The sequence below is a fragment of the Urocitellus parryii genome, chromosome 2 (genome assembly GCF_045843805.1).
Source record: "Urocitellus parryii isolate mUroPar1 chromosome 2, mUroPar1.hap1, whole genome shotgun sequence".
In the NCBI taxonomy this organism is placed as follows: domain Eukaryota; kingdom Metazoa; phylum Chordata; class Mammalia; order Rodentia; family Sciuridae; genus Urocitellus; species Urocitellus parryii.
In genome coordinates, this window is record NC_135532.1 from 105,066,385 (window position 1) to 105,210,563 (window position 144,179).

General features: G+C 43.5%; 3 protein-coding genes across 4 annotated transcripts; all 3 read left to right on the forward strand.

Annotated features, from left to right (window-relative positions):
* Positions 1–8,251: 8,251 nt before the first annotated feature.
* On the forward strand, positions 8,252–57,769 carry LOC144253393 (uncharacterized). Its single transcript, XM_077795498.1, has 10 exons — positions 8,252–8,431; positions 10,093–10,245; positions 19,134–19,282; positions 21,594–21,734; positions 22,570–22,715; positions 29,747–29,842; positions 35,184–35,313; positions 42,233–42,339; positions 44,459–44,599; positions 57,591–57,769. Exons 1-10 carry the CDS (start codon positions 8,252–8,254, stop codon positions 57,767–57,769), a joined length of 1,422 nt encoding a protein of 473 aa, XP_077651624.1.
* On the forward strand, positions 57,770–65,075 carry Rnf7 (ring finger protein 7). Of its 2 annotated transcripts, none has more exons than XM_026385009.2 (3): positions 57,770–58,046; positions 62,291–62,338; positions 64,152–65,075. In XM_026385009.2, the coding sequence occupies exons 1-3, from the start codon at positions 57,792–57,794 to the stop codon at positions 64,206–64,208; spliced, it is 360 nt and encodes a 119-aa protein (XP_026240794.1). In that variant the 5' UTR covers positions 57,770–57,791; the 3' UTR covers positions 64,209–65,075. The 2 variants fall into 2 exon arrangements, with proteins under 2 accessions (XP_026240794.1, XP_026240793.1); XM_026385008.2 differs by having other exon boundaries at positions 57,774–58,053.
* Positions 65,076–88,097: 23,022 nt separating this feature from the next.
* Positions 88,098–122,788, forward strand: Grk7 (G protein-coupled receptor kinase 7). The gene is made up of 4 exons (XM_026384993.2): positions 88,098–88,694; positions 90,292–90,729; positions 114,719–114,993; positions 122,452–122,788. The coding sequence occupies exons 1-4, from the start codon at positions 88,098–88,100 to the stop codon at positions 122,786–122,788; spliced, it is 1,647 nt and encodes a 548-aa protein (XP_026240778.1).
* Positions 122,789–144,179: the final 21,391 nt, after the last annotated feature.

Sequence of the window (144,179 nt, forward strand, 5' to 3'; positions counted from 1 at the left end):
TGCCCTCTCTAAAGAATGTATATAAACTCTGCTCAAGTTGTTCTCAGGGCTCTTTGTTCTTTGCTCCTCTGAAGTGAGCTCAGAGCCCCAGCATGCTGGACCCCCAATAAACCCTTTGCTGTTGCATGAGACAGTCTCTTGGTGGTCTTTTCCTCCGACGTTCGCCCGACCTTTTCAAAGTCCTTTTTCTTCACACGCGCGCCCCCCGTGTCTTGAGGGCCTCCTTGAGGCCTGACAAAAACAAATCATGTGACGAAACTGCTTGTCCCATGGTGGGTCACTCACCATGCATTGTCCTCACTCTCCTCCTGGATCTGTCTCTCTCGGTCGTGTCTGCCGAGGCGATCTCGAGCTCCGCTTGGCCAAGTCTTCCCGGAGGACGGCATTCCTTCTTAGTCAAAGGCTCGAGCCCCACATTGGGCGCCAAATGTCCCGACTGGCAGGACACATCAACGTGGGCATTGAACCTAGACGGGGAGGAATGAAGGGACAAGAGACACAATAGGTGAAAGCAAGACAGGAATTCTGATCAAGCTGCAAACTTTTATTGTTCACACAGGGGTATTTATATGCTGGGGATGGGGAAGCTCTCTAATCAGCAATTGCTGGATGTGGGTGGTAAAACTGCCAGCTGAAGGATGTCTGATGATCCTGATAACCACAGGATGGTCCAGGGAGATAGGTAGCTGCAGGATGCCTCCCAGGCAGGATGTCTCCCAGGGGGCTGTCAGGCTAATCTTTGAAGGAGAATTTCCTTCTAGTCCCTGACACTTATGCATGCCAGGCAAGTGTCCTACCACTGAGCTGAATCCTCCCGCCCTGCATTTTAATTTTTGCTGTTATGCTGAAAACAAAATAATTAAGTTTCTTTTTTTCCCCCCCAAGCCACCCCACCAGTGTGACTACACACTCTGAAAACTGAATCTCTCAAATGAGATTGTGGTGTTGGGGCTGGAGATGTGGCTCAGCGGTAGCGCGCTCGCCTGGCATGCGTGCGGCCCGGGTTCGATCCTCAGCACCACATACTGACAAAGATGTTGTGTCCGCCGAGAACTAAAAAATAAATAAATATTTAAAAAAAAAAAAAAAAAAAGAGAGATTGTGGTGTAAACACAAAATGGTCCAGCAATCATGACCAGGGCAGATTCATTCATTCCCAAGGTAGCCCAGCTGGTCAGCCTGCTGGACAAGTCTTCACACACCATTCCTACACAGCAAATATAGTGAGCTTGGGAAGGTATTTGCAAAGCCCAAGAAAAATGTTGCAGTTATCCTGAGTAAACATGAGCATAGCTTTGAGGGAAGCATAAATTTTGAGATCTAAGTTTTAGATACTTTACATCTAACTACGTTACCATTACCACCCCCCCCAAAAAAAATAAAGTGGTAATTTTACAATCCCATCAAACCTCTAGCCAACCCTATTAATTAATAAAAGGACTAATTGGAGGGCTGGGGCTGTAGCTTAGTGGTAAAGCACTTGCCTCTCACTTGTGAGGCACTGGGTTCCATCCTCAGCACCACATTAAAAATAAATAAATAAAGATATTGTGTTCATTTACAACTAAAAGAATATTTTTTTTAAAAAAAGAACTAATTGGAAATCAAGCTTTCCTCTCCATCTTCTCTTGTTTTTTTTTTTTTTTTTTTTTTGATAGAAAACTAAAATACTGGAGAATGGGGGTACATTTCTAGAATTTAAGTGACATGAGAATGGGACTAGCCAGTATGGTTGGCATCCTTTACCATCCATTTATCCATGTATGACGGAATTGCAGTAACTTCAGGACATCCTGCCTGAGCCAAAGACCTGCCATGAGAATCCTTTCATTTTAAAAACTGCTATCCATTATTTTCAGGAAATTGTATTACTATTATCCAAATTCTTCAATAATTGCTTTTCTTTAATCAGTCGTTTTCTTATATCCTACGTTTGGTTGAAGAGTTTTGGTGTTTTAATTATGTTATGACTGTTGACCCAGTAAAACAGGCAAAGTCCATGGAAACTTAAACTGATGTTGTTTTAACTTTTAGCTGTTTTGATCTTTCAGCAGGAATCAGTCAGGCAAAGAATCTCAAGAAGTGTCAATGGATCCCTCAGAAGTTACAACTGAAGGCTGGTGGTGTGGCTCAGTGGTAGAGCCCATGCACAAAGCCCTGGGTTCCATCTTGGGCATCATGAACCAAAAGGGACAACAGGGATAAGACTGTCAGGTATCTCTGTGAATCCTGGTCCTCAGAGAATGGGGATGTGATGGTGCATTCACTGTTCTTACTAAGGGGCCCAAGTTTTGGAGGGCTTTCTATTGCTTCTGCTTCTATTGTTAATGGTTTTATAAAGTCCAAGGAAGGAGTAGGAACTGAGAATGTGAGTTTGGAGTCAGATGGATCTGGGAGAAAGCCAGGGTCTCCTCCTTTTACTTTTAGTAGTTCTTTCATCCAAATAAATGTACCATAATTTCTTAGTTTCCATCCTTTTAATTTATGAATAACACTACATCAAATGCCTTTGTATGAAAATCATGGTTCCCTGTGGCAGACGCTGTTGGCTGTTTACCCAAAAGCCTCTTCGTGTGAATAATTCCCAGCGCTGTTCAGGCAGCCAGGGGCCTGAGGAGCCCGGTGGGCCTGAGCCATCATGGCAGCCTGTCAATCATACCCTCTGTCAATGATGTGTCTAGGGGTGTACATGGGTCCCCATTTATATTCTTTTGGGGATGTGGTCTTGCGGTGTTGCCCTGGATGGTCTTGAACTTTGTGAGATCCAATGATCCTCCCGCCTCAGCCTTCCAAGTAGCCTGGGTTACAGGTGGGCACCATCATGTGTCCCCAGGTTAAACAATGAAATGAGAAGGAAGTGCTCTGAGGGCTTCTGGAGGGCACAATGGGACAAGGAAGTTCCAGGTCCTTCACTGTACAGATTCTAAACAAATTTCTGTGATTCTTCACTACCAGATTCCTTAGTTGGCAATAAATGTCTGAGTACTGAAATCAGGTGAGTTTTCTGTCACTTGCAGATGAAACCATTTTAACTCCTACACTTTAAATTATTTCCAGAGCAGGACCCCTCTGTGGAATTTCTAGATATGGATTATTGATGTTTACAGATCACTCTCACTCTGGAAGAGCTTTGATTGGGACTCCCATCAGCCCACCCGAAACCACCTTCTCACCACAGCCTCCTCATTGAGTCCCCGAGTATTATCATTCTTTACTGCTAATTTGGTAGGCAGATTTTTACTACCTCAAAATCCACGGTTGTTCCTCTCCATTTGGTGAAGTGGTGTGTGACAGGACTTGGCCTTGGGGTGTCCTCCCAGGGAGGAGAGTGTGGTCAGGAGCAGGTGGAGGTGGCATCTTATAAGGGCCATCAGGGGAATCACATGGGAGGGATCAAGTACTCATGCATGTGAGGCCAGAAATTTGAGGGTGAAAAGCTAGCCTGAGCCTGCAGGGGTGACCAGAGATCACAGACCACAGCCAGCCCCAGGGGGAAACAGCATTCTGAAGCACCTGTCAAAACACTGAGTCTCCCCAGTCACACTGTGCCTCTCTTGAGGGTGCTTCCACCCAGAGATGAGCTTAAAGACATGATTTGTTAAGACCCCTAACCCAGAAAAAGATAAGGCCAAAATGACCTAACATCTGCTAAACTGTTTTTTCAAATTTTCAATAGAGACAAAGTTAGACATGAGGATGAAGTCTTCTCCTATTGAAACTCAATAAATAAAATAAAATAAATTTTTTTGTATCAGGATTCATTCATTCAGAAAAACTGACAGGGTGGAATGTGATGGACATCACTATCCAAAGTACATGTATGAGGACACGAATTGGGTGTCAACATACTTTATATACACAGATATGAAAAATTGTGGTATATATGTGTAACAAGAATTGTAATGCAAAAAACAAAATACATGTATAAAGACATGATTTGGTGTGAACATACTTTGTATTATATACAAAGATATGAAAAATTGTGTTTTATATGTGTAATAAGAATTGTAATGCACTCTGCTGTCATGTATTTAAAAAAATAAAGTCCATTAAAAAAAAAAACAGAAAAAAAGAAATACTGACAGAAAAACACTCCAGGTATTTCAAACAGATGGGATTTCATTTAGGGAATTTTTACAAACATGTCAGGAAGTCTGAAAGAGCAAAAGAAAAAAAAGGGGTGGGGGTGGGGTGCTGGAGAAATCAGAAGAAATGAATTGATGTGAATGAAATAATTTGAATTTGAGTATTTTCATTGACTTGAGTTAATCTGAATAAGCCCCCTACTCTGTCTTCTTGGACTGTGGCCTTCCTGACCGTTCCTCTCTGCTCCCCAAGCGCCTTCTCTGGGAGTGGGTGTCAGAGGGAAATGTGGAAAGGTGCATGCTAACCTTTCCCTGGACCTTCCTCAGAGCCCTTCCCGGCTCTAACTTAGGAAGGCTGAGCTAGCAAGGTATAAATATGGACACTTGAAAAGAGCTACCCTTGCCCTGGACCTTCCTCATCTCTTCACTTTACTGTGTGCCCCAAATTCCCCCAAGTAGAGCCATTAGGGTTTCAAACACACTTAGAAAGCTAATGCCAGCTCTGCAGGAAAGAGGGGACCGCTGTCCATTTGGAGCTTCCTGACGTTTAATCCAATGTTCCATTCCGGTTAGATAATACATGCCAAGGACAAGGTCCTAAGTCCCAAAATCGTGTCACTGGACTAAAATCAAAGTGTGGGTAGGCTGCGCTCCTTTATGAAGGACCAGGGACAAAGGATTTCCACACTTTTCTCCAGCTCTGGAGATTGCTCACATTCCAGGCTTGGGCCCCCTTTCTCCATCTTTAAAACCACCACAGCAGGTGAGCCCCGCTCTGCATTTCTCTGGCTTTTCTTCTCAAGTCTTAGCATCACTCAGATCTCCCCTGAGCGCAGCCTGGAAGGTTCTGGTCCTGGTCATGAGATTAAACTGGGCCCCACCTCAAGGTCTGGACCTTTCATCATCTGCAAGTCAGTCTGTCACCCAGATTCAGGAGGAGGACCTCAACAGGAGGGGTTACTCTGCCTACTGCTTTCTCCCAATTCTTATCACCCCAAAGTCACTGCCCACGACAAGATTTCCTAAAATCCTTCTTCCAAAAGCTTCAGCTGTTTTGCATCTTTCTCTTAATGTCTCTGAAAAAACATTCCGGGTCCCAACCTCGAGCCTCTTCCTCCTGGGAAAGGGAGAGAAACAACCCGCCACCAAGTCAAACCCGTCTGGAGGGCAGGTCCGGGCCAGGCGGGGACCAGAATGTGGCCCTCCCGCTGACCTCTGTGGGCGGAGGCGGGGAGATCCGCACTGTGTTCCTCCAGGGGCTCCGAGGTGGCCCCCTGCGGCGGGGACCCGCTGAGGCGTCCATCCTTGGAGGTCTCCCTACAACCATCAGGGACACCGTACTCCTTCTCAGCTTTTGTCCCCTGCGAGGCCGTCCCTCGCAGCTCTGTGACAAGCTTGTCCTGCAGCGGGGCCACCAGGATTTCCCGGTGTCGGTGCCAGGTGTCCCCGTCGTCGGCTTCCTCTGCCACCCCAGCCCCGCTCCCCACGTGGGGTTCCTCAGCTGTCCTGCACCCCGCCCTCGCAGTAACCTGTGCCCGCTGTGACCGCCCCCTCTGCGTCTCCATGGCGCTGGGCGACGCTAGGAGCCGCCAAGCCAGGGCCGGGGAGTGCAGGCCCGCCGAGGTCGCCCTGGCCCCGCAACCGTGTGGCCCGGGTTAAATGCTCGCGACAGGGCTGCCACAGGGCTGGGACCTGGTGTGTTCCGAGGTTGTGCACCCGGCACCGCCTCATCTCCCCGGGGGCCACCGCTTCTCCCTGTAGGAACGTCCCAGGCCTGGACCGTGCACAGCCCCAGGGCGCTTTGTGGGCTCCAGGTGGGTAGCTTGGGTTTTCTCGGAAACGCATTTAAATTGCTGTGTGCCTCGGAGAGGACCATAAAGCGGCCACTCCTGTCCTCCTCCTTGCTCCCTGGGACTCCGAGGTGGAGTCAGCAACTGTCCAAGCTGGGTGAGCAGGGGACTCAGAGCTGGGACTGTCCCGCATCCCTGGAGACAGAGGGCAGCACTCCTAACCCCCCTCATCCCCTCAGCTTCCCGCCTCCACTGTCCCATTTCCAGGCCCCTGGGGGTGGGGGAGAGTCACCTTTAGATAACTAAAGCCCAGCACAGGGGAGGTACACACATTTGGACCTTCAGTAACTATTCTCTAAGGAACCAACCTATCCATGGTGGCTTTGAAGCGCCCAAGTCTTTGTTAACCTGGCCCACATTTACTGTATATAGAAATGACATAAAGAAATTCTTGTGACAAAACATTATGCTGTCTTAACAGAGCATTTACAGAATCTATGTGTGTAGTTTATAAGAGAAAGTTGGTGACATTTTGATGTTGGTCTGTAAAAATATTGTAATTTTTCCCTTATGTATGTGTCTCTGTATTTTGCTGGGTTCGTTCTTTCTTTCCAGAATGCTTTTCACTCATGATGGAATCATTTGTTATGCAGCAATAAGATACTAATACCAATGAGGTCTAATTTGAAATTGTGAACTAATCCAGCTAATAGCTCACACAGCACCTACAGATGTTGGCTGGATTTCTCCTGAAAATTTAAAATATCCCATAGTGCCCTTAAGTGTAATGCAGTGCCTCTAAGCACCTCAACATACAGTTTGGGAATTGTGGTTCTAAAGCACAAAGCAAAAAGGATTGATTCCTCAAGAAGATTTGTCAATTCTAAATTTATAGGTACCTAATAACATAGCCTTAAAATATATAAAACAAAATTGGCAGAAGTAGAAAAATTTATATTCATATCCCTCTCTCATTAACTGATAGAATGAATACTCGTATAAAATTAATCCCAGCAGCTCGGCAGGCGGAGGCAGGAGGATCTCGAGTTCAAAGCCAGCCTCAGCAAAAGCAAGGCATCAACTCAGTGAGACCCTGTCACTAATTAAAATACAAGATAGGGCTGGGGGTGTGGCTTAGTGGTCAGTACTCCTGAGTTCAATACCCCCCCACTATCTCCCTCCCCCAAAATAAAGACAAATGTAGTGGGAAACCATTAGAGAGATTTGATTTATATTTCAAAAACATTATTCTGGCCCCGGGTAGAGAACATTATTCAGACCCACTGCAGGCAAGAGAACTGTTGCAGTTGCACAGTAGAAAAGTGATTGTGAGATCGCAGAGCCAGGTTCCTTTTGACATTTACTTTGGTCAATAACCCCATTTATTTCCAGTTTCTTTAGCTCCACCAGATCTGGACTCAAGAGCCCTTTCGATGTAAGACAACTTTGGACAATCTCTATCTAGAAACCTTTTTAAAGGGGAAAACTACAATAATTTCTGAAAACCTTTGTCCATGTGAATGCAGATCAAAGGCCTCACTGTTACCTTTAGCTATCATATGTAGGGACCTTTCAGAGCTGGCTGATTTAAGAAACAAAATCAGTATTAATTGGTGGTTTTGTATGACTAACAGAATAACAATAACATCAACAATGTAGTTTATTGGGGTCTTTCCAGTGTGTGCCAAGCATTGTATAAAGTGCTTTATAAATTTACTTAATCTATACAACAACCATATTTCATTTGACAGTTGACTTCATAACTCACCTAAAGCCAGTGAGTCTAGTGGTAGAGACAACACTAGACTACTTGCCTACAAAGTCCACATTCTTAAGCACTTTGATATTTATAATGCCTGGCAAGACTCGTGCCATTTTGAAATCAGTGTGTCCCTGGTAATACCTGGTACCCAGCGTTAGTGTTAATTGCTTTCCCTTCTATCTGAGTCCATGGGTGCTGCCCCCATTTTAATGAATCCTAAAGAAAGAACACGGATCCATAAACATGGAAATTGGAAATTGAACAGTTCCTTTCTACGCTCTCTATCTTGACTCCCCAGCCCCATTTAAGATAAGCAAAACATTCAAATAAGATTTTCACAGAAGAGTGTGCAGCAATATTTGTCCTCATTTAGAGGGAGGAGGTGAGGCCGGGGATGTGGTTCAGTGGTAGAGGCTTGCTTGTGTGAGGTGTGAAGTTCAATCTCTAGCTGCAAAAATAAAAAAAAAATAAAAAAAAAAAAGAAGGAAGGAAGGAAGGTTGGTTGCTCCTAGAGGGAGAGGCAAGTTCTGTACCTTGAAAAAGACACCTGTATGTTGGGTTTCAGGACAAGTGACTGTTTTCAGAATCCAAGTGGAATCTCACACTACAAAACAATGCCAAGAGCCAAGGAAGGGAAACGCAAAACCAAAGAGGCTTCCCTTCCCATTGTCCCGATTCTTCAAAAGTTCCTGAAAACCTATGAGAAGCACTGCTCCAAGTCTCAGACGTCTGTGTGCCCAGCCATCAGAAGGGACCTGAACAGCAGCATTGACAGTGAACAGAGCCTCAGGAAGGTGAGCAGGGGCCGTCTGTCTTTAGTCTTCTCTAAAACAGACTGACTGGGGGTCACGCCTCCAGGAACAAGGGTCCTCAGTCACCCCCTCTGCCTTCCTGACCCAATGAAGTTCAAAGCCTCGATCATGGCCAGGGATGCCATGATCAGCCTAGCTCCTCTCCTACCTTTCACTCCTGCGGCAGCACCTGTCCCCAGCGGGCCTGCCTTTTCTCACCCCGCTTCTCACCTGGAGTGACCACCCGGCTCCTCTCCCCACTCCACATCTGGAAGGTCCCTCATCATCGCAGCACCTCCCCTCCCAGCACACCAGCCTTGTGTCCTGGCCCTCCAAGTGAACGTCTCCCCGCCCCGCCGTGGCCAACCCTGTAGCCCTGTCTTCAAGCCAGACTCCCGCTCGACCACCTCCCTTGTGAGGCCCATCTCACATGCAGTGAGGAATTCAGCTCCCAGAGCTCTGCTTTTCCGGAGGGGGGGGGGAGTTCTGATGTCATCTCTTTTCTGAGATTAAATATAGGGCTTGAATGTGAGGGGGACAGGAGAGACGAGGTCACCACCAAAATAAAACAAGTACCTCATGGGAAAGGGTCAGGTGATAGACCAGATGGGGCGCCTCGTGCCCCAAAGACAGCCTCACCACTCCTCCATCACCAGCCCAGAGCGGTGGTCCAAGTTCTGATAATCAGAGATGGCAGATTTCCTAGAATGTGGAGTGCCAAACAAGACACCAGGTCAAGCAAGATTATTAGAGATGGGAGCTTTGAAATAGAAGATCATTATTCTAAGGCTACTTGGGGCTGAATCCATCCCCATCATGTTCTCCCTAAATGTGTTTTGGGGCAGGGAGATGATTCCACTGCACCTCACAACAGAAGAACCCATGTTCCTCTCTAACCTTCCCTCTTCACCCCCAGGCTGCTGCCCTTGTCCGTCTTCTTCCCCCCCTCCCCTCCCACCCCATCTGCCCTCCACATCTTACACACACAAACATCTTCCTGTTCATCCTGATGGAAAATCTTCCCAAGGCTATTCTTTTTGTGGTAAACTAATTACTGATCAATATTTTCTAGTGTAGTTCTTGCACTTGGCCTCTACTACTTAATGATAAGGAGTAATCATAAATCTTGCTCAAATGATTCCTCTCAGCAATGATTTCCATTTGTTTTTATTGCAATCACCAGCAGAAATGCAGTTAGCATCCCAAACCCAGTAAATAAGCACCAGAGAGCATCAGTACAACCATAAGGGCTGTTGTCGCTGTTGACTTGGATGAGCTGCCTAGGGAGGGCCTCCATTATAATTCTGAATAGCATTAAAATAAAAGTCTCATGAGACAATCATTATTTTTGCTCCATAAGATGTACTCAGATAATTTCCAGTTTTTTTCTATTTTATTAAAGAGGAGAAAAGAAAAAGTTGGTTGAATCCCACTAAATTGATTTTCTGACCCAATAGCAGGGAAAAAAAAAAAAAAAGTCTCTTCCCTAAAGTCCACTGAGCTTTGCACGAGGCAGGAACTTTGTCAATTGGTGCTGGAGAATTGCCAATGTGCACCTGGCCCATAGTTAATAATACTCTAAAAGCTATTCCGACGTTGTTTAATGACAATATTCCTTTTCCACACACACTGATGCCCACCTGTAGCTTTTTCTTATGCTCCAGTTTACACTTGTGAGACCTGACAACTCTCCTCCAAGCATCCTACCAGTGTCCTTGGAACCTTTGCTCCTGACCATTCGAGATGAGCGCTACATGCTGGGGAAAGAGATCTGCATCTGGGGCCTTCAGCTGAGCAACCCCGAGATCGCCAGGCTTGTGAGTCATCGTTTTAAAAATGTTTCTTCAGGGGGCTGGGTATATAGCTCAGTTGGTAGAGCACTTGCCTCACATGCTATAAGGTCCTGGGTTCAATCCTCAGCACCACACACACACACACAAAAAAAAAGTTCCTTCAGGGCTGGGGCTGGGGCTCAGTGGCAGAGTTTACCTTGCATGTGTGAGGTACCGAGTTCGATCCTCAGCACCACATAAAGATAAGTAAACAAAATAAAGATATTGTATAACTAAAATAATATTTGAAAAAAAGACTTTGGATCTGTTCTAGGCTTACCTTTAAAAAAAATGTTCCTTCAAACTTTAAAATTGTATATAAGGGTTTAACATCATATATTCCAGCCCTAGTTTATTTGGCTATTGATAGACTTGATGAAAGGTTTTCTTTTTTTTTCTTTTTTTATCACTACATTTTTAATAAAACATTTCAAATATATAAAAATGGAGAGAATAATAGAACTGACATCTGTAGACTTACCTCTCACACATAATCTACTTTCTTTTGGGGGGGGGTACTGGTAATTGAACCTGGAGGCATTTACCACTGAACCAATCCTTAAACTTTGTTCTTTCATTTTTTATTAATTATTTTTTATTTTTTTTAATTTTTTTTAAAGAGAGAGGAGAGAGAGAGAGAGAGAGAGAGAGAGAGAGAGAGAGAGAGAGAGAGAATTTTTAATATTTATTTTTTTAGTTCTCGGCGGACACAACATCTTTGTTGGTATGTGGTGCTGAGGATCGAACCCGGGCCGCACGCTTGCCAGGCGAGCGCGCTACTGCTTGGGCCACATCCCCAGCCCCTATTTTTTATTTTTGATATAGGATCTCACTACCTTGCTTAAGGCCTTGCTAAATTGCTAAGGCGGGTCTTGAACTTGCAATCCTCCTGCCTCTGTCTCCCAAGTTGCTGGGATTACAGGTGTGAGCCACCACATCCGACATAATACACTTTTTTAAAGGGATAAAATTGTAGATATTTACCAATATAATAGTTTTAGCTTTATTTCACTTCTTTTCCCTACCTACTTCCCAGAGGTACCACCAGCCTAAGTTGATGTGTACTGACCCTTTGCATATTTAATGCTTTTATTATTTATGTTCCTATGAGCTTAATTGTATAAATGGAATTGTACGATGTATGATATTGTGACTTACCTTTCTCATTCATATTATATTGTCAAGATTTCTCCACACTCATTACTTTCGAGTGCTGTCATATCCTATATCACATATACAATTACAGATTAACTGTTTTTTAAAACTGAACTTCCATTATTGCTGAAGAGAAGGACTTCACTTCTGGAACAGGCAAATAATTCAGACCAATTCTTTCGCTGACAACAGCAACATAAGCTAAAATGTGGAAAACACATACACACACACACACACACACACACACACACACACACACTACCAATGACCTAATGGAAGGTGGAGACCCAGGGAAGAGAACATTACGAGGACAATTATCCCTGGAGCTGTCTGGTTTAAAAGAAGGCAGTGGAGAAACAGAGAAGCTGAACAGTGCTTTTGACAATCTTGCCAACGCTAGGGAACACTGGCTTTCTGAGGAGACCCTGGTGGACCTTCTCTTGCTCTGGGCTGAGACTGAAAAGGGCTGCAGCCTAGAAACACAACTGAACCACACACAGAGAGGTCCTCAGGGACCACAGATTATTTTCTGATCATCTCAAGTTTTAATGTTAAGTTGAGGGATCCTAGATTGATGGTGCCCCATGGATCAGGAGCAAATGAAAATATTCCTTGGAAGACAATTACAACATCATATGCCTCCAATTATATCTATAAACAATTTTGTAAAGAATAAAATCCAGTATGTAAAAAAAAAAAAAAGATTCACAAGCTGTAGAAACAATGACTCTGTAAACAGCTAAACAACCCACAAGGACTCAAATATTTGGATTATCAGACATGTACTTTTAAAAATCTATGTAAACACAGCTGGGCACGGTGGCGCACACCTTTAATCCCAGCAGCTCAGGAGGCTGAGATAGGAGGATCTTGAGTTCAAAGGCAGCCTCAGCAAAAGCAAGGCGCTAAGCAACTCAGTGAGACCCTGTCTGTAAATAAAATACAAAATAGGGCTGGGGATGTGGCTCAGGGACCAGGAGTTCCCGAGTTCAATCCCTGGAACACTCTCCCCTTCCCACCAAAAAAAAAAAAAAAAAAAAAAAAAGATCTATGTTTACAGTGTTCAAAGAAATATGAGACCAAACAAACAAACAAACAAAAAACCCAAGATTTTGCAAAAATTAGGGGAAAAAAAGAACTAAATGGACATTCTATATAGTAATGGAAATTAAAACTTCAATAAATGGGTTTAACAGCATTTTTAACAAATTTAGAGTGATAATTAGTAAAAATGATGTGGCCAGAAGAAAATATGTGTAGTAAAGCATGAAATAACAGAAGACAGTCAGAAGAAAAGAGACCTAGTAGGTAAGTGAGATGATCAACATGTGTGTCACTGGAGTTCCAATAGGAGAAGAGAATAGAGTGGGATAAAAGCAATATTTGAAACGATAATAGCTAAGAACTTTCTCACACTGGTGAAAGACATTACCTCATATTCAAGCAGAGCTATGAATCCCAAACAAGTTAAATACAAAGAGAACTTAAAAACACCATATTGAAAGTACTGAAGAAGAGAAAATCTTACAATTGATCAATGGAAAACACACTGGAACAGTACCTGATTTTATCTTGCTCAACTTACAATTTTTTGACTTTATGGTGTGCCGATGTCTTGGGGGGCACCAGAATCAGGAGGCACCACAGCTTTGTAGGTTCAATCAGCAATTCTTTATTCCCGATCTCACACCAGCCTCCACACACGTTCAGGGGCAATTCCAATATGTCCGATCCCAAATCCTACTCCACGAGGCTTTTTCCAAATCCCATTTTAATCTCACGAGAACTCAACAAGCCACAGGAACACCCTAATCCCAGCAGCAATAATCTTCAACCTCAACTTCCCTAAAACCCATATTCTTAAACCGGGAAACGCCTTAAACCCAAGGACCGGGATACTTCCTCAAACCTGCAGGATACTTCCTCAAACCTGGATCCACCCTCGATCACCTTGAGCAGGGTCATCTTACTAAAGCACACAAGCAAGGTCGCAGCAAATTTCCAAGGCAAGTCCATTTAACATGGGGTACACTGGCAAGGATTACGATGCGTCATACCTACTTGGTAATGGCCCTCAGCAATGGTGGAAAGTCATTCCGCACTTTATTATAAAATGAGCTTTGGTTGGATGATCTTGCTCCACTGTAGGCTAACATAAGTGTTCTGGGCATGTTTAGGGTGGGTCAGGCTAAACTCTGAAGTTCGGTACCTTGGGTATATTAAGTGCATCTACACTTAGCATTGTAAGTTGAGATGCATTTTATATATCCAGGACATAACCCCATCATAAGTCAAGGAGCACCTGAACCTTTAAAGGAGCACTAATAAAACTGACACCTGTCAAGTCCGTTATATGCATGTATAGAAACGGTACCCATTGATTTTTTTTAAAATTAATGTTGAGTTAATTATAAATAATACAAAATTGACATCTGACTTCAACAGAAACCAAGGAAGCCACTCACCAGTAGAAAATCTGAGAATTTTACACCCCAAAAAGTATTCAAAAATGAAAGTGAAAAAAAAAAGGAACTTACCAGACGCACAGAGACTGGGAGAATTTGTCACCAGCCTATCTTCCCATAGGGAAATTCAAAAAACATATCTTCCAGACAGAAGCAAATGATCCCTGATGGAAGGTTGGCAACTCAGCAAGAATCAAAGAGCCATAAAAAAATGATTTCCTTCTAGAACTTGAAAAGGTGATCATAAATTTTATAGAGAGATGTAAATAGCCAAGCATAAGCAAGACAATCTTGACAGGAAAATCACAGCAGGAGAATTTGCTCTGACAGACATCAAGGCTTATTATAAAGCTACATAAATTAAGACAGTATAATATTGCTGCAAGGGTAGATAAGTAAACCAATATAGAAGAAACAGACCACACCTATTTGGACATTTGATTCTTGACAAAGATTACCATACAGAGTAGTAGGGAAAAGATGGTCTTTTCAACCAAGGATGCTGAGACAATTGGGTATTATTATGGGGCTAAAGAAACTTGATCCCTTCTTCACATCATCCCCCAAATCATTCTGGGTAGATTATAGACCAAAAGGCAAAACAATAAAGTTTCTAGATGATATACATCAATAGGACATTGCAGTGCAGAAAATCTTTTAAACAGAACACAAAAAGAGCCATAAAAGAAAAGATTGATAACATGTACTCCATTAGAAATAACAGCTTCTATCCAACAAGAATCACCAGCAAGAGTGAAAAGGTGGGCCATGGTGCTGGCAAAGATTTTTGCTATCTATATAACCAAAAAAGATTCATTATGCAAGATACCTAAGTAACTCCCACACATTGTTTAGTAAAAGTCAAACAAACCAATAGAAATGTGATCAGGAAACTTGAATAAGAACTTCACCAAAGTTATCAAAGAGCCAATAAATATATGAAGAGGTGCTCAACTTCATTAGGATTAAGGAGAATGCAAATTAAAAATATGAAGAGATATCTTTATGCAGCCACAGGAGTAGTGAAAATAAGTGTTTGTTAACAAGTGTCAGAGAGGATGTGGAGCAACTGAAATTTTTATACCCTGTGGTAGGAGCTTAAGTTGGTGCAAATCATTTTGGAAAACTGTTACAGTATCTACTGATTCCAAAGCAATTCTATTATGTAAGTACATATTCACCATAAATATATATACACAGGTACTAGGAGACATATAGGAAAATATTCATGTCTATCAATTGTAGAATGGACAAATTATGTTATATTCATATGGTAGAACACCATAGAGCAATGAATTGAATGAAGTACAACTATGAAAAATAAAACATGACAGGGCTGGGGATGTGGCTCAGGCAGTAGCGCGCTCGCCTGGCATGCATGCAGCCCGGGTTCGATCCTCAGCGCCACATGCGAACAAAGATGTTGTGTCCGCCGAAAACTAAAAAATAAATATTAAAAATTCTCTCTCTCTCTCTCTCTCTCTCTCTCTCTCTCTCTCTCTCTCTCTCCCTCACTCTCTTTAAAAAAAATAAAAAATAAAAATAAATAAATAAAACATGACAACTCTCACACATATAATGTAAAAATGGAGAGAGTCACAAATATATATTTGAGTATATATTGCTTTCTTGCATCTATATAAAAAGTTCAAAAAACATACCTAAATCTATGTTGTTTGTTTACAGAACTGTGACCAAGGACAGCTTAACAGAGAGCACTAGTGGGCCATTTTTTCTAATTGGTTTTTTTTTTTTTTTTTTTTAGTTGTTGATGGACTTTATTGTCTTTATTTTTATTGGTGCTGAGGATCAAACCCAGTGTCTCACGCATGCTAGGCGAGCATGCTACCACTGAGCCACAAGTCCTGCCCCTAACTGGTGGTTCTTTAAAAGTGTCTTTTATTATCATATGATCCAGCAATTACACTTATGAGTACATATCCAAAAAATTGAAAGCAGAGCTAGTCTTGAAGAGATATTTGAACACCCATATTCATGGCAGCATTATTTTGCAACAGCCAAAGGTAGAAGCAACCCAAGTACCCTTGACAGGTGAATAAATAATCAAAATATACAATGGACTGTTATGCAGACTTAAAGAGGAAGGAACTGATTCTTGAAGAGATTCTTCAAAGAAGCTATAGGGTCATTACACATGAAAGGATGTTCAACATCACTAATCACTAAGGAACACAAGTAAAAACTATAATGTCATACCACCTCACACCAATTAGGAAGACTACTATTAAGAAGCAGAAAACTGTAAGTGTTGGCAAGGATGTGGAAAAATTGGAAGCCTCACTGCAGCATGAAATAAGCTTTGAGGACATTATGTTAAGTGATATGAGCCAGTCACAAAAGGACAAGTGCTGTATGATTCCACTTATATAAGGCACCTAGGGAAGTCAAATTCATAGACAGAATAAAGAACAAGGGCAGGGAATGGGTGGAGAGGGGACGGGAAAGTCTTGCTTAACTGTTACAGAGTTTCAGTTTTGCAAGATGAAAGGAGTTCTGGAGAGGGACTGTGGTGATGGTTGCACAATAATGAGAATACACCTGAGACCCCTGAACTCTCTTCTCTAAAATGATCATAATGTCAAGTGTTATTTGTGTGTGTTTATTTTGTCATGGTTAAAAATAATGAATTTTAGGGCTGGGGATGTGGCTCAAGTGGTAGCGCACTCGCCTGGCATGCGTGCGGCCTGGGTTCGATCCTCAGCACCACATACCAACAAAGATGTTGTGTCTGCCAATAACTAAGAAATAAATATTAAAAATTCTCTCTCTCTCTCTCAAAATATTTAAAAAAAGAATTTAGGAAGTTTGAGGAGAGAAAATTATAAAAAAAATAAAATAAAATAAAAATAATGAATTTTTGGGGCTGGGGATGTGGCTCAAGCGGTAGCGCACCATGCCTGGCATGCGTGCAGCCCGGGTTCGATCCTCAGCACCACATACCAACAAAGATGTTGTGTCCGCCGAGAACTAAAAAATAAATATTAAAAATTCTCTCTCTCTCTCTCCTCTCTCACTCTCTCTTTAAAAAAAAAATAATAATGAATTTTAAAAGATATCTTAAATATGTAACCAGCGCCAGGCACAGTGGCACACGCTGTAATCCCAGTGGCTTGGCAGACTAAAACAGGAGGATTGAGAGTTCAAAGCCAGCCTCAGTAACATCAAGGGGTTAAGCAACTCAGTGAAACCCTGTCTCTAAATAAAATACAAAATAGGGCTGAGGATGTGGCTCAGTGGTTGAGTGCCCCTGACTTCAATCCCCAGTATCAAAAAAAAAAAAAAAAAAAGAAGAAGAAGAAGCTTTTATTCAAAGAGTCAGTCAGGGTAGCCAGTCCACTGAAGCCAGAACTAGAGACTGTGCTCATGCGTGTGTGATGTGATCTTTCACAGATCCTTCCAATGTGGCCCTCTTGCGCATCTGGAGGTTGCTAAGGGATCTGTGCTGGAGACAAACAATGCTGGTGCCCAGGGTGTGACACCACTAATCTCTGGTAGGGAGTGGTGGGACCTGGTCAAGAGCCTGTTTAGCATGGACAGTGACGTGACATGCCACATGGTCTCCTCTGTCAAACACAGCTGGAGAAACCCAATCCAGCACTCAAACTGGCATCTCTCATTACAGAGGCCTCAGGTACCTGCCCTGCTGTTAAGGTTACAAGTGCCTTTTTATTCCCAGCCAAAGTATAATTTGGAATCCTATATACAACCAACATGTCATTACCTCGAAGAACCCTAAATCTTCCAAATCCCACCAAGGCCTCTTCTAGGCTTAAATTCTGAGCCAAAGGTGGTGCTTCTAATCGCTGAAAAGTGACTTTGTGACATTCTCATAATTTATAGTTTTATGTAGCCTCTCCTTTCAGTTACGTAGGGATTTAACTGTCAGTTATATCCTCGGTTACTGATAGAAATGACCTTGCTATAGACACTGGGGCATGTAGGGTGGGAGTGGCAGTCCAAGTGCTCATGTGCTGTCCCCAGTCCGGGTTTTTCAGTAGTAAAAACATCCAGAGGCTGAATTCGCACAGTCCAGTTCTGAGTGGACCTCCAGACCCTGAGAATACCATGACTATGAATGACAAATAACTTATTATAAAGTTTTTGTTGAATTATCAGAGCAGCATATCTGTGTCTCTCTACCTAAAAGCAAACAACCATAGGAAGATACATTTGCTGATTAGAAAGTCAACATCTTAGTCTGCTGGGGTTGTCATAATGAAGTATTATAGGCTGGGTGGCTTAAGCCACAGAAAGTCGTATCTCACACTTCTGGAGGTGGGAGCCTGAGACAGAGGCATCGGTAGGGTTGATTTCCTGAGGCCAACAAGAACCCAACAAGAACAACTTAAAGGAGAAAAAGTTTATTTTGGATCCCAGTTTATTTTGGATTACATGGATCACATGGTCAGCCCACTCCATAGCTCTGGGCCCAAGGTGAGACAGAACATCATGGCGGAAGGGTGTGTTGAAGGAAGGTTGCTCAGGACAGAGCAGCCAGGCAAAGCTTGCAGTCAGCTCTCTTCCTCCTAAGTCTTCTCATGGTCTTCACTCTGGACATTTGTGTCCAAATTTCCTCCTTTTATAAGGACACCAGTCATATTGGGCTACAGCTTATCCCATGATCTCATTTTAACTCAATTACCTCTTTACATACTCCATCTCCAAATGCAGTCATGTTCTGAGGTACTGGGGGCACATAATTCAGCCCCTAATAACATCAAAAATCAAATCCTGAAATACATCTCGCCTCATCATAAAGCTTAGAGTTTCTCATATAATTCTTCAATGAATCTTTATTTTCAAGGAAAACCATTTGATCTTTCATGCCCTCTTTTCCTTGGTTGATTAAAGATTATCTTCAAGGCAACAATCTTGAATCTTCAAGGCAACAATCTTGAAGAAATGGGTGCAATTGATGTGAGCAGCATATGAAAGCACGGAGCGCACCTGTCATGGTTAAGTAAGCGTGTTTTATTTTTATTTTATTTTAGAGAGAGTGGGAGAGAGAGAGAGAGAGGAGAGAGAGAGAGAGAGAGAGAGAGAGAGAGAGAGAGAGAGAGAGAGAGAGAGAATTTTTTAATATTTATTTTTTAGTTCTCGGCGGACACAACATCTTTGTCTGTATGTGGTGCTGAGGATCGAACCCGGGCCGCACGCATGCCAGGCGAGCGCGCTACCGCTTGAGCCACATCCCCAGCCCCAGTAAGCCTGTTTTAAATCTTGCCTTCTCAGGCGTGGTTTCTGGAACTGAAGGGACGCGCCACCTGTCCATTTACCACCTTGGAAATTGTTGATTGCAAGATGGATCTCTGGTCTCTAGGGCGGCTGGGGAGGGCTCTGCAATTGAGCTGTTTGCATTCCCTTGTCCTCGATTATTGCAGGTAAGGCTGGAATGTGGAGTTCCTCAGGTAGCAGGGGAGGCAGCAGCCAGGGGTGGCCACATCCTCAGCAAGGCATGGCTGAAAAAGGACCCTCCAAAACCTCCTGAGAGTTGATGTGCCTGAGTATGTCAGGGTTCTCAAAAGAGTCTCTTCCACTCATTTGCTCTTTGAACAAATATCTGTCAAAGGCCAATTTATAGAAGACACTGTGCCCACTGCTGGGACAATACATATGTATATGAGGCAATGTTGCTGTCCAAGTGAGTCTTCGGTACAGTGGAAAAAGACATGCTCTTGACTCTGCTAATGCACCATGGAAAGTCATGTTTGGATACATGTTTTGTGGTACTTCAGATGAAGTGATGGGGTTAGTGGTCACCAGGAGAGGAGCAGGGGAGAAAGGAGGTGCTAGGGAGGAGCAGAGCACGTCCTTCATAGAGCTGGGGTGCCAACAGGGAGGGTCTGGGGGTGAGAATAATAATAATAATAATAATAATAATAATAATGCCAGCAGATGGTTATTGAGTGCTTACTGTGTGCCAAGCATCTTCAGGGATTAGCTCATTTATTCTCCCAATGACCTATGGGATTTCCAGCCCTAGACTAGAGATGAGGAAAGACTTGTTCAAGGTCATCCACAGGTTAGGAATGGAGCCTTGATGTGAATCCAAATTGCCTGACCTCAACAGAAATTGCAGGTTAGCAGCTTCTGGGTGAAGAATTGTCCTTCGCGAGCTGTGAGTGCCCACCTCTGATCCATGACACTGGATTTCCCGGGCTCCATTATTTATCATCCACAATTTCAGACTGTTTATATGGAAACTTTCTGATTCTGTTGAGATGATTTCCACTTTAAAAGTTTCGGAGTCTGTGACTCTTCCCATGTAGCCAGATGGGGTCTTGTACCCAAAAGACCAGTGGGCCATGAGGTGAGAGGAATGATTCCTGCCTGAGAAATGATGTCACAGAGACACAAAGTCCCTTAAAGAGAGAGGGTCCTGTCAGGACCGTGGTGATACTGAACAAGTCCATCAACAAAAACTAGGCAGAATGGGCTGGGGTTGTGGCTCAGTGGTAGAGCACTTGCCTAGCATGTGTGAGGCACTGGTTTAGATCCTCATACAAAAATAATAAATAAATTAAATAAAGGTATTGTGCCCATCTACAACTAAACAAATAAAAATAAATTAAAAATTTAAAAACTAGGCAGAAGGACTCCCAGCCCAGGGTAGCAGAAAGCCCAGGATCCTCAATACACCCTGCGGCAAATGCAGGATCGGCTTGGGTGTCTCTCTGATTTCTCACACTCTACTGGAAAGAATCAACCCCACTGCTAAGAGACCCTGCTAAGCCCCAGGTCCTGGGAGGGACCCTATGCGGTGGAAAGAGAGGAGAAAGAAGAAATTCCCATCTTCAGGAATCAGCTTGCCTTAACTGTCCGTTAACATAATTGCTGATGCCAAAGCATAGAAATCTAGAGTTATCAGGGTTGGGTAGATGGAAAGCGCCACCTGAGACCTCAACAGAAATTGCAGGTTAGCAGCTTCTGGGTGAAGAATTTTCCCTTGCAAGCTGTGAGTACACCAGGCAAGATGCCCTTCATTTACCTGCATGACTGCACCCCCATCCCAGCTGGGATACTGGCATATCAGAGGCCCTCCATAATTACTTGTTAATTAGTTAATACATTTAAAAAGTCATTTCTGATAATATTACCCACCTCATTCTAAAGTTCAAGCCTTGACATTGCCAAATCCTTGATGATGTCACTTTACCTCATTGAACCTCAGTTTCCTGACCCATTCATGGTACCAATCCCTATCCAAGCAGGGTGTGGAAGATGCTTGCGATTTCACTCTGCAAACTAAAGACTGTGTGGTCCAAGGTGATAGAGCACAGAGCCCTGATCGGAGAATGAGAAGTTGAACTTTCCTGAACCTGCTCAGGACATACCTTATAAGGCCCCTCCTTATAGGGTCTTGGTGCTGCTAGGGTCTTCTCAGCCTCCTCCCATCCATGTCTAGAGTGCCAACCTCAAGGCTCAGAGCTTGTTCTCCCTCTGTTTGCTGGAATGGGCACTTCAAACCATCCTCTGCTCCCTTTGCCCAAGAGTCAGCCTTCTGGTCCCCTTTGGTCTACACCTGGGCTGACCTCCCCCCACACACACACACTGCCAGCCCTGGCTCTGGAAACCCCAAGCCAGGGCTCAGAAGAAATGCCCCTCCCTGCCCTGGGGAAGGCTTTATGATTAGTAATGCAGCCAGCTACAGAGGTTTAAAAATTGCTAACTTGTTCCTGTCATTTCCTGTAGATTTGGAAATGAAGAAATTGAGAGTATTTTCTCAGGCCTGGAGAAGCATCAAAGGCTTCGCAGCCTCAGTCTGCGTTACTGTGGGCTGGAGCCCCCGAGTGGGCAGCGGCTGGGCTCCCTCCTCAGCCAGAGTGCCATATGGTGAGACGCGGTCCCTCCTCCCCCCGCTCGTCTTGGCAACGTTTTCTCTTCAGTCACACAACCCATCGTGACAGTTATTTTGATTGTTTTTTCCTAATATAAGAGAAAGATCCATTAGCTAAGTCTGGGGATCAAAGGTGTCAGGCTGAATGCTATTGGCCAGCTGACACAGTCACTAGGTCTATTTATGACATGGCCTATTTTTTTGTTTACTATGATCTATTGATTGATTATTTTATGGCTAGGCATATACTTTACCAGCTGAAGATCCTTTTCTATATTTTATTGGTGCATTAAAATGATACATAATATATAGTATATAATAAATAGATAATAAACAAATACATGCATGCAATATAACAATGTAACTTGGTCAATATCGCTCCCCAGTATCTTTTCTTTCCCTCCCTTCCTCCATCCTTCTAATCCCCTTCCTCTACTTTTTTGGTCTCTCTTTGATTTTCATGAGATCCCCTCACCACTTTTTTTTTCCTTTTCCCTTTCTAGCTTCCACATAGGAGAGAAAACACATCACCCTTGACCTTCTGAATTTGGCTTATTTTGCATGACATAATGATCTCAAGTTCCATCCATTTTCCTGCAAATGATATAATTTCATTATTCTTTATGGCTGACTAAAACTCCATTGTATACATACACCACACTTTCTTTATCCATTAAACTATTGAGAGATACCTAGGCAGGTTCCATCATTTGGCTATTTGGGGTCACACTGCTATGAACATGAGTATGCAGGTATCAGAGAAGACCTTAAGCCCTGATTTGAGGAAGTGGAACTAACTCTGGTGAACAATTATTTCGCTCTCTTCTCCAGTGAACTGCACCTTGACGGTAACTACTTGCAATGTTCCGGAGCCCTGGCTCTCCTCAGACCCATGGCGGAGTATGCAGAGATGCAGGGGAGAGACCAGCCAGCCATGGCCTTACCAGACTCTGGAAATCCCCCTCAGCTGCTCCAGAGTAAGCACTGGGAAACTTGGCCCTATGTTCCTTTGGGGGCCACCTGGAAGGAGGAAACTGCTTTGTGATTAAAAGTGACCTTCTTATTGGTCAATGGAGATTCTTCTTTAGATGTACAGGAGGCAGAATAATGGCCCCCACAAATGTCTTTGTCCTAATCTTCAGAACCTGTAAATGTTACCTCTTATGGTAAAAGAGGCTCTACAGATGTGATTAAGTTCTGGATTTTGAGTTGTGGAGATTAGCCTCAACACATGGGTGGGGACAGTGTAATCCCCAGGATCTTTATAAAAGGCAGCAGGAGGGTCAGAGTCAGAGAAGCTGTGACAACAGAAGCAAAGTTTGCAGTGAGGTCAGCAGCAAGGGAATGTGGGGGTGTCCAGAAGCTTGGCGAGACAAGGAAACTAATTTTCCACAGGGTCTCCAAAGGAATATAGCTCTGCTGACACTCACCATTTTTGACCTATAAGATCTATTTCAGCTTCTGACCTCCAGAATATAAGATTAACTAAACTGGTATTATTTTAAACCACTTAATTTATTTTCACTTGTTACAGCAGCAACAGGAAACTAATACAGTATGTTTATCAGATTCTCCGGGTTAAAAGTGAAAGCAACACAACAGGATTAAAGAGCAATATGGGTTTATTGACTCACAAACTGGGATGTCCATGGGCGCAGCTCCCTTCAGAGATGGCTGAAGGAGTGGAGGAGCTCAAACCATGTCATCAGGAGCCCTCAAGTTTGTTACCCCTGACTCTGGTTTCCCTTGGAGGGTTGGCCTCCTCTCCCAGGCTTTCTCCAAGCAGAAAGGACAGTTTATATACCTGCCAGAAGCCCCAGGGTTACATCATTGTGATTTGTAATCAAGCAGAAGGCACAAGCCTCTTGCTTCCAATAAGAAGGGAATTAGGTCACATACTTACCTGCTGGGTCAATCTCTGTGTAGGGGTAGTGAGCTATTGGCCAGAACTGATGAATCACACACTCAAACACTCATCACATGCAGAGGACAGAGATCTGTGCCCAGCGGCCCTGCCAGCATCTCATAAAGAGGGAGTAACCATCCTGAGGCATAGGGGAAGACAGATGCTGGACAGACAGGAACAATAGCTGTCTATTTCCCTCTAAATCGCTTCTCATCTGTTTTAATAGATTCTAAGGATGCATATTCATGACACATTTTAAAGCTGACGACTTTTTAATAACTGGTCACAGCAAACTGTAGCAAATGGTTAAGAGCACAGACAGAGGCCTGGGTTCAAATCTCTTTGTGTCTTTGAGCGTGTCTTCCAGAATCAATCTAACTTCAGCCATTTCAGCTGCAAAATGAACACAATGATAATTAGCCCATAATGGTCCGTGAGAATTATGTGATTTAATGAGCGTACTTACTTAGTACGATGCCTTGCTCAGAGTAAGTCCTTGAGAGACATTAATTTTCATCATCACCATAGCAACAACAACCCCTTCCCAGGAAAGCAGAATCTTCAATAATATTGGTAAATACGATTGCTCTATTTGCTGGGGGAAAAAAATGAAGATAAAGAGCTTGATGTAAAGGCCACTTCGTGGACGTGAAAACAAATAACTTGTAACAAATTCATATACGTAATGGTTGTTGCCTGTTTCGGGACCTTCATCAGAATTATATAGGTCATCTGTTGAATTTGATAATCCAGCTAGCCCTATAACTATGCAAAAGGAAACTGGAAAAGAATGTTTAATATCAAATATACTTTCCCTGTGCTATTTTTTTAAGCCATGATCCTACGTATGAAGTCCTGCATGATAGCTTTGGAATCTAAATAACAAGTGGATCTGTTATTGTTGTTTGTTTGTTTGTTTTTTAAGAGTTGGAAATGTAAAAGTGGTGTCTCAAGGGCTTAGCATGTGGCAGGTGAGGACAGGTGTGGGAATCATGAGAGGTAACTTGTTACAGCAGCAACAGGAAACTAATACAATATGTTAATCAGATTCTTCAGGTTCAAAGTGAAGAAACATGAAGATCCCCCTTTCCAGTTGTCCCAAGTGCTTTCTGCTAAAAGGGACAGTGACACTTAATATGGAGAGTTCTGGATTTGTTTTCCCAGGGTTGGAGTTGAGGGCAGAGAGTGTCTGTCCTGTCATTCCCCACAGGTGCCCCGGGTGGGTGGGAACTGCGCTGGGGCTGGGCCCTGCCATCATGGGTCAAAGGACAGAAGCTCTTATAAGTTTTCACTTAGGGTCTCAGAAATACCGACAACACCCACCACAAATTCAGGTACATTTCTAGGTTCTTCTCTTTTCCTAAGGCTGTGACACTAAAATCCACTGGAACCTTCATTTACTTATTTTTTTCATTTTTTAAAATTTCAATTCGTTATATATGACAGCAGAATGCATTACGATTCATGTTACACATATAGGGCACAGTTTTTCATATCTTTGGTGGTACCCGGGAACCTTCATTTTTATCCCATTTCAGCTGGTACATTTCACTATACTGAGTTCCCCTGGATAATTGTATTCATGTTCTCAGGCTGCCATAACAAAATGCTGCCGGCTGGGGGGCTTACACAACCAAAATTTTATTTTCTCACAGTTCTGGAGGCTGAAAGTCCAAGATTAAGGTGCCAGCCAATTCTGTTCCCACTGAGGGTTCTTTTCATGGCATGCAAAGGGCCACCTTCTCACTGTCTCCTCACGTGACCTTCCTCGGGACATCAGGTGGAGAGAGGGAATGAGCTCTCTGGCCTCTCTTCTTACAAGGACACTGAATCTATCAGATCAGGGCCTCGCTTTCCTGACCCTATTTAACCTGAATTCCTTCCTTAGATTCCCCGTCTCCAAATATAGCCAGATTAGGGGTCAGGGCTTCAACATATGAATTGGGGCAGACAACAACATTCAGTCTATAACAGTAACGTGCACACCAGCACAGAGGGAAAGAACCTGTGTTTCAGAGCTGGGATCATAGACCTCAGCTCAAGCAAAATTATTTTTCCCATCCTGATTTAATATGCCAGCAGGATTAGCCTTAAATAATAGAATAAGAGGCAAGTGAGGCAAGAAAGTTCAATGACCATGTGTCACCAGCAGCCCCTGCCCCATCTCATTTTCTTTTTCCATTTTAACTACAATATACTTTATAAATCCTGATGTCTTATATTACCTCGATCTGTCAAAGGGAAAGCAATTGCACAGATTGTTCTCCAACAATCCAGGGTCATCTCCAACCTCCCCCACTAACCAGGATCCTGATTTTGCCTTAGTGAGGAGGTCAGTGGAGGTGCTGGCCCTCACCTGGCCATGGGTAAGTATGGAATCCACCTGGACTTTGCCACCCTAAAATAGGATTCTTGAGCAGAAGAACCTGGTGTCTCACCCCAACTACCTGTCATTTCATGATCCTGCCAGATCCTTGTTGCTGTCCTGGCCCCTGTCCTTAGATAGCCTTGCTCTTGGAACACAGTACATGAAAAGTTTCCCAGGATATGTTGGAAAGGGTGTGAGTGGTTGCTTGTTTGTTTGTTTAATAATTATAGCCTAGAAATTTAATTTTCATTTTATTATTATTATTTGTTGGGTACTGGGGACTGAACCCAGGGGAACTCTACCCCTGAGCTGTATCCTCAGCCCTTTTTATTTTAGATTTCAAGACAGGGTCTCACTAAGTTGTTGAGGCTGGTCTTGAACTTGTGATCCTCCTGCCTCAGCATCCTAAGTTGCTGGAATTATATGCCTGTACCACCATGCCCAGCTAGATTTTTTTTTTTTTTTTAAGAAATGCCCAGGTCTCAACTTCCGTGAGAATCATGTACCTGTTGTTAAAATATCCCTGGTCATAAGCATCTCATTCTCCCACTTTGCAAAAGAAAGGAAAACCTCTCTTCCGATCAGTATCTTAGTAGAATGTTTTGCTCTGTAATACAAAAGCAAAGAGATAATTCAAAATATTATGCAAATATTACAGAAGTTACTGACTCCAATAACTCAGGGACAACCTGTTTTTACACATCAAGTGGTTTCCAACTTTTGCTTTTAATGAAGGAGGACCTAGTCTAGTTATCAGCTGACATGTTATTTAAAAAATCATTTTTTTTTTTTTTTGCAGGACCCAGTGGCACATGCCAGTAATCCCAGTGGTTTGGGAGGCTGAGGCAGGAGGATCTAGAATTCAAAGCCAGACTCAGCAATTTAGCAAGGCTCTGAGCAACTCAGTGAGACCCCGTCCCTAAATAAAATACAAAAAGGTCTAAGATGTGGCTCAGTAGTTAAGGACCCCTGGGTTCAATCCCTGGTACAAAAAAATCATTTTTGTATATGATAGATTACTAGGCAATTTTTAGTATATAATTCAAGTATTCAAAGAATTGGATAAAACTGGTAAGGTAAAACTTTTTCTAGAATTACACAGATGAAAAACAACTTATTATAAGTATACCCCATACAATGTTTGGGATATACATGCCCTAAAATAATTATTCTTTATTCATCTGACAGTTAAAGTTTCCAGGTGTCCTGCAATGGAATGAGAGTATGGGGACAGATGGGGGGTGTTTGGGGCAAGGGAGGCTAAGCCTGGCAACCCTACTCCATTCTCATCTTGTGCAAATAAGGCTTGTTAGCATGTAAAACTCTAGCAACAACCACAGAAAACAACAGAACAATACTGAACTCTGTATCACTCTAGAATATTCTCCAATGGATATGTGAATTAATACAAAAAAAACATTAATTGTCTCACTGAGAGATGCAGTCGATAAAATTTTTATTTCTGTACTTATTAAGGCTTATCAAAATGTGTAAAATACACCTGCTGTATTATATGTGTAGTTCTAAAAGTTGATTAATAACTGCAGAAGAAATTTTTAATGCTTTACATCATATTTATTGCTTTATAGACATATGAGGATATTACCCCAAGAAATTTTTAAAATTTGGGGCTGGGGATGTGGCTCAAGCGGTAGCGCGCTCGCCTGGCATGCGTGCAGCCTGGGGTTCGATTCTCAGTACCACATACCAACAAAGATGTTGTGTCCGCCAATAACTAAAAAATAAATATTAAAATTCTCTCTCTCTCTTTCTCTCTCTCCCTCTCTCACACTCTCCTTAAAAAAAAGAAATTTTTAAAATTTAAATATTTAGACACATAGCATTTTTATTACAGAGGAATTTTACACGATGACCTGCAAATGACTTTCAAATACCAATTAAGCAGAATGAAAATAAAAATAACAGCACAAGAAAAAAAGGGAATAATATAAAACTTTCAACAACTGAAGAAGAGTTTGCTTGGGATTCATGTTGTTTCTGATGTTTTACTGAATTATAGTTGGTGTCAAATTGCTTGGAGTTGAGATTCCATAATGATACAACAGATTTTATTTTTAAAATGTCAACATTTGCCATAAGCTAAAAAATTTTTGAAATTTTAAAACGTATGAAAAATTTAAATATCAACCTAAAATTGTACAAGGTATTCCTTGAGGATGTTATGAGAGAACTTTTTTTTTTTCTGTGCTGAGAATGGAACCCAGCTCCTCATGCAGACTACACAAGGGCCTTACCACTGAACTGCACCCCCAGCCCAGCAAAAATGTATTGAGATCACTGCTTAGTAAGACCCAAATGTTTGGTTCTCTCCTCTCTGTATGAGCTACTCCCAGGCCTCCCAGAAACTTCTTTCTGCTAGAGTCAGGCACTATGACTTTCTAATGCCAACAACCAAGGGGGCCCAAATAGCTCACAAATAGCTAATGACAAATTTGTTTTCTTGGTTACTTGTTACAACATAGGAATGCAATCTTAATAATGATGTACCTTCCTCTGCTCATTGTTTGTTCTGACATCCATCAGATATTCCCCCATGTGCTTAGGTTATGATGGTGCACAAAACAAAGATCTCTCCCCTGGAGGAGGGGGCTGGAACGCAGCATGCATGGGTGTGTGCATGTGTGCGGAGGGTGGTCAGGCAATTTTCAAAAGGTGCAATAAATATACATATGCTACAGTTTGGAGGAAGGTGATAATTTATATGAAAAAAGAAAAAGAGCAAGGTGTGGGAGTCTGGGAGTCTGGGGAAGGAAGACAGATGGCCTGTGATTTTTAAGTAGACAGTTGAGTGCGGCCACCTTGAAGAGGTAGCATCTGGGAACAGGCACAGCAGTGATGAAGGAGCCCCACAGAAGGGTGCAGATGAGCAGGCCAGGCCCGGGGAACAGCCTGGACCAAGGTCTAAGACCTTTGCATGTAAGAGCAGAGGGTGCTAATATATTTTTCAGGGACCAGTGAGGAAAGGACCCAGTAGCTGGAAAGGAGCTGAGGAGGGGAGGCTGCGGGGTCAGGAGCAGGGGACAGGAGACCTGCTGGGGGCTGTGGTCCTACAGGCAAGAGAGGCATCTACACAAGTGAGTCTGGGGTTGGTGGGAAGGGATCAGATTCTGCATTGTATGGTGGGGTGCAAGAGAAAGGCAAAAAAGAGTCCAAACTGAATCCAGAGAAATAATATTTTAATACATTTTGGTGGGGCCGGGGGTACCAGGAATTAAACCCAGGGGCACTCGACCACTGAGCCACAGCCCTAGCCCTGTTTTGTATTTTATTTAGAGACAGTGTTCACTGAGTTGCTTAGGGCCTTGCTTTTGCTGAGGCTGGCTTTGAACTCGCGATCCTCCTGCTTCAGCCTCTGAAGCTGCTGGGATTACAGGCGTGTGCCACCACACCCGGCAATACTTTTTTTTTAAAACAACAACAACAACAAAATGTTCCTCCCTGCTGTGTTCCTATTGAGGGAGCTGTGGAATGTAAGGGAGATTAACTGGAGGCCTGGTGGGCTAGTTCTTGGGCCTGACTTGGTTGCCTGTTCACCTCAAGGCTTCAGGGAGGGGAATGAAAAGTGACAGGATGGACAGGGTCTTGGCAGCAGGTCGGCTGATGCCTGTGAGAAACACCTCCCTCCAAAGAGCACATAAAATGAAGTATCTAGCGCATCATTCAAATTGCAACAGGCTACATTTTTTTAAAAATCTTTTTTGTTTTCCAACCAGCTGGCCAGGGAGCAAGATCAACTTTGAGCCAAACTGCAAAATCGTCTGAAGCCATCGCAGTGAAAACCACTTCAGAGAAGAAAAAGAGAAGAAGAGGTATTTGTGTTATTGCTGTTTGGACAATTCCTTCCCATCCCTTCTGCTTATAACTCACTTCCCCTCTCCTGGGCTGTGTGTTCCCAATACCACCCCAAAACAGAGAGAAAAACCCAAGTGGAGAAAAGACTCAATGTCTTGTGACCCCATATAAACCAAACAGGAAGGGCTTCACCTTGTCCACCCGAGGAGTTAATCTTTGGCACATTGAATGTTCCGAAAAAAGAATTATGGGGCCTAGGCTGGTTTGGGAACAGCTTTGTGAGATCAGCCAGCAGGACCTCATAAATCTAGCTTGGAGCCTTCTCCAACTATAATTTTACTTAGAACCAGAAACTGAGTGGTTTTGAAGGAATTTTAAGAAGTCACCGACTTCATAGGGACCAGGGTCCTATTCCTGACATCCACACCAGCGCCTGGCTCTCAGCAATGTGAGGGCATTGCGCTCCCCAGTTTCCAGTGTTGTGTTAACAGAGAGAAATTCCAAAGAGCCAGCACAAGACAATCCTGGGTGTGTCACCTACAGTAGTCTTTGGGAAACTCCGCCCAGAGGCCAGCTTGAATCTGTGTTGTTCTGTTTTAGACCACTTCATGAGTTTTTGGTACCATTTGTTTGCAGGGAAGTGTGACTGGTTTGGGCCACTGAGCTGTATCCCTAGCCTTCTTTATTTTAATTTTTTAAATTTTGAGACAAAGTCTCAAAATAAATTGTCCAGGCTGACCTCAAACTTGCAATCCTCCTATCTGAGCTTCCCAAGCAGCTGGAACTTTAGGAGTCCAAAACAGGCCCAGCTCTCTTCTTTGATCGTAATCTGTTCTGTGTGGGCTTTATTTTTTTTTTTTAATCCTGTTCTTGTATTATTAGTCTTGCATCTTCTCTGTGAAATATCGCCAAATTCAAAAATTATAAATTCTTATAAGTTGTAAAGTGAAAGAATGTATCAGACCCTCTCTCTGTCATCTGATGTAAATATAGTCTTTCCACAGGGTAGAGCTAGTAGAGTTTGGAAATTCACAGGAGAGTCTACTCCAGGGATGGAGCTGGGAAGACTTTGGAAACATGCTGGCCTGGTATGAAATCAAGAAAGGATTTCGTTGAGGAAGGACTTGAGCAAGCCATGAGGCCCAAGTTCAGCTAAAACAAGAGGCTGTGAGGTTTGGGCCTCACAAGGAGGAAGGGTCACACTAAGGAGGACCCTGCAAGGAATCCTTTGCCTGAACCCAAGAGAAACAACTTGGATATGTATTTATTTTACATTTCCAGAGTTCACCGAGGAAATTGAAAAACATCTTCCCACATTGGGCCGTTGCTTGTAGAGTCATAGGGTGTTTGTTTGAGGGGAGAGTTTGGCCTTTGGTAGAACAGTCCTACTTGTTTCAAAATGAAGGGTCAGATGGAGCTGATTTACATCCTCCTCCTGGGTGAGGAGGCCAGATGGTTTCCATTTGGCCCTAATTGAAAACAGCCACACTATTTTCCTGCACATCTCTTTTTGGACAGGAGGCTTTTGGCCTTCTGCTTGGAAAGTTGTCCCCATCGAACCAGAGGAGTCCAAACCCCATTCAGAAGCTTGACCCCCCCGCCCCCATTCCTTCCCTCACTTGGAGTCATAAGAACCTCGACAGTGATGATTACAAAAACTGACAACTTGATGTTGGGCAGCCATTTACAAGTTGATAGAAGAAGCCCAATATTCCATTTCTATGCTTGCAAACTTGAGGCATATTCATCCCAGTCCAGTCCTGTCCTTCAACACCAGTGACCAGGAAGACTCATAGACCTAACCAGCGGCTCTGGCCATAGTCACTCCTCATCTCCAAACCCTATAAAAAAGCAAAAGAAAAAATTAGAATTATTAGATTAGTGCTTTTCTCAACTTGAACGCCTCCACAGGCACCTGGAGGACTTGCCAAAACACAGATTGCTAATAAATTTTTTTAAATAATAAAACTAAAATAAAAAAAAGGCAAGCACAGATTGTTAGGGACACCACCCCCTCAAGGTTCTGGACCTGGAGACTCTGTATTTCTATGAGGCTGATGCTACTGGTCCAGGGACCACATTTTGGGAACCATTGCTTTTGGACTTAAAAAAAAAATTAGATTGCATGCTCTTGATTTATTTTGCTCATTGAAGAAAATTAGAGAACAGAGTGAGACTCCTGGCAGCCTCTTTTCTGCTCTGGAGCCATGGAATCAGCAGGCCCGTGCCCATTTCTGTTCTGGTGTCTCTGCCTTGTCAGTTAGGCCCTCCTTGGATCCCGTGGCTGTCTGCACCATGGGGATTCAGGAGCTGGGAACTCTGGGTCTGAAGGCTGGTCAACCCTCAAATGGGAGAGGTCCACCTTGGCCTACGCCCCACAGACCTGTGAGGTCCATGCAGAGCTAGAAGATGGCCAAAGGCTGGAAGTCCCTGAAATGTGGACAGGAATGGCCATCTGTGGATGACATGGTTCCCTGATCCCCATTCAGGCAGTCCTCAAAGTTCCTGAAAGACCTGATAAGGACCAAGGGGTACCTTGTCACCTGGATGTGTTTGTCTTCTAGCCAAAGCCCCACACGTAGTCTCCAGGAGAATTTAGGATGAAACAAACCAATAAGTGACTTAGACATGTACAGGGGTCAAAATTCAACCATAACATGATCTTTCCATGAGCTTGAGATTGATCAGAACTTCACTACGGTACCATGCTGCCCAAGCACCAAACCCACCTGCCCAGGTGAGACACTGTTACTTATATCATAGTCTCAGTCCACAGAAATATCAGTGGCATTATGGAACAGAAGGATCAAATTCTAAAGTCAAGACGTAATCTTCAAAACAGCGTTATTAGTTCCAAAACAGGAAGGTACCACTTATAATCCTGAAATTATTTTATTGGAGATTTTATCCTGGGGTGACAGCTAAACAATAAAAACCTGTACAGATGAGTTCTAAGATCCAAGGTGTGAATCATCCCATGCTAATTGCACCTTGATTTCTGAAGCCCTGTAATCAAGCGAATGAAGTTTATGTTCTGGTTTGTAAAACTGGGAATTATACAGGAAATTACACGTGTTCTTTGTCAATGGAAAGAAGTTATTTTTAACAATTTTTTTTTTAATTTCACCACAAAGAGAAAGTCCTGTCAGGGCCTAGCACCCACAGGGTGGTGAATAGTATTGAGCAGACCGATCTGATGCCATCAGAATGTGTAATGCTCACCTGATCTGGTGGCTCCAGAATAGATCAGAGGGTGAAGGAGATGAGGGAGTCTCCCTGGAGAAATGCTGGTTCCATGAGAACTTGCACTTGGCCTTTGGGTACTGGCCCACCTCAGCTCTCCAGGAAGGAAGGAGAAGTTTACCAGCTGGCAGGAGAGGGTGTTCTAAGCAGAAAAGCCACATGAGGAAAGGCTCAGAGAATGGAGGTGTCTGGAGGGTGGGACATCCTGTAGTCACTGCAAGAGGTCATGAGGAGTAGCTGGAGCTGTGGTACCTTTGACTTCCCCATGGGGAAGCAATCCACACCTGCCCTATCACAGGCCCAGAAGCTCACCTCCTCTCCAAGGGTGCACATTTGTGCCATGCTGGCTGCAAGGGGTACAGCCCTGGCTGAGAACGTTTCTCTCCTTGCAAAGTTCAGCTGTGTAAGAACTTAGCTTCTAGACTTCAGCCTGGGCCCACCGGCTCACCTTGCACCCATCCTGCCTTCTGGCAGGCTGGGAGGGGGTGAGAAGAAATGAGGGCCACGTGTGGTCGGTGTTCACGTCGTTAATCATTCCGAGCAGCAGACCGAACTTTTCAAAGGCATTTATATTTGTGAAAAGATTTTAAAAATAGAAAAAAATCATAATCCATTTGTGTTCACAAAGTGGAATCGAAGCATGATTAATAACATTGTACTTGAAAAAACAATGAACATAAAACTTTCCACAATACAACTGCACTCTACGCTCCATTTGTTATTCATTCATTCACTCCACAAACATTTATTAAGTGTCTACCGTGTGCCAGACATTGTCCCTGTGTGTCAGCACTGCTCCATTATTCATGAAAGCTGTCTTTTGTTATCGTCTCCATGCCCTGGATATAAGGACAAATAAGATTTAGACAAGTTAGGCTTATCCCCAATAAAACTAAAGGACAGGCCAGCTGTCATCTCTCCAAGTGTGTCCTGAAGGGAAATAAATCCATTTTATTCAATGATCCAACACATTAGAGCCATATCCCAAGAAACCAATCAACCCCCCCCCCCCTTTTTTTAAAGCCTATTTTCTACTTTTTGTTTTTTCTGAGCTGGCACACTAGGGTGACCTATGTCCAAATTCACCATCTTTCCCTAAAATGTCGGTTTTTGTCCAGGGATTGAAGACTTAACACTTGATCACCATGACTCTCCACATATGCTGGCTAACCTTCACCTGACACCAGCTCCGTGAGGGCTAAAGGGCTGGCATATTGTCCCTTTGGTTTCCTGTTGGGTCCCCAACACCTAGAGGACAGCTTGGCCCATAATAGGAAATCAACAATATTTGTCGACTGCCAAATGCATCCCAGTCAATAGAGACCTGATAACCTGGGGGGAAGCTCTAGGCGAACATGTGGGCAAATCAGTGTGCACACAAAGGATCCTTTAAGATCCCTTAGTTGCCTGTACAGCATGATATTTAGATGTATTCTAAGTCCCACGCTGTTTCTTCCCTGGTTTTGGACCAGATTCCTTGCTCCTGAGTTGAGTCCCGGATGAAGTAGTTAGCTTGTGTCTAGGGGGTGCATATAACTGTAAATACCTGGGGGCCCCCAAAAAGCTGTCTGGCTTTGGGATTGGTGGTTCAGATTTCCCATCTCACTTACTAAGTGGACAAGCTGGTAGTATGCTCACTGCTATTTCTCCTTCTTCATCAATGTTTTTTTCTTTACTAAATTCCTAACCTTGAACTGGTGTGAATTACATGTGTGCACCATGCCACCCCACAGCACCCACAGCACCTACAGTGAGCCTTTTAAAAGCCATGGAGAATGAAGGTGAGCCAGCCCAGGACTCCCTTTTTAAGGCCTCCCACATCCCCACAATCAGCAGACAACTCCTCTTCTATCAAGATTCTGCCAGGGACTTCAGTTTTTCTCTCTAGATTAATACAGAGCAATCTGCGGCTTCCCAGGTTAAAGGATAAGAGAGACATGGAGTATGAAACAAGGACTTTAAAAACTACATATGTAGTACTTCCTTGCTATATTGCAAAATGAATCCACTCACACAAGTCCAGCGAGTACAGATTTTTTTAAAAAATAATCAATTTAGCTGATGATAAATGGGAACTATTGTCTAAAATAACAAATCACTCTGATTTTCTTGTAGGATTCAGGAAAAAAGTGAAAGGTTTGACGGAAGCTGGTCCTTGGCTAGTGAAGTTGTACTTGGCAGATAATGGCATAGACGGAAAAGGAGGAGGAGCGGACTTGTTGGAATTCACCCGAACTTTAACATGGTGAGAAGCAAATAGAGGTCTGATTTGTCCACTTTCCAGAACTAAGTGTTTGTAAGTCATGGGGATGATGATTTAGTTATCTTATTATTTATTTATTTTGGTACTGGAGATTGAACTCAGGGGCACTTAACCACTGAACCACATCCCCAGCCCCTTTTGTATTTTATTCAGAAATGGGGCCTCATTGAGTAGCTTAAGGCCTCGATAAGTTGCTTATGGCCTTCAACTCACAAAACTCCTGCCTCAGCCTCCCAAGCTTGTGCCACTGTGCCCAGTAGGAATGATGATTTAAATGCAGATTTTTTTTTTTTTTTTTTTTTTTTTTTAGCAGTTTCTTGTAAGGTCGTTCACCTCCAAGAGCACTGTGACCTGAAAGGAAGCACAGCCTATTTGGAAGTATACACTCCTTTGTGTTGTCCCATCCTCCTCGGTCCCAAAGACATAGCTATTCTTGAGAGTTTCTGGAAAACAGAGTATTTCCTTGCCATATTTGTCTTGACAAATCTTAGGCCTCTCCCTGCCCAGCTGCACAGAATCCACATCCTCCGTGGGCCAAGGCACTGTTCAGAGGTACCATAAATTTAGGAAAACTTGCTGGGTGGAGAGGGCTCTGGAGTACACACCCCCAGCAGGAGGTCCTTCTGGCACCTGAGGCATGAACAAGGTCTGAAGCTGGAGGGCTGGTGGATGGCAGGTTATAAGTTTAGAAGAAAAAGATTCCTTCTCTAATATACTTACCTCCTTATTCAAAGGAAGAAGGGGAAGATGTTTTAATTGGAGAGCTTTGCTGCACTTTCTATAATAATTATATTAATGAATTTCCTTTTATTAGCCTTTTAGTATAGTATTGAATTTAATATATTGCTGATGCATTATTCTTTTTATGTATTGCTAAAATTTTGTTAAGGTTTTTTTGCAACTATGTTCCCAGGTATACTAACCTTGTACTTTCCTTGTAACATCTTTGTCTGTCTGGGATCTAGATAGTCCTGGAGGCACAGAGTGAGTTAGGAAATGTCCCCTCCTCTCCTGTCTTATGAAATACTGTTTGTAGTAGTGATTGGCAGTATTTCATCCTTAAGTATTTTTTAGGTTGTTCAGTGAAGACACTGGACCTGGAGCTTTCTTTATGAGACATTTTGAACTACAAATTCATCTTTCAAGTAGTGATAGGGCTATATTGGTTTTGCTTGTTTTTTTCCTGTATAAATCTCTGATAATTGGTGCCTTTCAAGAAATTTGTTCATTTCATTCAAACAAAAACTTTTTTTCATGACCCTTCCTTATGAGCCTTTTAATGTCTGTTGGATCTATAGTGATGCTTCCTCTTTTGTTGACATTGATAATTTGTTTTTACTTTTTTTCTGATCATTTTGGTTAGAAATTTATAATTTTATTAATCTTCTCAAAAAAAAATCTTTGGTTTTCTCTACTGTTGCTCTATTTCCAATTTCATTTATTTCTTCTCCTTATTATCTCCTTTCTTCTCCTGACTGTGGGTTTCATGTTCTTCTCTTTCTAGATTATTAAGGTAAAAGCTTAAGTCTTTATTTTAAGCCTTTTTATTTTTTTAATATAAATAATTGTCTTAGCACTAAACACCTCTTTCATTGTGCCCTGCCAATTTTGATACATTGTATTTTCATACAGCATGGGATGCATTAGATTGACAGCCTTGGTCAAGTCTTCCATGCCTTTACTAACTTTGTAGTTACTTGCTCTAAAAATTATTAAGAGAAGGGAATCTGTGATTATATCTCATTGAAGTTTAATCAGTTTTTGTTTTGTGTATTTTTAAGCTCTATTATAGTTACATGTCAGAGTCCATCTCCAACAGGGGGTCTCAGGAGACGAACTGATCGTGAGGAGTCAGCGAAAGGGGGTGGAGAAACAACACAGACACAAAAGTGAAGGTGCTGAATCCCAATCTTTACTTGTGAAGTTGATCATATATACTTTTCATTTTGGCAGGCTCACAGTACTTTGTGGTTACAAAACAGGAATCATTATTCAAAGAAACAAAATATTATGTAGCTGCAATTAGATAAGAAGAATGTATCTTGGCTTATGCATAAGCAAGCATTTTTACTTTCAGTTCACGTTTTGCTTTGAGCTGTTTCTGCTTAGTTAGTTTTTAATAATAGTTAGAAATGTCCCAGATTATTGGCCTATACCTTGACTATTCTTTCTTAACTTACTGACTAGAACCAGCACCGCGGTTATGGCAAGTGGTTAACTTGAAAAGAGAGGCTACTAATTTTAATCAAGAGTAAGAGCACAAACCATTGTGTACAGGAACAAGAACAAGCACTAATCTGTCTTCTTCTCTAGATTTTAATTTAATTTCTCAAAAACTTCCTTGACTGTTTTTCCTACAGGGAGTTTTTCATTAAACATTAACAATTTACCTTCCACAGCTGAATCGTTGCATTTATAGCAAACAGATTTATTCTTTAGAAGTAGTTGCATTAATTGGGAAAGTCATGTTTTTTCCTTCATATTTAATGGTCATATGAGAAGTCGAAACTATACTTATTAAGAGAATACAAAAACAAACCAGCCCATTCCCAGAGACATACTGCACTCCTCCAGAGGATGGACGCCTTGTGCCATCCACCTCAGTAGGGCCTTGCCATAGCCTGAGTCAGGGGAGGGGTGCAGCAGTTACATAAACTTTTAAGATTGTTAGTATCTTGATGAATTTACCCTCATTATCATTATGAAAGATCTTTGGTTGTTGTTGTTGTTTTGTACTGGGGATTGAACCCAAGGGCACTTAACCACTGAGCCACATCCCCATCCCTTTTTAGTTTTTGAGACAGGGCATCACTAAGTTGCTTAGGGCCTCCAACTTGTGATTCTCCTACCTCAGCCTCCCAATCTGCTGGGGTTACAGGCGTGCACCCCCACACTTGGCCCACATTCATTTTTTTCCGGTCTTTTGTCCCTTTGCCTTCCACCAATGGTTTCCATTGCATGTCTTGTGTTCATAATCCATCCTCCTGCAAGTCTAACATGCCCTCAGTGCCCTCCAGTGTGTTTTTTTAAATAACTTTATTACAACTATGGTTTATTTTTATTTATCTTATTTTATGTGCTGCTGAGGTTTGAACCCAGGGCCTTATACATGCTAGGCCAGTGCTCTACCACTGAGCCACAGCCCAGCCCCAATCCAATGTGACTTCATCATCTTCATCCCTGTCAGTTCCACTTCATCATCTTCATCCCTGTCAGTTCCACTGATCGATCCACTTCTACCTGCAACCTGTTCATGCTCTTCTCTGCCTTCTTGAGTGTCTAGAGTACACTGATAATGAACGTGTTGATGTCTTGGATATTATCACCCATGTCATTCTGGGTATCTTGTTTTTTGTTTTTTTTTTTTTTTTTTTTTAAGAGAGAGAGAGAGAGAGAGAGAGAGAGAGGAGAATTTCAAAATTTATTTTTCAATTTTCGGCAGACACAACATCTTTGTTGGTATGTGGTGCTAAGGATCGAACCTGGGCCGCACGCATGCCAGGAGAGCGCGCTACCGCTTGAGCCACATCCCCAGTCCCTGGGTATCTTGTTTTATCTTTTTAGTTGTAGATGAACACAATACTTTTATTTATTTATTTTTATGTGATGTTGAGGGTCAAATCCAGTGCCTCACACCTGCTAAGCAAACACTCCACCACTGAGCCTCAACCCCAGCCCCTCATGTGTCTGTATTATGTTGTTTTTAAGTCCTTTAGGTATAGACCGAGGAGAGGGATAGCTGGGTCAAATGGTGGTTCCATTCCCAGTTTTCCAGGGAATCTCCAAACTGCTTTCCATATTGGCTGCACCAATTTGCAGTCCCACCAGCAGTGTATGAGTGTGCCTTTTCCCCCACATCCTCGCCAACACTTATTGTTTGTGTTCTTAATAGAGATGATGAACATTTTTTTCATTTACTTGTTGATTGATTGTATATCATCTTCTGAGCAGTGTTTGTTCATTTCCTTGGCCCATTTATTGATTGGGTTATTTGTTTTTTTTTTGTGTTAAGTTTTTTGAGTGCTTTATATATCCTAGAGATTAGTGCTCTATTTGATGAGCCTGTGGTAAAAATGTCCTCCCATTCTGTAGGCTCTCTCTTCACCTCACTGATTGTTTCTTTTACCAAGAAGAAGCTTTTCAGTTTGAATCCATCCAATTTATGATTCTTGATTTTATTTTTGCTCTATAGGAGTCTTGTTAAGAAAGTCGGGGCCTAATCCAACATGATGAAAATCTGCACCTACGTTTTAAAATATTTTGTTTTTTAGTTGTCAATGGGTCTTTATTTATTTATATGCAGTGCTGAGAATCAAACCCTGTGCCTCACACATGCCAGGCAAGTGCTCTACCAGTGAGCCATGACCTCAGCCCCTGGGCCTACTTTTTCCTCTATTAGAAGAAGGGTCTCTGGTCTAATTCCTAGGTCCTTGATCCACTTTGAGTTGAGTTTTATGCATGGTGAGAGACAGGGGCTTAATTTCATTTTGCTGCATATGGATTTCCAGTTCTCCCAGAACCATTTGTTGAAGAGGCGTTTATTTTCCATGATGTTAAAACTCACTTGATTTTGAAAGCTGCCTTTATTTTGAAACCCTGGCCTTTCTAATTTTATGCAAAAGTACATGTTTATTTATCGTGTGGCTAGATGAGTGTTGTTATTTATTTACCAGGCCTTTTTCAATCCTTCCAACTTTTTTTTTTTACATTCTGCTGATGTATAAAATATAAATGACTGGGAAGTCCTGCACAATATCACACCTTGTCTTTTGAACAAATAAATGAATGAAGGATTTAAGGCGAGTAAAATTCTTACCTTACCAACTTACCTAAGAGATGCAGAGCCCATGGAAACTAGAGAGATTAAACTGGGAGGAATTGTGCTCAGGATGTTGCCAGTCTCTAATTAGATCAGTACTTTGGGGGTGGGGCAGGGGGAATGGAGGGGACTTAAAAAAGAAAGTCCAGCCAGGCAGCTGGGAGGCTGAGGTGGGAGGATCGCAAGTTCCAAGTCAGCCTCAGCAACTTATCCAACTTATTGAGGCCCTAAGCAATTCAATGAGATCCTATCTCTGAATAAAATGTAAAAATGGGCTGTGAGTGTGGCTCAGTGGTTAGGCGCCCCAGGGTTCAATATCCCTGGTACCACAAAAAAAAAGAAAAGTCTGTGCTACAGAATAACTGAGTTATTGAGTGAGTTTCTTTGAGTTTCTTCCATGCTGTGACAACATCATTGTTGAAGTAGCACCCTCTTTCTCCACAGAAAAGTCTTAACTGTGGGGCTGGGGATGTGGCTCAAGCGGTAAGGTGCTCACCTGGCATGCACGAGGCGCTGGGTTCGATCCTTAGCACCACATAAAAATAAAATAAAGATGTTGTGTCTTAAGAACTATGTAATGTTTTGAACGACCAACAATAAAAAAAAAGAAAAAATAAAAAAGAATAACTGAAAAAAATAATAAAAATAAAAAAATAAATTGTACCTCATCTTCTGAAAATTTTGAGTGACTTGGAAAGTTGACACTTAAAGAGTGAATAAATGTGATTTTTTAAGATAAAAAAAATATATAACATCTTTGGGAAACATCAAACCTATATGATTAATCTCCCTTGAAATCTATGCCATGGCAGTATTTAATGAACAGTTTGGTAAGCATTGCTTTATAAAAAAAAATTATTTACACCAAACTAAAGTCATCTCTATTTATGTAATAGTTGCTTAAAAACTCAGAATTATTACTGTTTTATAATTTAGATCATTTTTATTTTCATTATTTTGTCAGTGTCATTATTTAATAAGCAGTCTTAAGACAGGAAGAGTAAACAAGATATATATATATATACAGATGTATGTGTGTGTGTATACACACACACATTTTAAAAATAAGTTTATTTAGATGTTATTTCTAGTTAAGTCTCTGTATGCCTTCCCAAATATCTAGTCTTATTTAATGTGTTATAAAATATGTGTATTGTTTTCCAAAAAGTTCTGGTAAATCTAAGTCTGAAATATATTTCTGGATGCCTTTTTAAAAATTTTTATTTTCCGAATTTAAAGTAAATATTTTAAACTGATGCATAAAAGCATAAAAATTGTATATATTTGGGGTACCATGTGATTTTTCTTTATATTTCATGCATTTCTAATAAAATAATGATGAATATCAAAAAATTTGATTACACAACAATCATATATTAAAAAGTTGAAGCACCCACCCCCCCAAAAAAAAGATGTTGTGTCCACCAAAAACTAAAAAAATAAATATATATATAAAAGGTCTTAACTGGGCTTCTCCGGAAATCTTCACCATGGCTGATTTTAGGGCTGTCAGCAAGAGTCTCTGCAAAAGAGTTCAATGTAGATTAACTTCCTATTTTCATGTCGCCCTGTTTTATTTGGCCACTGGCCAAGAAGATACCAGCATTCCAGGTGCTGGACACCCCCTTACTAGTTTTTCACAAACGTATCCAGTATAGTACTTTGTAGAAATGTACAAACAAGGCCTCTGGCCTTGGACTGGGCTTCACAGAGATGTCTACATTTTTAAGATAAGTTACAAATGGGCTCCATGGTAACAGCTGGCAGGGGGAGGAAAGAAAGGGGAGAAGAAGCTCTCCCCTTCTCAGGTGTTGTCCTTGAAGGGTTAACTTGCCCAGAACAGTGAAAGAAAAAGCTTCTTTAGGGGAACTTCTGCAGACTGTGAACTTCTGAGCCCCTCCCCTTACATGCTGGGTATAAAACTCTGAAACTCCCTGAACTCAGGGTTCAGGGGATTGATTGATTACAGCAAAGGCTGTACCCTCTGAACGTGGCTGCAGCCAAATAAAACTGTTTCCTGCTGTCTTCGGTGCCTTGCCTCATCTGTCCCTACAACAGGGTTTTGTAATTTTCTCTGGACAGCCTGATCAAGTACTCTACCCACTTGAGGGAAATTGACCTTGGAAACAATGACTTGGGAGAAACAGCTGCTGGTGACATCCTTGGAGCACTGAGAGCCAGGAAGAAAGGTAGAGTGTTTTCAATTTGTGTCTCCCCCACCTGCCAATCAGCTCATTCCTAAATTCTGTAGTGTTCACAATTTGCTCCACATTTTTTTCCCCCATTTAAATAACAAGAACTATGCGATGACTAGGAGTAGTGTCACAGGCTGGCCACTGCTGTGTCAATGTGCCCAGTGGTTTGCACAGAGTTAAGAACTTTTATGATGTCATATGTAGTCTTCCATCTAAGTAATGACACCCCCTCCTACCCCCAAGACACAGGGTCTTGGCTATGTTGCCCAGACTGGCCTTGAACTCCTGGACTCAAGCCATCCTCCTACCTTATTGGCCCAAGTAGCTGGGACTAGAGGTCTGGCTAGTAATAAATATTTTTAAAGTGAACTTTTCTCCACTGGTTTTCCTTCCGTTTGCTGTCATCCTTGCTTATTCTCCAGGAACTCTTTTCTGGTTCTCTATTCTCCTCCCAGCCCAGATTGCAATGATTTCTCCAAATAGCAACTGGAAAACTCAAGTAGTAATCCTCAAGGGGTTACCGTGTGTTTCTGTGTCATCTGTCCCAAAGAATGGTTCATTGTGATTGGCCTGAGGCAGCATTAAGAGGATGTCATGATCATTCAGCCTTTGAAAATGAGAGAATCACATGTGGCAGACATTGGTCATTTTGGCCACCCTTGGCCACCCCTGCCCGTCCTTCATGATCAGGCACCACCAGAGTTAACAATGGCTACTTTTCCTGCTGAAGGAGAGGGGGAGGAGAAACACCCTTTTAAATGCAGCACCACAAACAACACCATAAACAGATTTGAAAACGAAATTCAATACTGAGAAAAGTTGGGGGAACTCTTAGAGGTGCACTCCACAGCAAGTCAAGAGGCATGAAGCTGCACACACATCTGGTCTTTGCTATTTCTTCCACAGAATGGCCTTAGAGCCTGGCATGGTTGTAGACTGCATTTTTCTTTCAATGCTGGTAGTGGTTAGAGAGAAGAATTATAATTGCTTGCTGTATTTCAACTTTCTAAACTAGAACTCTGGCCTTTTAAAAAAAAATTTAGTTGTAGATGAACACAATACCTTTATTTTATGTATTTATTTTTATGTGGTGCTGAGGATGGAACCAGTGCCTCACTGGCAAGTGCTCTACCACTGAGCCACAACCCCAGCCCAACTCTGGTCTTTCTAAACCGCCAATCAAATGATGCCAGGATTTTTCAATGATCCTTTTCTTTGGAGGAACAGAACTACTTCTCCCTGCTCCATTAGAGTTGAATTCCAATTCCACAGAATTGTGCTGTTAAATTTAATTCAAATTTGACTTTAATTTTAAACGCGATAAACAGGAGGCAGGTTAATGATTTCCTTTTGCTTTTCCTGGCCCCAGGAAAAGCTTTCATTACCCACTGCAGCAGAAGGCATTAAGAGACTGCAGACAATCTTCCCACTATTAGTGAGTGCTAATGATGGATAGTCTCAGATGACTTGATAGAAAACGATTCTCATCCAGTATGTATTTGCAACTGGCAAACATTGTGCTTTTTCTGTAAATGATTTAATTTGCATAAATGAAAGGATAATTATGAAATGCCACCTGAAAATACACTCATTTAGAAAACATTAAAAGGTAGTGGATAGTTCAAGAAATTGGGTTTTTCCAAATTTAGTAGTGTATGTCAAGAGTAATTTTAATGCATTTATTTATCTCTTGAGCTAAAATAATTATGGGATGTTTCTGACTGGGTGTTTCAGATCGTTAGTTTGAACTGCATGAAAGACTCCCCAAATGGGGACAACTGGTTGGATTCCTTAGGAAAAGTCTTTTACCATTTAGCCCTAATCACATCATTTTAAATGTTAAAAGGCAATTAGTAATATCACTGATTGTAGAACTAACGTTCTTTTACTGATTGTACCTGTGTTCTTATCATTTGCAAGTTAACCAGCTAATTTCTAATTTTACCTGTTTCACAAAATCCACATTAAGAGCCTGGGGTCACTTATTGGCCTACCAGGGAACTACCTTCAATGACGGATCATGCACAATAGGCTCAGAAGCCTAAGACCCAGCCCATCCAATGGGGCTGTGAGATGGCCTACTCCTTTGTGATTATGTTCTTCTTCCCCTCAGGTAAACTACCAGTCTTAAAAATTACAGTCACTCCCCAGATTTCTTCAGACACCTTCAGATCTATTTGGAAAAATAGCAAGAAGTCTAGTAAGGCCCCAAGAAAGAAGAAAAAGAAAGGTTCGTTCTTAAATATCCGTGTTGGTGAGTAGTGTCCACCAGGGGGCGCTGGATGCAGCCTCCGCGCACCGCTGGGGTAGATGGCGCGGTCAGATGCAGATTTCGCGCTGAATAAGGAGAATTTATGTTTTAGATCCCACGCCCCTAAACCAACGTCCCATTATAATGAATGATGATTGCATCAATAGACAAATAGGAAGAGAACAGCATCGTTCCCTCAAAGATTTAGTGCAAACCCTGTCTCCCCTTTAACCCCTTTGCCTGCCCAAATTCTCTACTTCCTAGTAGCCTGTTGCAGGTCTATAAAAGGCGAATTTACCTAAACTCTTCAGGAAGCCTGCGCTACCTCTTGGAGGGGACTGATTTAGATATGTTCATTCCCTATTGTGTAAAGTTGAAATTCCTCCCCCTAACCCCTTATGATTTCCCATTTATTATCTCACAGGCTAAAAACCGAATATGGATGTCAGGTTTCCATGCGCAGGTCATCTATTTTGATGGCGACGCAGACATGCCTGGAAGGACATTGCTTGTTCTGTAATCATATATATTTTTTTCATTGTAACCAAAACATTTTCAAGTTCTAAAATTCCATAAGGTTCTTTTATGAAAATTGAAAGTGATGTTAATCTTATCACACGTCATTTCTAAAATGCAAGTTTCTCGGTAGGTCTTGGTAAATTCAGGTACAATTCTTCTCTGGGACTTCTTTTCTTGTGCATGTGAAATTTGTAATTTGAAAGAAGTATACCCTCCCCCCCCCCAAGAAAGAAAGACTATTTTTTTTTTTTAATAAATATGCCTACAGTTGGGAATAATACAAATGTTGAGAAGTAATAACAACTTCCCAAAAGGAAACATCCCTCCAAATTAGGATCTTTTCAGCCAGGCACATGGTGCACACATGTAATCCTAGTCACTTGGGAGGCCAAGGCAGGAGAAGCCCAAGTTCAAGGCCAGCCTGGGAGACTTTGTTAGACTCTGTTTCAAAATAAAATTGAAGGCCTGGGATGTGGCTCAGTGGTAGAGCATCCTTGGGTTCAATCCCCAGTACCAGACACACACACAAAAGGGATCTTCTCCAAATGAGGAAACTTCTGATCACCCTACATGTCCTTGAGGATGCTGGACAGCCCCATAGGAAATGGAAGAGGTATGATTGATGGATGTATGAATAATACATCAGATTAGCCGAGTTTTACATGCCATATATGGTACAGGTATGAAGAGCATGCACTGGGTACCCAGATGAACCAGAATTCTCTGTGGAGGTCCTGCTATTTTCCAGGCATGTAACCTGGAGCAGTTAACTTCACCACACCTCAGTTTCCCCTTACGTAAGAAACATATAAGAATAATACCTGTCTCGTTCTGTGAGCTTTGAGTGAGCTGGCAGATGTTAAATTTTAGGACAATATCTGGTTCATAATGTCACTCAAAAACAAATGCTAATAGCTGCTATTGTCACTGTTATCATTGGTGGTCGGACTGAGTGGTTCCACCTTATTTCACCTTTGAGGCAAGAAAAATTGAAAAGAAAAAAAGATTTACGACCTCTTCAGTTTGAAGTAGAAATAAAAATCTTCATTCTTCTACATCCAAATTTAATAAGTGTGCACAGATTCCTGGAAACTAATGTGGAGGTGGGCAGGGAGTATAGCAAATTATCTCACTCTCCAGGATCTTAGGAGCTAGCTAAGACAGGTCCTCCTACAGTAGCAGTGAGCAATAACAGGGTATAAGTGTCAGAAGAATGTCATTGATCAGGATAAAGAAGGCTACAGAATAAAGACATCCAACTTAAAACATTTACCAGAATTTATGTATCTGATGTGTGAAACCTCATGAGAAATTTGTTTAAAATCTTCCATGCCTAAAATCCGTGTGCTTCTTTAGGAGGTGTTTTGGCAGTGTCTATCCTCTTGAAAACTGTATAGCTTTTGATGTAGTCATTCTACTTTTAGAAATTTGTTTTACAGATACATTCTCATAGGTGTGGGAGGAAATATAAAAATATGTAATGTAGTATCATTTATTTTACATTGTGAAAATTAAATGTCTTTTAAAGGGTCCTCTAAATAAACCACAGTAAATGTTTGTGGTGCAATACTATGTAGCCTTTAAAGAGAATACTGTGGATATGTAAGATATTCATTTTTTTTAAAGAAAGAGTGAGAGGGAGAGAGAGAGAATTTTAATATTTATTTTTTTTTTTTTTTAGTATTTGGCGGACACAACATCTTTGTTTGTATGTGGTGCTGAGGATCGAACCCAGGCCACACGCATGCCAGGCAAGCACACTACCGCTTGAGCCACATCCCCAGCCCTATGTAGGATATTCAAGTGATACTATTCCACATGTATACAATAATACATGTGGAAGTTTCATATTAAAAATAAATTGGAGGGGCTGGGGTTATAGCTCAGTGGTAGGGCACTTGCCTAGCACATGTGAGGCACTGGGTTAGATCCTCAGCACCACATAAAAACAAATAAAAAGATATTGTGTCCATCTATAACTGCACAATCAAAAATAATAAATAAATAAATAAATAAATTTAAGATGGGCACAGCGGTGATGTCTGTAATCCCAGCAACTCAGAAAACTGAGTTAGGAGGATCCCAGTTCAAGGCCAACCTCAGCAACTTAGAGAGACCCTGTCTCAAAATAAATAAATAAATAAAAAGCACTGGGGACATAGCTCAGTGGTAAAGCTCCTGAGCTCAATCCCAAGTACTTAAATAAATAAATAAGAATTGAAGCCAGGCTCAGTGGTGCACACCCGTAATACCAGCAACTTGGGAGGTTGAGGTAGGATTATTTCAAGTTAGAGACCAGCCTTGGCAACTTGGTGAAACCCTGTTCTCCACCGCCCCAAAAAGGGGGGGGGGTGTTGTTTCAATCCTCAGTTGCAAAAAATAATTGATGTAGTATGATCTAGCTATTTCATATCTGACATTATTTCCAAAGGAATTGAAAGCAAAGTCATAAAGGATATTTGTATACCATGTTCATGGAGGTAGCCAAAAGGTGGAAGCAGTTCAAATGTCCACTGAAGAATGAATGAATGAACAAAATGTGCAGACCTACTATGGAATATTATTCAGCCTTTAAAAGGAATGAAATTCTAACATGTGCTATAAATAGAAGAGGACGTTATGCTAAGTTAAACCCGGTCACAAAAAGATAAAATCCGTATGTTTCCCTTTATAGGAGATACTTAGAGTAGTCAAAATCATGGAGACAGAAAGTTGAATTGTGGCTGCCCAGAGATGGAGGGAGAGGAAAATGGGAACTTGTTCTTTATTGAGTACAAAATTTCAATTTTGCAAAGTAAAAATGTTGTTACGTAACAGTGTGAAGATACTGCACCGTAACTTAACTATGTAACTGAACTATACATTTAACTATGATTATGGTTGTAAATTTTATGTATATTTTCCCCAATTAAAAAAATTTAATGAATTGATATGTGTCTGCTTTACATATGTAGGAATTTCTGAAGAGTCTATTAACAGTGCATGTGGGTTTCTTTTTAATTGTGTAACTATTTTTACCTTTTTTTTTTTTTTTGGACCAGGGATTAAACCCAGGGGTGCTTAACCACTAAACCACATCCCCAGACCTTTTTTTAAAATATGTTTTTTTAGAGACAGGGTCTCATGTCTCACTGAGTTGCTTAGGGTCTTGCTAAGTTGCTAAGGCTGGCTTTGAACTTTCAATCCTCCTGCTTCAACCTCTGAGTCGCTGGGATTACAGGCCTGCACCACTGTGCCTGGCGCATTTTTACTATTTTAACGATTTTTACCACTCATGAGTTGTCAATTTAAAAATGCCTGAGATAGTTTGATAGACTGCAATGAGCTTGTTAAGCGTCAGCGACAACATTCTCATTGCTGTGGGATCTGGGGCCAAATGACAGTAGAGACCATCTGCCCAGGGTCCTGGAGAGGCATCCTGGGGTGACACTTGAAGGCAGGCAGGGCCCATGATGTGGCAGAGCTGAAGTAACCACCTGGGACATTTAGATTTTGTCCTGAGGACAGTGTGGAACCAGGGACATCTGGAGCAGGAGGGTGCCAGGTGGAGGGCCCTGTTAGAGGACAGGTAAAATTGGGGACAGAAGAAGGAAACCAAGGCAGGGGAATGAGGTTCAGACTCTGTTATGCTTGAATTCGGGACCCCCAAAAGACCACCAGAGACCAAGATCGATGTAAGCAGCAAAGAGGCGTTTATTTCGAGCTAGCTCGGTCCTCCAAGCGCGCACACAGCAACTGGTGACGCTGAGAGGCCCCGAGCCCAGGGTTTGCAGCAGTTTTATACACTCTTGGGGAAGGCAGGGACTTCACATATATCATAGCATCTCTTAGCAAATCATCACACACCACAGTAAAATCATAAAACAACTCTAAATCATGATTAGCACATTAGGAACAAGTTGGGTAAGGGTGATTGGTTAGTGCAAGAGGGGGATTCGTTTGAACTGATTGGTTTAAGTCAAGAGTTAGACCAGGACACAAGACCACTGACTCCAATTAAAATCAAATTAAAGCAAGCTTATTATTTCGACCGGCTGGGCTGCCTTGCCCATCAAAATCCTGGGAGCCAAGGACAGCATCGAGGCTTCTTTGCGGCCCATTTTTATAGCCCAAAAAGTTAGACAAAGGGGGGTTACAGATAACAACACTCTGAGGAGCATAACACAAGTTTACATTTTTGCTGGCCCCGGGATCAGAATTTATGGAGATCTTAGAGACTCAGAGAGGGTCGTTATCTGGCCAGGGAAGGCCAGAATTTATGAGGTGTCACTAAGGTTTAGGAAAGGGTTGTTATCTGGTCAGGGAAAACTGGACATGGGTGAGTTCAGGGCATGGGCAGGCATTCCAAGCAGGTTCAGAATTTGCAGTAATTTATAGTAAAGCCGAAATTATCTTTTCATAGTTTTGTGGCAAGATGCCCAATTTTAAGAAAAGATCAGGTTGGGTCTATCATCAAGAGGGGAGTATTGCTGAACTACATGGTTTCCCAACATGTTATCAACTACCATAAACTACTGGGAGGGTCATCTGGCATCCCAGGTATTTCCCTGTCTCATGCTGATTGGTGGCTGCTAGGGGGTTGCTATGGGTCCCCACCTAGCCTGAGTCAGGGACACCTGGCGCAGCAGATCTCTCCTGTTATTTGTAGATAAACAACTCAGCAGGGTGGATATGTGCCTAGGAGTGCTCTATGGGTCTTTCCAAAGACAAAGGTCATGCCCCTTCCTTGGACAGGCTTTGCTCTGAGGTAGAGGCTTGCTGAGAGCCATTGCCAAGTAGGAATAACGCATCGAAATTTCCTTGCCAGCGTACCCCAATGTTAAATGGACTTGCCTTGGAAATTTGCTGTGACATTGCATGTGTGTTTGAGAAGGTGACCCTGCTCAAGGACCAGGGTGGATCCAGGCTTAGGGTGTATCCTGCAGGTTTTAGGAAGTATCCTGCTCCTTGGGTTTAAGGCGTTCTTGGTTTAAGACAAATCTGGGTTTAGGGAAGTTCCAGGTTGAAGGTTATTGCTGCTGGGAATAGGGCATTCCTGCTGCCTGAGTTCCCCTTGAGTTCTCGTGGAATTCAGAAAGTATTTGGGACGTGAATTATGCGGGCAGAACTTGGATTTCCCCAGAACGTGTTTGTACAGGGCCAGTGTGAGTTCGGGAATAAAGAATTGCTATTTGAATCTACAAAGCTGTGAGTGGCTCGTGATTTTGTGCCAGCCAAGACTGCGGGAGAGGCTGGTTTTTCAACTCCACATTGGGAACGAACGGATAGCTGGGTTTATTCTAGAAACTTCTAAAGGAAGATCCAAGGTGATTATACCTGGAATAAAAATTGGAAAGAGCCAAAGGTGTCCACGGTGTCAGGCCAGGCCAGTTATATCTAGGAGAGAATTACACTCAGGCAGAGAAACTGAAGTCTTAAAGGGAAGCTACATTGTGCAAGAAAGGTAATGAACTCCCTTTTCATCTGTTGAGTCTGGACAATGGGGAGCTGTTCAAGTAGACGTGACCAATGTCTGATAGAACACTCTGGCAGGATTCAGTAGAGAGGTAAAATCACACACAGCACCAGGCCAGATCCAAACCTGGAGCTCGAGAAGATTCAAGGTGGAGCAGTTTCAGACAACTTGATCAAAATCACTCCTGAAAAACTCTTAGTAAATGTCATCAGGTTTCTAAAGAAGTCACCATGAGTTCTAGGCATGGGTTTCTGCATCATTTTCATCTATTCTGAAACACATCTCTTTTTATTCACACCTGAAATTAATGGTTAATGTCTTAAATGGTGAAAAACCAGCCTCTACCTCAGAGCAAAGCCTGTCCAAGGAAGGGACATGGCCTTTGTCCTTGGAAAGACCCACAGAGCACTCCTAGGCACATTCCCACCCTGCTAAGTTGTTTTTCTACAAATAACAGGAGAGATCTGCTGCGCCAGGTGTCCCTGACTCAGTCAGGCTAGGTGGAGACCCATAACAACCCCCTAGCAGTCACCGATCAGCATGAGACAGGGAAATACCTGGGATGCCAGATGACCCTCCCAGTAGTTTATGGTGGTTGATAACAAGTTGGGAAACCTTGTAGTTCAGCACGAACACCCCTCTTGGCTTAAACCAATCAGTTTAAACGAATCCCCGTCTTGTAGTAACCAATCACCCCTACCCAACTTGTTGGGCCAGTGAATGTGCTAATCATGTTTTAGAGTTGTTATTTGATTTTCCCTCGGTGTGTGATGATTTGCTAAGAGATGCTATGATGTATGTGGGGGTCCCTGCCTTCTCCAAAGAAATGTATAAAACTGCTGCAAACCCTGGGCTCAGGCCTCTCAGTGTCACCAGTTGCTCTGTGTGTGTGTGCACATGCGCAGAGGACCGAGCTAGCTCGCAATAAACACTTCTTTGCTATTTACATTGATCTTGGTCTCTGGTGGTCTTTTGGGGTCCCGAATTCGAGCATAACAATGGAACGAAACACTGTTTGGAGGATTTCAAAAGACAAATGCTCTACCAATGACCCAGACCCCCAGTCCCAATAAGTTTTCTGACTTTGTCTTCATACTTAACAAACCTTGGCCCCTTTGGAAAAACTAAGCCAGTTCTATCAATAATCAATGGTCATTAGGTTTGGGTTTGTTTGTTTTCCCAGTACAGCCAAGGGATCCAGTGTATGCCATGGTTGCAGAAGAATTATTTTGAGCTAATGGCATTTGAGAATCAGAGTTTTTGGAAATTCTGTTTTGCTTTTGAATTCTCTTAACTACCAAAATCAGTATTTCCCAGAAGAGTTCAACTGTCATAAATCTCTTCCCCAGAAGTTTCAAAACCAGGGACTATAGACATCTTTCACCAGAGGAAGCACTGGGATAATAAATCACCTAGACATTGTCATAGACCCATCCCATGGCCCATCTACTCTCCTGGGGGTTCTTTTATCTTTCCTAAAAGTTCTTTCCCATAAGCACTCTTTCTCCCCACTCCCTTTCTTTTAATCACATGGTACACAAACTCCAAATTCTAACTGCCTCTTTGAGTCTATTATTCTGTGAACTCCAACTTCCTCTGTGGATAGAGATCTGTCTTTTCTCTTGCTAATGTGTCTTTTGTCAGTTTAATTCACAAACCCCCAATACAGAACACTAGAGTATAGAAAGAGGCTGGGGATGAGGTTCAGTGGTAGAGCACTTGCCTACCTTCTACAAGGACCCAAATTTTTTGGCAGCCTCAGTACTGCCAAAAAAAGGTGTAGAAGAAAAAATATTCACTGAGCACAGTGTAAGGTTAGGCACTGGTGACCAAAAGGAGGCAGATTAAAAGCTGCTGAACAAGGCCATATTGAGATTTGCTCCTGGGTGAGACCCTCCAGTCCAACAGAGCTGGTTCCGGGGGGTTGCACCCAGGCTCAGCCAGATTGGAATTTTATTAGGTTTAGGGCAGGAAGGGAGGGCTTGAGACAGGAAAGGGAGGTTTTTAGAGTCCCCTGTCCCACTGGGGTTAGTCAGGGGATCTTGCCGAGCTCCTTGTCCTTCCAGGATTAGTCAGGAGACCCTGCTGATTGATAGTGCTGGTTATCACTGGGCACCCGCTTTGTTGTCCTTTCCCTCAGGGTTGCTTGGTGCTTTGTTCCCTTAGCCACCTCAAACACAGAGGCTCACACCTGTAATTCCAGCAATCTGGGAGACTGGGAGAGGAGTATTGAAGCCAGATTTAAAGATAGGTAGTTAGTGTAGTTAGGTAAATCAAGTAAAATTGAAAATGAAGGCCATGTTGAGATGGAGTCCAGGAAATGCAAAATAGCACTTGGAATGTTAATGTCCCCAAGGCCTAGAGCCCATCCCAAAGAAATGTTAATGAAACCGCTCCCAGCAAACTCAGAGATGCTAATCCAAAAGCCCTTCCTGCCCAGATTACTCCTTTGGCCCACCTATGCCCCACCCTTTGGGCCTTCCCACCTACATTCCATCACTGGAAGATAACAGAACAAAGGACAGGAATGCGGGAAAGCTGAATGAAGACCTTAGCTATAAAAAGGGGAAGATAGCACCCTTCCACGGATTCCACCTCTTGGTAAACTGTTACCACTGTTTACCAGCGACGAGTCCTTGTTTCCCCAATGCTGAAGTAGAATACCAGAGACGCACGCTGAGGCAAGGTTAGAGTGGAAAGCAGAAATTTATTAAAGGACCGCAGAAAAGACTTCTCCCCAGAGGAAGGAGGGGACCCAAGAGGTGGAATCCTGTCGCATTCCTGTCCTTTGTTCTGTTATCTTTCAGTGATGGAATATAGGTGGGAAGGCCCAAAGGGTGGGGCATAGGTGGGCCAAAGGAGTAATCCGGGCAGGAAGGACTTTTGGATTAGCATCTCTAAATTTGCTGAGAGCTGTTTCATTAACATTTCTTTGGGATGGGCTCTGGGCCTTGGGGACATTAACATTCCAAGAGTTGTTCTGCTTTTCCAGGACTCCATTCTCAACATGGCCTTCATTTTCGATTTTACTCAGTAGTAGACTGGATTTACCTAACTACACTGACTACCTATCTTTAAATCTGGCTTCAGTATCACAAGTTTGAGGCCAGCTTCAGCAACTTAGGGAGACCCTCTGCAAGACTTTTTTTTTTTTTTAATAAAAAATTTTTAGGTGTAGATGGACACAACACAATGCCTATTTTTTTTTTATGTGATGCTGAGGATTGAACCCAGGTCCCACCCTGCTAGGCCAGCGCTCTACCGCTGAGCCACAATCCCAGCCCCAAGACTCTGTCTTAAAATAAGAAATAAAAAGGGCTGGGGATATGGCTCTGTTGTAAAGCACCCCTGAGTTCAATCTCCAGTACCAAAAAAAAAAAAGAAAAATGTTTCCTCCCCAACAACAGGAAAAATTATTTTAGTAAAGTGGAGTGTCATGAAGGAATGGGGAAATGATTACTGGAGCGAGGATCAAAGAAATAAAGAAAAATATTTGCTTATACTGGAAAAGAGGTTTTTCCTGAAGGATTTAAATATTGTACTTTAAGGAAAATCTCTAAAACAAAGCTACCCTGTCCCCGCTGTGCGCAGCATAAGGAATAGAGATTCTAAGCGGAGGACAAGGTCCTGAAATCCAGTCTAGCCTGGGGAACTGTGAAGAGTAAGGTAGATCAGGAGCTACAAGGTCAGAGGCAGGCAGAAGTTTATTTTGCTGCAATCTTCCCCAAGGTCCCCCATAATCCCTACCCTTTGGGTGCTTAGGATCCTAGAAACCCCCTGGGGGTGAGGGGGGGGACTCGGGGGTCAGGACCTCCCACCTCTTTTCCTGCCCTCCCTTGGGTGGGTGTGAGCTCGCTCCCTGCAGGGGGCTCCTGCACCCAGCTTCACCCCTGATCTGTATCTACTCCCCTCCTTTCCTCGTCCCACCCCGTCTTCCCTTCAACCCTCTGTTCTCGTTTCACTACCGTGTGGACGGCCCTTCCTCCAGGTTTCACCCTCAGAGAGGGGCGCACCATGCTGCAAGCCTAACCACCCTTCCGCCTGCCCACCACCTCTGAGCTGCCCTGTTCCCCTCTCAAACACCTCGTGCTCTCCAACTGAGCTTATTTTATCCTCATCTGGTTGCAGCCTTCCTACTTTTAAAAAAAATATTTATTTTTTAATTGGACACAACGTCTTTATTTTATATTTATGTGGTGCTGAGGATCGAACCCAGTGCCCCATGCGTGCCGGGCAAGCGCTCTACCTCTGAGCCCCAGCCCCAACTCCAGCCTCCCCTCCTCATTAGCTCATTTACAGCCATCCATGATCAGTGGTGTGATCGGTTCACACCAACAGAACCTGTGTTTTGCAGAGCTGGTCTCGGTTGGTTTATGGGCATTTTCATCTGGTTCTTAGGGTTAGGGTTGTCTGTGCCCTGCCTGTGGCTCTGCTCAGGCCAGTAGCTGGGCCAGGCTGGCAGGCTCCCTTGGGTCTCTTTCTGGCCTTTGGGGCCTCCCTTCTCTGCACCCCCATTCCAGTTTCCCCTCTTCCTTGAGGCTTACCCTCTACATCTATCTTCACATTTGTCTTCACCCTCCCAGGGCCCAGGAAGCCAGATTTAAAGATAGGTAGATAGTGTAATTAGTTAGGTGCCAGGGTTCTGTTCTCATGACTAAAAGGCTCAGGGGTCACTCCAGTTGAACTGGGCTGACTGGGCTGCACAAAATAACCACACAAGAGACAAAAATACCTTTTCCTTTGGGGTCGCTGTGACGGCTCCTCTGACCTTCAGGGTCCTCAGAAAGAGAGAGTATGAGAGCATGGGCTGAGCCCTTTTATTGAGGAGAAGTTATTTAAATGAGGCAAGGGGTCAGGTTTCAGGGGGCTGAGTCTACATGATGTCCACTGTCAGCAGGTTGACTGACACCTGGGTAGGCCACACCCAAGGGCACAGTAAGAGAAGGGGACACACACAGGCACTTCAATGGAAGATTCTATCCTAAACAGGGCAAAGGGTTATATTACAAAGGTACAGGTGAGCACAGCTTCATCCATGGGGCTGTAGGAAGACACACCCATGCAGGAGACAGCGACCCTCGAACCCAAGAAGGGTGGGGAAAGCGCTGCCACATTTTTGTGACTGAGCGCCTCAACACCCAGCCGGGGAGTTACCTAGTCATGTGTAAGGTTGGTCTCCCACAGTTAGATAAATTGATCTAATAATGAGTAAAATCGAAAATGAAGGCCATGTTGAGAATGGAGTCCTGGAAAAGCAGAACAACCCTTGGAATGTTAATGTCCCCAAGGCCTAGAGCCCATCCCAAAGAAATGTTAATGAAACAGCTCTCAGCAAATTTAGAGATGCTAATCCAAAAGTCCTTCCTGCCTGGATTACTCCTTTGGCCTACCTATGCCCCACCCTTTGGGCCTTCTTATCTACATTCCATCACTGAAAGATAACAGAACAAAGGACAGGAATGCGACAGGAATGCGGGAAAGCTGAATGTAGACCTTAGCTATTAGAAGGGGAACACATTCGACCTTCCACGGATTCCACCTCTTGGATCCCCTTCTACCTCCGGGGATAAGTCTTTTCTGCTGTCCTTTAATAAAGCGTCTACTTTCCACTCTAAACTTGCCTTGGCTTGCTTCTCTGGTGTTATACTTCAGCATTGGGGAAGTAAGGACTCGTCATCCTTAAACAGTGGTAACACCCATGTGCCACTCATTGACAATCAGGACAATGTCACTGTGCCCACATTTATGCTCCCATACATTTGTGCATTCTTGCCTCCAGTAACAGGTCCCTTGAGCCTGGTCTGTCCCACCCTCCCCAAGCACAAGGTTTAGGATCAAGCCCAGTGAGAGGTGGGAGGTTCTGAATCCCAAACCTGACACCCTTGATGAGGCCACAAGACTCTCCATGACTCAGTTTTCTTATCTTTTAAATGGAGACATTGTCTGCTTTGCTCAGGAAAACATAAGATGAGGACTCTTGGGCTACCAGTAGAACCTTGGTTTTAAAACAATCACCTTCACATAATACCTGTGTGATCTTAATTATTAAGTTACTTCACTTCTCTGTACTTCATTACTCCTGCATAGAAAAAGAGGTTAAACTAGCTCCAAATGTGGTCTCCAGAGTTTCCAGGATACTTTTAGGGGATGAATGAAGTCAAACTCTTCCCATAACAACATTCATAGCTATTTCCCATTTTCCATCCTCACTCTCTTGAGTATACAGTGGAATTTTCCAGAAACAATATGACACTGCTCTAATAATAACTTGCAATGGGTCTGTTATTTTTAAACGAATTAATACATTTTATTTTCCTTCTGTTTTTTGCAGTACTGGGGTTGGAACAAGGACACTTTACCACTGAGTACATGCCTATCACTTTGTACTTTTTAATTTTTGACACAAGGTCTCACTAAATTGCTGAGGCTGGCCTCAAATTTGTGAGGGTCCTGCCTCAGCCTCACTCGTCGCTGAAATTACAAGCCTGACTGACAGCACCCGGCTGAATTAACACATTTTAAACTTTTTGTTTCATTTTGTTACAAACAAATATCTAGGGCTAGGGATGCGGCTCAAGTGGTAGCACGCTGGCCTCGCACACGTCAGGCACTGGGTTCAATCCTCGGCACTACATAAAAATAAATAAGTGAAATAAAGGCATGCTGTCCATCTACAACTAAAAAATAAATATTAAAAAAACCAAATATCTATCTATATCCACATATCTCTTTAAGGTTCTAATAAATTTTAAGTGTAAAGGAGTTCTGAGACCAAAAAGTCTGAGAACCACTAAACGCATTTTCTAGATCTTTCAGGTCATTCATTCATTCAACAAACAACGGTGGCACTTTTAGACATAGAGTCTAAGGTGTTGATGAGACCCGCAGTCCCTGCTCTGATAAGAGTTTACATTTGGCAACGAAGACGCAAATTAGCAAGGTAGTTTGTAAGAGCTGCAAGTTTAACAGCCGCACGGAGCAGGACAGGGGCCCCCCGCACTATCTGCGGCCTGCTCTGAGGTCACCCTCTAAAGCATAAGGCGCCGGGTTTCATCAGGGGTCGTCCCGAGGCCTCCAGACCCTGGGAAGCCGAGAACGAGGAGGCGGGGCCACAGTCCCCGCCCCGGCGCTGTCGCAGGGTGACGTCACCAGGCCGCGCCAGCCAATCGCGGGCCGCGCCAGTGTGGTCTCCGCCGTAGCCCACGGCCTCCGGGCGGCGCTATGGCCCGTAGGGCGGCTCCACAGAGCCGCCATAGCCGCCCGCTTCCTTTAACCCAACGTCCTCGCCGCCGGCTCCGCGCCTCCGCCATGGCAGATGTGGAAGACAGCGAAGAGCCCTGCGCCTTGTCATCCCACTCCGGGAGCGCAGGCTCCAAGTCGGGGAGTGACAAAATGTTCTCGCTCAAGAAGTGGAACGCGGTGGCCATGTGGAGCTGGGACGTGGAGTGCGATACATGCGCCATCTGCAGGGTTCAGGTGATGGGTAAGTGCTGCACGAGAAGCCGGGGCGGCGGGGCGGCCTCGCGGGCTGAGCGCGGCGCGGGCGGGGAGCGGCGGGGTCGCCCTGCCGGCGCGGGGACGCGAGCCAAGCCCAGGCCGCTGGCGCCCTGTGCAGCGATCGGGGGCCAGCGGGGTGGTCTTCTGCGCCAGCGCGGGGGCTGGTGTTCTGCGCAGAGGAACCGAACCAGGTAATTGCAGGTGGCGGTGGATGTGACCCAGAAAATTAAACCGGGAGGCCTGAGGGGAGCTGGGAGGACTTCTTGACGTGCGGGCCAGCCCCAGTTCTGAAAGCAGAGTGCAGAGGGTCAGGGCGGAGGCCGCGTCCGGCTGTGCACTGAGGGTCTCATCACGCCCGAAGCGATGCTCGGGAGTCAAGTCTACACAGATACCCTCAGTTCAGGAAAGAAAGTATATGGACGGTGCATTTCCTGATTCCCTGCTGCTGCTGGGCTAGTTTTTAAATCAGGATTGATTCAAGACCCAGGCAGATAGACCTCGCTTGTTTGAAGTGTGGGTAAAGAATATTTCAATTGCATGGGGAATTGAAAAATATGAACCCTTTATTGCCGGCTGCTGGGGTGCAGGCCTGTAATCCCAGCAAGTCGGAAGTCTGAGGCAGGAGGATCCCAAGTTAGAGACCTCCCTGGGCAATTTAGTGAGACCCTGTCTCAAAATAAATACAAAGGAGGAGGATGTATCTCAGTGGTAATTTGCCCCAGGGTCCAATCCCCAGTACCAAAACCAAAAACCTTTTATTCAGAAACAAAACTTCATCTCTATCTAGCCTCCTTTCCATAGTAGGATGTCATTTCCTAGGGAAGATATTGTCCTACTCTACCATGCCCATATGGAGACCTCTCTTATACAAATGTCTACTTTTTATATTTTGAGTAAAAAAAAAAATTGCACCAAATGAAACATTTCAGAACAATCTCTTTGAGCTTTATAGGTTTCTGTTTTGAATCTCAAGACAGCTGTTATTTAAATGGATTTAAAATAACTATGAGACTATCTTCAGTGGTGAATGATAATGTTTTTTGAAGGTGTATGGAGAAAATTTACGCTTCTTTAGTTTGAAAACGTAGTGGCTTGCTCAGAAAAATAAGCGAATTGGAGAAAGTAAAGTGAATTGTGCATCCTTGTTGGGGAATGAGACTTTGAACCTACTACAATTGAGAGAGCTCTCAGCTTACGTTCTCTTCTGCCTTTCATTCCTAAGGACTTGTTTCCAAGATTTACAACACGGGATTCAGTATTTTTATTTTTAGTTTTGGAAGACCTTGATAGTGGATGTGATCCACTTGTTTTGCATATTAAGCTATTTTATTTGCATGCAGTACAGCCATCCACAAAGCTAGAATAATAATTTCCAGTTTGGGAGGTATTTTTAACTTTTCCAGAAGACTTGACCTTTTGTGCTTTTGCAAGACAAGTTTTACTGGGGCTGGGGATGTGGCTCAAGCGGTAGCACGCTCGCCTAGCATGCGTGCGGCCCGGGTTCGATCCTCAGCAGCACCACATACCAACAAAGATGTTATGTCCGCCAAGAACTAAGAAAATAAATAAATAAATAAATGAATGTTAAAATTCTCTCTCTCTGTCCCCCTCTCTCTCTCTCACTCTCTTAAAAAAAAAAAAAAATTTATACTCTAAATTTCCTGTATTCTGGAAGAAGCTAAACTTGCTGGGCAAGCATACCACCACTGAGCTACATCCCCAGGTCCCAAACTTCCTTTTAATATCTTTCTAGTTTTAAAAGAACATGCCTAAAGAGGCATTTCAAAAGGATCTCTCTCTTAGGGAGCTATTTTCTCCCCAAAGGTGGGGGAGGGGTTAGTAAGTACAAATCCAGAACCTAAGATATGATTGAGATTTTGCAACAAACTTTACTGGGATACTCAAAGTAGGTCAGAGTGTGGGCTATGTGTGACTCAGGTTCATAATTAACTTTCTAATTATAGCAAATGTTCTGCTTCTCCAAGATTTATTGAGAATATTTACAACAACTGTACTTTGGGTTCAGGAAAGTATTCTGGACTAGACCTTTGTATTTTGTTTATGAGATGTTTGTGGCCACTTGGTGATCAGGTGACAGCAGAAGGAAATTTTTTTTTTTCTGACTTCCTAGTCCTTAGTCTAGCATCATTTTAAAAGGTGTTAACTGTTATACTCCTTAGAAATGTGCTATTTTAAATATCAGGATCATTATTAAAATAATTTTTTATTTTATTTGAAACTAAGAATTCATGTAGATTTGGGTCAACTTTTTAGAGTAATTCTTAAATCTATAAGCATGTTTCTAGATTGTGCAACAAGAACCCCCATATTCCTATATCCTTAATAATCTCTGTCACACCTTTCTAGGGTGGGTAACTCTCTTGTCCCTGGGTTGTAGCCCCTCCCTGATTCTGGAAGGAGCTGATGGCACAGGGAGTGAGGACTGATGGGATAGGGGAATAGGTTTGCCAGCACAGCCCAGTTGTGAAAGTCAGAGTAACCTTTCGTGATGTATTTTCACGTGGTCATGTCACAGAGCCTTTTGGAGTCTTATTTTTCTGATTTGTGAAACCGGCACTGGGATCACCAATCCTAATATTCTTAAAATTCAGTGCTTACACAGAACTCAAACCTGGTAGGGTTGCAGGGTAGCGTGGCTTTCCTGTCACATCAGGATCCCTGTGCTCCTGGGCGCTTTTTATTTGTTAGTGAGCTCTTTAAGACACAGCCATGTTCTTTTTTGTGTCCCCAGTGCATAAGTCCTTGCTTTGTGGAGATGCTAGTAATTACAGAATTGAAGGGCTCCCCAGGAGGCAGTGGTTGTTTTTCATCCACACTGGAGAGGCCAGGGTACTGGTGTTTTTTTAAGGGTAAGAGCATGTGGAGAGGAGCAGACGGATGTCTGAGCATAAACTAGCAGAAGAAGAAAAGCAGGCTTCAGCTCCACTGTTTCTATTTTTACAGAATTATTTTTCTATATTTATTCTGTAAACTGGTTTGTTGTTGTTGATGATGTTGTTGATTTGAACTTCCTTTTACCCATCTTGGACTCCTTCCTCTTCCAGCTAATGTAGTACCTTTTTCATCAAGCAGATAGTACTACAGATGGGTTTTGAAAACTTCAGTACATCCTTTAGGTTCCCATTTCTAGTATTTACTCCCAAATAATTTATTAAGATACTTTGCTACCTGTAAGGAAATATCTGTAAAGGGAGCATTTTCTTCGAACAGAGTGTTTAATGTTACCTCCTGTCTACTTATTTGGGCTATAAAGCTCTCACAGGTGGGTATCTCCTCTCTTACCTATAAATAGTCATGGAATGATCACTTTTTTACAGGAGAGAGAATTGGGGCTCATCTGAAGTTCATAATTGGTCCAGGGCAACAGAACTAGTAAATGCCGTTGAGGCGGGACTTGATGCTAGATCTGCCCAGTTGCCAAACCCTTGCTTTCCCTCCTCTGCCTCACTCCTCTTCACCAGTCTTGTTCACCACGGTTCTGACCTGTTGGAAACATAGAAAATCACTTATTTTAAAGAAACTTAAAAGTGTCATAGGGAAGAAAGAAAAAAATTATTTTTTAAGTGTCAGTAAGTATGGATGACTTAAGAAAATCTGTTTATGAAAGAAGTTTTAATTTTTTGTAGGTTATGTAGTCATGTAGTTAAAAATTTAAGAAGTTATCCTGAAAACTCCTTCCCATTCTATCCACTCCTATAAACTTGTGTCTTGGGTATCCATTTAGATTTTTATATATGTGTGTGTGTGTGTATATATACACACACTTACATATATGTATATATATGTATTTCCATATATGTGTGTGTGTGTGTATATAAGGAAATACCAATATATAGGCATGGCTTGTTAAAAATGCTGTCTTAAATAAACTACCCTCCCATTGCATGTGAGTGCACAGTAATTTGTACTATAGAGGTGTGTGGTACATTTTCCTCTAGTGGTGCTGTCAAGACTTCTTTTCATCAGAGCTTGTAAAAATAATCCTTAACCCTTGTGGAATTGCTCCTGGTCACAAGTAAATTAGTAGGACGCCTTGTGCTTTATTCCTCTTTAAATATTCCTCTTTAAATAAATCATATGCTAAGTATGAATCTTATCCTCATCTGTAACCTTTAGGGCTTTTATTTCATTTTGAAGTATCTGGGTTTTAAAAATTACATTCTGAGCATCAGAGTGAAAAATTGCTATTTGTCTACTTTTAGATGCCTGTCTTAGATGTCAAGCTGAAAACAAACAAGAAGATTGTGTTGGTATGTTGTAATTTCTTTCTCTTGCTTTTTAAACTAAGGGTTTTTTCTCAGTCGGGGTGTTTGAATTTGCTATTAAGATTGACTTTATTAATGTACAAAAATAAACTGTAAAGCAGTGAGCCATTATTAATATAAAATGTGTTGGTTCTTAAAAGGCCTTAAGGGAATTAATCTGTAAGTTACTCCTTTATTGCTCTAATTAAGAATTGGTTATATAATTTCAAATATAGTCATGGTAAACATTTTGGTAGTCAAAAATAAATAATGATCTCCTTTTAATAGAACTATAAAATAAGGAATTTGTCAAGTATCAAGTCAGTTTTGGTTCTAATAAGGCATTTCTGTTTTCGATTCTCTTAAGGCGCACTAATTAACTTTTTAACTAAGGTAGGAGTTAGAAACCTCAGATGCTAGTGGTAGGTTTCCATGGTGCAGTTGTTCACAGCCTGGTAGATCTTGCTGTCAAGTCAGGTTTGTTTGTGTGTGTTGTGTTTTGTTTTTAGAATATAGTTTGTATGTTGAAATCTATTAATTATCTTTATAGTCTTAGACTACAAAAATTGTCTTAGTCTAACAATTTTAAGCAATTCAAAAGTTTTTATGTCCTGGTTCTTCGGGTGATTGTTTTTAGATTGCTTTTTAAAATGTTTATAGAGTTTCCTAGAATAAGCTTTGTGCTTGTTGGCATGGCTTTCTGAGTCTTAATAGTAATGGTTGATGCAGTTTTGATCAAGTTTTGTTTTTTCCTTCTAAAAAGGTTAAAATGGGGCTGGGGCAAAAGAAAAGCTTAGAATGTTTTTCCTCCCTGCTTCCCGCCCTCTCAGCCGGTTTTCATAAAAAGTTGGGTTTTTTTTTTCTTCATTTTCTCTGTTTCTTCCATATTACCTTGTGCTCTTGTTATATAACTCAGTGGGTCAAGCAAGGGACAAATGAAGCCCACGTTTGATATTGCATTATTTCAGACTATGGATGCTGTCTCTCTTTAAATTTTTTCTTTTATGCAGTTTGTTTTAAAAAATTAATTAGAACTTGTTAAGGCTGGCCTCTTTTATCACAGAGAGACTCCTCTCCAGCCAGCAACTTTGATTCATTGTCACATGAGGAATTGCACAGCTTCTGGATGACTTAACAGTTCATCACTTCTAGGAAACAACTCAGTAGATGGATAACTGTTAGTGCTTGGAGGAGTGTCTCTGCCCTCTGATGGCCACCTATGAACTGAAAACTTTTTTTTTTTTTTTAGAGGGAGAATTTTTTAATATTTATTTTTTTAGTTTTCGGCAGACACAACATCTTTGTATGTGGTGCTGAGGATTGAACCTAGGCCGCACGCATGCCAGGCAAGCATGCTACCACTTGAGCCACATCCCCAGCCCCTGGAAACTCTTAAAACGCATTCTGTCTTGGTAAATAAAAACCAGGAGGACATTTTTCAATAAAGCCCAAAAGATCTCTAAGGTCAGTGCATGGAGGAGAAGGTATGAGATCTACAGAAGATTCAAGTCCTAATCTCCTGACTTTCTTCAAGAAGAGATCATGTGAAACTCTTTAGGAACTGGTGGTCATCACCTCACTCATAGATTCTCAAAAAAGGGATGGAAGGTCCCCCAGACACCATGACTTATTTCTTAAATGTCATTTACACATGTAAATTTGTATATTTTTATAGATAGAAAAAATATTTTGACCAGTCATCTTTATTCAGGATTATGAACCATGACTTTGATTCATAATATAAAATAAGCTATAATTTTTAGCTTAGTAATTTAGATTGAAATGTGTCATGTTGTCTGCTCTTTTTCTTTTCTTTCAGTGGTTTGGGGAGAGTGTAATCATTCCTTCCACAATTGCTGCATGTCCCTGTGGGTGAAACAGAACAATCGCTGCCCTCTCTGCCAGCAGGACTGGGTGGTCCAAAGAATTGGCAAGTGACAACGGTAGAAGGCTTTCTTGGTGCAGCTGATCGCAGCCCTGGTAGATTTGCTGTCAAGTGCCCAGTGAAGGCTAGAACACTCCAGAGAACTAATTCTTCAGATAGGAGTCGCTGGATCTATGGTTCTTTGGGACTCATCAAAGGCATGGTTTAGCATTTCGACAGTTTTAATTTTCAAGATTCTCTACAATTAAGAAAATAATTTATTAAAGATGGTCTTTCCTACCTCTGTGGTATGTGTCACACACGCTGCTTTTGAAAGTGCTAAAAAGGAGAGAATTCCAGGTGGAATGAAATTTATAATTTACGTATCTATATACAAGGAACTGTGGAAACAGTTCCATTCACAGGAGAACTTTTTGCATGCTTCTGGTTGATCAGTTGAAAAGAGAGAGAATGTTATAGTGACAAATAAAGTGCAGTTTAAAACCTAACTTATCCTCAATTTGTTACTAATATTTTTATGGGAAGAAGGGACAATTCATGACATCTTTATTTGATATAATGATAATTTTGATTTTGGACCAGTGAACAGGGTAAATAAAATCTTTCAGGCAAATGGAATTTTAATTGCCTTTGAAGTTATTCTCTTATCTTTGACTCATCAAGAAAACCAGAATCTATATTTATCTCACAGTTAAATCATTGAGTGTTAAAGGACAGAGCTATTTTCTAGTCCAGGTCAGATTATGTTGTTATTGTGGGTTTTAGACAAAATACTAATGAGGGGGAACTGTTTACCAGTGCAGCATTGGATTAAAAAGTTAATCACACAGTGTTTTAATAAATTATTTATTCTGTTTACTTTGAGTTGTTGCGATTTTGTGTATAGCCTTAAACTTAATAAACTTACTTAAGTGAATAATTTGAAAAAAATTCATACACTCTTTTGTCAGTAAAACTTAGTTTACTACCTAGAAACATAAGTTCAAGAAAATACTTAAATTTTATCAAACTCATTCAGGAGAGATTTTTGGTAACAAATTATGGGCTACAAGATCATTTTGAAGTCTTTTCTAATAAAGGCTACTGATGGAAATTTTAAAAAATTAAAATATTTACATTTGCAGATTCTAAGGGATGTGAATACATTAAAATGTTTTTAAAATGTAATGATTAGGATGAAAAATATAATTTTGCATGTTTTCATACTGGCTACTTTTTATTAATCCAATGTCTTTGAAAATTTTTACTTATGTATTTTTTCAGAAATTTCAAGCTACTGAAAAAATTACCCAAATCTGGCCATTTAAATGTGCAGTGAAATATTTTGTAGCTGTTTAACATTTTTCAAAGACTTCTTCCATAATAATGTGAACAAGATACTTGCCTATGCTGTGGAGAGGGAAGTAGTGTAAGTGCTGTTTCCCAGGTCAGTGTGACAATATGTAAATTAAATCTGGAGGATGGTGGAAATAAGTTGATATTCCACACAGCAGAACTACAGTCCAACTACCTAACAAAGCACTGTTTATACTATACATCAGCTTCTGAGGGCAGAGAGGAGGAGGAGGGCCTGAGACAAAGCCTCTCTGATCCTCCCCATCCTGGATGATATCAGCTCATCTGCATAGCCATCTTGAAGTTTGGTACATATTGTTCATCAGAAAGAACATGCTGTGACATTTAGTTGTGGGTTCTAACACAAAAGCTGAGCGTTGAACAGGTTATTTCATTCTATTTGATTAAACAATGTCATTATTTAATTGCATATTTGGAAACTTCAATTAATTGAACTTTAAAATTGCAAAAAAAAAAAAAAAAGGGAGGGGGTGAGGGGAAGTTAGCATTTAAGTTCAGATCATTATAAATAGTTTTCTACCAAATCAGTGAATGTTAAGAAAGTCACATGGAACATTTGTCTGATTTTCCTCATTTGGGACTCTTACATTGCAGGACACCTAACTACCCTGGCTCCTGACACTAAATGCCCATGGTTCCATCTATATCTGTACCATCTCAAAACCCACATGTAAAACATCCAATGTCGAGGTAGTATTGATGTTTTGCCTAGCATGTCCAAGGCCCTGGGTTTACTCCCTAACAGACATACACACCAGTCTGAAATTGTTTTAATTGAAATTATCAGGAAAACAATTTTTAAAAAGTGTTCTCTAGGCGATTAATGGAGGCTGGGCATGGTGGCTCAGGACCAAAATCCCAGCTACTTGGGAATCTAAGGCAAGAAGATCACAAATTCCTGGCCAGCCTAGGCAATTTACCAATTTAGGAAAATAATTTAAATTTAAATTAGGGAAATAAAAAAGACTGGAATGTAGCTCAGTAGTATAGCACTTGCCCAGCATGCACGAGGCCCTGGGTTCCATCTTCATCACCACAAGAAAAATAAAAAGACATCTGATAAAATAATTAAAAAAAAAAAAAAAATATATATATATATATATATATATGATTTTTAAAGTTGTTGCCAAGGACTAATTTTGGTTAATGGACATTGTATATTCTGAAACAAAGAAAAGTCAGTGTTCAGTAAGCCCTTGTTTGAAAAATAAAAGAAGATATAATGTGAATTTGGAAATAAGGAAAATTGGAATTAAAGTACAGATATATTTAAATTTTAAGCTACTTTATAAACATTCAAATGGTATAGTAAAATACATGAAAATGTTTACATGGGAAGTTCCTTTTTACCATATTTCTAGCTTTCCTTGATACTCAACTGCTGAGACTCTAGAGCCAGGTTATGACTTTGGGTAAGTTACTTCACTACCGCAAACCTCAGTTTCTTCACATGCAGTGTATTTAATTCTTACCTCACTATACTGTTCTGAGGATTGAGAACTAACTGAATAAAGGGAACAGTATCTGGCAGGTGGTAGATAAGTGCCACTGTTACTGTTTCAATTTCTTCCATTTTGGAAGCTTCTTTAATGGAAGTGTTACTTTCAAAACAGTGAGTTTTCAGGGCTGGGGTTGTAGCTCAGTGGTGGAGCTGATGCCTAGTATGTGTGAGGCGCTGGGTTCGATCCTCAGCACCAACCACCTAAAAACAAATAAATAAAATGAATGTATTATGTCAGAACAGTGCGTTTTCAGTCGTGGGGTAAAGCACTCCTGACCTCAATAAAAAATTGATTAAAAAAAGATTAAACATACATTGCCTGTGGCACTCTGAGTTTTGGTGAAGGATGGTAATGAGGCCTTCATGACTCACCTGTTATAAACCTAAAATTAAAATCAGTATAACAAGTCAACATGATTTCCAGATTTTATATTAAAAGTTTTTGTAAATGGGGCTGGGGCAGAGGGGTTGAGGGGTTGCCTAGCATGTGTGAGGCACTGGGTTCATTTCTCAGCACTCATCTAAATAAATAAAATAAAGGTTAATTGACAACTAAAATATATGTTTTTGTAAATGTTGAACTCTTGATTTTAATTTTAGGTTTTTCATCTTTGTAGACATTTTCTTGGGTTCATACAGATGTGAAGGGTACATTTTTTGGAAAATTTGATTTTGAAATGTCCATATAGTGTGGTGCTGAGGGTCATTGCCAAGTAGGAATGAATGGGCTTGCCTTTGGACCCAGGTCATTTGCAGTGACATTGTATGTATGCTTGAGTAAGGTAACCTTGCTCAAGGACCAGGGCGGATCCCGGTTTAGGGCTGATCAGGTTTTAGGGAGTATCCCGCTCCTTGGGTTTAGGGCGGTTCCAGGTTTAAGGTGTACCCTGCTGGGAATAGGGCGTATCCTGCTGATTAGAGCCTGCTGGAGTACGTGGATTTTGCCCAGAATGTGATTTTTCCCCAAAACGTGTGTAGAGTGCTGGTGTGAGTTCGGGAATCTACAAGGCTGTGAGTGGCTCGTGATTTTGTGCCCAGCCAGACCGCGGCAGTGTGGAAAAGTGACCCTTTTCCCACAAATCTTCGTTTTCATAGCTCTTGAGAGCAAGAGTAAGTTCTACAATCATTCTGCCTTTTTTTTTTTTTTTTTTTTGGAGGGGGGGTGTCCGTTTAGTGTGTGTGTGTGTGTTATTTCTATATGCTTGATAAACCTTGAGTTCACTTTGAGAACAGAATCTGCTTGTCCTTGATTGGCTGCAAGCTAGCATTTACCGGGGTGGGTGTATCTGCAGGGTGATATAGCAGTGACTGAAATCTTGTCAACCCAGCTTGGAGTCTTGGCTCCATCAATAACTAGCTGTGTGATCTTACACAAATTCTTAACTTCTCTACGCCTCTTCCATCAACCAAAATAGATTTATTTTAGTGTCACTACCTCATGGAGTTGTTAGGAAGATAAAATGAATGCATTGTAACTGCTGAAGCATGTATGTAAGCACTCAATAAACATTAGCCATTATTACATCACTACTGTCACTGCTCATCTTTTGCAGAATTGTGTCAGGTGGTGGACCTGGAGGCACAGTGCTCTGGGAAGGAGAAGGAAGATAGTCATACTCACTTGCAGCTTGTACAGGCTGCAACAGGAAGCCTTTCTTGTGGGTCTTCTGAAAGCCTATTTGTTTGATTTAAATGTATGGGGTATTGGGCTGGGGATGTGGCTCAAGCGGTAGCACGCTCTCCTGGAATGCGTGCGGCCCGGGTTCGATCCTCAGCACCACATACCAACAAAGATGTTGTGTCCGCCGAGAACTAAAAAATAAATATTAAAAAATTCTCTCTCTCTCTCTCTCTCTCTCCTCTCTCACTCTCTCTTTAAAAAAAATAAAAAATAAAAAATAAATAAATAAATGTATGGGGTATGTAGATGCCCCTTAGCATTTCTGGAGAGTGGCAGAATGTCCTTGAAATAACTGTTCTCATTGCTGCTTCCAATTCCTTCCCTTCCTCCTTTCTGTTCATCTCTGTTCCACATTCCCTTCACATTTGCCTGGTCATAACCTTCTACGTAAGAGAAGAATTGGGGAGGGGGGCGGTTCTCACTGACGAAAAGACCCTATTAAAATGAAGAAGATAAGATAATCATTTCCATCTCGAAGGGTAAAGATCTGTGCATTCCAATAGTGAAGCCAGTAGCCACCTATAGCTATTAAATTTCAATTTGAATTCATGAAAATTAAAATTCAGTTTCTTGGTTATACTAGCCACAATGCAATGCTCCACAGTCTCAGGTGTGGGTAGCAGCTTCCATACTGGATATTACTGATCATTGAAGAAAGTTCGGTTGGTCAGTGCTATTATACATCATCTATTGATAAGGTCCTATTCTATCCCAATTTAGGAATCGTGGAATCCTCATTTATACCTGACTCTGTTTAAGTCTTTGAGCCTCCATTCAAAAGAAAGGTTATCTCTGGAGACTAGAATGTTGAGCATGAGCCTTACTTTACTATTTAAATCTTTAAGAAAGAATTATACATTATTAAAGCTGTAGCTGGCCAATTCATTGCACCTGGTGGGTGGGGGATGAACCAAAATACAAAACCCCAAATTACATGAAACATCTCACTATTAACTATAAAAAAAGATTATTGACATATAGATTGATATTGTTGGTGTAGTATGGTTTTGTAAGAATTTCTTAACTCTTCAAAATGACTTGATAGTTCATAAACTTGGGCAGCTGCTAGTGTGTCTGATAAATTTATAGTCATGATTCTCAACCACTTGAGCTTGGAGCTGCTACTGGGATCTAGAGGCCAGGAACACTGCTGACCTTCCCGAAGTGCATACAACAACCCAACAAGACTTGTTGGGCCCCAAATATCAATAACCCTAATTAGTAATAATTTACATACATTTTTATGCTTTTGAGAAGTTAGAATTTCCTCTTAGAAACTTGCTAAACACGGTCAATAAAAAGAATCAAACTTGTGTAGCACTCTATGTCAGATTGTCTTCTAAGAGTTTTTGTATATTAACTCATTTAGTTCTCACTCTATTTGTTGTTGTTTGGCTTTTTAAAATGTATTTTTAATTACAAAAGTAATAGGAACACATTGCAGAAAACTTTTTTTTAAATGAGAAAGGAGAGGGGCTAGGGCTGGGGCTCAGTGGTAGAGCATTTGCCTGGCATGTGTGAGGCACTCATATAATAAATAAAATAAAGGTCTATCAACAACTAAAAAATATATTAAAATAAATGAGAAAGAAGAGAAATGGGGGAAGAATGTAAAGGAAGAAAGGAATAAAAACGATACAAGTCAGTAAAGAACACATTCCATTGTTAAACTGAAAATTCCAGATGATATGTGACAGCCTTGATTCTATCCCTTTTGTTATTTAAAGTATACCATTTACTTATTTTTTGAGAAATAAGGACATGTATTTACCTATCATGTAGTATTTACTACATAATTAGATATTATCATCGTTGACATAATCAATATTTTTCCAGTATTATCTAATACCCAGCTATATTCAAATTTCCCCAATTCTCCCCAATAAATGTCCTTTATAGCTTAAACCAGAATCAAATGCTGCATTTGACTATGATGTCTCAAATTTTTTAAGAAATTTTATTAGCGAATAACAATTACATGGTATAGTGGGATTCATTGTGACACAGTCATATTTACTCATAATAAAATTTGATCAGTTTTGTTCTCTAGTACCTCCCTTTGCCTCCCTCTCTTTCCTCCCCTAGTCCCCTTCTTCTATTCTGCTGGTCTCCCTTCTGTCTTCACAAAATCCCTTTTTTCCATATGAGACAAGATACACGACCTTTCACTCTTGGCTTCTAACTTTCGATCCTCCTGCCTCAGGCTCCAGAGCCGCTGGGATTACACCACATCCAGCCAGACCCTACACTTTTCCAAGTCTGGCTTATTTCTCTTAACATGATGCTCCCCATTTCCGTTCATTTCCTGCAAAAGACATAAAACTCCTTTGTATGTGTAGATCACATTTTTTTTTTATCCATTTATCTCTTGACACACACCTGGACTGGTTCCATAGTTTGGGTATTGTGAATCGTGCTGCAATAATCAGGGGTACAGTATGATGATTTTAATTCTTTTTTTTGGGGGGGGAGTAATGTTCAAACTTTTTCCCCAATTTTTTTCATTGGTGCCTTATAATTGTACAAGGTAACACCATCTTATTGTTTTCTGTGTGTGCTGTCATTCATGATCTAAAGGCAAATGTTGATTTGCTGAAAGGGGAGTCTGTTTATATTAAAATAAGAACATATGAAGAGATCATTGGCAAAAAAACATCCGGTACGTTTTTCATAAATGCTAGAACTATTGGAGTAGGTCATTCCTAGCATTTATCAATTTTGTGTTTGCTTGTTTGGTACTGAGGATAGAAGCCACAGCCTCACACATTTCAGGCAAGCACTTTACCACTGAGCCACATCCCCAGCCTCCAATGTTTTCTAATTTGGTGAAAATGTTAAGCCCTTCTGCTTATGTAGAGTTCTTTGAAAAAACCAATGTGTCTGAGATAAAGCCAGGCTCAACAGAGAGATAATGGCTCAAAATATAAATGGTTAATTCCATGTTTAGTGTGGCATCTTCTTTTAAACACTGGTGAATTGGTGGCACATATCTGAACACCTGACTGTAATGACCTGGACAGGCAAGAGCTTTCTAGTCTCACATGACAAGCCCAGGACTGGCCCAGTGGGTCATGGTGCCATCAGGAGCCAGGCTCTCTGCTTCCTGCACAAAGTCTCATTCTTGTGCCTTCTCCCTCTGGTGCCAAGGGGACCACTGTCTTCCAGGCAAGCCTCATTTTCACATTCTTGGGGAAAAGTGAAGGGCCCGAGGATTTTCATTTTCTTCATCACAACTTTGCCTTTGCCTGAGCCTTGTGAGGTCTGCCTTCCCAGTTTTTAGTCTGTCTCCCTGGATCTTCTGTAGGTGCAAAGGAAAACCAGAGGTGAAGCTCTTGGCTTTTCAATCAGAGGAAAGAAAAGGGAGAGAGTAACTGGGAATGGAATTTTAATAAATCGACCTATATTATCTGCCACATCAGCATTTGTAATTAACTTAGGAACAGGAGATGGTAATTCTTCTTCTTCCATCTCTCCCCAATATCCAGCTATTCAAATTAAGCTTGTTGAGAATATGGCCCTCTTTAATGACTATGTTTTTTTACTAGAGAAGCTAAATGTTGTGCAGAAAGTGAGGCAGCAATGGTAGAAAGAAAATACTTGGGATAATAAACTTAGTGGCAGTGCTTCCCAGAGCATGCACAGCACCCCCACCCCCTCAACCACCTATCTGCTAATGCTTGAGTAATTGCTACCATATACATAGATACTTTCTTTTTATTTGATTTTTTTTTTTTTTTTTTTTTTTTTTTTTTTTGCTACTGGGGATTAAACCCAGGCCCTCAATCATGCTAGGAAAGCATTCTACCACTGAGTTACATCCCAGCCCTTTTTATTTTTTATTTTGAGACAGGATTTCACTAAATTGCTCAGTGGGCCTTGAACTTGGATGCCTTGGCCTCCCTCACTGTCTAAACAATGTTTAACTTCTCTCCTAAAGAACATGATCAGTGAACAGGACTATATTCTCAACAAGCTTAATTTGAAAAGTTGGATATTGGGGGTTGGCGGAAGAGAAAAAGGAGAAGGAGAAACAAAAGATACTTCACAGAAGACCTTCACATAGGCAGTTATGAAAAGGTACCCAATATTCCTCATTAGGAAATCACAATAAAACACCAGTATACATCCCCTAGAAAAGCTCAAGTTAGAAAGACTGATAACACTAAGTCTTGGTGAAGAGGTAGAGGAATTGGAACTCTTTGTTTATTACTAGTGGGAATGCAAAATGGAATACCAACTTTGGAAAACAGTAAGGCAGTATTTTTAGAAATTTTTTCTATATTTTTATTGGTGTATTATAGTTGTACACAATGATAGGTTTGTTGTTACATATTAATGCATACACACAATATAACAATAGAATTTGGCCAGTATTACTTTCCAGTACTTCTTTTTTCCTTCCCCTCCTCCTTTCCCCTGGTATCTTTGCTGTACACTACTGACCTTTCAATTTTCATGAGATTCCCCTCTTACCTTTCTTTTCCTTTTTCTTCTCTAGTTCTCACATATGAGAGAAAACATGAGACCCTTCGCTTAATATAATTGCTTAAGTTCCATTCATTTTCCTGAAAAAGATGTAATTTGATTTCTCTTTATGGCTCAATAAAACTCCATTGGGTATGTGTACCACATTTTCTTTAATCATTCATCAGTTGATAGACACCTAGGCTGTTGCATAATTTAGCTATTGTCAATTGTACTGCTATAAACATGGGTGCCGCAGTCTGGCTGGGCACAAAATCACGAGCCACCACACACCTTGTAGATTCAAACAGCAATTCTTTATTCCCGAACTCACACCAGCACTGTACACACGTTCTGGGGAAATTCACGTTCTGCTCCCAAATTCACATACTCCACCAGGCTTTGAATCCCAAATACTTTCTGAATCTGAACTCAAGGATCGGGTGTGCCGGAGGCAGCAGGATATGCCCTATTCCTGGCAGGGTACACCTTAAACCTGGAACAGCCCTAAACCCAAAGAGCGGGATACTCCCTAAAACCAGCAGGATACACCCTAAATCTGGATCCGCCCTGGTCCTTGAGCAAGGTCACCTCTCATGCAATGTCCTACTTGGCAATGGCCCTCAGCACATGGGTATGCATACATTACTATAGTATGCTGACTTTCTTTCTTCAGGATAAATACCAAGGAGTGGTACAGCTAGGTCATATAGAGGTCATATAGTAGCTCCACTTCTACTTTTTTGAGGAGCCTTCATACTGATTTCCATAGTGGTTGTACTAATTTATAACTCTATCAACAGTATAAACGTGTTCCTCTGCAAAAAAAAAGAAAAGAAAGAAAGAAAAAAGAACAGAAAGAAAGAAAAAAGAAAAGAAAATTTAGTTATAGATGGACACAATATCTTTATTTTATTTATTTATCTTTATATGGTGCTGAAGATCAAACCCAGGGCCTCATAGTGCTAAGCAAGTGCTCTGCCACTGAACTACAGTGCCAGCTCCCAAAAGTGTTCCTTTTTCTCCACACCCTCTCAGCATCATTGTTGTTTGTATTTTTGCTGACTGGAGTGAGGTGAAATCTCAGTGTAGTTTTGATTTGCATTTCCCTAATTCCTAATGATGTTGAACTTTTTTTTTTTCTTTTTTGGTATCAGGGCATATTAACTCTGCCTATCCATGAACATGGGAGGTCTTTCCACCTTCTTGTGTCTTCTTCAATTTTTTTTCTTCAATTTTCTATGGTTTTCATTGTAGAAATCTTTTTGCCTCCTTGGTTATATGTATTCCTAGGTGGGATTTTTGGGGGTTTTTAATTGATTTTTTAAAAATAAATGACAGTGGAATGCATTACAATTCTTATTACACATATAGAGCACAATTTTTCCTATCTCTGGTTGTATATAAAGTATGTTGACACCAATTCATGTCTTCATACATGTACTTTGGATAATGATATCCGTCACATTCCACCATCCTTGCTAAACCTCTGCTCTTTTTTTGTTGTTGTTGTTTGAAACTGTTGTTTGAATGGGGTTGTTTTCCTGATTTCTTTTTTCTTTTTTTAGTTTCTTTTTTTTTAGTTTTTTTTTTTTTTGGACCTTTATTTTATTTATTTATATGGAGTGCTGAGAATCAAACCCAGTGCCTCACACATGCTAGGCAAGCACTCTACCACTGAGCCACCAACCCAGCCCCTGTTTGCCTGAATTCTTTCTCAGCAGATTCATTATTGGTATATAGGAAAGCTAATGATGTTTATAGGTTGGTTTTGTAACCTGCTCCCTTGCTGAATTTCTAGCTCTAGCAGGCTTTCAGCGGAACTTCTTGGTGGAACTTTTCAAAATGTAGGATCATATCATCTGCAAACAGTGATAATTTGACTTCTTCCTTTCCTATTTTTATCCCTTTTATTTCCTTCTCCTGTCTAATTGCTCTGACTAGAATTTCCAGTCCTATATTTAATAGGAGTGGTGAGAGTGGGCATCCTGGCTTGTTCCAGATTTTAAAGGAACTGCTTTCAGTTTTTCCCCATTCATTGTGTTGTTGGCTTTGGGTTTTTTGTACATACCCTTTATGGTGTTGAGGTAGGTTCCTTCCATCCCTAGTTTCTTCCGTGTTTTTGTCATGAATGAGTGCTGAATTTTGTCAAAGCCTTTCTGTGCATCTACTGAGGAGGCTAAGTGATCCTCGTCCTGTCCTTAATTCTGTTTATGTGATGAATTACACTTATTGATTTGCATATGTTAAGCCTTTCTGACATCCCTGGGATAAAATCAATTTGATTGCAAGTACAGTAGGGCACACCTGTAATCCCAGCAGCTTGGGAGGCTGAGACAGGAGGATCCCAAGTTCAAAGCCAGCCTCAGCAACTTAGCAATACCCTAAGCAGCATATCAAGACCATGCCTACCTCAGAATAAAAAATTTAAAAAAGGGATGGGGAATGTGGCTCAGTGGTTAAAGGTTCCTGGGTTCAACCCCTGATACAAAAAAAAAAAAAAATCATGATGTAAAAATTTCCTAATATGTTGTTGAATATGATTTGCTAACATTTTATTAAGAATTTTTGCATCTGAGTCATCAGGGATATTGGTCTGTAGTATTCTTTCCTTGATGTGTCCAGTATTTTAAAAACTTAATATACACATATTCGGGGGGCGGGGGAGGCTGGGGTTGTGGCTCAGCTATAGGGCACTCGAATAGCATGTGTGAGGCCCTGGGTTGATCCTCAGCACCACATAAAAACAAATAAAACTAAGGGTATAAAAAATATAGTTACATCTTTAAAAATACACACACACACACATTCTATGATCCAGCAATTCCATCCCTATGCATTTGCCCAAGAGCAATGAAAATATGTGTCCACAAAAAGACATAAAAGAATACTCACAGATGATTTTTTTCATATTTATATTTGAAATAATAGTCCTAGACTGGAAACAACCCATTGTCTATCAGTTGAATAGGATTATATTCATAGAATGGAACACTACTCAGAAGTTTTTGTGTTTTTTTTTAAAGGAACAAACTATTGATACAGTCTGCCACATGAATAAATCTCAAAACACTATGCTGAGCAAAAGAATCCAGGCACAGGGTTAACTTACCTGTGTGGTTCTGTTTGTATGAAGTTCAAGAGCAGGTGAACTACCCTACTGTGATAGACTGCCTCATGGACTGGGAGGGGCACAAGAAAGCTTTCCGATTTGATACAAATGTCGTCATATGGGTGATGGTGGCATGAGTTTCATTTGTCGAAACTCATCAATCTGTACATTTAAGATCTGTTCGTTTTACTCTATATGAAATAAACTTTTTTTTTAAATTTTTATTTTATTTATTTATTTATTTATTATTTTTAGACAGAGAGAGAGAGAGAGAGAGAGAGAGAATTTTAATATTTATTTTTTAGTTTTCAGCGGACACAACATCTTTGTTTGTATGTGGTGCTGAGGATCGAACCCGGGCCGCATGCATGCCAGGCGAGCGCGCTACCGCTTGAGCCACATCCCCAGCCCCAAACTTTTTTTTTTAAATGAGAGAAATGGCTATGACTATTTAAGACCATAACCAACACCCTTTACATGTGCCACTAAATGGAAAATATAAGAAGAGGCATTAACGGTGTTCCGTTTGTCTCCTTGTTCAACTCTTCAAGAATGCACTCAAATCAAAATAATTGTGTTTTCCATCTTGTTCTGGCCCCCCGTGGAGGTAATCTGAGAAAGCATGGAGTTCATTAAAGGCACTACGCTTTCAAGAAGTTTATCAAAATGCAGACGAAATAAGAAATGGAAGAGGTGCATTTTTTTTAAGGAAAAATATTTTCTTTGTGCCCTATGTCCTGTAGAATATTTTTCATGGTTGTAAGTATACAGAATCTTGGAGATACCGAATTATAAGTTGGGAATTTTGGTGTATTCTAAAATCCCTCCCTGAACTCTGAACTCTCATTTTTCTAAGAACATACTTTGTTCTTAAGGATTAAAAAAAAAAAAAAAAAAAAAAAAGAGGCTTGGGTCCTTCTCATACCTTATACTTAAATGGCCCTTAACGGCCCTGAGACTGTAGCACTGGATTTCTGTGGGACAGTGTGTCCGGAACTGAGAGGTCTTGGGATGTGTACACCCTAATAAAGCCTAAGAGTGCTGGGGGGGGGGGTCGCTCAAGTCCACCACACCCTGCTATTAGGTCCTCAAGATTGATGCAAAGTCAAAGGAACTGCTTTGAAGTTCTTGCTGAGGTCTCCACCCTCAGCTCCGAAACCCACCACCTAACCAAGGATGTGCCCAGGTCCTCCCATTTCAGATCAGACCAACCTTCTGCCAGCTCCACCATCGTGGACCAAGGCAGAAGGGGCCCAAGTCCTCTACACAAGACCTCCCCCAGCTCCAGCAGCAGCAGCAGAGGGGGCGCTGCCCGGTCCTGTGCATGCCAAGGCCTTTGCCTCTCCATGTCCCCAACACTCCATGTCCCCACCACCTCTGCTTTGACCCCAGCAATCTCATCCCAGTAGTTCGACTAGTCAGTATCAGAAACCTGGCTTTCCCGATGTGCTCACATCCTCTTAAATATAATTTGAAGAAAGTTTGGGACATTTCCTTTTATTCCTCCCTCACTCACCCCTCCCTGACTTCCAAAATGCTTCCTCTGTGCCCTCTGACATTTACACCCACAAGATGTTCACCGTCCTCATCCTTCTCTGAAAGTTCCCTTCACTTTCTTCCCACTAACACCTGTTCTCCCTGAGGACATTGCTTCCTCTGCGACCCTCCTGCTCACCCCACACGACTGGACTTGGCGAGATGCAAGACGGGATTCCTTGGTTGCTGCTCTCCCTCCACACACAGCCAGCTTGGAATCTCATGCCACTGGACTCCAACACTCACCGCATCCTGTGTCCCCAGGCTCACTCCTCTGCACTCTTTGGAGAAGCCAGCTCCTGGCTCTTCATTGCTGTTCATTTGGTAATTCTTGGTTATCTTAACACCCACATGGATGATGCTTCTCAATCCACTGACCTCATTTACTCAGAGCTCTTCCGCTGCACCTGGGCTGCCACTTAACACAGAGGTCATCCCCTGAGCAAAACTCCTTGAAAGAGTAGCTTCCTGGAGCTGCCTGCATTGTATTGTCTATTGAACTGGCTCTGATAAGGCTTTGCTCCCACCTCTCCATTGAAGCCCGTCTTGCCAATCTCCTTAGAGACACCATTGTGCTACAGCCTTTGGGCAATTTTCAGATCTTATCAGATCTTATCGAACTTGACCTCTCAGCAGTTTTCAAGGCAGTGAATGGCCATGCCTCCTTGATACTCTTTCTTCTCTTGGCCTGTGGGATCCACCCACGGCTGACTCTTGAATGCCCCAACGCCCTCACCTCCTGGAACTCTGGAACTCAGTCCTTAGTCTTCTCTGCACTCACCCACAGAGTGATCACATCCAGTCCCACAGCTCTAAGTCTCTGGTGGCTCCCAATGTCTCCAACCCCCTTTGGTCATCTCGGTTCCAGACCCATAGATCCAGAAGACTGCGGGAGATCTCCAAATTTAGTAAGAACAATATGGAGAGCTTGATCCTGCCCACAAGCTGCTTCTCCAGGGAATTTCAACCCAGTTTATAGGAAATCCATGCTTCCAGTTACTCAGGCCCAAAATCTTAGAGTCACCCTCATTTTTTTTTTCCTGACACATCCACATTTAGCCCATGAGCAAACTGTCTTACAGCCTCCACTGATTTCTCACTGGGGTGACTGCTGTAGCCTACGGACTGGTTTTATGTTTCAGTCAGGTCCCCTGTGGTCTATGATCCCATAAAACATCCATCCAATTGTAGCAGTCCTCTGCTGAAAACTGTCAATGGCCTTCCATCACAATCAGTAAGAAAAGCCAAAGTCCTTACAGTGGCCGACCAGGCCTGTCTGGTCCGGCCCCTGCTACCTCTCAGAGAGCATATTTTACTGTTGGTTCATTCCTTCACTCTGGTCCAGCCACACTGTCCTTCTTGCTGTTTCTCAAACTCCCCGGGCTCGGATCATCCCCAGGGCTTTGAACTGGCTGTTCGACCCACGGAATGCTCTACACTAGGCAGGCAGAGTGCTTGCCTAGCAGGTCTAAGGCCCTGGCAGGTTCCATCCCCAGCACCAGGAGGTGAATAAATACATAGAGGGACAGCCTTGTCCACCCACACCCCCCTTCCCTGCTTTATTTTTCTCCATAGCACTTACCACCATCGGTGATGGGTTGAAAAACCTTGGCCACAATATTTTGCAGCTACTCCTATCAATCTGAGCTTCATGAATGACAGAGAAAATATGGCAGAATTAGCCACGTGTCAGCTCCACAGCCCAGATCTCAGGAGACTTCCTGGCTTCTGCCTTTACCCTCTTGAAAAACTGCCCTGAGGCTTCGGTGCTTTGAGGAAGACTGTGAGGAAGGGCCACCGGGAGAAGCTCCCTAATTGAATAGAGTTCTGCCTTTTCTTTAGCATAGCCCATGTGGAGACTGGCCTTCTCTTATGGCCTCTGCTGCGAATGAGAATAAGGCTTTCTTTTCTTCACTATAACCAGAGGATCTACTACTCAGGCCTAAATCTTAACTATTATTAAATATTAACTTAAATATTTATTAAAATATTTTCTTAATATAACTCCTTCCCCCCCCCCCACGTCAGGGAACATTTAGCTGGGGGCGACATGTTTAATTTGTTCGTTGTTCAATTTTTTATTTTTATTTTCTTGCAGGAGTGGAGCTGGGGCCCAGGGCCTTGAACATACTAGGCAAGTGCTCTACCACAGTCATACACTCCCAGTCCTTCATTTTTTTTCTTATTATTCCCTATTATCTCAACTCAATTATTTTTATTCTCCACCGCAGGTGGGAAGAGAATACAAGCATTTTAGAAGCAGACTTTACCAAAATTTGTAGCAAACTCTTAATACTTCTCCATGACAGGATACAAAGTTGTGCTAGTCAGGTTTTTGTAAAAGTGACAAAATACTTGTCATAAACAACTTAAACAGAGGAAAGATGGATTGATTTATTTTGGCTCACAGTTCAGAGGTTTGAGTCCAGGGTTGGCTGATTCCTTGGCCGTGGACCTGTGTGAGGGGGAGCATCATGGAGGAGAAGGGCTGAGGGAGCAGGGCTGGTCACCTGGTGTCAGCCAAGAAAGGAAAGGAGGAGCAAAAGAGAGGACACAGGACACACCCCCAGTGACCCACTTCCTCCAGCAAGGCCCTGCCTCCTACAGTTTCGACCGCCTCCCAATAATGCTATCAAGGTATTAATCCGTCAGTGGATTAATCCACCATCGAGTCAGAGACCTCATGATCCAATTACTTCCTCAAAGCCCCACCTCTGAACATGGCTGCTCCATTGGACATCAGTAAGGTTTTGGGAGACATTCCAGATTCAAATCATAACAAAAAATGTTTTATGTTCTACTAAAAATAACTTTGGATTCTTATCCCCTCATTTCATTCTTCATCATAACCACAAAACATTTTCTCAGATAATTCCCACATCTGCCCCACAAATCAAATATATGTTTTGTGAAATTTATTTTGCGTTTTCTTTGCTGACACGGTGCTGTTTAGTGTCCTGTAATAAAATCCCTCGCTTCCCATAGAAAGTCAGAATCTTTAAATCTCGTTGTGGGGACACAGGCAGTCCATTTTCTTTTGTACATCAGCCACAACTCATTTCCAAGGTGACTCTCTATAAGGAAGTATCTTCCATTTTCTTCAAATGTACCAATTGCTCTTCTCCCTCAGCTATGGCAAGAAGAATACCCTGTGTTATTGGGTGTGGTCACCATTCAACAATTAGACTCTTGTTTGGAGAGGAAGATGTTTATGTTGTGTTATCTAAGATCCCCAGGTTCCATATTTATGAATGTAATTTATGATAGGAATGAGACCCTTTAAGCAGGTCCACAGATTTTTTTTTAACCTCCTAATTAAACATGGGCAGGGGCTGGGGATGTGGCTCAGTGGTAAAGCGCTTGCCTAGCACGTGAGAGAACCTGGGTTCGATCCTCTGCACCCCATAAAAAAAATAAAATAAAGGTATTAAGTCTAACTACAACTAAAAAATAAAATATTTTAAAAAATTAAAAAAATAAAACATGGGCAACTTCTACATTAAGTAGCCTCAAAAAGCAAAATTCCTCACCATCTATTCTTGGTATGACTTGTAAGGAAGGCCAGGCTTCCTGCTGATAAAAGGATTTTTTCTTCAACTGCACAGTCATCGTCTGATTGTTGACTAGAGGGGAGCTGAACTTGAGGCTTTGTGTCATCTGTGACACCATGCAAGACTTGGAACTAGGGATCTGCTGTTTTAATGGAAACAGCACAAGAACCATTTGTAAATACAATCCCATCTTCTTTCTGTGCCAGACTGAATTCTTTCACCTCCCAAGCTGCTCTGTGTCACACAGAGAACAGAGTGAAAATGGTACCCTGAGTTCCTAGTCCCAAAGTGGGACCCCAATCCCAAATTCTAGTCCCAAAGTGAGACCCTGAGTTCCTAGTCTAAGGATAACACTTTTATTTTTTTCCTGGTTTCAGTTTTAGGCAAGATAAACAGTAAGGTCACAGGCTTTCTATTTAAGTCTGCAATTGCCTGGTAATGATTGGGGTTAATAGAAAAATGCTTGATTTTTAACTGATGTTTCCCAAAAGCTAGGACATCAATTGCTTCCTAATGGATGCTCCCATTGGACTTGGTACTGACCTCTGGGATGGCTTTAACCACGCTTTGTGGTTTTTACATTAAACTAGACTTTTGCCAGGCACAGTGGTACACACCTGTAATCCTAGGGGCTCAGGAGGATCACAAGTTCAAAGTCAGCCTCAGCAATTTAGCAAGGCCCTAAGCAACTTAGCAAGATCTTGTCTCTAATAAAATATAAAAAGGGCTGGGGTTGTGGCTCAATGATTAATCATCCCTAAGGTCAATCCCCTGTACCAAAAGACAAAACAAAAACTGAGCTCTCAAACACACACAGCCCTTGTCCCCAGCCATCTCTGCTCTCTTGTTAGGACCTGAGACTTGCCCCTCACCCTCCAGCCTGTCCTTCCCCTGTGCCCTGAAGTCCCCTCCCACAGTCTTCTCTGGAACCTGTGTGGTTTTTCTCTTATATCTTAACCCTGCCCTCCACACTGCATCCTCTTAACATGCAGAAAATCAGACCAGCAATTTTTCTCCTCTCCCCACATCCACCCAGCTGCCACCTCTTCAGGCCAGCGCTCTGCCCATAGGCTATGCATCCACATCTTCCCGCCTCCCTGCACCAGCTCCAGTCAGGCTTAGGAGCCATGATGACACCCAAAGTGATCCTCTCCAGAACCTCATGGTTTCCATCTCAGCCCATCGATGTCATTTCTTTATTTTATTTTATTTTTAAATCACACAATGCCTTTACTTTATTTATTTTTATGTGGTGCTGAGGATTGAACCCAGTGCCTCACATGTGCTAGGCGGGTGCTCCATCGCTGAGCCACACCCAGCCCCATTAGTGTCATTTCTTTGTCCTCATCTCAGGGACATGCTTTTTGGCTCTCTCCTTCCCAGCTTCTCTCCCACTTGTCTGGCCATTTCTTTTCAGTCTCCCGGGCTCCTTCCCTCCGTGACTGCTGAATGTAGAAGTTCTTCAAGGTTCCTTTCTTGTCCCACCTCATCCGTCTCTGGGTTTTAATACCGACATCAATTATTACTCACGCCACTGCCCCTGGTAGAGGTGAGCCTCCTCCAGACCTCTTCTCTGAAGTCCAGGTCTGTATATCCAGCTGCCCACCCAACAGCTCCACTTGGATGCTTCAGGCACCCCAAACTCCACGCACCCCAAACTGAAGACAAACCAAGCCTTCTTCCAGGTTTCCCTTCTCTTAGTGAAAGAGACGACCATCTTCTAGGGCCTCCAAGCTCCAATCCTGTCCTCAGGGCTTATCTCCCTTGTCCTGAGCCTCCAAGTCACAGCTCCTCCCATTTTGCCCTCTGAATGGTTCCAGAATCTTCTCCGGCCATCACTGTCACCTAAGCAGCTGTAGCTGGATGTGCTGCTGCCCATCACATGGCAGCCACAGGGTCCTTCTAAAATACAAATATAACCATGCTGTGTGGCTGAACACTCCTTGTTCTTAGCAGAGGGATGGGTCCTTTAAAGGGTAGTTTGGTGCACGATGACATGGGAGTTGCACTGGTCAGATCCTCTTTGTGCCACGATACTTTCTCTGACGGTGGCCCTCTCTGATCTCTGTCCCTGGGCTCACCCCATGCAAGCTCTCAAGTGACCTTTCCCAGCCAGATCCTGCCAGTGGAGACAGGTGAGAGGGCATCTCTCCCTCTCTCTGCATCCTGTGGTGTCTCTGGGGGAGGCTGCCTCTCCTCCGCTATTTCTGCTCCCACCGACAGCCTCTCTTCTGTGGTCCCAGCTCCTACCGGACAGCCCTTGTGTGCCTTCCCTGTGGCTGCCATGATGAATCTCCAGAGTGGGTGGCCTGGGAAACTGAAAGTTATTCTCTCACAGTTCAACACCCGCCGCCCCACATAGAGGCATCAGCAGGGTGAGTCCCTCTGCAGGTCTGAGGGTGACTGACCTGTGTCCCCTGCCTAGTGGCCTGGCCCGCTGACCACCCTGGAGTTCTTCGGTCTATGGCGGCATCACCCCAATCTCTGCCTCCGTCTTCATGGGGCATTTTTCCCCCCTGTGTCTCCTCTGAGTCTCTGTTTCCAATCTGTCCTTTTTCTCATAAAGACACCATCCCTTGGATTTAGGAGCCACTCTAGTTCAGGGTGACTTCGTCCTAACTTGATGACATCTGCAATGTCTCTGTTTCCAATTAAGGTCACAACCTTCATAGGGACCAGGGATTAAGACTTGAACACAAGTCTGCCTGCTGCAGCTCCTGCTGTGGTCCCATGGTCCACTGACATGGCCAGTGGACTCCTCTTTCTCTGTGTCCCTCCAGCCTTGGAGTGGGAACCGAATCCCTTTCTGCTAGAGCTAACTTCTGGGCTGCTTCATCAAGGCCTGTTCGGTTCCGCAGCAAATCGAACAAGGTGTGCAAATACTTCCCCATGTCCAACTTCCTCTGTTGAATTGGCTGGTATTTCTGACAAGACTTTTGGGGATATAGTTCTGATATACTACATATATGTGTATTTTTTTCTTTGCCAGGCAAAGTGGTGCACACCTGTATTCCTGATGACTGAGGAAGGCTGAGGCAGGAAGATCACAAGTTCAAAGCTAGCCTCAGCAACTTAATGAGGCCCTAAGCAAAAAAAGATGAAAGACTAGGGATGTAGCACCATGGGGTTTAATCTCCAGTACTAAAAATAAAATAATAAAATATATAATTTTAAAATGCATTTTAAGATAAAAACTTATTATACATTTATATATTGTTTATTAGTTTGTAACTATTCTATTTTCATTATATTTGCTTAAGAATCTAGTATAGGAAGTACAGCTTGGTGGTGCATGCCTGTAATCCCAGCAGCTTGGGAGGCAACGGCAGGAGGATCTCAAGTTTAAGGCCAGCCTCAAGTGAGGACCTAAGTAACTTAGTGAGACCCTTTCTCAAAACAAAAAATAAAAAAGGCTGGGGATGTGGCTCATTGGTAGAGCGCTTGCCTAGCATGCGTGAGGCACTGGGTTCGATTCTCAGCACCACATATAAACAAATAAGTGAATAAAGATCCATCAATAACTAATAAATTTTTTTTAAAAATAAAAAAGGCTGGGGATGTGGCTCAGTGCTTGGACTTGGGTCCAATCTCTGGTGCCAATTAGAAATCTAGCCTTACTGATTTGTTTGAACAATTAACCTTAGGATGTATTTTAAAGTGAAAAATCCCTAGGAAAAAAGCAAATCCATCCTGCCCTCTGACTAATCATTAACCTAAAACATTTTTTATGCTTATTGTGTTTTCAAATGTTGTTATATTACAGCATTTTAAAATTATGAACATGATATCATAAAATAAGCTTTTAAATTTTTATTTTTATAGTTGTAGGTGGACAGCATGCCTTTATTTGTTTAGTTTTTTATGTGGTGCTGAAGGTCGAACTCAGTGCCTCACACATGCTAGGCAAGCACTCTGCCACTGAGCTACAGCCCCAGCCCCATAAAATAAGCTTTAAATGAGGCAAAATGGAACAGAAGATCTGAGCAAAAAGAACTTTTTTTTTCCCTTTTCTCCAGGTTATAAAATTGGACGTAAAAATAATAACATATTATTTTTTTCTACTATTATAAAAGTTATGATTTCCATTCAAAATGAAATATTTCCTATTTTCATATGAGTTTAGTCTTCTTTTTATGGTAGAATGCAATCAAACATTTAACTGCAATAGTTTGTGGTTTCAAATCTTGCATGTCATTCAGTTAATCTAATCTTCCTATTTTGCAGCTCCATGGACACCAATTCTTTGTATCAAACACTATTTTGGCACTGAATTATCTAAAGAGCTTACCTAAACAAAATAAAACCAACATTTATTATTTCTATTTTATTTATAATGAGATTGAAACTCAGAGAAGTTAAATAACTTGCTGAAGAGCACATAGCTAAGAGCCAGGATCCCTTCCAAGCAGTGCTGGACTTAGTACTCATTACTGTGCCACCATATTTCCAAACCAAATTTCTTGTACTTTTCCCCCACTTAGGAATCCTGTAGTTGTCTCTGCTTCTAAGATAAGAATTTAGTGCCTGTCTTTAATTGGACCTAGAATTTTTGTTTCATTGAGTTGGGAAAAGCACCAGGTCCTGTTGTTAGCCATCACATAAATTATTCCATCTTATATAGACCTCCCTATTATATCAGATAGGTCAAACTTTAAAAATAATGATGTTCCACTTAAAATTACCTGTAGGCATCATACTGTTTTTTCATAACTTCTACATTTTGTGTCAAATACTATTTAAACTCTTGCCTCATTGGTCAGATTATTTATTTAATTAATTAATGTATTATTTTGGTACCAGGGGTTGAGCTCAGGGGCACTCAACCACTGAGCCATACCCCCAGCCCTTTTTTGTATTTTATGTAGAGGCAGGGTCTCACTGAGTTCTTTAGGGACTCGTTGAATTACTGAGGCTGGCTTTAAACTCTTGCCTCCGCTTCCCAAGCTGCTGGGATTACAAGCGTGCACCACCACACCTGGGCCTGACTATAATTATTAAAGTTAATTTCACCTGTTTGTTTTTATTATTTTAACGTGGCTACTAGAAAATTTTAAACTATACTTGTGGCTTCATATAATTCTTTTGGACAGTGCTAGATTAAGTGATTACTCAGACATTAAAAGGTAATAAACTAGTATGGGTGGAATCAGTGGTTCCTAGCATATACGTTCATCAGGGAAGGCAGGCCCCTCCAGTGATAAGGTTAAATATCTGTGGTGACAATTCTACCATTTTCTCAAAGTTCATCAAAATCATCAGGAAAGGCCACTTTGTCATCAGAAGAAATTCTCAGTCTGATTTTTTCACTACCCAGAAATGTGGACCCAGGGAAACATGTCAAGAGCAAGGAAGGTCCAGGGTTTCTTGCGTGTGTTTCTGAGCAGACGGCATAATCAGAGCCACGGTCACCCACGCCGATCATCCGTCTCTGCAATAGAGGCGATCACTTTCAGCGCAGCGTGCAAAGCCAAAGGGCACCCACGAGTTCATTACATAATTCTCGGGAGCATGAGGCCAATTGTGTGTCTGCCTGGGAATGGTCGGAGGCTGACAGGAGGGCCAAGGCAGTGACGATGTTTTGACAGTGTGTGTGCTAGAGATTGTTTGTTTGGAAAAAGACTGACCCTCCTCCTGTGTGTGTGTGTGTGTGTGTGTGTGTGTGTGTGTCTCACATCTTCCATGTAAACACATAATACTGAGTGACTTTGTTTCTAAGCTGCCTTAGCCTTGCTTTGCAAAGAAAAACCCTGAGTATTCTTCCCTGTAAGACACAGTTGTTATTTTTAGAGCTCAGGTTCTTATCCTGATCTCTGTCGACATCAATCTCTGTTCCTCCTGAGGTCGCAGCCAGTGACAGCTCAGCCTGGTGTGTCCTCCATGGAGGACAGCTCCCTTGCTTCCCAAGGCAAAGATGCGGTGGGACCCCTGAAACCTCACTGCTCGGGCATCTGCAGGAAGACTCCTTGGCATTTGGAGTCCTTTGGTGTGACTGTCCGTGGGCCAGTCCCCACCGAAAGCCATGAAGCTGCTGTCTGTCTTTGGGGTCACAGAAATTTCTTGTTCACTCAGAGCCCGCACTTCCAGCAGACTGTTTCCCTCTATTTCAGGAATGTGGCTTTTTCTGCTTATGTCACTTAATGGTATGTTTGGGGTCAAGATGATCCTCCTCCAACCCCCTTGTTACACAAGGTTTGTCAGGTCACCGACTCCTGGGAGCTAATAACCAAGCAGTAGCTGGAGGATTCCTGCAGGCTACTCAGGGTGCATGTGGTGCACCCCAAGATCCACAACTTGAGTCCCAAGACCTCTGGGAACATGTCTGAGGACCCAAAGCTCCCAGCATTCCCTTCTGTACCCTTTTCTTCATGTCAGGCTGTGAGACACCTGGAGGAACCTGCAGGTGTGGGCAGCTTTGGCCTTGTGGCTGGAGGGTGACCTGTCAGGTGGGGATCCCACGGCCAGCTATACATAGCCAGCCAAAGCTTCTTACTGGAGGAACGACTTTCTGCCTCCTCTGCGGGTCCCACCCGAGGCCAGAAGGCTGCCCAGTAAATCCCCTGGAAGTCAGTTAGTCCCAGAAAGCAAGTGGCGAGTGTGGCGGCCACAGGCCCGACAGTCCCGGAGCTGCCCTGCGCCCTTCCTCAACTGTCCCCGAGAGCGGGAGCGCCCTGCCTCAGCCATGGACATGGGGGGCCTGGACAACCTGATCGCCAACACCGCCTACCTGCAGGCCAGGAAGACGGACTCGGACAGCCGCGAGCTGCAGCGGCGCCGTCGGAGCCTGGCGCTGCCCGGGCCGCAGGGCTGCGCCGAGCTGCGCCAGTCGCTGTCCCCGCACTTCCACAGCCTGTGCGAGCAGCAGCCCATCGGCCGCCGCCTCTTCCGAGACTTCCTCGCCACCGTGCCCAAGTACAGCCAGGCCGTGGCCTTCCTGGAGGACGTGCAGAACTGGGAGCTGGCCGAGGAGGGGCCCGCCAAGACCAGCACGCTGCAGCAGCTGGCGGCCACTTGTGCGCGTGACCCGGGCCCACAGTCCTTCCTCAGCCAGGACCTGGCCACCAAGTGCCGAGCAGCCGCCACGGATGAAGAGCGCCAGACCCTGGTGGAGCAGGCCAAGGCGGAGACCATGAGCTTCCTGCAGGAGCAGCCGTTCCAGGACTTCCTGGCCAGCCCCTTCTACGACAGGTTTCTGCAGTGGAAACTCTTCGAGATGCAGCCCGTGTCCGACAAGTACTTCACCGAGTTCCGAGTGCTCGGGAAGGGCGGCTTCGGGGAGGTGAGTATCACCAATACCAGGCTGCAGGCGGGTGGGGGGTACAGAGGATGGAGAGGCCGGTGGGGTGGGGTGGGGTGGGGTTTTGCCATATATATATGGTGCCAGGTGGGGAGGTTTCCCAATCCCCTCCCCCCACCCCTTCTTTGATGGCTCTATGACACAAATCCAAACTCCGCAAGAGAGAGTACCCAAGTACCCAAGTGTGGACTTGACCAAGAACCTCGATCATAGTGGCTACACCTGGAGGGGCCGAAATGCCCTGGACACTGGAAAATGGCAGCCACATGACAGTTATGATGATGATGATGGACCTAATTTGAGAAGAATGGACATCTAAGCACCCAAAGGCCTTCAAGTCAAGTCCAGAACCTGCTTTGCACCCCTGCCAGGCCCTTCTTTTTAAAGTAGAAAACCTTTTTTTTTTCTTTTTTTAAAGAAATGTCCTAAAGAAAAAAAAATCTTTATTTATTTAGTTTTATGTGGTGCTGAGGATCCAACCTAGTGCCTCACTCACATGTGCTAGGCAAGAGCTCTGCCACTGAGCCACAACCCCACCATTTTTGATGTAAAATTCACATAGCATAAAATTAACCCATTTTAAAGTGGACATTTGATGGCATTTAGTGTAGTCACTATCTGTAGCGATAATCCCCCTGGCCAGTTCCAGGACATTTGCATTATTCCTGTACCCATCAACTGCCCCCACCCCACCTCCTCCAGCCCTGGAAACCCACTCTGCTGTCTTCAGGGACTTGCCTGCTCTGGACATTCCAGATGGTATGTGATCCTATCTGCCTTTTTATTCAGCACACCATTCTGGAGGTTCCTTTCATTGCCGCTTGTAGCAGTACTTCATTATTCTGGCGGAATAATATTTCATTTCATGGATATACCATGTCATGTATCCTTTCATCTGTTGGTGGATACTTGGGTGGCTTCTACCCTTTGGCTATTGTGCGCAGTGCTAGAATGTTCAAGTATCAGCCTGAGGACCTGTCTTAGTGTGTCATGGGTATATGCCTCGGAGGAGAATCCGGGTCATGCAGCGATTCTGTGTTTAATCTTTCCAGAAATCAGCAAACTCCTTCCCACATTTTACAGTCCCACCCGTATTGTTCATTGCTCCAGGGTTACTATTTCTTCACGTCCTGCCACAGCTTGTCATTTCTTCCTTTTTTTTTTTTTTTTTTTTTTTAAGTCTGACTGACCTGCCCAGGTGTGGTGGCGCACGCCTGTAATCCCAGCAAGGCTGAGGCAGGAGGATTGCAAGTTCAAAGTCAGCCTCAACAACTTAGTGAGGCCCTAAACAACTTAGCAAGACCCTGTCTCCAAATAAAATAATAAAATGGGCTGGGGATGTGACTCAGTGGTTGATAACCCCTGGGTTCAATTCCTGGTACCCCTCACCACCAAAAAAGTATGGGCGACCTAGCCAGGTGAAGCAGGGCCTCCCTGTAGTACCCTCTCCATCTTGAGAAGCCTCTTCCTTAAAGCTTCCCTTTTCTCAGAAGCCTGCCATCCAGGTCCTCCACGGACCTTTGAGGTCCCCTTTCCAGTGCCACCGGCTTTTACGTCTTCCCCTCCCCTTCTCTCTCAGGTGTGTGCCGTCCAGGTGAGGAACACGGGTAAGATGTACGCCTGCAAGAAACTGGACAAGAAGCGGCTGAAGAAGAAGGGTGGGGAGAAGATGGCTCTCCTGGAGAAGGAGATCCTGGAGAAGGTGAACAGCCCTTTCATCGTCTCTCTGGCCTACGCCTTCGAGAGCAAGACCCACCTCTGCCTGGTCATGAGCCTGATGAACGGGGGAGACCTCAAGTTCCACATCTACAACGTGGGCACGCGCGGCCTGGCCATGAGCCGGGTGATCTTCTACACGGCCCAGATGACCTGTGGGGTGCTGCACCTGCATGGCCTCGGCATTGTCTACCGGGACCTGAAGCCCGAGAACGTGCTCCTGGATGACCTCGGCAACTGCAGGCTGTCCGACCTGGGGCTGGCCGTCGAGGTCCAGGATGACAAGCCCATCACCCAGAGGGTGAGTGGCCACCGCAGTCCCAGAGGAGGGGAGAGGGCTGTTCTGCCCCCGGGGCTAACGGAGCCAAGGACTTAATTCTTCTGATTTCCTTTGGGTGGTCACCTTGGATGGAGGGAGTAGAGTAAGAGAAGGAGCTTAGTGGCTCATTGGGGGGCAGGGGAGCCTCCTTTGCCAGCTGGGGATGATCCAGGCCTCCATGGTAAGATGAAAAGAGCCGAATCCGCAAAGTCCAGGCGTGTGCCACCAAGAACCACCCCACGGTGCCAGCAGGGGCCTCGCTTTCCTTCCCAGAAAATAAAGGGCCTGGACCCTAAACCTCCACCATCCTAGTAGGTAGATTTTAAGAGGGTGTTAAATAGAAGCAGCTCCTGACACCTAGTGTATTATAAGTAAAATATTCCTTTATTGTTACTGAGTGTGGAACAGGAGAATGTCCTACATGAGAAGAAGGTGAAATTTTAAGTGAAAATATATAGAATAGAACGGAGGCAACTAATGTATACTTTTGGTTTGGTTTGGTTTCCTTTTTCTGGTGCTAGGGATTGAAGCCAGGGTCACTCTACCACTGAGCTATGCCCCCTGGACCTGACCTTTTATTTATTTATTTATTTATTTTTGAGACAGGGTCTCACCAAGTTGCTGAGGCTGGCCTCAAACTTGTGATCCTCTTACCTCAGCCTCCCTAGTATCTGGGATTATAGGAATACATCCCCACAGCCAGGCGACTGATGTCTATTTTGATTAATTTGGTTTGAGGTGACTTGTTGAGAATTCAGTAATGAAACTGCGGTGTCTGTGTCAAACAATAGGATTGGAGAAGCAGGGGATATTAGAGATCTGATGAGATTCAGGGGCCTACTGGGTATGAGGGTAAGGGGAGAGGAGGCTCTTGTGCTCTGGTGAGCAGCAGATGTAGAACGGTAGGTAAACCTGGCATGTTTGGTTGTGATCCTCTTGTCTCTGAGGCACCCGTAGCCTGGTGGCTGGAGATGTTCAGGAGCACTGAGACCTGTGATCTGGTGCTGTAGAGAAAGACCTGGGTAGACACGGGGTCATCGTGGGAAGCAGCAGTCACCACAGTCACTTGGGAAACAGGTGGGGAGGGGGACCAGAGACATAAGTTGAGGAACATGTAAGGTCTGTGGAAGAAGAAGGACCAAAGTGGGTTTCAGCTGTGTATCACAGGAAACCCAGTGGCACACACCAAACCAGGTTTATTTTTCTTATGGAACAACTTGTAGAGATAAGAAGTTTCCGGCATTAAATCAGCAACTGCAGGATGGTTGAATCCCTATCTCTATAATTCTGGCCTCTTCCATGTGTTGCAAGATGGCTGCTCTAGCCCCAGCCAGTAGGACCATCTTCCAGGCAGGAGAAAGGAACAAAGGTCAGAAGTAAATGGGCATGCACACACCAGCGGAGTGTGCCCTCTCTTAAGGAGCTTTCTTTGAAGCCCATCCAACAGCTTCCACTTTGATCCTCATTGGCTAGGACTGTTACCTGACCACCCCTATCTGCAGGGGAAGCCAATAAATAACATTTGGAGGGGCTTGAGGGGGGTGGTTCTAGTTAGTAAGGAAGAAGAGGGGCAAGATGTTAGCCTCCTTGGGATCTGAACATGTCCCTGAACATCTCCAGCCACCAGGCTACGGGTGCCTCAGAGACAAGAGGATCACAACCAAACACGCCAGTCTACCTACCATGGAAATGGGAATGTCATGAGTCTACATCAATCGATGCATGAAAACGGAAGTGTGTTCACTCATGGTTTTGAATTTGCACTGTCAGTTTTAGGGAGCAGAAACTCCTTTTGAGTGTTCTGGACACAGGTCATGCTAAGTGTTGCTCTATCTCCATCTTGCTAGAGGATTGGGACACACACACACACACACACACACACACACACACACACACACGGCTTTGTCCTTATAAATCCCTTCTCAGTCTTCCTTGGGCTCTGTGCTGGGCCAAGACAGTGTTTAAGGATGGTTCTTTCACCGCCTGTCTGTCGAGCTCTCTGGCTCTTTTGGAACCTGCAGGAAGCTGTTTGCCCTTCAGCACCATCCGCCTTAACCAGTGCGCTCAGTGGAGAGGGGTACAGCCCCGAGACCTCTGCCCCTTTCCCTCTGCTGCCCTTCTGCCCCATGAAACCAAGGAGTTTCATGCTCTAGTCCCCAGGTCTGCCACGGAAGCCCAGGGGGCCATGGACAGCAAGATTGGAATAGGAAAGCGTGGCCTCTTCCCTGTTCACCCCTCCACAGAGCTAAGTAAACCTCCTGAGTTCTGAAGTATTGCAGCTCCCAGGGGGATTTTAGGGTCTTTTAAAAAATACACCTTTATTTTTATTCATTCATTTTTCTGTGGTGTTGAAGATTGAACCCAGGGCCTCGCACGTGCTAGGTGAGCGCTCCCCACTGAGCCGCAGCCCCAGCCCCTTAGGGTCTTTACATTCAGAATATTTCACAAAATGAAAAATGATGCATTTTTAGGGTGTCTGTAGTCACATACACTGAGCTGTGACGTCAAGATACTATGTGGAGGACTGGGTGGTGGCCGCTGGCTCTCCAGGTGACGGACTCACATGGGAGGAACTGTGCCTGGCCATGGTGGTCAGCATGTGCCTTGATTCTGCAGTCCTTCCAGAAAAGGAAGGGCTTTGTGGCTTGGGGAGCTGGCTAGCTCCTTCCCATTCAGGGGTTCGGTCAGCCTGTAAGTTGGGATCTCTTCTGCCACGTGACACCATAGAAGATTCTGGTATGGAAACTCAGTGACTTCAGGGACAAGCTCTTTAAAGGTCCCTTGGCCTTCTCCTTGTCACAAGGTGGCTGCCAACTCCCAACACTGAGGCCAACTGACCCGTTGATGTTAAAGGACTTGTCCAGGTGGGACCAACCACACCACAGGAGTCCTTCCAGTACGGGTCCAGAGGTCAGAGATAGCAAAAGTCAGAAACTTAAGGCATGAGGGGCTGGCTTCAAAGATGGAGGGCAGGTGGTTCCGGGGGCTGAGTGCTGCCTCTGCTAACAGCCAACAAGGACATCACAGTGACAGCCATCACTGTATGAGCCTGGGGGAGGCCCTTGAACTCCAGATGGGACTACAGCCTGACCGACATCTCGATTTCAGCCTTGTGAGACCCTCACCAAAGAGCCCTGCCCTGCAATGCCTGAGCTTCTGACGTACAGGACAGCGAGCTAATAGTGGACGGGTGCTGTTCTAAGTCCGTGGCAATTTGTTGCACAGCAATAGAAAATTCATATGAATAATTAAATAAAGGAAGGTAGCCAGGGGAAGGAGATTTTTGTATGCTAGCAATCAAAATTAGTGAAGAATATACCAAGGTGCCAGACAGGGTGAGGGGATGTTCTTTCCTATAGCATAGGAACTCCTGCCATCTACTGTAATGGGACTGGAGGTCTGACTAGGATTTGGAACTCTGGGCCTGACTCTTACAAGTTGGAGAGTCTGCCCCCGGTCTGGGCTAGGCCTCCCTGCAGGGACACAGACCATTCCAAGCTTGTGGGGAGACCATGGATGAAGTGGTTTGGGTATCAATGAGTCTGTAGGCAGTGGGGAGACGCAGGAGGTGTTTTAATAGGCAAGTGGCACAACTAGAGTGAGTCTGCCTCCTGTGCCTGAGGAGAAAGAGATGGGTTGAGAGAAAGGGGATCCAGCAAGAGTCACCGTAATGGTCCACCTGTGAGGTAATGGGGAGCTGACATCAGGCCCTGGCCCCTGGCCTCTGAACAGTCGGTGTCCCCTGGCCTCTCACCTGGGCTCCATCAAGACCCAGATCTTTAAATGTGATTGTCCTCAACAGCATTTGGAGTGCATGGGCCACTCTTTTTTTTTAATATTTATTTTTTAGAAGTAGTTGGACACAATACTTTATTTATTTATTTATTTATTATGTGGCACTGAGGATCAAACCCAAGGCCTCACACGTGCTAGGTAGATAAGTGCTCTACCACTGAGCCACAATCCCAGCCCCTGGACCACTCTTTAGATTATGTTGTTTTCTGCCACGTGGGGTTCCTTGGCTGTTGGTGGGTGGACACTGACTCAGGGAAGTACTTCCAGGGAAAAAGGGGCCAGGAAGCTCTGTCCAGGCCTGAGAAGGACTAGGGCCAACTTGCAAGGGGAAGGCCGGTGCTCGAGGTAGCCTTGGAATTGAAGTCCTTGGAGGAAAAACTTGTAAAGTCAAAAGATTAACATGTGGAATAAGTTCCTATGATTTAATGTATTACCAGTCGGGGTTCTTATGGTGTAAAACTAAGTCACTTAAGGAAATGAAGCTAATGCACTAAGAAGCCCAGAGGCTTAGCCCCATCCCAGTGTCTGAGCAGTGTCCCTAGGAATCCCCAGCCTGATTCCCAGATCCAGCTCTCTGTATTGGCCTCACTCCCAGGCAGACCCCCCCCTCTGGGGGCCACCAACAGCTCTATCCTCCCCACTGAGCAACCCCGCTGGAGAGAAGGCACTTCTTTGGGCAGCTCGGTCACACGCCCAACTTCAGTGTCCAGAACCACCCTGCCTGTCCCTGGAGCCAGAGGAAGGATCTGTCCTACCTCAATCTCATGGATTGAGAGCACAGCAAATGTATTCTTTTTTTTTTAATATTTTTTTTTAGTTATACATGGGTACAATATCTTTATTTTGTTTATTTATTTTTATGTGGTACTGAGGATCGAACCCAGGGTCTCACACATGCAAGGTGAGTGCTCTACCACTGAGCCACAACCCCAGCCCCAGTAAATATATTTTTCAAAGGAGAATCAGGAGGGAAAGATGAAGAAAGGGTGCCCAGGAACACAAACGGCGACTGCCCCCAGTGACTAATGACTCTAAATGGCCTGAAAAGTTTAGAAATGTCTGACTCCTTAATCAAGGGATGATGGGGTCTAGGTCCTTTGCAGAAAGGCTCTGAGTGAAATACTGCTATGAGGTCCGTCTTACAGGTAGGAAAATTGAGATTTACCCAAGAGACTCACCCACTGCTGTTATGGGATAGGAGTCCAGGTGCCTCAGATTCAGAAGTGCTTCCTTTCCACTGTACTGAGTTCATGCACCAAGGCAGACATGGCCTGTGATCTCGATGCTATAAAAAACTGGCCACTTGGGGACTCAAACAGGGGCCCTGTTGGCCTTAGCACCATCTTCTCAGAAACCTCTGAGCCAAGAGAAGCAAGTGAAAGAAAAAGTAAATGCACAGGCCAAAGTGCAAAAGAAGAAAGATAAAGTAGAGGTCCAAAGAAACTTCTAGACTCATGCCCATGGAGGCCAAATGAGCAGAAGTAAGGAATTCAAGAGGCTGGAGGCTGGAGGCTGGGAGGCTGGCGCAAGGCTTGGACTGCATGCCCCCGTCCACAGCCTGTCTTTAGCAGATCTCGAACTTCACTGCCATCCATCAACTGAGACCACCTCTGAGAGACCCACCTCGTTCACACCAGAACTGTCCCTGTTGGTCCTTGGCCCTGGCCCTGGGACTTTCTGGACTAGTTCTCTTCTTGGCTGTGGCCGAGTATAACACATGTACAATAGATTATCTGCTATCTTAGCTAAAGAGTGTCTTTTTTTAAAAAAAAAAAAATCTCATTATCAAGCCAGGTGCAGTGGCTTAGGAGGCTGAGGCAGGAGGATCGTGTGTTCAAGGCCCTAAGCAACTCAGTGAGATGCTGTTTCTAAATAAAATACAAAAAAAAAAAAAAAAAAGCTGGGGTGGAGTGGCTGGAGCTGTGACTCAATGGTTGAGTGCCTCTGGGTTTAATCCTCAGTACCAAAAAGAAAACCAAACCTCATTAGCATATTGTCCCAGTCTGGCCTGATATGGGCACTAACTGAAAGCCTAACTGAACCTCTGGCAAAGGAAGATTTGAGAAAGGAATGTTTCTAGGGCAGGATGGGGACAGGTGTCTCAGAGCCAGGCTCCCCTCTCCCCAGGCACAGTGTAATTAAATGTGGTCCCAGCCACTGTCTACACCCACTTGCATGAAACCTGATTCTTCTGCTCGTGTTAAGCTGACATCTGCACACATACAGTAAAACTGGCTCATCAGTTTTTAGAGATTCTAGGCAAATAAAATAGGAAATTGGGTGGTGGGACTCATTTTGGAACTTTTCAAATTCAGCATTCTGTTTAGAGCACCGTGACCTTCAGATTTCATGCACTGTGAGTCATTAAAATTTGTTATTTTGTAAAGGATGGGAAGGAGGCCCAACACAGTGGTGCATGTCTATAATCCCAGTGGCTCAGGAGACTGAGGCAAAAGGATCATGAGTTCAAAGCCAGTCTTAGCAATAGCAAGGCGTTAAGCAACTCAGTGAGACCCTGTCTCTAAATAAAATACAAAATAGGGCTGGGGATGTGGCTCAGTGGTAGAGTGCCCCTGAGTTCAATTCCTGGTACATCCCCCTAAAAAAAAAAAAGAATGGGAATGAAGTTAGAACAGTGACCCCAAAACTGCTGGCACACATCTATAATGCCAGCAACTCAGGAGGTTGAGGCAGGTGGGTCACAAGTTCAAGGCCAGCCTCAGCAATTTAGTAAGGCCCTCAGCAACTCAAACTCTTTCCCAAAATAAAAAATAAAAATAACTGGGGATGTGGCTCAGTGGTAGGGCACCTTGGGTTCAATCCCATACCCCCCCCCCCAAAAAAAAAGCAAGCAAAACAAAACACCTCATTATGTGTTTTGTTACCTTGCCCTGTCTTAAAACCTCTGACCAACTCTTCATGTTCAGAGGATAAAGAGACACAGAGGTCAGGTATTGCATTTATGTTGAAGCCTCTTTTGTGCCAAATAAAAAGCTAGAGACACAGTGAGTAAGTGATCTCTAAGAAAAAAATCTCTGAATGTGTTTCCTCGAAAGTTAACTTCTACATTCGTCACAAACATCATGACTGTGCTAGTCAGTTTTCTGTTGCTGTGACAAAATGCCTGAGAAAAGACTTGAAAGAAGGAATGGTTTATTTTGGTCATGGTTTCAGAGGTTTGAGCCCATAGTTGCTGGGCCCTGTTGCTCTGGGCCTGTGGCAGCACAATGCATCCTGGTGGCAGGAGTGTTGAGAAGCAAAGCAAGAGAGGAGAAGCAGCCCAAGATCCACTTCAAGGGCACGCCCTCAGTGACCTAGCTTCCTTCCACTAGGCATCACCTCCTAAAGGTTCCACCTGCTCCTGATAATGCCAGAGGCTGGGAACCACGTCTTCAGATATGGACCCTTGAGGGACATTTAAGATTCAAGCTATAACAATGAACCTGCCCTGAGATTTTTTCTCCTTGAGAATTTACTTCTGAGAACCAGTTTAAAAGTCACATGGGAGAGGAATTCTGATTACTTCATAACCTTTTGATCGCACCAAAATAATTACCAAAATCATCAATCAAATTTAACTTCTACTATGGAACCCAAGGCCTTTGCGTGCTAGGCAAGTGCTGTACCACTGAGCTATACACCCAGCTCAATTTTTAGTAATTTCAACTGCTACAAAAATTTCAAATCTATTCTCATCATATTTACCACTATAGGAAGGTATGGTGGTATATTCCTGTAGTTCCAGCTGTTTGGGAGGCTGAAGAAAGAGGAGCATTGGAGCTCAAAAGTTTGAGGCCAGCCTGAGCAACACACTGAGATCCTATCTTTAAAAAAAAAATGCAGGGGGCGGGGGAATTCCACAATTAAGGACATTCACAAGTATTTATTACAAGGGCTGGTGTGTAGCTCAGTGATAGAGCACTTGCCTAGCACTAGGCCCTGGATTCAATTCCCAACACCACACACACACACACACACACACACACACACACACTACTAGTCTCAGAATATTTTGCTGTTGCAGCACTGAGGACCAAACCCAGGGCCTCAACAAGCAAGTGCTCTATCACTGTGCTCCATCCCAGCCCTCAGAATGATTGTTAACATTCTTTCATTCAAAATGCATTCATTCACTCATTTGCTCACCATTCATTTGAGTATTTATCTCTTGCCAGGACCGAGTGACAGAACAATAAGAAAATTAGTAGACATGATTCCCGCCCTCAGGGAGCTTACCGTCTAGTAGGGGAGATGGAACTGAATAATCACTCAAATGAATGCAGAGTGTCAGTTCTGATACAGGCTAGGGAGACAGGATATATGGGATTCTCTGAGGAGGAGTTGATTTCATAGGTGAGGCTCAGAAAGTTAACCACATGGGAAATACTTGCCATCAGAAGGACAGAAGGGATTCCATTCAGCAGTGTCGTTGGATGGGAGCTCAGAGTGAGTTCCCTGGATCGGACAGATTTCCACAGGGAAGGTTTATTGGAGAGCTGTGGCATGAAGCGCATCCATGAGGAGGGCCAGGCTGGGCAGAGGGAGAAGCTGAACCCCAGCGAGGGAGAACCAAGACCTTAACCAATCCTCAGGGAATACTGGAGTAGGGGCGGCCCTTCAGAGTTGTCTCAAATCGAGGGTCCAGGGTTTGGTATCCCCACAGGAGTCTATCACTGGTCTTGAGGCCCTGAAAGGGTTGGAGCCTTGGGAGACAGGTCCCTGCTGCAGAGGGCAGTCCCCAGAAGGGTACAGCTGTGAGCCCTGAGCAGTCAATGGCCCTGGCCAGGCCTGGCAACAAAATTTGCAGAACTGAGTGCAAAACAAAACTGTGGTGTCACTCATCTGATCCTCAGGAGAGAGCTCTCTTCCCGGATTGGCAAGCAGCCATTTGCTGTCTCTCCTCATACTCCTGCAAGCTGGGGCATAGCTGAGCAGGTGGAGACCATCACAGTTGCCCCAGTCCCACCCTACAGCTGGATCTGAAGAAGCAGGTGCCTGCCTCAACCCCCTGCATGCAATCCAGTCCCCACTGGGTCAAAGCAGGCAGCAGTCCCTGGGCCCCAAGGGAGGTGGGGAAGCAGACGGCCAAGAACCAGCCCTGGGAGCCCAGGAGCTGGTGGGAGGTGGCGGGACTGTGTGTGAGCCATGGTACCCAGCTCTGGCACATGCTCCATCATCTCAATGGACTTTTAAAAAAGCATAAGTTCAAGGATAAATTAGTACAGACATCAAGACCGCCAGTGCACAGCTTTGAGCCCCAGCGTGGAGATGCATGTGAGCACAGGGCCCCTCTTCCAGGACTCTGGAAGCTGGCCTGGTCCAGCAGCTGGCTGTTAGGGGCTGAGAACCGGAAGAGGGGATATGGGCAGAGCAGCCACTACCAGCAGGGCAGAGCTTCTCAGGCCCTGGGAACAGCCAGCACAACTGTGTGATGTTCTGGGGAAAAGAAAGGAAGCCAAGAGGTGAAGGTCTGGTTTGGAGCAGGAGGCAGCGGGGCTGCCAAGGCGCTGGAGAGGTAGCAGGGCCAGGCGGAGCGGGCCGGAGCAGGCCCTGGTAAGGTGCGCTGCCAGCCTTCAAAAGGATTTAACCAAGGGGGCAGCATGCTTAGAATTTTGTTTTGAAAAGATTACCCCAGCTGAAGTGAGAACAGATTAGAGGGGATTTAGGTGGATTGTGGTCATCTGTAATCCAGGGGAGAGAGGGTGGCAGCCTGGGCCACAGAGGGGCAGTGGAGACAGAGCACAGTGTTCGCATTTGGGAGAGATTTCAGAATGAGTGGCCTCCATGGTGGTCTAGATATGGGGTTAGTGGGGAGAGGGTGTCAAAATTTGCAGAGCTGAGTGCGAGGCCATGTCACTGGCTTGGGCCATGAGTACCCAACAGGGAGCCAGGCAAACAGATCCATGGGACTTCATGAAGTCCCAGGAGAGCTAAGGGACTGACAAGCACGTGGGCAGAGACAATATAGTGTGGTCAGGGTCATCTGGGTGGGAATATAGGAAAGTCACTCAGCCCATGGAGTCACAGGATCAGGAAGGGCTTACAGGGGGAAATGACAACCGAATGCAGGTGCAGAGGGCAAGGAAGAGCTAGATAGATGACGAGAAAAGAGAAGAGTGGTAAAGGGCTCAATCAGTACAGAACAGAATGGTTCTGCGGCTGCCTTGAATGCAGGGTTTTCCCCCTCCACACCAAAGCAAGCCATCAATTCTTCAGTGGGCATTAGCTGGTATCCCCTAATTAAATTGTTCTGACAATTTCTACTTGATAATAATATCCCACAGGATCTGTCTCAGCCCCCAGGACTGCCAGTCCACCTGCAGATGCCAATCACAAACCTCAGGTTGCTTGGCGGTGCTTCTGAGCAAACTACTAGAAATTTGAGTTCCCAGACAGGTCTCTCTGGGTCCCTATGCAGTCTATCTGTCCAGGAAGCACAATTACCGGTTTATTATAGAGGACATTCCAAAGGATAGAGATAAAGAGACGCATAGGGTAAAGTATGGGCAGAGGGACCAAGAGCTTCTGGGTCATATCAGGGCATGCCACCTTCAGGAATCTGCACGTGTGTTCAGCTATCAGGAAGCTCTCTGAACTCTGTCCTTTTGGGGTTTTATGGAGACTTCATTGCACCAGCGTGATTGAAGCATGGACGACCACAGTGAAATGTGATTGGACAGATATACTGGGGAGGGACCCAGCGAGACCTGTCTGTCCAGATTCTTCAGCATTCCTTCCTCTTAGGTACAGGGCAAGATCCTTTTTGAAATGAATGACATTTTTTTATCACCTACTATCAGAAAAGGTGGGTCAGAGGTTGTTAGGTTGTTGTTGGGTTGTTGGGGGGTGAATTGGGCCTTATGCATGCTAGGCACGTATTCTAACACATCTCCAGCCCTAAAGAATTTCATAGTGATCAGCAGCACTAAGGCAGGGGTGGGAGAAGATGAGAGTTTCTGTGACCTTGCTTAAGGAAGAAGTTTTGAATCCCCAAACAGGACAAAAACCAAAGCAAGACAAAAATCATCCTTGAAGGACAATCAGAAAGAGGGAGTTAGGATGAGGTTAAAAATCAGGGGAGTGAAGCAGAGGCTCTTGGAGCTTGGTAAGCAGGCATGTCGTTCCATGACGCTGCAGGAGTAAGAAGAGATTGAGCCAGGAAGCCCGCAGGGTGCAGAAGGAAGAAGCAGTCATGTAAGAACACAGGCCAGGGACCAAAAGTTAATTCATCATCAAATCTGCTACAGACACATGTTGAAACTCAGAGTCCATTTCAATTACTGGCAATGAATGGAATATGGTCCTTGGGGTCAATGAGATAGAAAGAGCCTGAGGTTCTGCCACTTTCTGTGGCTGCTGTATCCAGATTCTGATGTGCAGGCCTGTCCCTCACATGGGGCACCAGACCAGGGAGGTGGGGGTCTGCAGGATGGCTGACATCCAGCTGGGGCTCTGTGCACCAAGCCATTCAGAGTGAGTGTCTTCTAATCAGCACAGACATGCCCAGCATGCGCCAGGCAAGTCAGCACATCTTGAGCCTGGTGAATCCTTACTGTCTGTTAGGGTTGATGAGGATGAAGAAAGAAGGTAGGGCCAGGGGTTCGGCTCAGTGGTAGAGCCCTTGCCTAGCATGCTCGAGGCCCTGCAAAATGACTGCACAAGAAACCACGTTCTGACGCTCGATCGAAGTCTCCACTGTTACAATCCTTTATCGTACTGTGGCTGCTCAGGACTTTGCTCCTGTGCCTTGTTCTCTGAGAGGCACAGGGAGCCAACAGGATCCCGGGGCTGCAGCTGAGTGGGTAGCTGGTGAGGAAACCTCCAGGTGGAACTCAGGCATGGCAGTTGTCTTGTGCCCTCACAGCTATGTGGGTTTTCATTTGTGGTTTTATTCTGAAGGCATTAGAGGCACCAAGGAAAATATGTGTCAGCCTGCCACTGGGTAGAACATCCATACCCGGCAGAACACACAAGGGCAAGAATAGTTGCTATTCCTGATCTCAGAGATATGCCAGGCCCTCTCTTTCAAGCTGATGGAGTCAAAGCCTTCTGGGTTTTCTGTCTTGTGTCCCTGCCCTGCCTAGAGCCACCAGAATGGAGGCTTGGGGACAATGTGGCTAACACCTGTAGCACACCACGGGCCAGGACTTGGGAAGACACCGATCACTCTAATCTTCATCACAATCCTTTGAGGTAAGGGAGGCTAAGGCTTACGGAGGTTGAGTGACAGGCTAGAGGTACCAGCTAATAATTGGCAGAGCCAGTGCCAGAGCATTTCAGCCGGAAGAGTTGGGGAGGGGGAGTGGGCTGGAATCACTGCAGAAAGCATTACTGCAGGCACCCCTTTGGGGCTCTCTGAAACAGTGTCTTCCCAGGGTGTCAGAGATGGCAGGAAGCCCCTCTGGCCCGCAAGTGCTCCCCGCCCAGGAAGTGGCTGGCAGAAGACAGATCAACCGGTCGCCGGGAGCAGAGTGCGAGCCCCCGGGTCTGGGAAGCCTGGGGCCGAGCACGCGGGCGGAGCCTCGAGCTAAGTCCCCTGGGGTCCAGGGCAGCATTCCTCCGAGGTCTGCAAAGGCCACCGCTTAAAGGCGCAGAGGAGCAGCTGGGAACGAGAACAAAGCGGCCAGGCCCCCCTCGGAGGAAGGAAGGAGCGAGCCCCAGGAAACAGCTGAGAGCGCTAAGCTCAGCTTGTTTTTTTCCTCTGCTCAACAGTTCTCCTGCCACGGCAAACAAAAGATGTACATTCTGATTCCCTCTTCTGTTTGGATTGTGCTGTCGACTGGATCTGCTTTGTGAGGAGCGGAGGGGAAGAGGCATCCGCGGGCGACTTCTTGCTCCGTTGGCCAGTGCCGGCTGCCCGCGTGCTGCAGAGCTGCCTCCTCGGCCTCTCCCTGTCCCTGCCCATCGGTGTCGTCCCAGCCAAGCCGGCCTGGCCGCACCGGAGGCCCCCTACACGGGCATTTCTTTTAATGATGGAATCTCAAGTTGCCCATGTTTCAGATTGAGAGCTGGAGGTCGACTCGTGACCTTGACCTTGAAGGACGCGGACACACGCACACGCGCACTTTTTCATGGATTGTATAAAACTGTTAAGATGTGAACTGTGCCCTCTGGGCTCCACCGAGGCCCCTCCCTGTTCCTTCAATGCTGAGGTCCACAGGTCCTCTGGTTCGGAGCCACACTGGGGCTGTGCCGAGTGCAGAGTCCGCCCAGCCTGGGCACTGCCACTTAGCTCCCAGCTGAGAGTGGCAACAGTTACACGGTCCGTGGAAGCCAGCAGTCACAGCAATGAAGGCTTTGTCTGTGCAGGTGCCCCCAGAATAGCAATCTTTTTTTAAAAAAATTAACTTTATTTATGTATTTATTTATTTTTACGTGGTGCTGAGAATCAAGCCCAGTGCCTCACACATGCTAAGCAAGGGCTCCACCACTGAGCCCCAGCTCCCAGAATGGCAATCTTTTTTTTTTTTTAATATTTATTTTTTAGTTATGGGAGGACACAACATCTTTGTTTGTATGTGGTGCTGAGGATCGAACCCGGGCCGCACGCATGCCAGGCGTGCCAGGCGAGTTCGCTACCGCTTGAGCCACATCCCCAGCCCCAGAATGGCAATCTTAATCCCACCTAAGGTATGCATGTTTCTCAAAAGGCAGGACACCTGTGACAGGAGTCCCAAATGGAACTAAGCAATGCACTTAAGATTCTGACCTAGCCACCCCATGGGCGGTGGGGGTGTGGGGGTGGGATCCTGAAAGAGGGACATGGACATTGCCAGGCTTTCTAAACCCTGTGAGTTCTGAGGCTGGATGTACTCTGTTTTGCCTGTCCAGGTGTTGACCATGTGGAGCTGCCAAAAGGCACACCATAAAAACAAAAGCAAAACAAAACGAAGCAAAGGAAAAAAGTAGCAGATAAACCCCCGCAGAAAGTCCTCCACTAAGAGGTCTGTGGTGGCTGACTCATGGGTGATCCCTACAGCCCTGATAAGGGCAGTTCTGATCACATGGGCTGAAAGAGACTGTTTTGGTGTCACAAAGACTGATGTGCAGGGCCTTTTGTCACTCCAGGGGTTAAACTGAGCAGGGAGAGGTCAGCGTGGTTGGACCTGCCCCATGCTGCCTGGCGTGCTCTCCTCCCACCCCACTCAGAGGAGGCAGTTCACAGGCCGAAGACAAATGGCATAAAGGGCAGGCAATTATTTTTTTCAGCTGGAGGCTGAGATGGAATGTGGGTGCTTAGCGTCTGGCATGCGCCTCTAATTCCATTCTCCTCAGTGAAATACCTCCGCTCTTCAAGGAGGTGGTGCCCTTCAAAATTCCATGGCTGACATTTTCTGTCTTTAGGACCAAGAGGTAAATTTAGTCCTGAAAATTATTTGGAATGAATCTAAAACTTCTCTGCATACTGTCTCATGCTCTTTCCACTACGGCATCAGGGGACCCGAGTGCTGTACAGATGGCCAGCCAAGTCCTGTATTTCCTTGGGGAGGGAGGAGCCTTGTCCCAGAACATGGCTTACTGTCTGGTCCCCATGTCCCAGAAACCTCGGTTGTGTGGAAGGGTCCTGCCAACCTGAAGAGTATAGAAACTTCACGGGGCAAGGGCAGGGAAGCGCCTTAAGCAAGTGCTAAGGACTTAGTACTTGGCAGACAGGGAAAGGGAAGGAGTGGTCGGTCACTAAGAAGGAAAAAGTAAATCCTGAAAGAAACTTGGAGGGAGAAGAAAAAGCCACTTCACCTTCTTCCACAGAGGCAGTATAATGTAGTGGCTAAAAGAGCACATCTTTGGGGGCTAGGGATACAGCTCAGTGTTAAAATATGTGGTTAGTAGAGGCTGGGGTTGTGGCTCAGTGGTAGAGCACCTGCCTAGCATGTGTGAGGCACTGGGTTTGACTCTCAGAACCGCATATAAGTAAATGAATAAAGGTCCATCAACATTAAAAAATATATATATGTGGTTAGTATACACAAGGCATTGAGTTGGATCCCCACCATCACAAGAAAAAAAATAAAATTAAAAAGGAAACTGCACACCTGTGTTTGAAACTTAGGTGGGTGACCTTGGACAAGATTTAACCTTTCTTGGTTCATTTTTCTAATCTGCCAAATGGGAACAAAATACTTATCATATAGGACTGTTATGAAAATTAAATGAGAAATTCACATAAAGCACTTGAAAAGATTTGGCACGGGACAAGCACTCAGCAATGCTGTCTGTTATCATCTCCAACTTTTCTCTTAGCATGTTGTGCAATCCTTGGTTCTTGACAAGGTATGTGGTCCACTTTCACCCTATACCTCCTACTGAGCAACCGATGTTTATCTGGTGTCCTTGTTGGTGATTTTAACCCTGAATCACCCTTACCACTAAAATTTGCTGACTGCAAGAGGCCCATACACAGAGTATTGAATGTTGCCAGGTAGCACTTCCCCATGGCCACCATCGTAACTTCGTTTGGATGCAGTTAGAGTCTTTCTTCCTGTCTTTCTGACCCCAGCAGAAGAGAAGGAACCCCAGAGAAGCTTTACCCAGAATGTGATGTCCAACTGAGAGCTGTGAGGTGTGAAAAACCATGTACAGGAATGTCCTTGGCTCCTCCGGGTCCCAGTTCCCCAGCAGAGGGCAGGCAGGCTGGTATTTTCAGCTATGCAGTCTAACAGAAGAGGTCTAGGGATGCTCACAGGAGAGGCGCCTCTGTGAGATGGTTTGGCAGGCTCACCAGAGTGGAGCCCAGTTGCCAAGCTGGGTACTCATCTAGCTTCTAATCAGGTTTTTGGAATTTCACTCTCACATGTGAACAAAGAGTCAAAAGATCATTTTTAAAAGACCTCCAAAGTGAAAGACAGTACTAAAACAGAAGAAAGGAACTTCATAGAAAAGAGGAATAATCCAAGAGTAAAAAGAGAACATTTTTTTTAAAAACCTGTAGCTAATGTCTTTTGAGGGTTAAGAGAATCTCTAGCGTTCATGAAAGAGGAACAAGTACACAGGGCTGGGGCTGGGGCTCAGTGGTTGAGCGCTTGCCTGCATGCATGAGGCCCTGGGTTTGATTCCCAGCACCACCTAAAAATGAAATGAAGATATTGTGTCCACCTACAACTAAAATATAAATTTAATAAAAACAAATACAATAAAACAAGAACGATTCAAGGAAGAACAACAAAGACATTTGGAAATAAAAAATGTACCAAAATGTTTGCAGAACAACATGGACAAATCTCAAAAATACTATGTTAAACAAAAGAAGAAAGAGTACCTATCATAAAATTCCATTTGTATGAAATCCAAGAACAGCCGTCTGCTTCCTGGTTGTCATGTCCTGAGCTGCTGTCCTCTGCCACACCCTTCTGCCAAGATGTTCTGCCTTACCTCAGGCCCAGCTAAGAGCTGAACCTCTGAGACCATGAGCCAAAACAAACTTTTCCTCCTCTACTTTACTCACCAGGTCTTTTGGTCACAGTGATGCAAAGCTGACTGCAACAGAAACTGGTACTGAGAAGTGACTAACTTGACCATGTGATTGACCGATAGAGCTGGTTTGCAGGAGGGGATGGATTTTGAACAGTTTAGTGATTCCAGCTAGAAAAGCTTCAGGCTGTTGCAAGTGGAGCTTACTTAAAGGGTGATTCTGGTGGGAACTCAGAAGACCAGAATGCCAATAGGACTGTGGACAGCAGACTGTGGTTTGTTGGTGACAGACCTTGGCATTAACCACATGCTGCTGGTTCTGCAGGAATGCAGAATGCTGGAGTTAGGGAATCATGGAGACTTCTACCAAGATTTTAAAGGGAGGCCTGGAAGACCAGGCAAAGTGTAGCAGGGTCAGCGTGGTCTCATGACGTTTCAGAGGAGGACCGTTTTGGAAACTGGACGACAAACCATTCATGTTATATTCTGACAAAGAAATGTTCTACATTTTCCCCATGCCTTTCTTGGAGGCTCAATTTAAATGTGTTGGACTAATTAATCTGACGGAAGAAATTTTAAGGCATTAGAACATTCATGGGGTGGCATGGATATTGCTGGTGACTTTTAGCCATGTTTACTGTGATAATCAGGAGTAAAAAGCAGAATGGAAAGATTTGAGAAACTTGCAGTTTGGCCAGAAATGTGGAAGTAAAAACAGGGCTAAGCAGGGTGTGGTTATTCAAGATATTATGGTTACTAAAGAGATGCAGAGTACTTTACTAGGTGATAATAAAAAAAATGACTTGAGGACATCTCAGGAATTGGCAAGACCACACCTATCTCAGGCTCAAAGGTGTCAAAGTGAAGATTCCTTTGAGAAGGATTTTTTTTTTTTTTCCAAGCAGAGAAACTCTGCTTGAACAGCAGGAAGTAGGGCCTAGGAAGATGTTTCACTCTACTTAGCCACACAGGCACTCAAGAGGCTGCTACAGCCATGGTCCCAGGAGGCTTGGTTACTGCTTGAGATGGTGGCAGACCTTGTAATTAATCATGTGATGCTGATTCTGCAGGAATGCAGGATGTTGAAGTTAGGGGGTCATGGAGACTTCCACAAGATGTAAAAGAAAAGCCTAGAAATCCAGGTAAAGGGTAGCAAGGTCAAGAGAGTGATACATCAACATGTGAGAAAGAAACTGAAACTGCACTGGAGCCCCCGGAGATTTAGAGACTCCAGTAACATGGCATATCTGCCAAGAAAAACTACAGGAATTGAGCAGAAACAAGTCAAGAGAAAGGTCATGTGGGGCAGAGCTACATAGTCCTTTGGAGAGAACATCACAATGCCATGCGCCCCAGATGCTGGATGTGGAGTTACTTCTTTACCTAGCTGGATTTTAGTCTTGCTTTGGTCCCATACCTTCTTTCTATTCTCCTACTTGTCCCTTTTGGAATGAAAATGTTCACTCTGTGCCATCACATATTGGATTTATGTAACTTACTTTTGATTGTTATAAGGGAAAATATGTGCAAGTTTGCCTTGAGTCTCAGGTGAGATTTGGGACTTGGACTTTTGGGAGATGTTAAGATGATGGGAACTCTTCAAAATGGCCTAAGTGTATTTCACATTATGTGATGGACATAAGCTTTTGAGGGCCAGGGGTAGAATGTTATGTGAATACGCGGTGTAGTCCAAAAGCTCATGTATAGGACAATGTGAGAATTTTCAGAGGTGAAATGATTAGATTATGAGAAGTGGAATGGGGTCCTTGGATTAATTGGGTGGTAACTCTAGGCAGGTAGGGTGTGGCTAGAGAAAGTAAGTCACTGGTGGGCATAACTTTGGGGTTTATAATTTGTCCTTGGGCAGTAGAGCTCTCTCTGTTTCCTGATTGCCACGTCCTGAGCTGCTCTCCTCTGCCACACCCTTCAGCCATGAAGTTCTGCCTCACCTTCCTTGTACCCAGAGTTGCGCAGTTGACCAACCATGGACTTGAAACTCTGAGCCCTGGGAGGGGAGGTAGGGAGGAAATCCAAGAACACAGAAAACTAATTAACTAGTCCATGGTAACAGAAACCAGAAATCGATTGCCTGAAATGTGGGGAGGAGAATTGAATGGAAAGAGACAAAGGGGAACTTTCTAGGTGAATGGAGATGTTTTATAACTGATTTAGGTCTTACTTACAAGAGCATATTCAATTTTCAAAACGTATTGAAGTGAATATGTAAGATCTATACACATTATTGTGTTAGTTATGGGTCAGTGAAAACAATATTTGCAAAAGTCAAAAGTTCAGTGAAGGATTAAACCTCTAGGTCTAGCTATCAATTTACAGGAAATGCAAAGAACAGAGGAACATATTAAATAACATCACAAGGATGCAGTCAGCAAAATCTGACTGTGAAATTCTATGGTTCCCTCAATTATTTTTTTCAGCAAAGACTTGCCAGGGGATGGGTAGAGGAGACGAAGAAAGAATCTATATATTGAAAGAGACTTAAGATCTATATGCACCACGTGTGATGGTGTAAACCTGTAATCCTGGCTACTTTGGAGGCTGAGGTAGAAGGATCACAAATTTGGGGCCATCTTCAGCAACTTAGTGAGCCCCTATCTCAGCATTAAAAAAAATTTGCCATGTATTTATAATATATCAAAATACACTCTACTGCTACACATGGTGGTGCAACTCCTGTAATCCCAGTGGCTAAGGGGGCTGAGGCAGGAGGATCCAGAGTTCAAAGCCAGCCTCAGCAAAAGGAAGGCAAGCAACTCAGTGAGACCCTGTCTCTAAATAAAATACAAAATAGAGATGGGGATGTGGCTCAGTGGTTGAGTGCCCCTGAGTTCAATCCCCAGTAACCCCTCCCCCCAAAAAAAATACACTCTACTGTCATGTATATCTAAAAAGAATAACAATTTAAAAGGAAAAAAAAGAAGAAAAAAATAAAATAAAAATTCATTGAGGTTCAAAAAATTTTTTGAAGGGCTGGGTATATAGCTTTGTGGTAAAGCAGCCCTGGGTTCAATCCCTAGTACTCCACCCCCAAAATAGAGGAATCTCACCACCAAAAAAAAAAAAAGAAAGAAAAAATATATAAAATAGGAACAAATGATAATAAACTTAAAGAATAAGTTCAGGGTCTCCAAAAAAAAAATGAGAAAAGATAAAATGGAAGTAAGAAAATGATAGAAGAAATAATGTGAGACAATTTTTCAGTACAGACAGCCTTTCGCTTCTGCATGGAGGGCCAGCTCATAGCCAGTACCATGGATGGAAAGAGCACACACCAGTCTGACTGGAACATCTCAGGACGCTGGGGTTCTGAGCCCCAAGCCTCACACTACTCCCAGTGTCCCCCCCCCCCCACCCCGCCATCACCTCTCTTCCCTTGAGCTCCCTGTGGGCAGTGCATCCAGGCCAGGCTGACCCTCCACTTTCAGAGTCAGATGAAATACCACGAACATCATGCTGTGGAGGGTGGACCCTGATTTCCTGGTCAGCTGCTAATTGTTGAAAGACGTGGACTGAGAAATATAAAGTTAGCTCTTTGGGTAAATCCTTGACTGATGGAAAGCGGAGATGGAGGACTGGAGTCCCCTCCCCCCTCTCTGTGGCTCCTCCTCATGTCCTTCCCAGAAGAGTCCCTTGTGCCTCTTGGGCCCTGGCCACCTGCCTGGCATCCCATCCCCCACCCCTTACTCCTATTTCCCCCTCTACATTCTATTATAAAAGCTTCCAAGCATTCAGCAAAGTTGAAAAAATTGCACTTGAGCAAGTGCCTGTGAAATACCCACTATCTAGAATGTGTCCCTGACATTTTCAGTACCTTTATTGGATTATAATTTAAATATCATCAAATTCACCCTTTAAACTTGACTGGTATGAGCTACATTCACAGAAGTGCACAAACATCACTGGAATCAATTTAGGACATTTTCTTCACCCCCAAAAGACACCATATTCCCTTTAGCAGTTACTCCTATTCTTCCCCTCCCCTCTCCTATCCCTAAGCAAAACACTAGTCTTTCTGTCTCTGTGGAATTGTCTATTTTAAACATTTGATATACATGAAAACCATACTCTATATGGTCATCGGTGACTGGCTCATCGTTTGGAAGGTTTATCTCTACTGTGGCATGTCTCAGTGCATCAGTCCTTTGTATGGCCAGACAATTTTCCACTGTATACCAGCAACGTTTTACTAGGTTTGCTTTGTCACATGTCTGTCCATGGATTCGTCCTCTGTCCATCCACTGGATCCATCTTCTATCTGTTCTGTGTTTTTTTCAAGTGAGCTCACTTCCCTCCTCACCAACTCTCAGCAACTTCAGCTTGTAGTCCTCTCAACTCAAACTCATGTCACACAATTACCAGAAGGGCAAAGGGGTGAGGAGCTGGCGTCTTTAACCATCTGGTTTTCTAGTAAATGGGGGCAAGGAAAAAGGGAGATTGAGGTGGATATTGCTCCCATGGCATTTAAAATGTCCCCATCTCATCCCATCTCTCCCTCCAGTCCCCACTCCCATCATGGAATCCCACAGATTCCACATTTAAGAAATGCAAATTCCTTGAAGTTCCCTGAACACCCCAGTGTTCCTGACTACATCTCTTGCAAATACTAATTACCTGGATAACCTTCTAGGCAGAACTCCTCTGTGATTCAGCTCTTCACTGAACCATCCTACACACACACACACACACACACACACACACACACACACACACCCTCCCCATACCTACTCCATCTACCATTCACTCTACTTGACTGAATTGACCTTGTGACCTGTCTCTACCAGTCTCTGAATCCTCTGGGCAGGGGCCAGGCCTTCTATGACTTGGTATCCCTGGAACTCATTGCAGGATGCACCTTAATACATGTTTGCTGGAGAGGGACTGGGTATTTTCTAGTCATTATCTTTACAGTTGTTTATTTAACAAATGTATCATTGGGCATGCAACAAGTGGCCCTGTGAGCGCCTGGGTTTGGAGCCAAAGATGAATGAGACTACCCCGAGCCTCACAGACGCCTACGGGACTCTTTTGTCTGGACAAATGCAAAACCAGACAAGATGCCAGGACAACAGATGTAAACCGGGACCGTCCCCGGCAAACCGGAACACATGGTCACCCAAATTATATACCAGCTTTGATGAAAACAGCAGGGCCACGCTGACTCACACCCGGCCTGTCAGACCCCAGTTGCTTCCAGAGGCAAGCGCTCTACCACTGAGCTGCATCTGCAACCCTCAGAACTTTCTTGCTCAGGCCAATTGCTCATTAGTGCTTGGATCATTTGTTTTTTCCTTGTTATCCACATAGAAATTTTGCATGAAATATCATATTGCTGAATTATTGCTTTTATGTACACATAGAAAAACGTAAGCAATTACACAGCAAGTCACTTACCGAACAGTTGAAACACTGTTGACCTTTTCTGATGTACCTTCTGATATGCATAGTTGAAACCAGTGGGTTAGGACTGTGACCTATGTAAATTTGTTAATAGACTGGTTTGCCATATTTATTGGTGGGTCTTTGGGTGTTTCCAGCTTCTGACTGCTTTGAATAATGGAACCATGAACATCTCAATATAGATTCCTTACTCTTTTCTCCTGAGTTGTGTTTTTGAGGTACATACTCCAAAGTTCAATAACCTGGTTGGAGAACAGGAAGTTGATGCCTTTCGCTTTCTGTTGCTCTATGTCATGTTGACTCCCAAAATCTGAGTCAATTTGCAGAGCACATTTATCTGTTTTTTCACAATCTCTGCCTGTAATCTGAATTACTATTTTTATGTATTAATAAGAACTGATAGTCATTTTAGGGTGTTCTTTGCATTTTTAATTGCTACAGGAGTTATTCATTATACTTTAACCAAAAGCAATTGCGTTTTTGTGAAAACATTTTATAATATAAACATATACTTTATATTTCTTTATATTTATAAGGCATGTTATAGGTATTCATTAAATATCTATTAAATTAATGAATGTATTAAAATCACATGTAGGGGTTGGGGCTACAGCTCAGTTGATAGAGTGCTTGCCTTGCATGCACAAGGCCCTGGGTTCAATCCCCAGCAACACACACACACACACACACAAATCACATGCAATTAGGTGGAGGATGGATGCAGCTAAGCAGCAGAGTGCCCTCCTGGAAAGTGTGAGGGGGGCACTGAAAAAAAATCACATGCAGTCACAAAAAGATAAAGACCACTTGATGCCACTTATGTGAGGTTCCTAGAGTAGTCACCTTCATAGAGACAGGAAGTAAAAAGGTGGTCGCAGGGATGGGGAGAAAAGCAAGAGGGAGTTAGTGTTTAATGGCTACAGAGTTTCAGTTTTTTAAGATGAAAAGAGTCCCAGAGATTGGTCACACAACAATGTGAACATGTTCAAATACTACTAAAAAAATTTTACATATGTCTTATTGCAAGTGTGTGTGTGTGTGTGTGTGTGTGTGTGTGTGTGTGTGTGTATGTGTGTTTGATACCAGGGATTGAACCCAGGGGTGCTTAATCATTAAGCCCCAGCCCCAGCCCTTTTTATATTTTATTTAGAGAGGATCTTGCTAAGTTGCTTAGGGTCTCACTAAGTTGTCGAGGCTGGCTTTGAACTTGCAATCTTCCTGCCTCAGCCTCCGGAGCTGCTGGGATTACAGATGAGCACCACTGCACCTGGCAGCAAATGTGTGTGTGTGTGTGTGTGTGTGTGTGTGTGTATCATACATTGTGTTTAATGGCTACAGAATTTCAGTTTTTTAAGATGAAAAGACTCCCATATGTATACACACACACACACACATATATATATATACACACACACGCACATATATATTTATTTCAGTGATCATTTGTCATAAATTGTCAATAGAAGTGTCTCTACTGTACATACATGTGTACATACCACATATGCACACACATGTATAGTCATACATGTTAAATGAAATTTCATGTGAAATCTTGGCAGTGTTAATTATTCAATGCAGAGATGTGTGATATTAATGTAATTGCAAAGAAAAGAGAATAAGAAACATCCTACACTAGATAACATGGAACATTCAATATTAGAAAGTTCTTGGCCTTAAGGAAAAATCATATGCATCTAGTTTCCCATTATATTGGAATTTTTTTAAAAAGGAAAGTTTAGGGAATCTTTGAGACAGCAAATTGAACTTTTCATCTTAAAGATGAGATCATGAAGCTGAATGCAGTGACACACAAGGGTAACTTCAGCAACTGGGGAGGCTGAGGCAGGAGGATCGCAAGTTCAAAGCCAGCCTCAGCAACTTAACAAGGCCCTAAGCAACTTAGTAAAACCCAGTCTCAAAATAAAAAGGGGGCAGGGGTGTGCTGAGGATATGGCTCAGTGGTTAAGCATTCCTGGGTTCAATCTCAGGCACCATAAAAAAAAACAATTAAAACAATGTAAGATAATGAGTGGGTAGAGTGCTTGCCTAGCATGTGAGGGGCCTTGAGTTTGCTCCTCACTAGGGAGAAGGGGAGAGATAAGGAGAGGCCAACTGATTTTCTCACTTCAAGAGAAGCCACAACTTTCACTTCTATAATGACCCCAGCCAACAACTCCTTATGTCCCACTGGTCAGAGTAGACCGCATGGCCTCCCCTGGGCTGCCCCAGAGGCTGCTGGGAAGCAGGAGAAGAGCAGTTAGATGCATTGTCACCCCAAGGAAGTCAGGGAAAGTGGGTGCTGGGTGTCTGCTGCGCTCACCTCTGTGTCTCTGTTCTGCTGTTCGGGCGACAGGCTGGAACCAATGGCTACATGGCCCCTGAAATCCTGATGGACAAGGCGAGCTATTCCTACCCCGTGGACTGGTTTGCAATGGGATGCAGCATTTACGAAATGGTGGCTGGACGGACACCATTCAAGGATTTCAAGGAAAAGGTCAGTAAAGAGGATCTAAAGGAAAGAACCATGAAAGACGAGGTCGCGTTCCACCATGAGAACTTCACAGAGGAGACGAAAGACATCTGCAGACTCTTCTTGGCTAAGAAACCAGAGCAACGCTTAGGAAGCAGGTAAACTACCACGCCACAGAGGTACGCTGTGACACCCACACTGCCCGAGCAATTCGGAAAATATTTTGAATTCTTGTCCAGTCCTGAAATTCTTATTATTTTTCTAATGTGATTTGCACATTATATGATCAATTGTCTTCAATGCTTTCAAACAGTATAGCACTTGATATCGAACTATCTCCAAGGTATGTTTTAATTGAAATGAGGTACAAAACAGCTTGCATTGTAAAAAAAAAAAAAAAAAAAAAAAGATCAAGTTGAGCGTGGTGGTGCACACCTGTAATCCCAGCAACTTGGGAGGCTGAGGCAAGAGGATCACAAGTTTGAGGCCAGTCTCAACAACTTAAAATAATATTTTTTAAAAGCTAATAATGTAGCTCAGTGGTGGAACACTCGTGTAGCATGTGCAACACCCTAAGTTCAATCCCCAGTACTGGAAAAAAGAAACAGAAAAATGGAAAAAAGTAAAAAAAAAAAAAAGACAAGATTAGACCTTTGGCAGTGGGTACCTAATGTTATGCAGGGAAAAAAAATAGATGGGATTTAGATTCTACTATATATACTGGTCTTTTTGTACCAGAGAGAGAGAGAGAGAGAGAGAGAGAGAGAGAGAGAGAGAGAATTTTTTAATATTTATTTTTTAGTTTTCAGCGGACACAACATCTTTGTTTGTATGTGGTGCTGAGGATCGAACCCAGGCCGCACGCATGCCAGGCGAGCGCGCTACCGCTTGAGCCACATCCCCGGCCCTGTGCAGGTGTTTAGATGAGATTGAGACTTCAATCAGCAGACACTGAGTAAGGTAGACCATACTCCATAATGTGGGTAGGCCTCATCCATTCAGTTGAAGACCTTAAGAGAAAAAGATGAACCTCCCTAGAGGACATGAGAATCTGGCAGCCCTATTGGGTTCAGACTGCAACTCTTCCCCACAGGCTTTGGACCTGCCAAGCCCTCCACAAATGCACGAGCCAACTGTAAAATAATAAATTCCTCTCTGCCTCTGCGCCTCTCTCTCTCTCTCTCTCTCTCTCACACACACACACACACACACACACACACACACACACACACAGAGTCAGGAAGGAAAAACTTCCTCTACCTTCTTAGGTTTAGTGCTTGGGGACCCACAAATGAAATCAGCAAAACACAGATTATCAAGGAAAAAGACAGATTTTTGTTCATTCAGGAGTTCACACTTAAAAAAAATGTGATTAAGAGATCATTAGAATTTAAAGTATATATACCATCTTAATAGAAGAAGGAGAAAGGGAGAAACAGGGAAAACCAGTGACTTTTAGGGAAGACGGATGGCCCTTGGAAGGCTACACGGGAGACAGGATAGTTTGTGACCATTTCTGTTTAGGTAGGGCCCTGACTCCTCTGTTGCCTTCGATTAGTCAATCTTTCCTGTTTGGAAAACTCTGGAGGAGGGGGTTTGGGACAGTGGCGTTATTTTGGAAGGCTCTGCTTGTAAACAGATGGGAGGATTCAGAACCTGCATCTCTTGACTCTCAAACCCTTTCAGCTCCAGATAATTGGGACAGTGGCACCTTCTGGCCCCTCTGCCTCCTGTTGGCCCTGTCTTTTCACAGAGCTCTGGGTTTCCGATGGGGAAGGTGTTCAGAATTACTCAACAAGTGAGAGCGATTATGATTGATCATTACTCAATTGTTCTAAGGGAGATATTAGACTATATTTTGAATCTCTTATATTACTTTAATGGAACTTTTAAGATCTAAGAATTATTCAAACATCTGGGCTTGGGGTATAGATCAGTGTAGAGCATTTACCTAGAATGCACAAGGCCCTGGGTTTGATCCCCAGACAAACACACACACACACACACACACACACACACACACACACACCGGAAACCTACAACCACAAGGTAGTATGACTGATTTTAATATAGTACCATGTTATGGTTTGGATCTGAATGTCCCCTAAAAGGTCAAGTGCTGAAGGCTTGGTCCCCAGTATATTCCGAGGTAGGGCTTCTTGGAAATGATTGTATCATGAGGGTTTTGATCTCACCAGTGGATTGATTCATTCGATGGATTAATAATTTGGATGGACTTCTGGGATATGACAGAGACTGTATGCAGGTGGGGCATAGTGGGAGAAAGTAGGTCACTGGAGGCATGCTCTCAGGGACTATATCTTGTCCCTGGACCCTTTCCAACTCTCTCTCTCTCTGTCTCTGCCTCTCTCTTTGCTCCTGGCTGCAGGAACTGAACAGCTTTCTTCCTCTGTGCCCTTTGCCAAGATGTCCAGCTACCCCTCAGGCCCAAAGCAAAGGAGCCATCTAACCATGGACTGAAAACTGGGAAGTGACGAGCCAAAGTCAACCTTTCCACTTTAAGTTGTTATTGTCAGGCATTTGGGCACAGTGAGGAAAACACACCGGAACTCAGCAGCCAAATTCTAACTCCTCCAAGTGGTTGCTGGTGGAGTCTCTAAAACAAGGTTGCCTTTGGTCAGAATATTTGAACATGGAGGCAAGCATTTAATTTTTGACCTGTTTTTGAATTTTATTTTATTTTTTCAGGGCTGGAGATGAAACCCAGAGCCTCACAAATGCCCGTGCTCTACCACTGAGCTATACCCGCAGCCTCAACCTGACTTTTGAAAAATAGCCAAACAAAATAATATACTAATACAAAGGGGAAGAGTCCTTATCTTTGATTCTTGTTTAAAGTTGTTTTACCGTATTGTACAAAAATGAGTATTTTGAACAATCAAAAAAACTTGTAAATTTTATCAAGAAATATTACTTGATTCTTAAAATTAATTTGCAGTAACTTTTTAAAAAATCATTTATTTTTTTAGTTATCGTTGGACACAGTACCTTTATGCCATTCATTTATTTTTATGTGGTGCTGAGGATTGAACCCAAGGCCCTCGCACATGCTAGGCAAGCGCTCTACGGCTGAGCCACAACCCCAGCCCTAATTTGCAGTAACTTTTAAAGCATGACCTATGATCAAAGTAACTAGTATTTTGAAGTTAGATAGATTCTACATCATGTGGAAATAAAATGTTGAGTTGATTTTCCTATGTAGGTTCCAGGGTTGTATTAGGTAAGCATAAGCCATGTTATGATAACAAGCAAATCCCAAAGTCTCAACAGCTTCCAATGAAAAAGATGACTTCCCATTCACACGCAGCCCCATCCATAGCCCACTGCTCTCCAGGATGTCTCTCTTCCAAGCAGTGACTCAGAGATCCAGGCTGCTTCCATCTTCAGCTCCAGTGGACGTTGTCCTTCCAGTCCCAGTGGCTGCACAGAAAGCAGAGAACTCAGAGAGCTATTCCAGCCTCCGCTGGGAAGTGACACGCTTCACACACCACTTCTGTCCCCCGGAACCTGTCCGCAGGTCCTGCGGAAGGGTGAGGGAGCTGGCTGGTGTTATCCTCTTTGTGCCCAGAAAGGAGAGGTGATCCAAATATGGTGACCACTGGCCATCACTGGTAGTCAGTGGCTGTCCTGACTCTCAAGGTCAGGGAGTCCCAGAGGGCACACAAACAAGGACAAGTCAGAAGGCAGAGGGTGGGGAGACCCGCAATTTCTCCAGATGACTTCTTTGAAGGGCTACCACGCGCTTCTGAGCCCACTTCAGTTTTATAAAATGAAATGTCAGCAAGCTTTTCCCCGAAGATGCTACCTTCACCTACTGGATCATTGCTGGAAGCTGCTTCATTAAGCAAAAGCCCTTCTCCAAAGAGTCTGCTGTCTCCAGTGTTTTGATTAAAACTGTTGACGACACTAGAGAAGGGGCATGTCAGAAACATCTGTTCGGTGAAAGAGAAAGGCTTCCCACATTTTCATGCCAACTTTTTGTATTTTTAAGAGGTTCATTCAAATGAGATCATGTTTGCTCTAGGTAGTGGTGTCCTCTCCAGCCAGGGCAAAGGCCCAGACAGAGAGTTACCCAGTGGAGAGGCCCAGGACCCCTCCCGCCTGCCTTCCCAAGCATTCAAAATACATTAAGCCTCTCTCCTTCTTTAGCCTCCCCAAAGAGGATTTCCTTCTTTGCCTTGACAAGTCTGGGAGTTAATTTGACAAAGAAGTCAAAAGCTTTCCCAGGCCTTCACAGGGTCTCCAAGACAGAGTCAACTGTGAGGTTTTGTGATAAAGTAAAAGGTGAAGACCACTTGAGATTTTTTTGCAGGTTTTGTTCTGATGCATCAGTGCAGCAGAACAAGAGCAAATAACCATGCGAGCCGGTGGCTTCAGCGCTTCTTTACCGCAGAATTCCATGCCCCGTCTTGACAGGTCAGCAGGCCAAATCCCACGGTGTGGTCCTCGTGTATGGGCAAGTGAATCTCTGCTCCCTTGAGGGTTCTAAGAGTCCATTGTAATCTCTGTGTGGGGTGCAGCCACACAAGAGCCTCTGTTAATGCTCTGGAATATATTCCAATCCAACAACAAGTTTTTCCTGCACCTGCCTGTTTGGACTTTACCAAAAAATGCTGCCTCCCTCAGCAGCCTCTCCTGTTTGTCCAAAGCGCCCTGCAAGGTAACGAGCCTAACAGTACCTCACAAAGCTGCCAGGGAGCAAGACTAGGGTCAAAGCCCCTTCGTGCTATTTCCAAAGACAGTGCAGGGGTGAGAGTTGCTAATGCAGAAGACCAAAGTGATCAGCTTCGTGGCTGCCTCCACACCAGAGGGAGGATAGGAAGCTTGGATCAGCGACAAAGGAAGGCATAAGACATAGGGTGTGCGTCCTGACTCTAGGGGCATCCAGTTGGGAGGAGAATGTAAAGGCAATCTCATAGTGGCTTGTGGTTCCTTTGTCTTTCCTAATTACTTGTCCAAAGGCTTCTGTCAGTCATCCCTGAAGGACACACCAAGGTCACCTGGACTTGATTCCCTGGACATGCTATTTGAGAGCTGTTCATCATGGCCTGCGACCCTGGAGGTTTCCAAGCTCCTGGACACTCGCCATTTAACCACATTAAAGCTGCTTAGAGTGAATTCCAAGGGCCATTGTGAGCCCAAGGACAGGGTGTTCATGCCTGCTGGAAGTCATGGAGGTAGTACAGACTCCTTCCTGGAGGCACCTAGTCCTGTTCCAGCTCTTTGATTCCCTTGGAGACATGCAGTCCTGATCTACTTGGATAGAAGTCTAACTGCATCCTTCTGTCACATTTCAAATCCATCTGATAGATGAAGAGGTGAATGTTACTGTATAAATCATACCTCAATAAAACAACTTTTTACTTATTTTATTTTGAGACAGTGTTGTTTAGGTCCTCACTAAGTTGCCAAAGCTGTTCTCCAATTTGAGATCCTCCTGCCTCAGCCTCCTGAGTTGCTGGGATCACAAGCATGCACCACCACACCTGGAAACAAATACATAGATTTTTAAAAATCTATCTTTGAAGTTTCAGTTTATCTCCATAACTTTCCCTCCGGGCTCTTATTATACACAATGTAAGTACACAGACACTGGGTGAATAAGTTCCAGAAGATAGCAAGCCTGCATTTTCCTATCTTTTGCTTACCGGAGGCTTGGTGGCTTGTGGGAGAAGAGAGACACCTGGTAGCACTTCCTGATGCAGCCCTGCAGACACCATGGGAAAACCCCAGAAGTCCTGATGGGCTCTGGATACAGCGAGGTCCAGAGTCACAGAACAGCAGCCCAAGGAATGGCTGCACATCAAAGCATCCAACTGAATTTCTTTTTTCCACAATAAAATTTGATTGCAATTTTTTCTTCAAAAACTCCCCCTATTCTCTGGCAGTCTCCCATGCACAGTTCTTTATGAGTGCAGAGCAAATAAAAAAGTTAAAAATAAAGGTGTTAAAACAAAGTCACAGTATGCCCACAAAGTGCAATAATGAGAATGATGAGCTTCACCTCGTGGAGTAATGCTGGTCCCCCTCGTCTTGTCTCTAGTCATCTTACCGGGCAGTCTGCAGGACCTTGGGATCTGATGGGGGTGAGGGGCGGAGGGGTCTTGAGGAAATTCTAGAGAAAAAAAGCCTTTTTTTTTTTTTTTTGATATCCGGAATGGAAAATGTAAAAAGAGAAACCATGAATGTGAGTAATTTCTACTAAGGTTGATTTATGACAGAAATTGGCTTCTTCCAAATGGAAGTCATTACTTAATCAGACCAGGAAATGCACTCACATAAAAAGAAAAAGAAAAAAAATATTATTCTTAATCCAATGCCATAAACAGTCCTCTTCTTATGTTGTTATAGCCTGGGTTAAAGAAGAAGTAAAAGAAGTATGGCAGGCAGCCCCTGAGACTGTCCCCCAAGGATCCCCCTCTGCTGCCTAATCCCTTCACCAAGAGAGGAGACTGAGCAAATAGAATATGGTAGAAATGTCGAGATGCCTGTTCCAAGATTAGGTTACAAAGACCATGGCTCCTGTTTGGGTGCCCTCTGTTTGTCTCTCTGTCTCTCCTTCCTTCTCTCCACCATGGAGACAGTCAACTACAGTGTTACAGACAGCTGTGGTGAGAGATAGAGTCTTGACCAACAACCACAGGGGTGACCTTAGAAGCAGATGCCCCAACTTCAGTGGGACCTTCACATGAGACCACAGCCCTGGCCGCCATCTTGCAACCTTGCAGGAGATCTTGAGCCAGAGACACCCAGCTAAGCCATGTCCACATTGTTTACTCACAGAAACCATGAAATAATAAATGTTGGTTGTTTTAAGCCACTAAATTTGGGGGCAATTTGTTTCACAGCGATAGACAGCTAACACAAGAGGTCATGCCTTCGGACACACACTCTTTCCTTTGTTCTAAGGCAAATACTGGAACCAGTTCTAGCATAGAGAGGAAGGTTTCATCATCATAACTATAGTCTCAAATACCAAAAGTATCCTCATTCGCTGTATTGCAAATTGCTCATGGATTGGTATTTGGTTTTGGTTTTATTTTATTTTTGCTCTGTTTGTTTGAGGTACTGGAGATTGAACCCAAAAGGGCTCTACCACTGAGCTACAATCCCCCCATCCTCTTTATTTTTACTTATTGTTATTTTTAGTTTTTGTTGTATTAGGGATTGAACTTAGGGGGCATTCTACCTCTGAGCCCTTTTATTTTTTTGAGACAAGGTCTCCCTAAGTTTGGCCCCAAACTTGTGATCCTCCTGCCTCAGCCTCCCTGATCAGGGGAGATGACAGGGTGGGCCACTGCTCCCAGTGCCACTTGAATCTTCCTGGTGCTCTATGAAATGCCAACAATTAAAGTCACTCCCAGTGCCCAACTCTTTAAAAAAAAAAGAAAGTCACATCTCCCCGTGCAGTTTGAAGGCCAACCATGGGAACGCTACTGTCTGTGCCTACTGTGGAGTTCAGGGTGATTTACGTTGTTATTTTTCAAGGTCATCCTTTAGGACACTGAGTGGCCTTTTCAGTGTTGGGAGAGAAGCAGCCACCGGCTCTGCCTTGGTGGGTCCAGGTCTCAGTCCCTTGTCTGCTGTCCCCCCAGGGAGAAGGCGGACGACCCTAGGAAGCACCCTTTCTTCCAGACGGTCAACTTCCCGCGCCTGGAGGCGGGCCTCGTGGAGCCCCCGTTCGTGCCCGACCCGTCGGTGGTTTATGCCAAGGACGTGGACGAGATCGACGACTTCTCCGAGGTCCGCGGGGTGGAATTCGACGATAAAGACAAGCAGTTCTTCCAGAGATTTTCCACGGGCGCTGTCCCCGTGGCGTGGCAGGAAGAAATCATAGAGACGGGATTGTTCGAGGAACTCAATGACCCCAACAGGCCGTCCGGGGACGGGAAGGGCGATTCCTCCAAGTCTGGGGTGTGCCTGTTGCTCTAGAGGGTTCCCCCAGCAGCAGCGGGGAGCAGCCTGGGTGCCCGGGACCCAGAACCTGCTGAACCAGGGCTGGTCCGTGGGAGGACACTGCCAACCAGGACTGGTCAGGGGGGCTCGAGGCTGAGATGTGGGGTGCCCCTGTCTCTGTCCCCCTGACCCCCATGAAAATCAGCAGAGCCCCGGTTTTCACTGAGGTCTGGGGAAAGGAACCCTCAGGTTTATTTTTGCTGAAACTACAAGCCTGAGCCCTTCCCCATCCCGACTGTGTGAATGACGCAAAGTCCCAGGGACAGAGAATGGAACTTTGGGGTGGACCCAGCAAATGAGCATTTGCAATTCTTAGTAAATAATCATTTTAGTTTTTCCTCTGTTTATATTCTTTCTTCTCCTCATCCTTCAGCATTTTGTCTGCTTCTGTGCTTACAAAAAGGATTTTTGAAGCTGGGAATCAGTGTCCTTGATGGTTCTCTCCCTAAACAGAAATGGATTGTTAACATTTTGGCAAGTGTTCGGGTCACAGAATCATTTTTAATTTCACTGACAGTTTTACATTTTTAAAAAATAATTTATTATGATAATGTTTAAGCATTTTTTTATTTTTTTTCTTTTTCTTTTTTTTTTTTTTTTTAGTTATAGGTGGACACAACATCTCCATCTCGTTTATTTATTTTTATGTGGTGCTGAGGATCAAAACCACTGCCTCACACAGGTGAGGCAAGTGCTCTGCCATGGAGCCACAACCCCAGCCCATGTTCAAGCATTTTTATTGTAAATCTCTATAAGAAGTAAATTCTGTAAGTTTAGTTGAGGCTTTTAAGTGATATACTATAAATTGCTTATACATGCGATTTTATCTTCCATCAGTTCCCAAACTTTACTGAAATTTGGAATTGCCTAAGGATCTTTTCAAAATCGATGCCTCTTACCCCCACACATTCTGATTCCCACCCCTAGGTATGAAGTACAACCTGAGCATTTAGAGTTTCAAAAATCCCCAGATGATTCTAATGTAGAGCAAATTTTGATAGATGAGCTGGGCATGGTGGCCGATGCCTGTACTCCCAGCTGCTCCAGAGTCTCAGGCAGGAACATCACAAGTTGGAGGATAGCCTGGGAAATTTAGTGAGACCCTGTCTCAAAATGAAAGTGTAAAAAGAGCTCAGGATATAGGTAAAGTGCTTGCCGAGCATATGCAAGGCCCTGGGTTCTCCCCAGTACCACACACACACACTACGTTCGTTTGGTAGATGCACTATGTATATGTACATATTATTACATGTGGGTCTTGTGTTAGTGAGATTTGTGATACTATAATAAAATGCCTGAGATTATCAATTTAAGAAGAGAAAAGGCTTATTTGGGTTCTTGGTTTTGAAAGTTTCTGTCCATGGTTGGTTGTTCCAGTTGCTATCTTGGTCTGAGGCAAGATAGCACAACATGGTGGGAGTCCATGATAGTGGAAGACGGTTACCTCCAAGCAGCAGGAAAGCAAGGGAGGGGAAGAGGAGGGGCCCAGGTCCTGCCATCTCCTTCCAGTGCATGTTTCCAGTGCCCTGGATTACATTCACTGGGCCCCAGCGCCTAAGGATCCCAGCCACCCAATAGCACCACAGGCTTTAGACCAATCTTTCAACACTTGGGCCCTTGAAGGATGCTTGTCCAAACCACAGCAGGTCCTTATTTTGGTTATTCCAAACTTCAGTCATACATTGGACAGCCACTTTCCAAATGTCCAAGACCATGTCATTCTGACAACTGCAGTGTAAATCAAACAGAAGATAAATGGTATTGTCTTACAGAGTCTCTTCTCCTTGCACCTTGATCTCCTCACATTATCTTGGAAGGACCATCTCTTGGCTCGTAAAGGCCTCAGGAGACACATGGGTAGAAAGTGAGTTGGATAAATGGCGGGCCTCATTTCAGGTGCCCAGCCAGTGCTGTGTTGTAGCGTTTGTACTTCCTAAAAGCCCAGCAGAAGTGAGAAGACCAAGGCTAAAAAGAACATTTGAATCACAAATATAAATCTGGGTGATATATTTATTTTTTATTTATTTATTTTTTTAAAGAGAGAGTGAGAGAGGAGAGACAGAGAGAATTTTTAACATTTATTTTTTAGTTCTCGGCGGACACAACATCTTTGTTTGTATGTGGTGCTGAGGATTGAACCCGGGCCGCACGCATGCCAGGCGAGCGCGCTACCTCTTGAGCCACATCCCCAGCCCCAAGGGTGATATATTTAAACAAAAAAAAAAAAAAAAAAAAAAAAAAAAAGAAGGAGGAGGAGGAGAAGGAGGAGAAGATAGATGTGTGCACAAGGAAATCTCACTTGTCCCAATGGTGAAACATTTGGTTGAAGTCGGTTTCCAAGTTTTGTCTCTTGAGGACTCAATCCAAGCTTGTAAAGTACAGACAGGAAAAAAAAAAGAAAAGTTGGTTAGCTGGGTCTGGCTGACAGTAATCCCCAAGAGCAAGACAGCATTAACTGTATCTGGAATGAAAAAGAAGAAACTTGCTGGGAGCAGAATCCTGGCTCAGTGCACATGCTACACTCCCATGCCCCTCCTGAACCTCAGCACGCTTCCTGCTTCTCTGAAGCCTCACCTGGACACACTGCAGAGTCCGGAGTCACCAAGATAGGATTCAGGGGTGTCCAGCAGAACCTTCCTAAGGCAAGAAAGTAGATTGTATTTTCTTTTTTCTACTTCTTCTTCTTCTTCTTTTTTTTTTTTTTTGGTACCAGGGATTGAACCCAGAGGCACTCAACCACTGAGCCATATCCCCAGCCCATTTTTTACTTTTTATTTTCAGATAGGGTCTTGCTAAATTGCTTAGGGCCTCACTAGATTGCTGAAGCTGACTTTGAACTTGTGATTCTCGTCCTTCAGTCTCCCAAACCGCCTAGGATTAAAAACATGCACCACCTTGCCCAGCTAAAATTTCTAACAAGTCTATTTAACAACAACAACAACAACAACAAAAAATGGACTAGAAATCCGCATATCCAGAGCAATTCAATAGAAGAGTTCAAAGGATTTGGCTTTACAAACATTAGATGTTTTTTAAAAATAATGTCTTGCTGGGCATGGTGGCACATGTCTGTAATCTCAGACTTGGGAGACCAAAACAGGAGGGCTAAATGTTTGAGGGCAGACTTGGTAATTTAGCAAGACCCTGTCTCAAAATAAAAAATAAAAAGGGTTGGTGATGTAACTAGTGTGATACAGTGCCCCTGGGTTAAATTCCCAGTAACACATATTCTCTCTCTCTCTCTCTCTCTCTCTCTCTCTCTCTCTCTCTCTCTCTCTTACACACACACACACACACACACACACACACACACATATCCCTATTTAAAAAGGGACAAAACCAGTGAAACTCCACATCATGAACAACCACAAGAATGGAATTAATTAGAATTAATTAATTAGAATAAGTTATACTCTGTATGTATAATGTGTCAAATCACACTCTGCTGTTATATATATATATATATATATAAAATTTTTAAGAGGGGGGAAAGGTAAATAAAGTTATCTGCTGTGGAAATCTCATTTAGCCAGTGACCAAGCACCACTCAGAGGGTGGGAGAACTCAGGTTTATTTACCAGTGGGCCAGGTGAGCTAGCGCTCCAGGTTCTGGGCAGCAAGTTGAGGTTACATGAGGCTTTTATAGGAAATTCAACATCCTTTCTGAGCCATTACAACTTTGGTGGGTTTGAATTCTTGGCCTGTGTGACCAAACACCATGCACAGGAATTCTCGTGATGAGCAATTCACAGATGGCGAACAAAAGTGTGAAACACCTGTATGTGACATTGCAAGTGAAGTGGCCTTCACCACAGGCAGCAGTGACTCAAAATAACTTAAGCTTACATCCCTAAGAATTATTAAAACCAAAACAACAACAAAAAACACCTAGCATAGAAATGCCACTATTTAAACAACACTCTAAAGACACCAGTAATTAAGTATCGCTTAAGTAACACTCTTCCTCTCTTTACAATGACCAAAGCTATTCAGTAATATTTCCCTCTTCATTACTACTTCGTTAAAATAGATAAATAAATAAAAATGGACAAAGGACTTGAAGAAAGGCAAAACAAAAGTAAAATAAATAAAAGTAATATATGGTTGCATTGGGTCCTTAATGTAAATATTCACTGCTTTTGATAAACTTGAAATACAAATCTGTTTCATTTCTTAGAACTAACACAGGAAAATAATTAAATAAGTCACAAATAACTGTAGAAGTAGTCAAATAGCCATGACCTAGGAAGTTTGTGTTGAAATCTAATTATATGTTGAACTCTATCCTAGGTGGTGCTGGGGATGCCATAGAGAAAAGAGATGGCCATCTAAAAAAGGCCCCTTGTGTGATGTCAAATGCAGATCCCGGTTGGTGTTATCATTCCCGTTTGAAATGAGGAAACTGAGGCTTTACAACTCTCCCAAGTCATATTTTTTCCGAGTTGGTGTAAAGACTGGCAATGACTGGATGTAAAGCACGTGGTACAGGCCTGAGGTGTAGTGAGGGCATGGTCATCTGAAGACAGTGGCCAGTAGGTAGCCTTGGGTTGAAAGGGAATGATTCGAGGTCAGAGGTCAAAACAATTCAGGGCTGAACCAGCCCCCCTCATGAGGAAGTGAGAAAAGGAAGATAGCTGGGTTCCTGGGAGTGGTTGGGAAGGAAATTTTCCGTATGCAATGAAAGAAAAGTTCTAAGGAACTCACATGAGGCCAAGGCAGAGGGATGGAGGCATGCCCCCCCACCCCACCCCGGGCAGGCCAGGGGAGGAGAAATGCTGGAAAAGGTGCAGATGCAAAGAGGTTGCAGGCAAGTCACGAGTGGAGACTTAACTAAGATGCAGCCTGGGGCCTCCTCAAAGGAAGGAAGCGATTATTGAGAAGGAATGATACTTGCTTGTTTTTCAAACGTTAAAATGAGCTTGTGGGTGAGTTTTTTTTTTTTTTTTTTCCTTAAGAAAAGTTTAATAAACATCATGAGACATCAAAGACTTAATGTGAGTTAAATATTTAGACAAAGAAGAACCAGGGAGAAGTCATTTTTATTCTTCCAGTTTGCCAGGTGTGGCCTGAGGATATAGCTCAGTTGGTAGAGTGCTTCCCTCCCATGCAGAAGGCCCTGGGTTCAATCCCTAGCACTACCCAAAAAAAAAAAAAAAAAAAAAAAAAAAAAAAAAAAAAAAACAATCATTTATTTATTTATTTTGGTACTGGGGGTTGAATCCAAGGGTATTTAACCACTGACCCACATCCCAGCCCTTTTTACTTTTTATTTCAAGACAGGGTCTTGCCAAATTCCTTAGGACCTTGCTAAGTTGCTGAGGCTGGCCTCAAACTTGTGAACCTCTTTCATCAGCCTCCTGAATCAATGGGTTTACAGGCATACATCACAGCACTCGGCAAATGTTTGTTTCTTAAAGGAGAAGATGAATTTGGATTTTTTTTCCTTTTTGGTGGTGCTGAGGATGAAAATCTAAACTTGTGCAGGCTAAGCACACAGCCTACCCCTGAGTTTTGTCCCCAGAAGATAGATAAATTACTTGGAGGGGCTTAGAATAACCCTGCAAAGCAGGGGGTATTTTCACAGGAAAGAGTGATGAGTTATTGGTTTTAATGCGGAAAGCTACAACGGTTTAAAAATCACTCTCGGGTTTTTACTTGAAATATAAATGTTAAGATGCTTCTAATTTAGGGAACCAGGCATGAATGTGAAATAATTTAACAATTTAAGTCTGGCTTCTCAGGAATTGCTAGAGGCATGAATAATGAGATTGCACAGATCTACTTTTTAAAGACTATTATATTTTATGTCTCATCAGAGCAGTTGAATAAGAAGTCGTAAACCATGTAAATTTTTGCATAGTAAAATGTAATGAAAACCAATTAATGAAAACAAAGACTGTTTGATTTTTTCCCCTTTTATTTATTTATTTATACAAATAGAGACTCTATTTTTAATGGTTGTTTTGGGCACTTATAAACCTTAAAGGGGGGAGGGATGATACGAGGAAAAAAAGATAAACATGAGAAATATTTTGTGCTTGAAAGATTTACCTTATTGGCCATTTTGATTATCAGAAAATAAAAATAAAAAGACTTGCCTAATTTTCTTGGATTATCTAGAGGGAAAAAATGCAGTTACTTAGATTTAGTTATCCTTTCAATAACTAGTTATGCCTGCCCCCTGACAGCCTCCATTTTGGCTTGGAGAGATACTGTGCATTCTGTTTTATCAAGATGATGATGATGGTGATGGTGATTATTTGGTACCAGGAACTGAACCCAGGGGCGCTCAACCACTGAGCTACATCCTCAGCCCTTTCTTTAAAAAAAAATGCATAAATTAAAATTTTATTTATGAATATATGAATCACATCACATATCTCCTTCAATAATTTCAAAAGCAAGTAATATATTTTGTTTAGTCAAACTGATGAACTATTATTAAAGTATTTTTGCAAAATGTTTGATCAAGATATGAGCATAAATTCAGAGGTCACAAATCTGTGTTTTTTATTTTGAGACAGGGTCTCCTAAATTGCTTAGGGCCTCACTATGTTGCTGAGGATAGTTTTGAACTCACAATCCTCCCACCTCAGGCTCCCAAGCCACTGGGATTACAGGCATGAGCCACTGCACCCGCCTCTTCAGGATTATTGGATTACAAAGTTTTTGTTTGTTTTGGTCCTGGAGACTGAATCCAGAGGTGCTCGACGGTTGAGCCACATCCCCAGCCCTTTTTATTTTTTATTTTGAGTCAGGGTCTCACTAAATTGATGAATCTGTTATGGCAAGATTGCAATAAATCATTGAGTTGATCTTAAAGCAGGAGATGGAAACTTTATTCACCAGTTGGCGGTCTGGATCCATCAGCTGGTGGGCCAAGGGCAGGCTGCAAGTCTACACCCTTCGACCCCCTCCTGAGGTTTGAGTACACCTTTTATAGTCTAAAACCATGTTAATCATAAGTGGCTGTTGCTATGATTCAAAACAATAAACAATTATCACGAGATCTAAAATCACAAGTAGAAGGGGCACTGGGTTAAAATGTCCCTAGTTGAGTACAAGTTAGAGAATGGTTACTAACTTCTAGACAATCAATCTATGATAGGGTACATTGTCCAAGAAAAATAGTAACCAAAGAAAGAACAATTTTACATTGTATAAGAATTGCCATTTTGTATTGCCAAACATGCTATGCTAAGCAACTGTTGATGGGTTCAGAGCTGGGGCTTTCCCAGGGGAGAAGTAGTTTTTACATGACATGGAGTCTCAGGGCAAAGTGTAATCTGTTTGGTCATTGCCCACGTAGCCTGGCCCATAACAAGTCTGACCTTGAATTTGGGATTCTCCTGCCTCAGCCTCCAGAGTCGCTGGGATTACAGGTGTGCCCCATTTTGCCCAGCTAGGAAAGAGTTTTTTTTATTTCCCCTGTGCATCAGTACATCTTCATCTCTCTCTGCATGGAGATGGAGTTTGTATTTGAAATCAGGGGGGAAATATTATTTAATGCAGAATGAAACCCTTCATGACTGGAGATGGGGACGAGGCACATGTGCAGACTGACTCTGGTCATAACCAGCTCCTGAGGACCCTGCTCTCTCCCCCAAAGACATCAGCCTACACACTGGGAACCAGGCCAAGGCTCCAGGTCCAAGACAGCTAGTGACTAAATTGGGGCCAGATCAGGACCCTACAACCCAGGCTGAGTACTGTCTGCTCAGGGGTGTAGTTTCACTACACAAAATCAGGGAAATTAGAGAAAGGACAAAGTAGAAAACCTTCATGTACTTTTAAATATCCTCCTTTTAGCTGGGCACGGTGGCACAAGCCTGTAATCCTAGCAACTCAGGGGGCTGATGCAGGAGGATTCCAAGTTTAAGGCCAGCTTCAGCCACTTAGCAGGACCCTGTCTCAAAGTAAAAAAATAAAAAGGGCTGAAGATGTAGCTCAGGGTTCAATCTCCAGGACTGCAAAATACATACAAGCATAAATAAATAAAATATCCTCTTTCAAAGTAGTTGACATTTAACACAGTAAGCATTGGAGACCCTATGGCTATCCCTCAAGGTTTTTTTTTTTTTTTTTCCTAGAATAACAGATGTCCTGAACTATGAGAGAGAGAGAGAGAGAGAGAGAGAGAGAGAGAGAGAGAGAGAGAGTTTTAATATTTATTTATTTTTTTTAGTTTTTGGCGGACACAACATCTTTGTATGTGGTGCTGAGGATCGAACCCGGGCCGCATGCATGCCAGGCGAGCACGCTACCACTTAAGCTGAAAAACCAGCCTCTATCTCAGAGCAAAACCTGTCCAAGGAAGGGACATGGCCTTTGTCCTTAGAAAGACCCACAAAGCACTCCTAGGCACATTCCCACCCTGCTAAGTTGTTTATCTACAAATAACAGGAGAGATCTGCTGCGCCAGGTGTCCCTGACTCAGTTAGGCTAGATGGGGATCCATAGCAGTCCCCTAGCAGCCACCAATCAGCATGAGACAGGGAAATACCTGGGATGCCAGATGTCCCTTCCAGTAGTTTATGGTAGTTGATAACATGTTGGGAAACCATGTAGTTCAGCATGTACACCCCTCTCGGCTTAAACCAATCAGTTCAAATGAATACCCCTTTTGTACTGACCAATCACCCCTACCCAACTTGTTCCCGCCAGTGAATGTGCTAATCATGTTTTAGAGTTGTTATTTGATTTTCCAGCGGTGTGTGATGATTTGCTATGATGTATGTGAAGTCCCTGCCTTCTCCAAAGAATGTATAAAACTGCTGCAAACCCTGGGCTCGGGGCCTCTCAGGGTCACCAGTTGCTGTGTGTGTGCGCGGAGGACCCAGCTAGCTCGAAATAAACACCTCTTTGCTGCTTACATCGATCTTGGGTCTCTGGTGGTCTTTGGGGGTCCCGAATTCGGGCATAACAGAGCCACATCCCCAGCCCTGGTTTTGTTTTTACTGACCTATGAAGCCTCAAAATCTGGGAATCCTTGGGCTGAATCACCTTGAATCATGTTTTGATCTATCGTAGAGAAACATTTGTGCTTTAATAGAAAAGCAAGCATTGTCTAGAGAAGGCTTTACATATTTTTTCTATAAAAGACCAGATAGCAGTTATTTCAGATTTGCACAGACGACCGCTGCTTCTCTCTTCCTTCATGGGTGTGTTCCAATAAAACTTTATATTAGCAACAAGAAGCAGTGGTGCCAGGCTCAGACCACAGCACTAGTTTACTGATCCTAACCTAAAGTAACTCATATCAAACTGGATCACCTGCTGCAGTGGAAGACACTCTACAAGGGCTGATTTTTTCTGAGTCATGGCTCCTGTCTTGTGGGCTGTCTTGTCTCTGCGTCTTAATCTTCTTTTCTCATAGGAGAACCAATTGGATTGGATTAGGGCCCACCTCAATGACCTCATTTTAACTTAATTACCTCTTTAAAGATCCTGTCTCCAAACAGAGTTGTGAAGTGTTGGGGCTTAGTTCTTCAGCACCTGAATTTGGGGCCCAGGATTCTGCCCACACACTCCCCAAGCCAGCTTTATGTCCATCTGCTCATTCATTCCAATGTCCCTTGCTCCACCCGCCCTTGTGCTTTCTTTGTTTCAATAATTTTAACACCAGGTTTCCTTCTTGCTGAGTTCAATCGCATCTTTTGTGTTCATTTTTATTTCTGTATGACAGTCAGGATCATTCTTTTATTTGAGGACTATCCGTTAACCCAACTCAGAATGTCACCGGGGATCAGGAACCCGAGGCTTCAGCAAAAGCTTTTAGAAAGAGCCCAATCTCCTTTTGTTGTCTTATGAAACACACAGTAGGGAGAAGATCCCCTAAACGAAGGGCTGGGGTGGGGGTGGCAACCCCAAAAGGCAGCTAGCATTCCCCCCAGAGTCCAGTTGAGGTGCACGGGCCAACCGACTACAGTTTATTTTTAAACTAATGTACCCCACCCTGCCTCTCCCATCTGCATTGCCAGCTGTCTTGCCCATCCCTGCATCCAGCCCCAGCATGCAGTGGGAAAAGCTGTTGGAGCAGAGAGAAGCATGAAGGAGAAAGCCAAAAGCCAAAGCACCAAGAAAGACTTCAGCAGTTCCTCTGCTAATCTGCTGAGTTGCTGAGCCCTGGGGCCATCCTTGCCATGAACATTCCAGAGCCGCACCCAATGCAGGCAATATTTTTGAGTTCCTGATCCAGCAACTCCCCTTCTCCTGGTTGACAGATAAAATGCAGGATGCCAGTTAAATCTGAGTTGCATAGAAGCAATAAATGTTTTTTTTTTCTGGTATAAATATCTCCCAAATGTTGTATGGGACATATTTAGAGAAAAAAAAAAAAGAAATTATCCAGTGGGATGCAGTGGTGCATGCCTATAATCCTAGCTACTTGGGAGGCTGAGGAAGAAGGATTTCAAGTTTGAGGTCAGTCTGGGCACTTAGTCTCAAAATAAGATCTTTAAAAAGGGGATCTAGAGTTGTAGCTCAGTGGTGGAGTACTCAGCTCACATGTGTGAGGCCCTGGGTTCAGTCCTTAGTACCGAAAAATTATCTGTAGTCCTTGAGCACAGGTAACTGTCTACTTTATGGCCAGGATTCATTTAATGTAGGGAACTCCTAGCATAATCTTGTTCAACTTGAGTTGCTGAAGTCTGAATTTTCTGTGAATCTGGCAGATGAGTCCTTGGGTAGAGTTTTTGAGGTTTTTGTTTTTTAATTTAGTTTGTAGTTGTAGAGGGGCAGAATGCCTTTATTTTATTTGCTTATTTTTATGTGGTACTAAGAATAAACCCAGTGCCTCACACATGCTAGGCAAGCACTCTGCTCTGCCACTGAGCCACAACCCCAGCCCAGGTTTTGAGTTTTTTTTTTTTTTTTTTTTTTTTTTTTTTTTTTTTTTTTTTTTTAGCAAGCTCTCTCCTAAAAATAGTTACCTGGGGCCAGGTGTGGCACCTGCAGATCCAGAGGCTGAGGCAGGAGAATCATGAGTTCAAAGCCAGCCTCAGCAACTTAGCGAGGCCCTAAAACAACTCAGTGAGACTCTGTCTCTAAATAAAATACAAATAGGGCTTAGAATGTGGCTCAGTGGTTAAGCACCTCTGGGTTCAATCCCTGGTACCAAAAAAAAAAAAAAAAGAGAGAAAAGAAAGTAATAACCAGGTCAGTGCCAGTGACATCACCACCACTACCATCAATAATAACAACACAATGAATGCTTCCACTTACGGAGTACATGTGATGTGCTAGGTGCTGGGCACGTTTTCATGTACTGCTTCCAAAGCTCACAGTCATCCTGTGAAATAGGTAAATCTGAATTTTATAGATGAAAGGGAAACTCTGGAGGTTAACTAACCTGCCCCAGGACACAGAAAGCCCTGAGTTAACCCAGGTCTATCTGACACCACTTAGCAGTAAGATCACCAGTGGCTCAAAGTAGGAACTGCCTCTGTCCTAAAGTGTCTCCTATGGCCTTAGAGCTGAGAGTTAGAGGAATACGCTCAAATAAGAAATAATTTTTAAAATATATTTCATAGTCCCTAAATGGACTAGCAGGCTGGAGTGAGCGTGAGCCACCTAGGACACAGATATTGAAGGTGACATTCTTTGTCATGTATAGTATGGACAATTACAAAAACTGGACAGCGAGTGTCTCCTTAAATCTTGCTCCTGGCTTGGCTCGTGCCACTCACCTACTTCCAGTCCTGTGGACCAGACTGCTCAGGGATGGAAAGAAAAATCTCATTTATTTATTTACTTATTTGGGGGTACTAGGGAATGAGCCCAGGGACATTTTATTACTGAGCTACATCCCCGGGCCTTTTAAAATATTTTTCAAAATTTGAGGCAGAGGGCTGGGGATGTGGCTCAAGCGGTAGCGCGCTCGCCTGGTATGCGTGCGACCCGGGTTCGATCCTCAGCACCACATACCAACAAAGATGTTGTGTCTGCCAAGAACTGAAAAATAAATATTAAAAATTCTCTCTCTCTCCTCTCTCACTCTCACTCTCTCTTTTAAAAAAAAAATTTTTGAGGCAGAGGGCTGGGGATGTGGCTCAAGCGGTATCGCGCTCGCCTGGCATGCGTGTGGCCCGGGTTCGATCCTCAGCACCACATACCAACAAAGATGTTGTGTCCGCCGAAAAACTAAAAAAAAATAAAATAAATAAATATTAAAAAATTTTCTCTCTCTCTCTCTCTCTCTCTCTCCTCTCTCCCTCTCTCTTAAAAAAAAAAAAAAAAAGAGATACTCATTTCTACCCCCATCCCCTCTGCCATTTCCTTTAAAAAAAAAAAATTTGAGGCAGAGTCTCAATAAGTTGCCCAGGCTGGCCTTAGCCTCCAGAGTAGCAGGGATTACAGTCAGGTAACCCCCTGCACAGCTACATCAATGTTTATGTTCATTCATCCAACAAATATTAACTCAGGGCTTACCTGCATGGACCCCGAATTAGCATCTTATTGCAGGAAATGGGAATACAGCCCAGAATAGACAATGACTATCTCCCCATCTGGACCCACTGGATGTTTTACATTTTACTCTTTTTCGGATATCAATATAATACCACTGGTTATAGGTGACTTGTTCTGCTTCTTCATACATTGAAGTATATAACATTAGAGAAGCACACTAAGGCAAGCATATAAAGCAGGGTTTATTTAAAAAGAGGTAACAGATTTCTCCCCGGAGGGAGAAAGGAGCCACAGCTGGTATCCTGGTATCCTGGTATCCCCAGAAGTGAGGGTGTTCTGCCTTTTTTTTATATGTCCTAGACTTCGTTATCTCTCTCCTTCTACATTTGTGACTAGGCCCAGGAGATGCTCGGTGGAATGGCCAAAAGGTGGGAAACAGGAGGGCTGGAGGGGCCAGGGAAGAGTGATCCAAGCAGGAAGGGGGCATCATCAACTACTTTTATAACTCTCTATAGGGAGGGACGATCCCTGGGACAGTTTACCTTAGCAACAGGTTAGAGAAAGGGCTTGGAAGAAATTAACATTTCAATCCCTCTATTTTTCTGGGCCTGACCCTTGCCCATCTGCCTGTCTAATTCTGGCTTCACCTATTAGACAATGTGGACCTATGATTTTTCCTGTTTCTATTGTGTTAAAGGACACAATGACAACAATTTAACAATCTTTTTTTTTTTTTAAAGAGAGAGAGAGAGAGAGAGAGAGAGAGAGAGAGAGAGAGAGAGAGAATTTCAATATTTATTTATTTTTCGGTTTTTCGGTGGACACAACATCTTTGTTTTGTAGGTGGTGCTGAGGATCGAATCCGGGGCGCACGCATGCCAGGCGCTTGAGCCATATCCCCAGCCCCCAATTTAACAATCTTAATCTTTACTTTAAATTCTGGGATCGGGCAACCCTTCATTCCATAAAATAAAGTGCTCCAGGGAGCCCAGCAGAAGAGGTGGGGTTTTGTAGCCCAGAAAAGGACAGGAGAAAGCCAGCCCAAAGAACAAAAGGCAGATTGGTCATTTCAAAGCTACTTTTATTGTTAAGGCTGGGACCGGAGACAGAGAAGGAAAGGTCTCTGATTTGTAAACATCAGGTTACTTCAGGTTGCCAACCCCCTAAGGATTAGACAGAGGGAACTTCATTATCATGCCAATTAAAAGGGAAATGTGGTTATTACCCCTGTAATCCCTAATTGCTCCCAAGGTTGAATAGAGTTTAGTTTCACCTTGATGACCTGGAACTTAGCGTGAGCAACTCCATTTTGATTTTTAGCCTGGTCTGTTAGGGCCCCTAAGGCAGGAGTTTCACCCCAAACCAAGGCCTCCTGTCATTTTTATTTAATTCTTACTGCTTTTTAGTTGATGCCAAATCTGTTTTCCTTTCTTTCTCTCATTCTTAAAAGAATTTCTTCCGGGTTTATGCTTTAGAAGACTTGTTTTCCAAAAGCTGGGAAGTTAGGACTTGTAAACCCTTATTACATCTCCCTGAAAATGGAAAATCCCAGCCAGGCCAACAGACACAGCCAGACTGGCTCTTGGAGTGTTGTTTTAACGAATACCGGTAGACTGCAGGGCGAAGGCTGATCTGGCACGTGTCATAACCAGTAACACGGTGGACAATGGTGAAAGAACAGCTCACCCGAACACACATTCCATGCCCTGTCTGCACTTGGCTTTTGGGGGCGGTGTGCCCTCAGGCCTGGCTTTTGCTTGGTCATGTTTTAGGGCTGGGCCCATAAAACAGCCCTGAGCAGCTCTGTCCCGACACGTGGGTGTTTCAGCATTGTTATAGCTGGGTATGTCCTTGTCAGCAACATTTGCTGTCCCAGTTCTGCGTGTGACCCATGCAGGGTCACTGGGGCCTGACGGGCAGTCTGTGGACTATATGATCATCCTTTCCCCTTCACGGCCCACTCTTGGTCATCTTCTCATTCACAATGCCCTTCCATGGTGCGTAGGGATGAATAAAGGGAAGAGAAATAAGTAAATCCACTTGATTTTGGAACAGGAACTTAAGAAGATCAAAAGTATTAACTGAAATCAGATTCTCGGAGAATTTGTTTATTTATTTATGGTACCAGGGATTGAACCCAAGGGTCCTTTACCACTGAGCCACATCCCCAACCCGTTTTTGTATTTTATTTAGAGACAGGGTCTCACTGAGTTGCTTAGAGCCTCACTAAGTTGCTGAGGCTGGCTTTGAACTCACGATCCTCCTGTCTCAGCCTCTGCTGGGATCATGGGGGATGCACCACCATGTCCAGATCCCTGAGAATTTAAATAACAGACTATCCATTCACCTTCTCCTATCCATTTTCTTTTCTCACAATCATAGATTAATTAGCTCAGGTAATTAGCCATAGATGTTGCACTAAGTTGATGATTCTCTCCTATGTCTCCCTGAAGCCACAGAGAAGGAACAGATGATCTGTGTCGGGAGGGGTCCCCAAGAGCATCCCCTCCACAATGGACCAGTGTAACTTCATTCAGTGAAGAGGCAGGACAGTGGGGAAAGTGGAATGCCAAGTCCAAGGGGAGATGTGAATATGTGGAAGTTTTCTGGGGAGAAGATTCTGGAAATTCTGTGCCTAGTTCTCCTCTGTGTGGAGGAGGCCTACCTGATGCTTGACCCCTGTTGTGCTAGGTTCCATTGAGCTCACCATTTCCTATTCATGTGACATCCCATGACAGTTTGAAACAGGCACTGTGGGAATACTCGCACCATAAAAAATAGGCGAATTTTACACGCTGGGGTTTATTTTTTTCTGGAGAGCCGGATGTTAAGCATGACCAGTACATCACTGGCTCTCCTTGAAGCATCCCCTGGCTGGTCAACTGTGCTTCTCCCCAGGACCCTGCTGCCTCTGCCTTATGCTCTGATTCCATTTGCAGAGGATGAGAACAAGGCCCCAAGGGGGAAACCAATCAAGGAGGCAATGGCCCTTCCCCAGAAGCTATCACTGACCCAGCAGGAAGTGAAATATGGATGAGAGCCTTTCAAATCTAAAAGATGAGAGTAAGAATAGGAAGGCACCAGACTAGAACCTAAGGGAGGAAACACAGTGAGAGGAAAGCAGGCCCCAGTGACCTGTGGCCTCACAGCCACGAATAATTTACTTTCCAGACTACATGGTTGCTCCAGTCTGGGGGTTCATTAGAAATGTGACAGAGTGTCAGCTTGTGACTAGATAGATGGAAGTCACTCTAGGGTAGCGGGATCTGCTGTCTTCTTCCATGTCCACAGTTCTTCCATATCTGCCATTATTCTACAGAATAACTATGAATTTCACCAATGAACAAAAACCATCTCCCCTGTTCCCTGTCTCTGTCCCTGACCTTGGCCCTGCCATGGGCCATCTATTTTCTGGGTCTCTTGGAGGGAAAGACAGGAGAGGAAGGACAAAGGGCAGTTCACCCAATGGCCATCTCTCCTCTTTTTCACACAGATGCCAAATGTTGTCCAGGAAAGCCACATGCCCTGGCTCATGTGATGAATGTTGGCTATAGGATTGTTTATAATAAAGATTGGTCTATGCCGGGTGTGGTGGTGCACACCTGTAATCCCAGCGGCTCCTGAGGCTGAGGCAGGAGATTGCTGGTTCAAAGCCAGTGTCAGCAATTTAGGGAGGCACTAGAAACTCAGGGAGACCCCGTCTCTAAATAAAATACAAAACAGGGCTGGAGATGTGGCTCAGTGGTCCAGGCCCCTGAGTTCAATGCCAGGTAGCCACCCCCCACCAAAAAAAAAAAAAAAAAAAAAAAAGATTGGTCTAAATCCAACGTCTTCTTTGCCAATGATTGGCCTGCGCATAGTCATGTGTCCTCGTCTTGGCCAATGAGAAGTAATCAGGTGCCTGTTGAGCTGTTTCTTGGGTGGATTTCTGGCCTAGGAGAGAAATACACAAAAGAAACTACTTTTTTATCATCTCTTTTTAAATGTATTCATTCTGTTACACTGTTACCAATAAAAAATCAAAACCAAAAAAAATTTAAAAACCCTCTAGCTTCACTTGGTTCGAATTGCCTTAAAAAATCACTAATTTTGGAGGCTACACAGCTGACAATACATTATTTGTCCCCCACTGGCTTTGCTAGACAACCCTCTGTCTGATATGAGGGTTAAGATGACAACGGTTGCCGAGGTACTCTTCAGGGACTGGAAGGCCACTTTTGCTGAGAACACTGACTCTTCACTGGGGCCTACAGATGTCCAATGAGTGACTGGAACAGAATGAAAAGGCTTGGTATCTCTGTCTTCATATTGTGTCCGTCTCTTTTGTTGCCTTAACCTTTGGGTCAGATTCTATTGAGATTAGCACGAAGACATGTCAGTCATCTGAGACATGTTTTGTCCAAAAAGCATAATATAAGGCTAACTTGACCTAAACATGCCTAGACTCCCACCCCCCAAGACAGAACACACTTACCAGACACCATGACCGCAGACACCAGGCCATGAAAGGAATGAAGAGAAGTGGCACCTGGGTTCCTTGGAGGTCCCAGAGAAGACATGAATATACCTCCCCTTCACTAGCCTCTCCCTCCCCTCGTTATTCCCCTCCTACATCTGGAACCCCTCAGCCCCTGGAGTTGTGAAGTTGAATCTCTGAGCAAAGCTCCCTCTTCTCCAGTCTTTGACCACTGAGTAAAGCCTTTCTTTTTCCTCAACACTCATCTCTTGGACTTTGGTCTTTCTGCGGGATCAGGCTCAGAACCCTTTGGCAACAAGAGAGGACCAGGGTGGTGGGCCCCAGGGCAGATGCATAAGGAGGCAAAACAGCAAGTTGGAAAGGCCTGCCCCTCACCCTCCCACCTCCCCACCCCCAGTTCTAGAGATGGAAAATGAGACTCACACACTGAGCTACATCCCAGCCCTTTTTTAAAAATTTGAGGGAGGGTCTCAGCAAGTTACCTAGACTGGTCTTGAACTTGTGATCCTCAGGCCATTGCACCTGACTAGGCCTGGATTCTTGATGACGTAACTGAGCTGTCAAACCCTCCAAAGTCCAAGAGACCCTCCTACCCTCAGAATTTGTAATAGGATTTTGTTTTCTTTAGGATTTTTGTTTTCATTTTTGTTTTGGTACTGAGCTACATCCCCAGCCCCCACCCCCTCTCTCTCATATATAAGACAAGGTCTCAAGTTGCCAAGGCTGACAATCCTCCTGCCTCAGCCTCCTGAGCTTCTCCCATACCCCAGTAAAGGTACAAATACTTCTAAGGCTTCTGATCGACCTTCCCAGGTTGACCGGCAGAAAGGCTACCAGGTCGCGCTCCTGTGCCCCTCTGATGACATCGTAGAGGACTAGCAGCACAGAGGAACACCTTCCTCAGGTGAAGAGCTACCTTCTCAGCCTGTCCCTGGGTCACTGTGTGTCCAAGACAGATGCCACTTGTCTGCCTCACTATTTACACTAGGAAAATGCATAGAGTATAATTCTAGACTTAATATAGACTTTAATAAAGTCAGTTTAGACCTTATCTGATCTAATTCCCTCGTCTTACAGATGAGAAAACTTAGCCCCAAGATCACATAACTAATTAAAAATTGAAATATCCGACTGATTTGTGCTACAGAAGAGTCATTGTGATGTCATAGCCTTTGTGACAATTAATAGCTAGCATCTGCTAAGTGCTTACTCCATGATGTCCATGAATTAATCATTTGCTCTCTCCCCACTAGATGCCATTTTACATTTAAGGGAAGGGGATCTGGGAGATGAAGTAACAGTCTGTAGGACACAAATACTTCAAGGATCCTCCATTCAATTCCAAGCACACAGTTCCTAAAACCCAGATTTATCTATAGATTATCAGTACATAACTTATATATATATATATTTTTTAATATTTATTTTTTAGCTTTCGGTGGACACAACATCTTTATTTTATTTTTATGCGGTGCTGAGGATCAAACCCAGCACCCCGAGCATGCCAGGCGAATGCGTTACCACTTGAGCCACATCCCCAGCCCCATACCTTATATTTTAATTGTGGGAGGGAACTTTTTTATTTTATAGTGTGTGTGTGTGTGTGTGTGTGTGTGTGTGTGTGTGTGTGGTGCTGGACCTCAAACATGCTAAGCATGACCTCCACCACTGGGCCACACCCCCAGACCCTGGAAGGAAACTTTCCTATTAGTTCTTTCCAGATCAGGCCAGTCCCCACCCAATTTTCCAGTAACACATGTGTGACTCAGCTCTTGTGCCTGCTGTTTTATATCCACCCACCCCAACACCTGTCACTGCTCACCTCTCCCTGTTGGAAAGATTTTTTTTTTTTTTGCCCTCTAATTTCATGTTTTTTTCAACTTTTTTTTTTCCCGACTGATAATAGAAACTATCATTCTTGAAGCAAGCCCTCTCCAGGTGCACCCTGGGAGGGCGATGCTTACAATTTTCCTCTCTTCAATCCAAATCCAGGCAGTTTCGCTTCCAGACTTATCTCTTCAGCCACACTGGAAATGACAGACACCCACCAATTGTACATTGTGAACGGTCCCTGATTGATGGCTCTTCCTGGGGTCTTCCTGTCTGAAGAAAAGAGTCCCTGCCGCACCTGGGCTATTATTGGTTTAGACAATGAAAGTGTTTACAGTTGCAATAAGGGAAGAGTTAGAGAGCCTCAGATAATGTCATCAACAAATAATGCCTCCATTTCTTTGGAGCAAACCAAGGCAGATCTTTAAAAAAACAAAACAAAAAAAAAAAAAACAAAACCTCTGTCTGCCTTGTGTCCTCAAAGGTGGCAAGACATCATGAATCACATTGCCCAGACAAGGGGCACTGGGACTTAGCTGTAGAGCTGGAGAAGAGGTCATGTCCGCAGCCCTCGAGGGAAAGTCCAGTGGAGACAATGGGCCCACTTATAATAAAAGTCCTTCATTTCAACTCTTTCCCCCTTCCCAGGCCGAACCTACACTTATAATTCTGAAAGAGAACATGGTCATTAAAGAACAAGACAGCCAAGGCAGATTACAATCTTGTAATAACATTTTTTTATTTTTTTGCCAGAAAAGAGAACCCCACCTCATGAATCATCCACCCACTGTTCTTTGTTTGGCTTTTTCTCAGCTCATTTCCTTAGTTCTATCAATTGCCAATTTTTTTTTCCTGCTTGAGAAAAAAAAACACCTCACTTTGAATTAATCTCCTGTCTTGGATCCCAAAGCCTGGCAGCCGCACAACCCATGTGAGCTAGGGTACGTCCTCACCATCGGTATCAGAAAGGGGCGGCTGGTAAGTTCTGGAATGTCTGGCACTATAAACTGGGGACAGAGCCCTGGGCATCCTTGACGTTCTCCGTAGCATCAACAGAGCCAGCCATACGGCCCCCTGCCAATGGGTAGCTGGTCACTTTGGCCACTCTGGGTGAAGGCAGCCCCAAAGGCAATTTAAGAAGAGATGTTAGGAACACAGGACAAACCGACTATGTGTTCTAATGTGCTGTTCCATCAAATCTTTCTTTCTTTCTTTTTTTTTTAAATCCAGTGGCACTCGACCACTGAGCCACATCCCCCACCCTATTTTGTATTTTATTTACAGACAGGGTCTCGCTAGTTGCTTAGGGCCTCACTAGATTGCTGAGGCTGGGCTCTGAACTCGCGACCCTCCTGCCTCAGCCTCCAGAGTCATTGGGATGATAGATGTGCACCACCGTACCCAGCTTTCAGGCAGATCTTCAGGTTATTAATAACACATTATGATTTCTATCTCTGTGTGCAAGACTAGACTTCCGAATTCTGTGCTAAAGGGAATTGTGCCTGCTGGTCACAGCTTGTTGGTTCTTTTGTCACACGAGGGCGGCGGCTCTCAGGCTGTGTATTCCCACGCTCTTCTCTTTACTCCTCCCTCCCAGTCTTCACTCAGGCACAGGAAACAAGGGCTTAGGACTAAACTCCTCCACTAGATCCCTACAGACCAGGTTGAAAATCAAAATGGAGTCACCCACGCTAAAGTGCCACCACCAGACTTATCCAAACTTCACGGAACTCGGAGCCAGGGAAGTAAATATCTAGAGTGCCACCCAGGCCAGTTTCAATTGGCATGATGATGAAGTTCTCTCTGCTTTAACTGTCACACACACAAAGGTAACCTGAAGTGACCCGATGGGAAGCAGTTATGTTTCTATGGTTCTGTCTCCCTGTCCCTTAGTCACAAAGGAAGTAACTGGGAAGTGACTGATCAGCTTTGGGTTTTGTTGGTGCTTTCTTCGTTCCTTTACTGTTTATGAAACCCACCTTTTCTTTTCTTTTTTTTTTCTTTTTTTTTTTTTAATTTTTATTTTTAGTTGTAGTTGGATACAATACCTTTATTTCATTTACTTATCTTTATGTGGTGCTGAGGATCGAACCCAGGGCCTCGCACATGCTAGGCGAGTGCTCTACCTCTGAGCCACAACCCCAGCCCCAAAAACCACCTTTTCAACGGGGCTCATGGGAACCCTTACACCACTATATGGAATGAAATGTTGCCTGACTCTAGAATTGAAACCAAAAAGTCAATTAAAATTGTTAAAGTGATGGCACAAGACGGTAATCCTGGGGACGCTGAGAAGATTCCAAGTTTGAGGCCAGGCTCAGCAACTCAGCAAAACCCTGTCTCAAAAAGAAAAGGAGCTGGGCGCGGTGTCCCATGCCTATAATCCCAGCGGCTCCGGAGGCTGAGGCAGGAGGACTGCGAGTTCAAAGCCAACCTCCGCAAAAGCGAGGCACTAAGCAGCTCAGTGAGACCCTGTCTCTATAAATAAAATACAAAATAGAGCTGGGGATGTGGCTCAGTGTTCCAGTGCCCCTGAGTTCAATCCCCACCCCCACCCCCCCAAAAAAAGAAAAAAGGACTGGAAATGCAGCTCCATGGTACAGCAACCCTTTAGAGCCATCTGAACCTGTGGCTCCCAAATTGCAATTCCTA

Excerpts from the sequence above, each read along its gene's own strand:
- Rnf7 (XM_026385008.2), top strand. The coding sequence starts at position 57,792 with ATGGCCCGTAGGGCGGCTCCACAGAGCCGCCATAGCCGCCCGCTTCCT. Across the intron at positions 58,054-62,290 it reads CTGCAGGGTTCAGGTGATGG|ATGCCTGTCTTAGATGTCAA; the intron begins GTAAGTGCTGCA and ends GTCTACTTTTAG. Across the intron at positions 62,339-64,151 it reads CAAACAAGAAGATTGTGTTG|TGGTTTGGGGAGAGTGTAAT; the intron begins GTATGTTGTAAT and ends CTTTTCTTTCAG.
- LOC144253393 (XM_077795498.1), top strand. The coding sequence starts at position 8,252 with ATGCCAAGAGCCAAGGAAGGGAAACGCAAAACCAAAGAGGCTTCCCTT. Across the intron at positions 21,735-22,569 it reads CTCAGCCAGAGTGCCATATG|TGAACTGCACCTTGACGGTA; the intron begins GTGAGACGCGGT and ends TCTCTTCTCCAG. Across the intron at positions 35,314-42,232 it reads TTCACCCGAACTTTAACATG|CCTGATCAAGTACTCTACCC; the intron begins GTGAGAAGCAAA and ends TTCTCTGGACAG.
- Grk7 (XM_026384993.2), top strand. The coding sequence starts at position 88,098 with ATGGACATGGGGGGCCTGGACAACCTGATCGCCAACACCGCCTACCTG. Across the intron at positions 88,695-90,291 it reads GGAAGGGCGGCTTCGGGGAG|GTGTGTGCCGTCCAGGTGAG; the intron begins GTGAGTATCACC and ends CTTCTCTCTCAG. Across the intron at positions 114,994-122,451 it reads GAGCAACGCTTAGGAAGCAG|GGAGAAGGCGGACGACCCTA; the intron begins GTAAACTACCAC and ends CTGTCCCCCCAG.